This window comes from Pinus tabuliformis, chromosome X (genome assembly GCF_031772625.1).
Source record: "Pinus tabuliformis cultivar Carrire ecotype Pingquan chromosome X, CPIR1, whole genome shotgun sequence".
Classification (NCBI taxonomy): domain Eukaryota; kingdom Viridiplantae; phylum Streptophyta; class Pinopsida; order Pinales; family Pinaceae; genus Pinus; species Pinus tabuliformis.
Window position 1 is genome coordinate 62,370,652 of NC_142308.1, and position 144,179 is coordinate 62,514,830.

A 144,179-nucleotide genomic window follows, 5' to 3' on the forward strand; every position below is an offset into this window, starting at 1 on the left:
CGTTGAATGTCAACTCCAACACTAGCTACCTGCGCTGAGCGAGTTTGGACATGTGGCAGAGTCATTCCTCAAGGTGTCAATACTCAGGAAGCTTCCAAAATGACACTTGTATCAGGGAATTCGACTGGTGATGAGTAAGAGGTTCCAAATCTCCAAGTGGAAGCAAGAACCTCCAAGTGGACTCAAGAACTGACAGAGGGAGAGGACACTAGTCAGATCTCAAGCTGACTCATCCTCTCTCCAAATATCTATATATGGATCTCACCTCCATGGGATCTAGAGGCTGGAATTTTGTGAATGTAAAGAATTGTTGTTGGTCTGAGACTGGAAACATTGGGTGCTTAATGCTTTGAAGGGAGATGAAGAAGGAATTCCATTCTGCTGGGAAGGAGATGCTGGATTGGAGCCCTCTGGGTTGTATCTCTTCCTGAACCTTGTTATCAATCAATAAAGCTATCTTGGTTTTCTCCTATATACTGGTGTATTTGTATGATTGCATTAGTGTATTTGATTTACTTCTATTCCTGAATCATTTATGAATATGTATATTTGCCTTTGTGTTGTGTTCTTCTCTTGTCGCAAGTAGCTGTTCTCTTGTCACAGGTAGCTATTCTCTTGTGATCTCGTGGGAATCAAGTAGATGCTCTCTTGACCAAGCGAGGAGGCAAGTAGCTGTGAACACCCAAAGAGGAGAGGATCTAGATCGAGGGACAAACGGAAGACAACGGTAAGTCTATCGATCTCCTCTCTTTCATATTTCATAAAGGAAAGAACCAGAATAGTTGTATCTGTTTGTTGCTAAGGCACTGTCACACCTTAGGTGGATAGGATCGTCCTGCATAGGCATTTTTCCCCACAAAAAATTGGCGACTCCGCTGGGGAAGAACTTGTTTATTCATTTCATTTGTGTTTCCGTCATTTTTGTTTACTTCATAGACTTGACAGCAACAATCGAACTGCATCTTTCCCGGATGCAAAGTAGAAAGTTGCTGCTTTGATCCAGTTGCTGGACTTGTCTATGGTCTAAACAATAGATCCCCAAATGATGTGATGATCCTTTGTGATAGTCTTTAGTACCCTCTCAAAGCATCCCTCTGTTTATACCTTGCTTGTGTTTCTGATTTGGCCTGAAACAGTTGATTTTTGAGCATTTTATGACCCAGAACCCAGGGGAAACGAGAGTTTCTCCTTCAGCGCAACTGCTGTGAAGGCAATCTGCATTTCAACGCAGGTCCCGTGAGGGCTACCTGCGCTGAATGTCAAGTCCTCAGTGTTGGACTTGCGCTGAACCAGTTTAGCCTTGTGCAGCTGGGGTTGATCTCTGTTTTTTGCAGCCTTTAACCAGCATAGGTACCAGTCTGATAACCTCTTTTCTTTGCTTAGATTCCGCCTCCTTTTGTACAAAAAGACTGTGAATGTTTTTATGTGTTTGTGGCGTCATTTACAGTTTTCCTTTGCATGAGTAAAGTAGTCATCCTGTAGCCTTTGATTCAGATCTGATTGATTGTGATCTTAGAAGAGAGTTCATTGGCTGTTTGCAGATTGATTATAGGTTTACTTTTGCTTATTGGTTTGAATTTGTTTCTTTTAAGTGTCAAAACAAGTCTTTATTTCGAAAGTAGCAAAGTGATTGTAATCTCTTCTACCCTTGTTGTTTTCGAAAGAGTGAACTTGTTTGTATTGATCATTTTAAAAGCAAATTCAAAGTTGTGCAAAAAGATTTCTTTGTAGGCATTTATACTAAGAAACTGGAAAACAAACACCTGCATTGTGCATTTGCATTTTGATAAGTTTGCATGATTGATTTAGGAAAGAGTGCATTAGAGTGTGCTGATTGCTCTTTGAGAAAAGATAGTTCCTTTTCCCTTAGTAGCTAGGATTTTCAAAGTTGAAAAGATTATAAAGCTTGCTTATCATCTTTAGACTACATTTAGGAATTTGTATCATACATCTCGTGGTGAACCTTGAAAGGCAAACTTTAAAAAGATCAACCTAAAATAAACTTAATGAACCTAACAACGCTTTGTAACATAATGGACAACATAGAGATCTAGGCTAGAGACGTGTTCCGGCGTCGTTAAGCCTAGTGACTGTCGATCTCGTGGAAGGTGGGTGATTCCTCCTGAGGGACGATAGCACTAGTACGGATTGTGCTCCCACGTACCGTCGCGTATATATTGGGAGACCCCTATAGGGATATATCTTTTATCCTTAGGAAGCCGTGTCGGCCGCCCTACTGATCGCAATGCAGTGAACACAGCATTCACGAAGATCGACCGCCCGTACCCTAAAAAGTATTCTGCGGTTTTGCGAAAAGTTTGGCACACCCTCTGCCTAGATCTCCAGAGCAGTTTCTTTTGGCCTTTTTCAGACTCTATAACAGAAAAAGTCCATCTGAGCATTTGTCACTTCGGGCTCGTTAAAACATCGAAGGAGACTAGAGTCATCTTTAGCTTTTTCTCGACTCTTTAAAAGTGAAAAAGCAAGTTGTGTCTAAAGCGTCTAATAAAATTCATTCAATTCGGAAACACCAATTTCCCTTTTTGTATTTTGGTTGATCAAGTAATCCGCAATCGTGGAAGAAAGTCAATTGAAACCCCGTCGTTCGCGGAGGCTTACGAGTCAACCGTCTTTGTCTCCAGAATCGAAAACAGAACGGACAAAGCGAACTCGTTTAACCGGTTCAAAATCTCCTATCAAAGTTAGAACAAGTGTTCCAACTACATCTGAGATTCCGGTTACTCCAAACATTTCTGGAAACCCTGCCTCTATAGAAGAAGTTCAACAGCCACAGAAAGACAGTAATACTGATCCTAGTCTGGGGGCAAATACTTGCGTTACTGAACCAGTTCCATCTGTAACCGGTTCAGAGAGTCTTGCTCCCCAAACAACTGTCGCTGTCGATTCAACCCCTTCTTCGACACCAGAAATATTTTACGGACCTAACGGTCTTCCTCTTCCACCAAGTTTGATTGCGATAGAGGAAATTGTAGAGGATCCGCAAGCAAGTACTCCAACCTATTTTGGAGTAGGGGTCACTCTATTTCCTTCATCGGAAGTTAATCCACCACGAGTGGAAGTTCCTGTAGAATCGCTAGGCAATCTATTGGATAGACTCAAAATGTCTAAACAACCGTCAACATCTAGGACTGTGTCGAACGACACAACGAAAGCAGAAGCCCCTGCCGTCACTCCGACAATGTTTGTCGGCATACCATCTGTCCCGACTAGCTCACAACCGCTAGAAGGAGTCCACCAAGGGACTATTTCGACAGTCTGGTCTGTTCCAGTTTGTTCATCCGGAATAATATCCGGCAACTCTTATGTTGAGACTCGCCAGATTGATCCATTTGGAGGTCAATTTGGGCAATCCAGTCCCCAAGGACAATCAATCCCCTTGAGTTCCGGATTGCTACCGTATGGGGGGCAATATGCCCTTTCATTACCCCCTCCGGGAGGGTACCCATATGGGAGTTCACAACAGTATTCAGGTTATACTGGAATTACATCAAGTGGTTGGGTACCTATGCTACCTCAACAACCAAGGGTTGTATATTCTATGCAACAGTGTGTACCTGTGACAAACATCCCGACCACACCGGCTATTGTAACAGTGTCGCAAGTTCAAGCGATGCCTGTTGTATGTCAACCTCAGATTTCTCAGGTTGTAATGCAACAGCCCCTTGACCCTGGGTCACAACCGCAATCACCAACTGGTGGGGCGACACAGGTCCAAACAGGTACAATTACCCCACACCTTGGTCCAACAGTTAGTATAGCACAACAGAACATGGCTTCACAACCGTGGCTGGTGCAATACCAACAACCACAATTCCAGCAGGTGTACCAAGGCTCTGAGCAGCAGATCTTTGAGAACAGTGGACAAACGTATATTCAAAACGATCAAAACCAACCGCTTTACAGTGGTCAAGTCCACCAACCGTATCAGTCATACCAACATCAATTACATTATGATGGTATGCAAAGACCTACCGCTCAAGCGATTCCATCGTACCCTGGGTATGCTTCACCTAACCTGAATCAACAGTTACCATTCGTGGCAACTTTAGAGTTACCCGATTTACATCGGTTAACCAACGATCTGATTGCTTACGCCCCTTGGTGGCCAGTGATTCCTCAAAAACTTCCATCTGACATTCCTAAATTCAATGGAAATCCAAGTGAAGACCCATCGAGTCACGTGATGACTTTTCATCTGTGGTGTTCGTCGAACACCCTGAACGATGATTCGATAAGGCTTCGCCTTTTTCAGAGGACATTGATAGGTCCAGCAGCTAAATGGTATATTGAATTACCTAGAGCCTCTTTCGACAATTTTAGCTCCCTAGCCACGACTTTCTTAACCCATTTTCAATTACCGATAAGGTATGAAACGGGAACAAAAATATTAACCAACTTCAAACAGACAACTGCTACTCATATATCCTATCATATACATGAATGGCGTCGTCGTCGTAGGATGGTTAAAACATACGTTCCCGATCAGCTATTAGCTGAATGGTTTATAAAGTCGTTACTTCCTGCTATAACAGAAGATGTGGCAAAGGGGGGAGTCGTAACAGAGGAGCAAGTTATTGCTCATGCACAATATCTAGACTTAGTTTATACTCAGTCTGGCACGCTCTATGACAAAATACTTGACGCCCCTAGACCGGAATTTTCAATTCCTCCTCCTCCTAAATCCAATAGTGACTCTCATGCCGGCGATGGCGTGATTGGCACGAAAAACGCGAAATCGATAAAGGCTTCGTCTAAGAAAGCCCGTAAGAATTTGGATCAAAATGCAAATCGAGAAATTCTTGCTTCGGAAGTAAATGCCGTATCAGCAGATAAAGGCAAAGAAACCAATCAACCGGGAAGCAAGAAGAAGCAAAACAAAGGGAAGAAGAAGAAACAGGGTGAGTCATCCCCTGGAAAAACTTCTTCAAACTCTCCTGGGAAAGGGAAACAAAATTATCCATGTCAAATATGTGATGAGCAGGATCATTATACAAAGAATTGTCCATTCAAAGCTGAGTTGAAGAAGTTCTTTAAAATTTCACAAACCTCAGCTGTGTTAACTGATCCATTTCCCAACCCAGGTCAAAATCTGGTTGATAGTGGAAATGCTTCCCCGTCGCAAGTGCTTATGTTGTCGGTTTCAAAACAGCAGAATGATGCTTTGATTTCGACAAGGAACAAAGATTACGGGAATCCGCAGCTGTCGAACGACAAAGGTAAAGATCAACCAAGTAGTTCGACAACAACTTCGTCAGAAGTTGTACCACCCATCATTCCTGAATTAACAATAAAACCGCCGAAGGGAGTAGTACACAAGTCGACATTTAATCCTCGCGCCAGGGCGGCGCAACATTATAACATAGTGGAAGATTTGGCCCAATCGCCATCCGCTATGTCAACTCTTGAGGTACTACAAAATTGCCCATCCCAAAGGTAGGCTTTGTTATCGGCTATTGGTGGGGTTGATCCCAAGGATTCCAATCTTGTATCCTTTAATCACAAAGGATACGATCCTCAGTTACCAGCTCAACTAGCTTTCCTTATTCAAGTGAAAGCCCTCAACAAGACTGTTCACCGAACAATTATTGATGAGGGGGCATCTACATGTATTATGTCGATGAGTTGCTGGAAGACTTTAGGATCTCCGACCTTGTCGCGATCTTCGACGACATTGAAAGCATTCGACGGAAGGACATATACCCCGTTGGGTATCCTTAATAACTTAAAGGTTGAACTAGGAGGAAAAACAGTAGAAATAGATGTCGAAGTCATCGATGGGAATCTTGACTACAACATCCTACTGGGAAGACCATGGATATATGCCATGGCAGCTGTTGTGTCGACTTATTTTAGGAAGATCGCATTCCCGTTTGAAGGAGGGATTACGATCGTCGACCAACAAGACTTCCTCCCTAATGGTTCACAAGTTACTGGAAGCATTCCCATGATCCATGGAAGCAACCATTCGCTTCAAGACATCAGAGTAGGTCTACTGAAAGACCCCACATTAATGGGAACTTTCACACTTCCACCTCCATTCTATGTAGGGGAAGTGGCATTCGTAAGAGCCTGCAACATGATATCTTCCACGAAGGTCTCAAAAGACGATGTCAACATGGATCATGCAATGGTTTTTCCCCCAAGCCCTATAGAAATATTGTAGCAATCAATGTTTCGGGCATGGGAGGCGAACCCAAATCAACGCTCATCAAGAGTTTGGGTAGATAGGTCTAGAGAATATGGTACCCCATTAGATCCTTGGTCGAAAGTGCATGGGACTGACGAAGGAATCTTACAATCAATGTTGATTGAGGGGGCACCATGGAATGATCACCACCATCGTTCCCTTCTTCCAGAATATGAAGAAGATACTCAACGTGACCTTTATCACCCTTCAGTTTTTGAATTCCTATCAAATACTGTAAATACGGTGGATTCCGAGCGAAACTTATCCAATATTGAAGAGACTATAGCCATAAATATCTCGACTAAAACAAATGTTGTAGATAATATTTATGTCGGCAAAGGTTGTTCCCCTTCAGAACTGGAAATATATAACGCTCTTTTTCGCGAATTCAGAGATGTCTTTGCTTGGTCATATGATGAAATGCCAGGCATTGACTCGAGTATCGTTGAACATGAAATAAAATGTATCCTAATGTCAAACCAGTAAGACAACGACTTCGGCAGGTGCACCCCAAGAAAGCCGCGGCCATTAAGGCAGAAGTTGAAAAACTTCTCCATGCTGGATTCATCTACCCGGTTCCTCTAACCGATTGGGTATCAAATATTGTCCCTATTATGAAGAAACAAGGAACAATAAGAGTGTGTGTCGACTATAGGGATGTAAACCAAGCTTGTCCGAAGGACAACTACCCTACACCCTTCATCGACCAGATAATTGATGAATGCGCCGGATGTGAAATCTTTTCATTTATGGATGGATTTTCCTGGTATAATCAAATAAATATCCGCCCACAGGACCAGTCAAAGACTGCATTCATTTGTCCATGGGGCACATTCACTTATCGAAAATTACCCTTCGGTTTAAAGAACGCAGGGGCGACGTTTCAGAGGGCAATGAATTATGCCTTCCATGACATCAAGAACATCGTTCAACCATATCTCGACGACCTTCCGGCCCATTCGCGAAAGCGGACTGATCATCCGCAACATTTAAGAGCGATATTTCTACGTTGCCGACACTACAAAATAAGACTCAATCCGCACAAATGTGTGTTTTGCGTCGGTTTTGGTCGTTTACTTGGCTTTGTAGTCTCTAAGGATGGGATTCGTCTCGATCCTTGCAAGGTTCAGGCAATCATTAATTTTCCTTCACCTTCAAATTTGCTTCAGATTCAGAAACTCCAAGGGAAAGCAAACTTTCTGAGGAGGATCATTCCAAATTACGCAGAACTTGCTAAAGGTTATACTCGTCTTTTGAAAAAGGATGTACCTTTCGTCTGGGACCAGGTGGCGCAAGCTTCCTTTGATGCTCTGAAAGATTGTCTAGTAAGAGCATCATTAATGTATGCCCCGGACTATCAAAGAGATTTTAACCTGTATCTGGCTGCAGCGGATACGACCATTGCGATGGTTTTAGTTCAAGAAGTTGATGGAATTGAACATCCTATATATTATTTAAGTAAAAACTTGAATGATACAGAAAGTAAATATTCTTATGTTGAAAAGCTAGCACTCGCTACTGTTCAAGCGATACAAAGATTTCAACATTATGTCCTCTTTCGGAAAACTACCATTCTATCAGATTGCAACCCCATGACTTATATACTGTCGCGACAGTTGCTGGGGGGCAAATATTCAAAATGGATAGTGATCCTTCAAGAGTTTGATCTGGAATTTGTAAAATCCAAATCAAAGAAAGCTTTAGTTTTCGCAGAATTATTATGCGATCTCTCATCGTCGTCCAACGATGAAACATCAGAAGAGTCAATCGTGGATGAAAGTTTGTTTCTGATATTTGCAAGCGATGAGTGGTATGGAGATATAATAATATATCTCCAAACCCAAAAATTCAGGCCTGACACCACTCACTCAGAACAGAAACGTATACGATACCAAGCGAAAGACTACATGATCGTCGGTGATACACTTTACCGTCGCGGTATCGATACAGTTCTGAGGAGGTGTCTCACCCATGAAGAGGCCGAATTAGCCCTGAATGAATGTCATTCAGGCGCGTGTGGGGGGCATCAATCTGGATATGCTACAGCACAGAAAATCTTACGAGCAGGATACTTCTGGCCAACCATGTTCAAAGATTGCATAACCGCAGTCAGAAGTTTCCATGCTTGTCAAATTTTCGATAGCAAAACCAGAAGACCACCCGCACCTTTACAGCCAATAGTTGCTGTAGGGCCTTTCGCCAAGTGGGGCATCGATTTCATGCAATGTAACCCCACCTCGACCGGGGGGCATGGGTATATTATAGTCGTCGTTGACTATTTTACCAAATGGGCCGAGGCGATGCCTACATTGGATAACACTGGTGAAACAGCTGCCCTTTTCTTTTTTGATCATGTAGCCGCCAGGTTTGGCGTACCACAGGCCATAGTTACAGATCATGGATCGCATTTTCGCAATCACATGATGGTTGAATTAGCTGCCAAGCTAGGGCTATCTCACGACAGCTCTACCCCATATTATCCGCAAGCTAACGGACAAGTTGAAGCAATCAACAAGGTCCTGAAGTGTATGTTGCAAAGGATGATCGGGGTTCACAAAAGAAGGTGGCACCTAATCCTGTACTCATCCTTGTGGGCTTACCGAACATCGGTAAAGAACGCGACCGGGTTCACACCTTTTCAACTGGTGTATGGCCTGGAAGCAGTCTTGCCAATCCAGTGCGAAATTTCGTCGCTTAAACTCGCAATTGATCTCCTCCCCGAAACTTCGGAAGAAGAGGCTCGTTTCTTGGAATTAATCCAATTGGATGAAACCCGTCGTGACGCCGCTTTGGCTAACGAAGCCCATAAGAAACGAGTCAAGGCGCAGTTCGACAAAAATGTCAAACCCCGTGTCTTCTCAGAAGGTGACTTGGTCTTGCTTTATGACCAAGAATCCGATAAATTGGGAGCAGGTAAATTTAATTCCTTATGGATGGGCCCCTATATTGTTAAACGAGTGTTAGCAAAAGGAGCCTACGAGTTAATGGATTATGACGGAATTCCACTGGCGCAACCCCGTAATGGGTTGTACCTCAAGTGTTACTATGCTTAAATAGTAACCTGTATGCTTTTGTTGTATTTTGTTTTCGCTGAGGTGTTTGTTTTGGTCGAGTGATCCACCATTTTATATTTATTGCAGTTGTCAAACTTTCTGGAGACATGTGCTGGATATGCCGACGGAGCGAGTCGTAGTTCGCGGAACCTGTCCTCCGCAACCTGGGACATTTTTGATCCAAGCGGCGAGCTAGTAAGTTTCAGAGGTGTGTGTATTGGGCAATCAACGAATAACATCGCTGAGTATAGCACGTTGATAGAACTACTCTCTGATGCCATCACCCTTGGTATACGCCGACTAATCGTCAGGCTAGACTCACAGCTCGTAATACTACAACTCAATGGTATATATTCCGTTCGCAATCCAGCTATTTATCGCATGTTCCTAAGGGTTAAGATTTTGGAAAGACAATTTGATTCAATTCAATACCAGCATATTTCCAGAAACTTAAACACATTAACCGACTCATTAGCAAACTATGTGTTAGATAGACATTTGCGACATTTATAAAAAGAGACACATCATCAATGATTGTACATATGGATCATATAACTCAACCAGAATAAAACTCGAAAATCAAAATATATATAAGTTGTTTATCGTTCATACATAATGTTCTGTAACCAAGACAAAATCGGTCATATGACCCAAAAACTCAAAAGTGCTAGGGGGCACCCTAGTCTAGTGATGCTCATGATAGCACGTCACGGCCTGTGCAATCATGCGCAAGAGACGAGTCCATCGTCTAGGCACGCCAGTAGTATGCCGCTGCAACTGCAAAGGTAACTCATCAATCCTCACATCGGGAATGCCGAGAGTAAGGCTCTCAACCTGCTCCTGCACAGCTGTAAGAGTCTCTGCCACATCAAGGTCGCGGAGAATAACCCTCCCAGCAGTCTCCCCTGCTGGGGCAGCAACTGGCGCTTTCGGACGAACTGCTGGACGAATAGGACCAACATCTGCATGCACACATGAGTTTGATTAAAGTCTTGATAGAATAAAGCACAAGGACATTATAAATAAGAACAGTAAACAGTAATATGGTCAAAGATTTTACCAACAGCGCCCCACTGTTCGCCATCCGGTAACACCAAATCCGGATCACCTCGGAAATCCATGCCAACATATGGGTACTCAGAATAGACCATCTCCTGGCGCTCGAACCACCTGAAGAAGGTATCAGTGAAAGTAATCTGAGATTGACCGGCATGCCTAGACATGTGGTCAACCCATCTCTGCATGCGTGGCTCGGTAGGAGAAGGCAGGTCGAGTGCAATATACTGAGGCTGCATCAGTGGTATTTTCTCCAAGGCAAAGGCAGTCAGAATAGAACCATATCCAAAGTTCTTCAGCTTCCCGTCCTTTACCTTGGTCAATTGACTTTTCATCTGAACAAGTACTGCATCACACCAGTTGAATACTTTCGGTTGGAGACACTCCAAGGCGTGCTGCACATAGGACCTGTTGGCAACATGTAGAGATGCGCTACCGGCCATCCTACCAATAGTATACAGAATGGACCTGAGAGACCTGTCAGTAATCTCACGGATAACAACCTTGCCGTCTCTGCTCGGCTGGGACCCCTCCCTGCAATACTGGCGGACATAATCTCTCACGGAGTCATTCCCTCTGGCCGAACCTGACAAAGAAATGGGGGCACCCCGCCTTGACAACCCAGTCAAGAAGTAAATGTCCACTATGGTCAAGGGGATGGATTTTCCCCTAATCTGGAATACTTGGTTGATGGGATCCCAAGCATCAAGCATATACTGCAGTAAAGAGATCTGTGCTCTCATGCTAGAGATACGGAAAAACTTCAGCAGGCCACAGTTCCGCAGCGCGTTCACCGTGACAGGGTCATGGAGAGCAATCATATCTTCTTCTTCATGTTCTCGTTCTCGCCATGTAAGGGACATTTTGCTCAAAGATCCCTGCAAAACAAACAAGAGAAAGAGTAAGTTCCTGGATTTGATGAGAAACTGGCAAAATTTCATCAAAAACTGTGCATAGAACTGCTTTTCTGTGATCAACGCAAGTAGCTAGTGTCCTACCTGCGTTGAAGGTCAAACTGCCTTAAGGCAGCTTGACATTCAACGCAGGTTTCGAATGGACAGCCTGCGCTGATGTCAGAGCGCCCTAGCAAAACCCCAGGGGCTCATGGGGGCAGGAAAACAGGCACAGAATGGAAAAATGAAACCATGAAAAGAAAGAGCTAGGGTTTAGCTCCTACCTGGTCCAGACGGCGCCGAAAATCATCCGTAGAATCTCCTAGAATCAGCTGGTGAAAATCAAGGGGGAAGAGGCACCTCCAGAGCTCCAACAAACCAAGTTCGAATGAAATGGTAAAATGAGAGGTAAAAACCCCTTTTAATTGCTTTTTACGTAGTTCAAAGCTAAAAATTAGGGTTATAATCTCATTTTCATGCAAATGTTATTCATTTCTAACTAAGTTTGATGCAGCAATTGAAAATACAGTACTATCCTTGAAAAGAGAAAAGCTAGTTATGGTAAAAATCAAAATTTGACTATATTACCGAGTAGTTTTAGCATAAAGTTCATGCTCGTTAAAAAATAAACGCAAGATCCGAGTAGTTTTAACGCGGTCTTCATGCTCGTTAAAAAATAAATATAAGCAGTGAGCAAGAGTTTCCTCCAGTGTTTAAGCTCATTTTTAAATAAAAAATGAACCTATCCCGGTAAATAACCACTGTGATCGTAAATTTATCAGCCATAAAAGCCTTGGTCGTGTTTGCACCTGCCACCTCCACTTTTCATTTTGGCTGATCGTTCACCTCCATATGATTGTTTACCCATTTTGAGGAACAGCTGCGAAGAGTGATTTCACCTAGCCATCCTTGTGACACTGCTGTGATTGGAAAATTCCAACCTGTACCTGGAATCTGCTGCTATCCATGTTTATCACTCGTTCCTCAAAAGACGAGTCTTCTTTAAGCTCTTTTCAACTGACTCGTAAAATATGAAAAGATTGCCGAGTCTTGGCCTTCCAGCTCATTAAAAGACCGGAAGTGCTATCCCTCTTCTACATTTTAATCTTTTTGGACCTGAGGGATTATTGCACAAAAAGATCGAGCGCTTGTTTTGTTCGGCTCGTTAAAGCTATCGAAAACTCATCCCTTCTGTATTGTTTTATACTTTTTCGGACTTAAGGGATTAGATGACGAAAAAGGAATTTTGGAGTTGACTTTATGTATCTTTTCAGACTCTCTAAAAATGAAAAGAACCGAGTTATCCTTGTCGTTAGACTCGTTAAAATTATTAAATAGCGACAAACTTGTCTTTAGACGAGAACGAGTTTCCCTATCGCTAGGCTCGTTAAAACATAGCGATGGGCTTGCCTGAAGGGCAGGTTATAGAACAAGCATATGTTATCCTCCTCAAGCTTGACAAAAATAAAGAGGTACTGGTCAGCAATGACTGGGGAAAAATTGGGAGAAAACTAAATAAAACTTTGATGGTAGCAGGTCGCTCTTGAACATGACACTTTTCCTCCGTACCACAATCGGGTTGGGTTGTTTCATTCACCGGTCACATCACCATGGTCTCGCCATACCATCCATATTTGGGGTAATGCTACCAATCCATCGCATCAGTGTCGCCATATGTTCAAGAGAAGTCGTTCAGAAAGAGTCAGCCGGGTCCCATCCACTGCCATACATTATCCTTCATCCATTCATGACCGCCACCCTGAATCATATGTCACAGATTGTTTTCACCTCCATTAAAATCATTAGCTCCGTTCTGTGTCACTGATGTGGGATTCATCAAGGCCCTCCTTTGACGGATCGCTTCTTGTCGACATCAGCTCATTATCCAAGAAGTTGATCTAGGAACAACCCCTTCAGTACTTTGAAGCTTGCATGCCTCAATGGCAAGTTTCTCACTTCCGGCAACAGGTATACATCAATGACCTTCGACCAGAAGATTTTTCGTGGTGTTCGACGCCGAGTCCTTTATTCACACCACGTGAATTGTACTGCAGTACCTTGAGGGTCATTATCATTATCGGTGATTCCTCTCGCGCTTGTTAACGGTTTACATCATTGACCGGTAATCAAGCGATGTCTTTCCATGTTCGACTTCAGCGCAATTCTCACATGGATCGACTTGTACTTAGAGTGAAGATCGAACGAGTTTGAAGACCCCGGATTTAGTTTCATCCATCCGGGCTGCGATATATATTCAGGAAAGATAAAGACATTTGACATGTACATCATTGCAGCAGATGATCATCCTACTCAAAGGATGATAATTTCGCCAAAATTATCAGTCTACCATCAGACGATCGTCTGTTCTATGTACAAAAATGAATTTATAAAGCTGAGCATGGGAATGCCCGCCTCAGCTAGATCATGAAAGCAGTATGAATCATAATGTATTGTATTGTATCTTATTACAGGTCTCCTCCCAGCAAATGGATGAACTTCGGACCCTCCTGGATAAAGCATTTCACCTGATAAACGGCCTCATACTTTAGGGGGCAACTGTTATAGAAATTTTTGTCCCTGATAGCATTGAGCATGAAATGTCCATAATCTAAGGGATCCAAAGTCCCTAAACATGTTGTTCCTACCCCTAGAGGAACAAGGCTAACTAACCACAGCAATTCACAGAAGTTCTCCACCTGAAAACACTAAAAAACAAGCCAATTCTGGATCATGTTAACTGCTCCACTGAGCATCTGCGCTGAATGTCAACTGCTACACTGGCTACCTACGTTGAATGTCAACTCCAACACTAGCTACCTGCGTTGAGCGAGTTTGGACATGTGGCAGAGTCATTCCTCAAGGTGTCAATACTCAGGAAGCTTCCAAAATGACACTTGTATCAGGGAATTCGACTGGTGATGAGTAAGAGGTTCCAAATCTCCAAGTGGAAGCAAGAACCTCCAAGTGGACTCAAGAACTGACAGAGGGAGAGGACACTAGTCAGATCTCAAGCTGACTCATCCTCTCTCCAAATATCTATATATGGATCTCACCTCCATGGGATCTAGAGGCTGGAATTTTGTGAATGTAAAGAACTGCTGTTGGTCTGAGACTGGAAACATTGGGTGCTTAATGCTTTGAAGGGAGCTGAAGAAGGAATTCCATTCTGCTGGGAAGGAGATGCTGGATTGGAGCCCTCTGGGTTGTATCTCTAACTGAACCTTGTTATAAATCAATAAAGCTATCTTGGTTTTCTCCTATATACTGGTGTATTTGTATGATTGCATTAGTGTATTTGATTTACTTCTATTCCTGAATCATTTATGAATATGTATATTTGCCTTTGTGTTGTGTTATTCTCTTGTCGCAAGTAGCTGTTCTCTTGTCACAGGTAGCTGTTCTCTTGTGATCTCGTGGGAATCAAGTAGCTGTTCTCTTGACCAAGCGAGGAGGCAAGTAGCTGTGAACACCCAAAGAGGAGAGGATCTAGATCGAGGGACAAACGGAAGACAACGATAAGTCTATCGATCTCCTCTCTTTCATATTTCATAAAGGAAAGAACCAGAATAGCTGTATCTATTTGTTGCTAAGGCACTGTCACACCTTAGGTGGATAGGATCGTCCTGCATAGGCATTTTTCCCCACAACATTCATCCAGTGCATCAGTGCTTTATTAAACATTAGATAAATAGTAACCATGTGTTGTAAGAACAAAATAAACCATCACACATAAACACCAGGATTTAAGGTGGAAACCCAATGCATGAAAATAAAACCACCTGTTGTTGTCGTCTCTGTCTTGTTTTAATATCAAAAAAAAACATTTTACAATCTTGTATTGGTGTAGACTCATACCGGTATGAAGGCACCCACCTACATAAGGCTACAACCTTCATTTTTTCTCCAAATCCTACTGGAAGGGAGCTCCAACCCCCTGGTTCTTATACTTTTGTAAACTTGTACCAGTACACAGACACCAACTTGCAAAAGGCTAGAACATTCACTCATTCTCCAGCTGCTACTGGAAGGGATCTCAAACCCCCTGATCTTATTACCAGCTAATATTACCAGGAAGCTTCGACTTCCTCATTGAAGGCTCCAAACCTCAACAACCTTCATGGACCACGTTTCATAAATTTTCACATTGGATCCACCTGCTTCAACACATCATAACTTGTAGGCCACTTTTCATCAAATTTTCAAGTTGGACCCGTTATCAACACTTAAGCTCAATCTCAATAATCAAATTGTAACTCATGACTGTAACACAGTCATCAATCTTTGAAAAAATTGAATCGACCAATCCCTGAAACCTAATCTTCAATTTCTAATACAACTGAATCAACCATTCATTGAAACCCAATCATCAATTTTTGAAACCCAATCATCAATTTCTAACACAACTATATCAACCATTCACTGAAAACCGAATCAACTGACACTTAATCAAAACTCAACCAATCAACTGGAACATTCATATCACTGTAACCAGTACACAGAACTGAACCTATAATATTACATCAATGCACAAAATCAACTGCAATCCTAATCATTCAAATGCCAAAGTGTATATGCTATCACTTAAGGTAACCCACATGCATACACGCTTTTCTGTAGAGAAACCCGCATACAGATCTTAAAATACTAAAAACTAAAAACTTGACTATTGCAATTCTAAAAAGAATATTGAATCATACTCAGATCTACTACAACACTCTGAACCAATCATAAAACTGTCTCTAATCTTCAATCACAATCAGCAAGTAATCTTAACATTCTTCAACCATAGTCAACTTCATCATTCAATCATTTATACTTCATACATTATCACTTAACCCAGATCAATCATGAGGACATCATTGATAGACAACAAAGAAGAAGTATCACTGATCAGGTTGATCAATCATTTATAAATAGAAACCCCTTACTTTATATATGCGACTTTGAAGAAGTGAACCTACATGTAAATGTGCTTTTCCTGAAACCAACCAGCGTATATGTCTACAAATTTTGACCTAAAATTGAGCAGATCTTTAGAACTTCAGAAGGACCCAGATCATAATATTCAGAGATAAAAGCATGCATCAGTAGTGAGATCTAGTCAATCAATGAGAAAATCATACAATGAAAAGTAATTTCAGGTCCCATGATCCTAATCCATCATTGTATTCATTGGTGCATAACTATTTCAGATCTATTGGATCTCATCTATCATCAAACTCTTAGGTGCATACTTAGTTTAGATCAAGCAAAGCATCAAAAACCCATAACATGCATATTTGCTTTTGATCTAACTCTTCATAAGATTTCCCTCACTTTCGCACCATGCACACTTTTATCTTCACCATCTTATATAGTTTAGCCTTTATCCAATACCACGAATGGAAACTACACTACTGCCGGTGGTAATATTTAACGGGATTAATATATATTGTAGCGCTCATTACTATGGGCCAATACCATGGTAAGAATACTTGGTGTTTATAATACCATGGTGAAAAATCCATACGCTACTTTGCTTCACCAAAGTCGCGTTGTATACGTGACTTGGCTTAATAGAACTCACGTATAGTTCTTGAACTTCCAACTTAATCATTCCTCTAAAATTCCATGCATTCTGTCACATTTGTAAACACATCTTGTTTATACCTTTAACAAGTAGATTTTCATTAAGAGACAACCTATCAAGTAGGATTCCATTCATCAAATAGGTTGTCATCAAGGACAACTCATCAGGTAGGTTGCCATCAAGGACAACACCTAATTCATAATGCCAACAATCTCCCCATATCAAACTTATGATTATGATATGTAAACCTTTGACCCATCATTATGGTATTTGTTTCCATCATTCTATCACCTCTAAACTGAGTTGTGGATTCATCAAACTTATGATTATGATCTATAAGCCTTTGAGCCATCATTATGGTATTTTGTTCCATCATCATGTCACCTCTGAACTGACCTATGGATTGATTTAGTTACCATATACTTGTTCTATTACAAGTGAGTTGCCATCAAGGACAACACATGCATCATAATGCCAACAAATCCGACATGAAATATCTTGGTGTTGCAAACTATATTTTGGGCATGGAAATTAAACGAGATTAGGAAAAGAGGAAGCTCTGGTTAAACCAGAGGAAGTATGTCGAGACAATACTGTAGAGGCTTAATATGCATGATAGTAAACCATTGAAGGTCTGTATTCATGTAGCTATAAAGTTATCTATTGAACAATGTCCAAGACACAAGAAAAGGAAGAGGACATGTCCCGTGTTACATATGCAAGTGTAGTCGGTAGCCTGGTGTATTTAATGGTCTGTACTAGACTAGATATTGCACATGTAGTGGGAATATTGAGCAGGTTTTATGTTAAAACCAAGGAAGGAGAATTAGACAGCAGCGAAGCAAGTTTTCAGGGATTTGCATGGCACTATTGATTATGGTATGTGCTACCAAGGAAGACCGGGATTGGATAGAGATTTGGACATCCGTGGCTTTGTTGATGCAGGCTAGGTTGGTGATCTGGATCAGAGAAGATCTACAAGTGGGTATGTGTTTAACTTATTTGGAGGTGTAGTCAGTTGGATGAGTAAGAGACAGTCTTCAGTGGCACTTTCAACTACAGAGGTAGAATACATGCCAGCCACTCATGCAAGCAAGGAAGCAGTTTGGTTACAGAGATTTTGTTCAAGTATGGGGTTAGTACAGCGAGCTATAAGGATATATTGTGATAACCAAAGTGCAATTTTCTTGGAAAAGAATCTTGCTTATCATTCACAGACAATGCACATTGATGTTCAATATCACTTTGTAAGGGATCTGGTTGAGGACCAAAAGATGTTGTTGGTAAAGGTGGACACTTTGAAGAATACTGCAGATGCATTGACAAATTCTGTGAGCACTAAGAAGTTATCTTGGTGTAGAGAAACAATGGGCATTGCAGGGTTGGACCAATGACTAAGCTCTCCTATGGCCCCCTGTGGAAAGAAACAACAAGTGGAAGAATGTTGGGTGTGTGTTATACTCTTTCCACGACTAGGCCCATGCACGGGGGGGTCATAGGGGGGTTGATAGACCCCCCTGTTCATTGCATCAACACAATAAGGTGGGTGGTTTCCCCTGCCCTCTTGGGGGGTTTGAGGGGGGGGTAGCCCCTCTCTATAGGGTCCCAAGCAGTGCCCTGGGGAAATTTTTTTTGGAACCTATATTAGGTGGGCAGACCTACCTATGGTTTTGTGCATGGTTTTCACACACAGTTTTGGGAATCATGGTTTTTTGCCCATGGTATTTTGTAGATCTGGTCAAGGGAACTACAGTTATGTTCTAATCTAGGGTTAATGGATTGGGGTTTATGGATGCTTCGACATGTATATATACGTATTGTAACATTAGAAGGAATATATGTTGGCATTATGATACAGGTGTTGTCCTTGATGGCAACTCACTCAGATGAAAGATCACAGTGCAGCATGTCAACAGCAAAGAATTACATATTAGACTACAAAGAATGAAGAAATAGAGGTATACGCAGGTTCACCTTGACCAAGTTGTGTATACATGTAGGTTTACTGAACAAAAGGAGCGTATACATACACACACACTTTCACAAAAGGAAAAGTGTGTATATCTTGGAAAAACAAAATTTTTGGTCCAAGGTGTTTCTTGGTCAAGGTATTTGACCCAAGGTAATTGGTCCGAGGTATTTGGTCCAAGGTATTGGTCCTAAGTTGTTTTGGTCCATGGTATTGAGAAAGGCCTAAAACTATATAAGGAGGAGAAGATCATTAGGCCAAGCAGTGCAAGTATTTTGAATATCTTATGAGGTGTTGGATCATAAATGCAGGTTAATGAGCTTTTGATGATTTTCTAGTTCTGATCTAAGGAGGCATCTATATGGCTGATGAAGGTTGATGAATCAGGATCATAAAGGCTTAAAAGTATTTTCATTATGTGGTTTGATCTTGAACAGTCTAGATCTGAATACTGACGTGTGTTTTATTCTGTAAATGTGATGATCTAGGTATGACTGAAGTCTGGAATAGTTGTGATGTTTTAAGTTAGCATTTACAGATCTGTATGCAGGTTTGCTTTAGTAAAAGAGCGTATACATGTTGGTTCAGCATATCAAAGTAGTGTATACATCATAAATTGAAATTTGCAGATCTGTATGTTGGTTCCTTTCGGTAAAAGTGCGTATACACGCTGGTTCAACACATGGAAGTAGTGTATACCTTATGAAGTATGATGTTTAAAGTTTCAGTTGTTTCTGTTTGTTGTTGCAGAGTTCTGGGTTTTGCTTTGTGTTCTGGTGACTGTATTCTAGTGACAGTGTTCTGAATGATCAGATTGATTGATTGTGATTTGCTTCAGTGATGATGGGTTGTTAGTGATTGATTGATTCAGTTGTGGTTGATTCAGAAAGTGATGATTGAGTTTCAGTGATTGGTTGATGCAGATGTATTTGATGGTTGTATTGCAGTTATGATTTTCTAAGTTTCAATGTTGTTGATGGGTCCAGTATGAAAATTGGATGAAACGTGGCCTTCAGATTGTGGTGTTGTGTTCCAGGAGTATCTAGTCTGAAAATTCATGAAACATGGTCCCTGGTAGAAGAGTGGAGTTTTATGTAGGTTGGTGCCTACGTACTAGTAAACATATCGACTAGTATAAGAGCTAGGGGGTTGTAGCTCCCTTCTAGTAGAAGCTGGAGAACAAGAGAAGGTTGTAACCTTCTGCAGGTAGAAGCCTACGTACTGGTATGAGTCTGCACCAGTACAAGATTGTAAACATATTTTCTTATTATTAAAAGAAGATAGAGACGACAACAGCAGGTGGTTTTTACCCACATTGGGTTTCCACCTTATATCTTGGTGTTCATGTGTGTTGCTTATGTGTGATGATTTATTCTTCTTTTACTGCACTGTCTAATAAATCTCTGATATACTGGTTAAAGCTCAATACATGATAAATTGTCTAAATCAAAATTTCTCTGCATATACGCTAGTTGCTTTAAGTACAATCGTGTGTACGCACTAGTTCACTTAGCTGAAGCAGCGTATATAAATCTGTTTGGGAAATAAAATTATTGATTTGATAATACTGATTCGCCCCCCTCTCAGTATTATTTCCAACAATTGGTATCAAAGTAGGTCCTTCAGAAGAAGCTTGATTGCTTGAAGGGAGATCCATCATCATGAGTAATCAAGAAAGCGTGGGATCCATCAGACCGCCAATCTTTGATGGGAGATATTATATTTATTGGAAAATAAGAACCACATCCTATCTACAATCACTTGGAATGGATGTCTAGGAAATTGTGGAAGGAGGATATACATTTCCAATAGAATTCCTACAGATACGGCAGGTAAAAAGCAATATGAAACCAATGCCAGAGCTGTCAATACTTTATTGGGAATTCTGTCACAATTAGAGTTTGTCAAAGTCATGCAGCTAAAATCAGCCAAAGAAATATGGGACAAAATCATTTTGAGCTATGAAGGATACTCTCACGGAAAACATGCTAAGTTTCAAACTCTCAGAATTCAGTATGAAACTCTTAAGATGCACAGTGATGAAAGTATAGCTAGTTACTTCTTACGTATAGATGAGGTTGTTAATTGTATGAAGAATCTGGGTGAAGAAATAAAGGAAGTTACCTTAGTTGAGAAAGTTTTGAGATCCTTGTCTACTAAATTTGAATCAAAAGTGTCTGCCATAGAAGAAAAACAGGATCTGCAGACTATCACTATGACACAGCTTCATGGAATCTTAACTGCCTTTGAGATGAGAAAAGGAGGACCATCAAATATGAGAGAAGCCGCATTTAAAGCTTCAACAAAAGGAAAGGAAGAACACAATGAATCAGGACATATTTCAGAAGAAGAAGATGAGGTAAACTTTGTCAAGAAGCTTCAACGGGGTTCCGAAAGATTTAGAGGTAAGCTACCCTTCAAATGCTTTACCTATGGCAGAGTCGGTCATTATGCTACCAAATGTCCTCATAAAGATAAATATGAAAAAGGGAAGGAATATGCAAAATGGAATAGAAAACAAATTGTAAATAAAAGGAGTTACTATACTCATGAAGATAGTGATGGTTTATCAAATAACGATGAAGATGAAAATAGTAATGACTATAGACTTCTAATGGCTTATGTCGATGATAATTTTTGGGATGCTTTAGAAGAGGATGACCTTCATGAACAAATCTCTAAAGTCAAAATCTGTTTAGAAGAAAAGAATATGATTATAGATACCTTGACATACCAACTTGCTGAAAAAGAAAAACACAATGAAAAACTAGAATGTGAGATTGTGGGTCTAAGAAAGGATCTTGAGAAAACGAAATCTCCCAATCTTAGATTTGCTAAAGGATCAAAAAATTTAAATGAAATTATCAGAGTGCAGTGTTCTCCTCTGATAAAGACAGGTCTTGGATATACTGAAGAAGCATCCCAATCACAGAAGTCGTCAACCTCCACTAAAAGCTATCTTGATGCAGCAAAGACTAGTGAACAATATGACAATCGTCAGCAAAAGCATAAAGCAGATCACCAGGTAAATCAGACTCAATTTACTCCAAGGATGAATAGAAGCCACAACCAACATCAGGTAAATCATACTCAATTTGCTCCAAAGATGAATATCAATAGAAACTACAATCACTAGGTCAATAGATTTGATAGTCGCAGGAACTTCTTTAATGGGCAATGTTTTTCATGTCATAATTTTGGACACAAAGCTGCTCAATGTGTTGCTTACAAAACCATCATGACTAGAGAAGCATGAAATCAAAGGAATGTAACAAGGGTCAAGAAAATTTCCTATAATAACTTTTCTCTTCTTGAAAATGAAATAGAATGCTCAATCTGTAACAACTTTGGTCATGAAGAATCTGAATGCAGGAGCAAATTTTAGCAAACATCTCAAAAGGAGCAAACTCCATTAAATCCCAAGATATGGAGAAGGAAAGAATCTCAAATAGAAAGATGTGGTATAGCCTTGTATGCAGAAGGACAAGAAAATCAGTGGTACATCGACAATGGATGCTCAAAACACATGACAGGTGACAAAGAAAAAATTCACTCATATAATGCCTTAGAAAATGAAAAGAATGTCTCATTTGGAAACAACACTCTTGTTATCATAAAAGGTAAAGGCTCTATTTTCTTGAAAGAAAAGGTTAAAGCTGGAAATGTTATGTATGTAGACAGTTTAAAGCATAACTTGTTGAGTGTTAGTCAAATGCGTGATCAAGGAAATGAAGTGGTGTTTCGATTAAACGGATGTGTTGTTTGTGAGCTTGATACAGGAGAGACCGTGATCAAAGGTACAAGAACTCCAAACAACTTATACATACTCAAGGGAGGACAACAACAGTGCTATCTAAGCAAAAATGATGAAAACTGGTTGTGGCATAGAAGATTGGGACGTCTAAGCTTTTCTCAAATAAGAAAAGCATGCAGATTCAAGGTTGTTCATGATCTTCCAAATATCAACATCCCTGAAAATACAATATGCAAACCATGTCAAATCGGTAAGCGAACCAGAGGTCACTTCATTGAACAAGAAAGGTAAGCTAGTAAGCCTCTTGAACTTGTCCATACTGATTTATGTGGACCATCAAGGAAAAAGTCACCTCGTGGAGAAGAATACTTTATTTTGTTCATTGATGATTTTTTCAGAATGTGCTGGATAGGTCTTCTAAAACATAAAGATGAAGCATTTGAAAAGTTCCAAGCCTTCAAAGCTTTGGTTGAAAATGAATCAAATTGAAAAATCAAATGCCTTAGAACTTATCAAGGAGGGGAATTTACCTCGGATGAATTCTTTGACTCTTGTGAACAATATGGAATAAAAAGGCAATTCTCCACCACAAGGACTCCTCAGCAAAATGGAGTGGTAGAAAGAATGAATAGAACTGTTCAACAAATGGCTTGAGCTATGCTAGATGAATCTGGAACTCCTGCAACCTTCTGGGGTGAAGCTGCATTCGCCACCGTAACTATTCTCAACCAAGCAAATGTTTGGGTAAATAGCACTCAAACTCCACATGAACTTTGGTATGGTAAGACTCCTACTATAAAATACTTTAAAGTTTTTGGAAGCAAATTTTATATCAAAAGGATTGATGAAAAACTTGGTAAGTTTGAGCCTAGAGCAGATGAAGGTATTCTTCTTGGTTACTCTTCCCAAAGTAAAGGATATAAATGTTATAATAAAAGACTTGGGAAAATTTTTGAAAGTATTGATGTTGTAGTTGATGAAGCATGCAAAAATTCAAAACAGATAAAAACAGAAGACGATAACAATGAAGAAGATAGGGATTATTTTCCCACATCAATTCATAATGATATTGAAGAAGAAACTAATGAAGCACCAGAAAAAGAGATAACAGTGGAAGAAAAGACTCTGTGCAGGTATGTTCAGAAAAATCATCCAGAAACTCAAATTTTAGGGGAAAAAGAGGCAGGTGTACAGACAAGAAGAACTATTACAGAAACCTCAAGCTATCTAGCATTACTATCCTCCAACAAACCTAAAAATGTAAATGAAGCATGCAAAGATGAATGTTGGGTCAAGGCCATGAATGGAGAACTTGAGCAAATTGAAAAGAATAATACTTGGGAATTAGTTCCTAGACCTCATGATAAAAATATTATAGGAACTAAATGGATATTCAAAAACAAGTTGAATGAAAATGGAGAAGTCATTAGAAACAAAGCCAAACTTGTTTGTAAAGGGTATGCTCAACAAAAAGGTATAGATTTTGAAGAAAATTTTGGGCCTGTTGCCAGACTTGAAGCCATAAGGATGTTTCTTGCTCTTTCTAGCTTTCAGAAATTCAAAGTATACCAAATGGATGTAAAATCTGCTTTCCTTAATGGAGATTTAGAAGAAGAAGTTTATATTGAACAACCAGAAGGATTCATTCTTGAAAATGATGCAAAACTTGTATGCAGACTCAAAAAGGCTCTCTATGGTCTAAAACAGGCTCCAAGGGCCTGGTATTACCACCTTGACAAATATCTACATCAATAAGGTTTTACAAAAGGTTCAGCAGATAGCAATCTATATACAAAGATTGAAACTGATAAATTGCTAATTATTGTTGTTTATGTTGATGATATCATTTTTGGTAGCAATGAAGAATCCATAAGTCAGAATTTTGCTTCAGTAATGCAACAAGAATTTGAAATGTCCTTGCTTGGTGAACTTACCTATTTTCTTGGTCTACAAGTTCAACAAAATAAAGATGGTATTTTTCTTTCACAAACCAAATATCTCAAACAGATCTTGAAAAGGTATGGCATGGAAGATTCTAAACCTGTATGTACCCCAATGGTAACAGGATGCAGTCTCAGCTCAAATGATGAATCAGCAACAGTACATCAACCAACTTATAGAACTATGAATGACAGTCTGCTATATCTAACAGGTACCTGACATGACATCATGCATGCAGTATGAATAGTTGGAAGATTCCAAGCAAATCCAAAGGAATCACACCTTCAGGCAGTCAAAAGAATTTTCAAATATCTTCAAGGAACTCAGAACTTTGGTTTATGGTATCCTATAGATACAGATCTTACTCTCCATTCATATATAAATGCAAATTGGGCAGGAAGTGTTGATGACAGAAAAATCACTAGTGGTGGTGCATTCTATATGGGTTCTAGGTTAGTGTCTTGGTTCAGCAAGAAACAAAGTTCAATTGCTTTATCTACAGCTGAAGCAAAATATGTGGCTGCTGCATCTTGCTGCACACAACTACTTTGGATGATGCAAACCTTGCAAGACATTCAGATCACATGTACTCCACCCATCTCCATTCTATGTGATAATACAAGTGCCATCAGTATTTCAAAGAATCCAGTCATGCACTCCAAGACCAAGCACATACCCATCAAATACCATTTTCTATGTGAACAAGTGCTTGAACAAAAGGTCAAATTGGAGTATGTTCCCTCCAAAGAATATGTTGCTGATATATTCACTAAACCACTGCCCAGAGAGACATTTGAATATCTCAGACAAAAGTTGGGAGTAGTTGTTGCATCATCCTACTGTTAAATCCAATTTTTTAGAGAAAGGTTATTATACGCGTGTTTCATGGAGTATAGTCGCGTACACACACGGGTTTCTGTGGGTCAAGGAGCGTACATGTTTTTCAGACAAGAAAAACAGTGGGGCAGGCTCTGATATGGGCAACACAGGTTCAGGGGGAGCATTAGCCTTCACGTACATTCAACATTGTTGGCATTATGGTTGCTGAGTCCAGCTATGGCTTCAGATATTTATACCATTGGTTGCTTAAGTCATGTAAAAGTCTAGGGTGTGATATGTCTTCTCATACATTTGAATGAGTCCTCTTGGACAAATGATGTAATTTGTATCCCCATTTTACATGGGATGGATGATGTAATATTTATTGTTTCTATCATGTATAAACAATTGGTATATCCCCACTTGGTTGGGTGGATGAGTCAAATTTAGTATATCCCCACTTGGTTGGGAGATGGATGTATGTATGAGTCATTGGTGAAAGGAATGTAATCCACACATAGTTGAATTATAGAGTCATGTTATTATTTTAGAAAATATGTTTTTTTGCAGACTCTGCTTGTGCTCAAGGGGAGCATGGACAGTTTCAGTGCATCTCAACATGTACAAAAGGGGAGCTCAATCAGAGAATTCAGCGTGTACTCGGGGGAAGCATGAACAGCATAATGTATGTCAAAGAGAAAAAATATCTTGGTCCACCCTTTGCCCTTGATGTCAAAGGGGGAGAGTGACTTGGTGTTGTTGTTGCCATCAAGTCCAAAGGGGAAGATTGTTGGCATTATGATATAGGTGTTGTCCTTGATGGCAACTCACTCAGATGAAAGATCATAGTGCAGCATGTCAACAACAAATAATTACATATCAGACTACAAAGAATGAAAAAAGAAAGGTATACGTAGGTTCACTTTGACCAAGTTGCATATACACACAGGTTTACTGAACAAAAAGAGCGCATACGTACACACGCACTTTCACAGAAGGAAAAGCACATATATCTTGGAAAAACAAATTTTTTGCTCCAAGGTATTTCTTGGTCCAAGGTATTTGACCCAAGGTAATTGGTCTGAGGTATTTGGTCCAAGGTATTGGTCCTAAATTGTTTTGGTCCATGGTATTGAGAAAGGCCTAAAACTATATAAGGAGGAGAAGATCATGAGGCCAGGCAGTGCAAGTATTTTGAATATCTTATGAGGTGTGGGATCATATATGGAGGTTAATGAGCTTCTGATGATTTGCTTGATCTGATCTAAGGAGGCACCTATATGGCTAATGAAGGTTGATGAACTAGGGTCATAAAGGCTTAAAAGTATTCTCATTATGTGGTTTGATCTTGAACAGTCTAGATCTGAATACTGACGCGTGCTTTATTCTGTAAATGTGATGATCTGGGTATTACTAAAGTCTGGAATAGTTGTGATGTTTTAAGTTTGAATTTACATATCTGTACATAGGTTCGCTTTAGTAAACGAGTGTATGCATGCTGGTTCAGCATATCAAAGGAGCGTATACATCATAAATTGAAATTTGCAGATCTGTACGCTGGTTCCTTTCGTTAAAAAACAATGTAAACTTTGAAACGGGAATTATAAACTCAAAACGGGAACTCTCGCCAAAAAACCCCGAAAAAACATCAGAAACAGTGCTAAAAATGAAAAGTGTGTATATTGGAACGATGGTTTTTTTTTTTTTTTAAGGGTCAATTTTGAACATGTTTTAAAAATGGCAGTGAACATGAAATTTTCGTGCAAAAAAAACCTTGAAAACGAAAAAGTGTTGATACTAGAACGACGATTTTTTTTCTAGGGTCAATTTTCAACTTTTTTAAAAAATGCTAGTAAAACCGAATTTTTATGTGCAAAAAAACAGTTGTTTATGAGGAAAAAAACACACTAATGTTTTTGGTAGAATAGGATTTTTCTTTCCTAACTATAAATTCAACATATTTTCAACCATAACAAGCTAGATACAAAATAAATTGGGATTTTTTCAACGATAAAAATAAAAAACCATGACATTATAAACAAATTACATGACTAAATGAATCAAAATGTCATTATTTGTATATTGAATGAAACATACATTATATCTCTAATTTAATGTTCCATTTAAGACATATAATCAAACAACATAAAAATGACTCATAACTTCTTATTTAACACCATATGGAAATCAAACATTTTATTTCAAGATACGATGCAAACATCACTTATATAAACTGTCTTAGACAACTATTCAAAATCACTCATATTTTCTTGCACACCATCAGAATTCACATCTTCAAATGAATGACTGGATGCAGACGAAGATGTTCCATATTCTTCTCTTTCATCAACTAGTGCTCCATCTGAGTCCATATGCATGCCCACCATTTCAGGTTTCAAAATTCTTCTAGATCTATGACTGGTTTCAGCAGACTCCCATCTCAACATTGTTCCTTCTGGTAACAACCTTTTCAGAATCTCTATTGTCATAGCCAAGCCAGACACCAAATTGGTGTATGAGACCCCCTTGTTTGTGGGACAAGAGACCCACCTCCACACAACGATTTGATTATTATGTCTACGAAGGCATACCTACTCTAACCCCTTCTGGTTTTTGAACCTGTGACCTCTTAGGAGGAAACACATGCTCTTAACCATTAGGCCTATTCATGCTCTAAGAAAGTGGATTTGATTAGCTAAAGATAGTAATCTAGAAATATTTGGGGACTCACAGTTGATTATAAATTGGACAAGAGGCACCAAAAAATGTCATAGTATTAGACTCCAACCTCTGGTGTATGACATAAACTACTTAAATTTGTCTTCTCATCTTTCTCTATTCCTCACATCTACAAGGAACACAACTCCACTGTGGACACCCTCTCTAAAGAGGGCTTTTCGTTGCCTCGCAAGGCATGGATGATTACTGAGTATCATGAGGGTGAGGCTTAAGTGTTCTACCATCGACCTTTTGTAGCAGAGGACATCTCAGACTGAAAGCACAACACAACACTATATGGGGTTTTTTTTGCTTTTTAGTTTTCAAATTTTCAACTACAGAACAATGAAAATGAGTTGTCTACACAAGCCCAGATTTATATTTTGTATTTATATCACATGCATACTCTTTGAGGACTTCTGTTCAACACCCTACATAATTGATCTTCACAGTTTATGGCATGTAAATAGACCTGTAAACATCAACAGTATTAGCAACTTTTTGATATCATGTGAATACATGCTTGACATGTATCAACAAAATGTAATTTTATTTTCTATCGATAATAAAATATACTTTTTTTATGAGAAAAAACTAGAGATTCAACTTTTCACATCTTTTAATTTATATGAAAGCTTTTTTTAGTAATTGTTTTTTGTTCAAAGTTTACATTGTTAAAAGTGCGTATACACGTTGGTTCGACACATGGAACTAGTGTATACCTTATGAAGTATGATGTTTAAAGTTTCAGTTGTTTCTGTTTGCTATTGCAGAGTTCTGGGTTCTTCTTTGTGTTCTGGTGACAGTGTTCTGAATGATCAGATTGATTGATTGTGATTTTCTTTAGTGATGATGGGTTGTCAGTGATTGATTGATTCAGTTGTGGTTGATTCAGAAAGTGATGATTGAGTTTCAATGATTGGTTGATGCAGATGTATTTAATGGTTGTATTGCAGTTATGATTTTCTGAGTTTCAATGTTGTTGATGGGTCCAGTATGAAAATTGGATGAAAGGTGGTCTTCAGAATGTGGTGTTGTGTTCTAGGAGTATCCAGTCTGAAAATTCATGAAACGTGGTTCCTGGTATAAAAGTGGAGTATTTTGTAGGTTGGCGCCTATGTACTAATAAACATATCGTCTAGTACAAGAGCTAGGGGGTTGTAGCTCCCTTCTAGTAGAAGCTGGAGAACAAAAGAAGGTTGCAACCTTCTGTAGGTAGAAGCCTGTGTATTGGTATAAGTATACACCAGTACAAGATTGTAAATAGATTTTCTTATTATTAAAAGAAGACAGAGACGATAGTAGCAGGTGGTTTTTACCCACATTAGGTTTCCACCTTATATCTTGGTGTTAATGTGTGATGCTTATGTGTGATGCTTTATTCTGCTTCTACTGCACTGTCTAATAAATATTTGATATACTGGTTAAAGCTCAATACATGATAAATTATCTAAATCAAAAGTTCTTTGCATATACGCTAGTTTCTTTAAGTACAATCGCATGTACACGCTAGTTAACTTAGTTGAAGTAGTGTATATAAATATGTTTGGGAAATAAGATTATTGATCTGATATTACTAATTCACCCCCCTCTCAGTATTATTTCCAACAATATAATGAAAAATCAATCTGGTAGTCCCGATTTTGGGATCCAAAGGAAAATATCTGTGTATATTTGTTTTATGTTTATGCTCTCGCCTTTGTTTACTTTATGTTATTAGAATTCGTACGCAGGTAATTTATGTACGAGGTTAAAACCTACAATAACAGTCTAATAAAACTTTCAACACCCGGAAAACTTGTGGGATCATTGCATTGCCAAAAACCATTTTGCTTTGAACATCACCACAAAAATATGGTTGGATAACAATATCCACTTTCATTTTGCATTTTCATATAGGCACGGCATAACAGAAATAAGTCAAAAACTATTTAGTCAAAAAATAGAATTTGAACTAGATTCAATTTGGCATCTAAGAAATAGAAATAGGTCAATTTGCATAATTATCACTTTTTCCACAACCTAGCATATTAAATTTGATAAATGAAAATTGATATTGTACGTTAGCTTTGAAATTTTCTGCAGCTAGACTCTACACTCACACATCTATTCTAAAAAAAATCTACAAATCCGTTAGTGCGGAGTGTGGGGGTTCATAGAATCAAAACTTGAAAGTTTCCCCCTCATAATGGACTTCCTCTGTACTTCCACACATCTGCCTAATTTTAGCAACATAACCATAAACAAAGCTTGTGCTCAATGATCCAATTTTCTTTTGACTGCGCACAACCTTTACTCAATTGACTCTTGATATTCAGAAATATGGAGATACACATTGTTTATAATTAAAATATTACAAGATAAAATATGGTTTATTTAATACTAAAATATTAGCAATAAAAATCATTATTTATAATTAAAATATTCACAATAATATTGTATGGGTCCATCGCTTACCTCGTTTTTATTGCAAACAACAAATATGAATTATTTAATACTAAAATATTAGCAGTAAAATCCTTCAATGCAGAGTTTGGAGATACACAAAATGAAAGCTTCCAAGCTTCCTCAAGAAAAAATCTTGAAATATTCCTCAGCACAATGGACTTCCTTCGCACTTCTGCACATGTGCCTAATTCCAACAAGACAACAATAAACAAAGCTTGTTCCCAATGATCCAAACATTGACGCACTTACAAGTTATTTGTATTCCATAACAATTCAACCTTTACTAAATTGACTAGTGATATTCAAGAATACAAAAATTTGCATTATTTATAACTAAAATATTGCGAACAACAAATATGGATTATTTAATACTAAAATACTAGTGATAAAAGAATTATTTATAATTAAAACATTACCAATAATATCGTATAGGTGCACCACTTGTCTCGGTCTTATTGAAAAAACAAGGTTCCTTTGCATACACAGGGGTGCTTGAAAGCTTCCTCCACACAATGGACTTTCTCTGCATTTCCGCACATATGCCTAATTTCAAAAAAATTGCCATAAAAGTGATTCGTTATGCCATTACCAAAACCCTATCCTTCACATTCTCTATACATTTTCTGGGACAAACATAGAATTTTTTTTAGAATGACTTTAATCTAGACACTAGTTATGTGCTTGTGGTACATATCTGATTGGCATTTGTGAATTAACCTATGTGTTCTTCTGGCTAATTTTTCATGGACCTAAATTTTACAATGGCGTAGGGAAAACATATTATGCCGGTGAAAAATTGTGGGCTAGTCTAGTGGGTTTTGATTGGTTTGTAGGAGGGTGACGCCATGCCTATAATTTGTAGCGGGGAGTGTGGCAATGGCCTTGTGTTTGCAGGATGCAATGCTCTTGCTATTTGCATTTACTCTAGTAAGTTGTAGCATTTACTGTGGGAGTTGGCAACATTCATTGTGGCAAGGACTTGAATTTATGTGTGATTACGCAAGAGTATAAAAAAAAAAGCATCGCTTTGGTAGGTCTCCAAGCTTGAAATATTTAAATATTTAAGAGTTTGAATTCAACTCGATATTCCCAAGCTGAGTTTCGATTAGTGGTCCCTACATGGCATAATCCTTCACATTTGCATTGCCATTGTGGGGAAGTCTGCACATTGAGTTGAACTTCCACATTGTGAACTTTGTACGGTAGTTTAACTCAATGTGTCGACCATCATACAACAATATTCCGCACAATGATTCAATTTTTATAATGTTTGAGATATCTCATTTTGCTTTATTGTATAATTACAAGCAAGGGCATAGACGGGTGTATAATCCTAATGCTTGCAATGATTAACCATTAATATATATTAACTATATTAACAATAATCATTAACTATATTATTCTATTATAATATTAACAAAATATGCATTTGGCGGAAGCAATGGATCAAGTGAATTTATAAGCATAATCGGGCCCACTGTTAAACTCTTCTTTTAATGCAATCAAATTAATTAAGCTATAAGTAAAAACATTGAGCTATTAATTAATATGGTTAAATTGAATCGATGTTTGAAGCATTAAGCTTCTCTTTTAGAATAGTTACAATATCAATACTTATAATAAGAGCACCCCTCATTTTACCCTATCCAAACAACATTAATTCACATGCACGTTGGGCGGGAAAAAGGGGTAGGATGTATCATAGTTGCTCACACTAGTGGAGTCTAGCCTAGAGCATGTGTGGAGGAAGCGTGCCCAAAGGTAGCCAGTACGGAAGAAGTTGTGCAAAGGTGGTTGAGTGGAGCAAGTTGTGCGAAGCAAGCATGGGTTGAGACAGAAATGTGGGCGAAATGTGGGCCCCACTTAATTTGTTGTAGAGGCAGGGAGATACACATTATTTATGACTAAAATATTAGTAGTAATATCACATAAGTCCAATACTTGCTTTTGTGTTTTTGCAAACAACAAATATGCATTATTTAATACTAAAATACTATCAATAAAATCCTTTATTGCCAAGTGCAAAGATCCACACAATGAAAGCATCCTCCACAGAATGGATTTACATATGCCTAATTTGAAACATATTTAGAAATACGAAAATATGCATTATTTACAATTAAAATATTATCAATAATATAAGAATAAGGTATGTAGTTTTAATACTAAAATATTACTTAAAATTATAGATAATACCCATCAACAATGGTAGTTCCTATGATAATACTTTGTCTCCGCATTTATTTCAAGTGGCAGAGTGATTGGTGATGGTATGCATTATTTACAATGAAGATAATATCAATAATATAAACATAAACAATCTTATTGCCAACAGTTTTGTACAAAAAAAATCTACACAACCTTTATTCAATTGACTATTGTGATTGTTATGTATTGTTACAAAGTTACACATTGTTTATAACTAAACCTTTTACGAGGATGTAGAGGGAACTTTAATTGGTTTAACTATAAACAAATTTCGAAATAATATTATTATGTTTCAATGTGCGGAGATTTTACATTGCGCATGAAGAATGAGTATGGTGTTTCTTGTTTACGATGCATAATTGCAGAGACTTTTTGCAATGCAATGATGCATAATGTACAAAGATGACTATCACTTTTACAAATTTCCACATCGTATATTGTATGAATGTTTACGAAGGACAGAGTATGCGCAGGAGAGTGGGAAATATTATTAGGTTTCATTGTGTAGAGCTTTTACTGTGTGCAGAATAGGGTATGTGTGGGAGAATAGGGGCGCATAAGGAACTTTATTCAGTGAGGATGAAATTAATGTTAAAAGATTTCCTTGTGCAGAGATTTTATTGTGCATAGGATGAAGTATGTGTGGGAGAGTGATTTTGTAGAGATTTGATTTTATAGAGCTATGAATATTTATGGAGCAGAAATCTCAACTCAAGCAAAGATCCACTCATATATTAGCAATATTTTATGTCAATCTTCATTCCACACAATCTCATAAGAATTTGTAAATGAAACAAGATAACAGTTTATTCCACAAAGGAAAAAAATGGAAATTAATACTGATAGTGCATTGTTTTATGCTTATGCAAAGATTATGTAGAGAACAAATGCATGTGTAGAATTTGTGCATAATGAGGGATGTGTGGAGGGATATTTTAAATGTAATGTGTACTCAATAGCTAGAAAAAGGTGTTATTAAGTACGGAAGTAGATATCCGTGGAAGTGCCTAGAGCTTTCACTGTACAGAAAGAACCGAGGCTCCTTTGCATAGAAAGAACTGCTAAATAAAATTCGTTGTGCGATAAAACGAAGTGAGTCAATTCATTACGAATACAATATATGGATTATGTTTAAATACTAAAATATTATTAATGAAATCCTTCAATGTGAAGTACTGAGATCCACAGAATGAAGGCCTGAAATCTTCCTTCATACAATGAACCAATTAAATAGCAATAGTATGCATTATTTTCAACTAAAATATTATCAATAATATAAGCATAGATAATGTTATTGCGAATAGCAAATATGGATTATATTTTTGATACTAAAATATTAGCATTAGATCCCCACAATGAAATATTGAAATCTTCCTCCACACAATGAACCTTCTCCGCACTTCCGCACATCCCATAAACAAAGCTTCTACTCAATGAAATGTGGTTTTGTACAAAATCAATTAAATAGTAGTAGTATACATTATTTACAATTAAAATATTATCAATAATATAAGCATAAACAATGTTATTGCGAATAGCAAATATGGATTATGTTTTAATACTAAAATATTAGCAATGACTCCTATTGTTGGGACTCCTACTCCAAATAGTGTGAGGTCTAGTTGGGACTTCATATCAAGGAGATCCCTTCATTAGGGGAATTTTGAGGTCTAAAATGGGCCTTGTAAGAAAAATGTACAATGAAAATAAACTTTATAAGAACCAATAGAATTCAAAAAGGTGATGTCAACCATGGGGGACGATTCACCATTTTTGGAGTAAAAATGTAAAAAGATTAAAAAATAATAAAATAATAAAACTACTTTTTCAACTCATATTTTCAACTTATCTCCCTAATTTTTTACTCAAATTTAGAGTAGGAGTACTCTTTGGATGCAAAATTTAATTCCTCATCCAAGGAGTACCCATGTTGTATACTTTTGACCGACCCTGTTATACGAAAAATGAGAAATACATGAAAAACCTGATTGTAATCACGTTTTTCATGTATTTCTCATTTTTTGTGTAGTAGGGTCCATCAAAAGCATGCAACATGGGTAATCCTTGGATGAGGAATCAAATTTTGCATCCAATGAGTGTTTCCGCTCGAAATTTGAGTAAACCCATAGGGAGATAAGTTGAAAAAATGTTTTTTCTTTTTCCCCTCTAAAATTTGATGATGTGATCTAATATTATTTTATTATTTCTACTATTATTTTATAATTTCCTTAGGAGGCCCATTTTAGACCTCAAAATTCCCCTAATAGAATGTTAGCGGGTCCAACACTGTCAACATTTATGGTTCTAGAATGAGGGCCACATGACAAGATGAGCCCTTGAAGTTTGTTTTTAATTTCTGCACATATTTCATGAATTATTTCTAAATCAAAACCCCGACATGTTTTTCCAACTCTGCACATTTTGAAGTGTCGGCGAACATTTTAGATGACTTGTCCAGATATAAGTTTAATGGTGAGGGTGGAATAACCTTGTTCAGGCACACAATTTCTTTTGTTGGCTTTTGTGACAGGCGTGATGTCCCATATGATGATATTACCTGTGGTTTTTTCATTTTATGTTTGAAGGGTGTGTAACGCAATGGTTTCACACATTTCCTACAACCGCTATCCACTCTTTTGACCAGTTTTTCAGAGAATTATGTCTTGATTTTGTTCTTTATGATCATAAATCCCTTAATAGAAAAAATTTTAAATTGTGATAATAACCTCACATCTCTTCAAGATTTTCACGATCATTTTCTTCACTACTGTTTTGAATTTCCTGAAGATGAATTTGACTGGGAATTCTTGGATGAAAAATTTCAATATCTTGTTCACGTTTCTGAAAATCCACATGAGTTAGAATCTTTTGAACCTATCCCAACATACCTCGATGTTAGAGATTCTAAATCCGAGACAGACAAGGTTGTTGTCCCAAGTTACCCTCCCTCCCCTTCCCATCGAACAGCTCTAACTCCGTAAGTCGAGGTGGGAAAAGTTGAGAATCCACTTATTGATTTATCACCATCTTCTCCTACCCCACCTGCCTAGGATTTCTGCGTAGATTTGGACAGTAACTTCGATGATTGCCAAGAAGTGTTATTTCCTCATCCTCCTTCCTTCTATTCCTTTGATCCTCTGGATTTTGGTTTGTTGTGTTCATCTTTCTCGTATCTCACATGTGATGTTCACGAGGATCAAGTTCTAAACGGAGTTGGTGTTGAACATACAATCTACGATATCATTGTTGATGAGTATGTGTGGGAATATGAACAAGAATATTCGGTGAAGGATGACCTCCTTCTATCCGCACCTCATCCACTTTATCCTGACATATTCCATGATTTTGTCAATTCTGTTCCATCTTGTGAAAATTCATTTCCGGATGTTTCTATTTCCGATCATTCACAGAACACATGGAATGCCAGTTTTTCATTTCAACATAGAGAGGACAAATATATCTTCCATGATCCTCCCAATCTCTCATCTTACCTTTCTAGAAACATAGAGGGTGAAATTTCTCGTTTTCCATCATCCCCTCTTTATGATTTGTCATATCATGAGGATGCCTCTGTCCATCATCTTGAACTTTCTGATCATGGTTGTCATGATCTTTTCATTCATTCATCCTATCACGGTTCTGAATTGTCTAATGTTGATCTTTATAAGCCATTAGTCTTTGATGATCCATCTTCCGATGAATTGGAAATTCCTCAAGCTACTGAGGCACTTCAACCTGACTTGATGGTTATGTCAGGTTCTCGTAGCCTTAAGGTCAATTCCTCTTCAAATGAAAAATTTGTTCAATCTATTTAGGCTCCTCATCACTTTGTTGTTAACATTGAAAATCAATATATCTTACCATTTTAGCATCCTCCACCGAAATCACATGATCCTATTGCTCAAGCATTGGAGGAGTCATATATAGCAAACACTGCTGCAAAACGGAATTTTTCTTCTTTATTTATGTTTTCTCATTTTCAATCTTGAAGGTGTGTACATGATTTGTAGGAATTTACAGGGTAAGTTCCACAGAAAGAATACCAAAAGGACACCGCTCACAACCAGATCTCAAATCAATACACCAGTATTTTTGACGTGGTTAAAACCCTCAGAGTGCAAGGAGGGAAACAGTCCACGGCCTGTCCCAACGTGGGTACTACAGGCAATTTATTAATCAAAGAATGAAAATTTACATAAGCTTCTCTCATGCACGGATTACCCGAACAATGACCCTCCATGCGCTTTAAATAGAACTCATGGACCAATCGGGTGTCAAGCCACGGATCAAGTGTCGGTAATACCGAGGTGAGAGTGAACCGTCGGATCACTACATATCGTGACCGTCGGATTGTAAGTTACAAAATGTACAACGGTAAAGAAACACACTTTACCTAACTCTAACCTAACTCTATGCTAGACCAAGTTGAACTTAACTATATCCTATGTGTCGGAATATCCTAACATCCCCCCTTAAGAACAACTTGGGATAGGATTGAAGGATTTACAAATATGACACAATAGGAGAAGGAAGGAGGCACTAGAGCCTATCCCCCCTTAGTGACAACTTCCTGAACTCCAAGCATATATCGAAGTTTAGTGAACTTCGCCTCTGTGAGAGCCTTTGTGAAGATGTCTGCAACCTGATCATCCGTTGGACAATATTGCACTTCAAGAACATGGTCATGAATGAGCTTTCTGATGAAGTGCATGTGTAGTTCAATGTGTTTGCTGCGCTGATGCTGGACTGGATCTTTGCATAGCTGAATGGCACTTTGATTATCACACCAAAGTGTGGTTGGATGCTGCTGCTCAAAGCCAAACTCTGATAGGATCTGACGAAGCCACAAGGCTTCCTTACTAGCTTCCACGGCACCACGATACTCTGCTTCTGCTGACGAAAGAGAAATGGCAGCCTGTTTCTTACAAGCCCATGTAATAGGTCCTGAACCAAGAGTGAAGACATAACCGGCAGTAGACTTCCGATCATCAAGGTCACCAGCCCAATCAGAATCAGTGAAACCAACTAACAGAGGAGCTGCTTTGGCACTGTAATGAATCCCAAACTGTACTGTACCTCGAACATAACGAAGTATTCTTTTAGCTGCTTTCCAATGACTTTCACGGGGGTTTTGCATAAAACGAGCAACAAGGCCAACAGCAAAGGAAAGATCAGGACGAGTATGGGTTAAATACAAGAGTTTTCCGACAAGTTGACGGTATAAGGTAGCATCAACTTCAGGAGAAGTACAAGAGACTGAAAGTTTGACTCCAGACTGAAAGGGAGAAGGGGCTGGCTTACAGTCTTCCATGTGAAAATGACGAAGAATATCACAAGCATACTTGGACTGGGAAAGGAAAATACCTTCTTGGGATTGCAAGACTTGAAGACCGAGAAAATAGTGTAAGTGTCCTAAGTCTGTCATTTCAAATTTCTTTTTAAGGCTGGACTTCACATGGTTTATAAGGTTGGGATCACTACCAGTAAGAATAAGATCATCAACATAAAGAACAAGGATGATAAGAGAGTTGCCCACTTTCTTGGTGTAGACAGTATTGTCAGAATGACACCTAGAAAAGCCAGATTCTAAAAGAAAGCTATCCATTTTGGCATACCAAGCCCGAGGAGCTTGCTTGAGGCCATAAAGGGATTTCTTAAGTCGACAAACGAGGCTGGAGTCTGTTTGTATGAAGCCAATGGGTTGTTCCATATAGATTTCTTCCTGCAAGTCCCCATGCAAGAAGGCAGATTTAACATCCATTTGATGGACTTCCCATTTTAAAGAGGCAGCAAGGGAAAGAACAAGGCGGATAGAGTTCATTTTGGCAACTGGAGAGAAGGTTTCAGTGTAGTCAATGCCTTCAACCTGTGAAAAGCCCTTAGCAACTAGACGAGCTTTATGTTTATCAACTTTCCCATCTGGTCCATACTTGGTTCTGTAAACCCATTTGCATCTAACAAGTTTGCGTCCCTTTGGTAGAGGAACAAGATCCCATGTATCATTTGTCATCAATGAATGATATTCTTCATTCATAGCTGCTTCCCAATGTGGATGGCCTGAAGCTTCTGCAAAAGTGTCAGGATCATGATTTACTGGAGCTTGAGCCAGTAAAGAAGAGGCTCTTTCAAACTGAGAACGTGTACGTCGCTGATCTGTAGGATCACCGGCAAGATCACCTGCTGCATCCCGAGTAGCACGGACCCATCTTGGAAGTTGAGGATCCTGAGAAGGTGGGGGAGGATTATCATCCTCGCTTTCATCATCAGAAGAAGAAATGTTTTCAAAGATAGAAGAGATAGGAAGAGGTGGCACATCCGCCGGACTAGGCTCGCAGGCCGATTTATTTTCATCAAATTTTACATCTCTTCTAATGATAACATTTTTGGACTTAAATGGAATAAGTCTATAACCTTTTACATCTTCAGAATATCCAACAAAAGTACATTTCTCACTCTTAGGTTCTAAAGCTTTATGCTTTTCATCTGGAATATGGGCCCATGCTTCACTTCCAAACACACGAAAGTGACTTACATCTGGTTTAATGGAACTCCAAGCTTCTTCTGGAGTGATATTCTCTAGAACCTTAGTAGGAGTGCGATTGATTATATAATTTGCACAATTAATTGCTTCGGCCCAAAAACTAAGACTGAGTCCTTTAGATTGCAGCATACAATTAGCCATTTCCTTTAAGGTGCGATTTTTCCTTTCAGCTACACCATTTTGTTGTGGAGTGTATGGAACAGTATGTTGCATTTGAATTCCATTTTCGGTGCAAAAGTTGATGAATGCGTTTTTAACATATTCTCCACCATTATCAGTTCTTAGCTTAAGAATTTGATGTCCAGATTGTTTTTCAACAAATGCTTTGAAGGCCAAAAAAGTGTTAAATACTTCGCTCTTGAGTTTTAAGAAGTATACCCAAGTGCGTCTAGAGAAATCATCAATGAAAGTTAAGAAGTACTTGCAGCCAGAGAATGAAGCAACAGGAAGAGGACCACATAAATCACTGTGCACAAGCTGTAAAGGGGCTGAGGCGTGCCAAGAGGCACGTTTGTCAAAACTGTCCCGATGATGTTTTCCGAGTACACATCCGGAACAAACACCATCTTTGCAAGATACCATAGGAAGACCTGTCACCATATTTTCTTTACATAGATGCTGAAGGGAGCGATAGTTTAAGTGACCAAACCGCTCATGCCAAAGTTTGCTCACTTCATCATTATGAGCAACAAATACTGAGGGAAGATGGGATGACCCAAAGTTGTGAAACTTATACAACCTTTTGGAATCATCAGCAAGACCAGTAGCTAGAATCTGTTTAGGATCTTTTAGATCCTTGATTACAACATCATGAGGTGAAAATTCAACAATTTTACCTTCACCTGAATGAGTTATCTGATAGACAGATAGAAGGTTGCAGGATAAGTTTGGAACACATAATACATCATTGAACTGACCATTGTCTAGATGAACAGTTCCAGTCCCTACAACATTAAGAGATCTATCATCACCAACATATATATTTTTGGTGTTACAATCATTTAAAGAAGAAAACATGGCTTGGTTTTTGGCCATGTGACAAGAGGCTCCAGAATCAATGAGCCACTCATGAGAATGAGAAGAAGAAGAAGATACATTTAATGCATAACCAGACTGAGATGATTGACGATGACATGCAGAAAGTGCCGTTCCGGAAGTTGAAGTTGAAGTAGGCTCCAGATGGATGTTATGTTTCTTCATTGCGGCTTCCAAGGCTTCCATCTTCTTAAAGCATTTAGATTCTAAGTGGCCATCTCGATTACAAAAGTTACAATGTCTGTCAGTCCTCTTCCATTTGTTTTTATTGGTCTTGTCATTTTGCTGAAATGATCTTTCATCTTGAGGCTGAGTTGGTTTAGGACCATTCCTTTGAGGATAAGACTTCTTAGGATTCTTTGAATTTGGTTGCTGCTGGGCGGCTAACGCTTTCGAGGAAGAGTTTCCAAGATTAAGAAGACCAAGGTGTAAGAGTTTTTCTTGTTCTCTTATTAAGGAATCACAAAAGGAGTCAAAGGAAGGGGGTTTGTAGTCTTTGCCTTGACAAATGAAAGCTTCCCTTGTAGAATGGAAAGTGGAAACAAATACAGAGTAGGCTGGTCCCAACTTAGTAAGGATGGAATAAATAAGGTTACCATCTTCTTTCTTAACTTTAACACCTTCCAAGAGATATCTAAGGGTCTTGAATTTGGACAAGAAATCTTCAATGCAAGAAAAATTATTAGGATCCAAAGTAAGCAACTCATTCTCAAGTTGATGGGCTCTAATTTCATTTTTAATCCCAAAAACTTTAGCAAGTTTTTCTAATGCTTCATGAGGAGTTTCAATTTCTGCAATGTGGAATCTAAGATCAGGAGAAACAGACATTCCTATCAAACCACGTGCTTGATCTTGTCTATTTTCCCATTTTTCGGCCTTGTCTTCATCTTTGGGTTTCTTCTCTTGGTCTGTGGCTATTCTGAAGAGACCTTTACTTCTAAGTAAATCTCCCATGTAGGCTACCCATTGGAAGTAGTTAGTGCTGTCAAGAATGACTTGGCATGGACTTTCCATTTTTTGAAAAAAACTGAAGCTGAAGATGCTGAAAGTAAGTGGTCCAATGGATAGATCTCGAAAAAATAGGCGGTTTTAAAAAAAACGGCTCTGAAAAAGGCTTCCGGATGAAGAAGTTATGGCTTTTTGAAAAAAAATTGTTGACGTTGCCGGCAAAGTGCGCGAATGTGCGGGAATGAAAAAAATCCGCCCCCACAAAATGGAGACTTGAACCCAAGACCTCTACTCTCTTAAAAAGTCTTTGAACCAATTGATCTATACAAAATATTTGAGAGAGAGAGAGAGAGGGGGGGGGGGGGCCTCGATTTGCGTGCTTGCCTTGGGAAGGCTCTTTTCCCCTACAAAACACAAAACACAAAACCCAACACGAATATGCAAAGAAAAACGAACCTTACGGCTCAAAGTTAGCTTTAGCCAAAAAACTAGAATTTAAAAAAAATCTCAAAGTTAGCTTTTAACCGAAAAACTAAATATTTTTCTCAATGTTTCTGATTTTCCAAGATCACACTAAGGTGCAGGGAAAAGAGCATACGCATGAGAAAAATCCTTTCTTTCTGTTTCTGATTTGCCCAGATCGCACAGAGTCGCAGGGCAAAGAGCATACGCAGAAATGAAAGGTATAGATCCGGGAAAAAAAAGGCTAAATAAACCGAAACCGAAATAAGCAGAGAGAAAATGACAGTAAACTGCAAAAAAAAACACTGTATACCTCCCGATCTGAAAAATGACGCAGCTAGGGCTACCGGAAACCTTTTCGCGTGAAACGAAAGGGGTTCCTCACTGAAACAGATGCTCCGAACGCAACAGAGCAGTCCTCTCGGCCCGAAAGCAGTCAGAAACAGCAGATCTAGGAAACGACAGCCGCATGCAGTTCTACCGGCTTCAGATTTGGATCACCAACGGACGCGGCCCTCAAATAGCTCTGATACCATGTAGGAATTTACAGGGTAAGTTCCACAGAAAGAATACCAAAAGGACACCGCTCACAACCAGATCTCAAATCAATACACCAGTATTTTTGACGTGGTTAAAACCCTCAGAGTGCAAGGAGGGAAACAGTCCACGGCCTGTCCCAACGTGGGTACTACAGGCAATTTATTAATCAAAGAATGAAAATTTACATAAGCTTCTCTCATGCACGGATTACCCGAACAATGACCCTCCATGCGCTTTAAATAGAACTCATGGACCAATCGGGTGTCAAGCCACGGATCAAGTGTCGGTAATACCGAGGTGAGAGTGAACCATCGGATCACTACATATCGTGACCGTCGGATTGTAAGTTACAAAATGTACAACGGTAAAGAAACACACTTTACCTAACTCTATGCTAGACCAAGTTGAACTTAACTATATCCTATGTGTCGGAATATCCTAACATGATTGTCTTCTGCCCACAATGTGTTAGGACACCATGATACATTCACATAATGCCTTTCATGTGTTTTCCGTTTTTACTTTGTTGTGGATGCATTCAAGGTTTGAACATATTGGTTTTCATTGTTTTATCTTTCTTGTATGTTGGTTTTCTTGCATATATTTCTTGTCGATCACGCTCTTGCCTTCATGGATCAACTAGTACGTAGATGGTTGCATTGGAAGTATCACTTTACGTGAGTTTTCCTATGCTCTGTTTAGATTAGGAGTAGGAGTGGTTTTTCCTTTCTTTTTTGTTTCTTGTTTGTTTCTTGATTTGCTTACTTTGTCTTACTTCTTTCCTTTGTTTGTTTTCTTTTGCACCCGTAGGTTAGTTTTCACATGAAATGTGTTTGGCTTCTTAGACAAGCAAGGTGAAATCTAAGAGGAAATTGTACAACTATCAACACTTGGTTATCTGTCTATTCCCTCTCTTTGTGTGAGCCTTGCATTTCTTCTAGTTGATGATACCTTGATGGAAAATATGTTCCTTTCATAGAGAGTCATGGTGAAATCATGATGTTTGCACTTTTAACTAGTACCACCTACTCTAATCTATTTTGTATTTTCGGTTAACCCCTATCAACTTAGTCAAGTAGAGTAAGGAGAGGGGGGAAACCTTAACAAGTATGTCAGAGATATATATAAATATCCTTCTCTGAAGGGACAACCTCTTTTGCTCTCAATAAGTCAGGATCCCTCTTCTACCTCATGAAATAAATAAGTTCCTATGAAAAATTCTTTGAAAATAAAAAAAAATGAAAAAAATAACATTAAAGGCGAAGGAAGAGAAAGACTTCTTGTACAGAGAGGTGAAGCAAGTAACTCTGTTGGGGTACTGTCTAGGCTCGTTGGCAGCGAAGCAATACTTATGTTCCTAAAGTGACTCTGCAGGGTACTACCTAGGCCTGCTCGTAGCGGAGCAACACCAGAGATGAAACTAAGACTCTGACAGTCTATTTTACTTTTTCATCTATATAACCCTCATCCCTAATCAAAACAACTTATTTTGACTTGACTTGGTACATGTGTTGGCGATAAAGAGGATCGTAGGGACTACATCTTTAACTCAAGCTAAGTGAAGAAGCTATGATAATCAAAGAATTGAACAATACTTCCGAAAGAGTTAGACTCATTTTGCATGAGACAAGGTCCATACAAAGAGTTGGAGTTCTACTAGTGTGTCACCAATGTTGTAGCGGCTACAACCACCCTCCAAAATTTTTCCTATGCTTTGATTTTGGAGCCTTCCTTCTAAACCACATCAGCTCATCTTGCACTGATCTATGTATCCATGCTTAGACTGACTTATCATTTTCATCTTGCCTTGTGTTTGTTCACTTAGTTTATTTTCTACCCCACAAGCTAATCTCCTGACTTAGTCCCACAACAGTTATGGGCTTGCCTCATAAAACTGCACAATTCTTAAGGCAAATGACCTTGTTGTTGGGAATTGTGCAGTCCTGACTACCAGTGAGCCTTGAGCTTTGGAAATGTGTAGTTATGGAGGGGCAAGACAGTACTGAGCCCTGAAAATTCGCAGACCTCACAACGCTCAGAAAATGCGTAATGCATGAGCCTAAGAGTTGTCTAGTCCTTCCTAGAACTACACAATCTTACCAGGAAATGCATGACAGTTTTCTCGAAAAAGAAGAAAAGAAAAAAAGCAAAAATAATACCTAAAAATAGGGATCTATTTTTAGTAACCTAAAGGAGGCAGTTGCGTTATTTTTAGAAACTGACGCCAAGTGTCTCTTTTTCCTTGATTTTAGGCATGTGCTCCATAAACCCTAACTTGGCCAAATATATTTAACCGACACTGCTAGAACTCATTTGCACACTCAATCTTGGAGCTCTAGCATTCCTGATGAGATCAAGGAACCTTTGGTGCGATCTTCGTCACTTTTCCAGGTGAGTTTTGTGTTTCTTGTCTTTTGCCACATTTCCTGTTTCTTTTTTATGTTTAACTTGTGTGAGTGTTGTTTCACTTGTTTCTTTTCATGACTTCTGGTGTTTTTAACTTTTTTTAGCTTGTAGAAGTGTTGTTTCAAGTTATAGATTGTCTTTCCCAAGTGTAGCATGTGTTTTCCCATTTTTGCACCAACGGTCCCCGTTGGGGCGACTCTCCTCACATGCTTCGTTTTCCTTCAGTTTAATCAATTCCTACACTTGTTTGACATGCATGCATCAACACTTATTCATATATGAACTCAAAATCACACCATCCTCCAAATTTTCTTGTCTTTTACACTCCCCTTGGGCATATCTTGGTCCCCTTGCTTGGATCTCACTATGCCCAGCTGGCTCTGCGCAATCTGGAGACTCAAGCCTCTGGCTTGGCTTTTGGAATTGTGTAGAGCCTAACCTGGGTTGGCTAAAATTGTGCATTGCATATTTCCAGGAGCCAATCTCCCAGCTTAGCCACTGAGACCACACAATGTGTAGTCTCTCCCAGGCCTTGGCCCAAACTGAACTATGCATTGTGCAATTCCAGTCATCAAGCTCCCAAAGGGGTTTCCACCTAGCATATGTTATCCTCCTCAAGCTTGACAAAAATAAAGAGGTACTGGTCAGCAATGACTGGGGAAAAAGGGAAGAAAACTTGAAGAACTTCATTAGTAGCAGGTCACTCTTGAACATGACATTTTCACTCCATCACCATGATTGAGTCGGGTTGGGTTATTTCGTTCACCAGTCACATCACCATTGGTCTTCCGTACCATCCATTTTTGGGTTTAACGCTACCAATCCATTTCAGTGTTGTCAATATGTTTAAGAGAAGTCGCTCGGAGTATTCACCAACCCAGCTAACGCCTCATCCGCTGCAATACCTTCACTTTCCATTTTTCATGACTGTCACCCTGAACCTTGTATCATCAGATCGTTTTCACCTCCACAAAATCATTTGCTCTGTTCCGTGTCGTAGATGTGGGATTCATTAAGGCCCTCCTACGACGGATCACTTCTTGTCGACATCAGCTCATTATCCAAGAAGTTGACTTGGGAACAACCCTTTCAGTACTTTGAAGCTTGCATGACTCAATGGCAAGTTTCTCACTTCTGGCGACAAGTTTACATCAATGGCCTTCGAACGAAAGATTTTGCGTGGTGTTTGACATTGACTCATGTATTCACACCACGTGAATTGTACTGTAGTACCTTGAGGGTCATTATCATTATCGGTGATTCCTCTCATGCTTGTTAACAACTTACATCATTGGTCGGTAATCAGGCGATGTCTTTCCATGTTCGACGTCAGAACATCTTTTCACATGGATCGACTTCTACTTCAGGTGAAGATTGAATGGGTTTGAAGACCACGGATCTAGTTTCATCCATCCGGGTTGCGATATATTCAAGAAAATAAAGACATCAAATGTACTCCATAGCTGCATAGATAATCATCCAAGCTAAGGAATGATGGCTCTAACAAAATCGTCAGTCTGCCACACAGACGATTGTCTGTCTTATGTACATGAAAATGAATTTATAAAGCTGAGCATGGGAATGCCCGCCTCAGCTAGATCATGAAAATATTATGAAGATAATGTATTATATTGTATCTTATTACAAGTCACCTTCCAGTTCGAAAAATCTCAGATCCTCATGATAAAGCATTTCACCCGACATCAGAAGATTTACGACGTCATGCTTTAGGGGGCAACTGTTATAGACATATTTGGGCACTGCAACCCCAATCACATATGTCCATAAACAAAGGGCTTCTAAACCCCTAAAAGTCTTGTTTCAAACCCTAAAGGATCAAGGTCAACTGATTACATCATTTCCCAAAAGTTCTCCCTGAAAAACTACTCAAAACTGGTTAAAACTGGACCATACAGACTGCTCCATGCTGAGGGTGCGATGCATCTCACTTGCTACACACAAAGAGTGTGATGCATACTGAAAATCCCTTCTGTAGGGTGCAATGAGCGAGAGCAGACAAATGGCAGAGGCAGTTTGCTAGGTGGAAACGCAGATAATCTTCTAGAAACTGCTCATATGACACTTGCCTCTCTGAATTCACCCACGGATGAGTAAGAGATCATGGAATCTCCAAGTGGAACCAAGAACTATTAGAGAAATGACACTAATCAAAATTCTAGAAGCTGACTCACCCACCTGCAAATATCTATATATGGATCCCTCATCCTAGAGATCCAAAGGCTGGAATTTTGTAATTTGTGAGGAAGTGTTGTTGGTTTCTCTTTGAGAAATTGTATTGTTGGGTGATCTAGATTTTCATGAGGTGAAGAGGGCTTTCATGCTGGGAGGATGGCACTGGATCAGACAGCTAGGTTATAATCCTCTCTTCTACTACTTCTATCAATAAAGCTATTTGAGTTTTCCTCCATATACTTGTATATTTCTGAATCTTGTATTTGTGTATGCATTTGTATGGTTAATGTACATCTGCTTCTACATTGTTTATGGTTATATATCTCTATGCTTTGATGGTATTTTGCTGCTTTGACTCTACAGGTACTCTTTGAAGTGAGACAAGTGAGAAAGGAGTGGCGAAAGCTCTATCAAAGGAGAGAGGAAACAAGCAAGGACCCAAGCGAAAGACTAAGGTTGGTGCTCTCTGCTTCTCTCTCATCTATCTCTCATAAAGGAAAACACAAGTAATTTTGAATTGTTTGTTTCTAAGATAGCTACTCGTCTTAGTGGGACTAGCAGATCTGAATAGACACTAGTTTTCCTGGAAACAGGGACATTGGAGTCACTCCTTGCTCCTCAAAGAATAGACTGCATACTCTCAAGGCTATGTGGGAGGAGCCATGGTGAAAAGTCCTTGCTCATACAATGGGAGGGGTATATATAGCCAAGGGTGATGCTTGACCCTTATGGCTCTTGGACTACCCTCATGACTGTTCAACTTCCCATGAATTTTCAACTGACATGACTCTTCAACTTCTTGTGTGCGTCCATTGGAATTTCACTTTACATTACATTCAGTTACAACGGATATGGCCCATAGTGGTGATGTGGCCAAGACAACTCATGAAACAACTTGACATGACACCGCTGACATGTATTGGGTGACTATGGTGTCCATGTCAAGTTGTTGTGTTGCAGAGTGATGGATGTACTCTTGGTGTGCTTTGTCTTCTCTTTCGCATGGCTTAGTTCTGCGGGGTCTTTGATGGTCTTGGTCTTGCATGATGGTTTAATGCATATGTTCCTTTTGCTTGTTGCTTAATGTGCTTGGTACACCTGTTCAACTGCAAACCAATCTTCTAGCATGTGCGCTCCTTCTTCATCTCGTTCTTCATCTCGCTACGATCTATCAGTGCACCTGTTCCTGCAATTCACTCATGACAGGACAACATCAAATCCAAAGCCTCCTAGTCTAGCATGATGCATTGTTCTCGTGTTCTGGGTGACAAGGAGGGAGGATAACTCACTGAGACAATGCAGAATGCAACTCAGGCTAGTACGAGGAACTCCAGGAGGAAAACTTGCATTGTCGGGAAAAACTGCACAATGACCATTGGGAGACATAATTGCGCAGTGAAGGACACCAATGGCAGTTGCAAGGTGGGACCCTGAGGGGGCACTTCTGCGCAGTTCCTAGAGGGAAGACAAGACAGGGCTGTAGGAGACCTAATGGGTAGTTCTGTGCAATTTCTGAGAGCAGTGCAAGATAGGCAACATAGGGCCAGCTAGGCATGTCTGCACAATTTATGAGAGAATTCCAGAGAAAGGAAACAGAGAACCAGCTGAGACTGTCTGTGCAGTTTTGGAGATCAGTGCAGACCCAGGTCTTGGTGCAGTGCAGGGTTCCGACAAACCAAAAGGAGGCTTGATGACTGTGCTTGAGAAATGCGTAGTTCAGTTTTGACATGGAGGCAGTTTTCTGTGCAATTTCAGGAGGCAGACAGGGTGCTCACCTCTCGGATTGCGTAGTGTAGCTGACCTAGAGGACAACCTTAAGCACTGTGCAGTTCCGGGCAGCAAAGCAGGGTCACTGAGGGTTGAGACTGCGCGGTGCAGCTCAGTCAAGGTCCACTGGAAGAGGGTTGTACGGTTAGACAAATTTTCAAGAAATTGGCTAAGTGTTGAAATCAAGTGAACTTGTGTATACTTGACATTGTGATCACACACTGAGCATACTTTGACGACGAGACAACATAGACCATCAGGACAAAAAGACAAAACATGCCCTCGGTGAGATTGTCTTAGAGCTGAGAGCGACAAGTGCAACACTTGAGATAGGACTTCGGACAACCGTGATGATACTTGCGCGACAATGCTTACAACTTTGTGTGTGAATATGCCAGATGCTTACATAGTGAAGACAATCCAAACACACAAAGACAAACCTTCAAACTTGCTAGAACAAGATCGCAAGCATGACAAGGCAATCAACACGCGAAAAGACGACCACTGGTCAAACGAGCAAAAGTGTGAAAAGACTTCACAAGAGCTCATGGGGTGAGATCGAGTGTTTGCAACCATCAAAGGAAAAACCAATCAAGGCTCCAAAATTTGGATGTGAGCCAAAATTTTGGAGAGTACCGCAGCTGCTATAACACGATCACAAAATCATTAATGTTAAAATGCAATCTCAACAAAGATTCAAAATTTGTAACATCAACAATGATTCAATCAAATTCACTAGATATACTGCTTCACAATGAACCTCTAAAACACACTTATAAAATACCTAGATAGAACCATCTTGGAGACTACTATTAAATGCAAAATTAAACATAGAGACAAAATAATATTTATGCCTAATAGAAGGCATAATAAGCTCTCTATATTAAACAAATCATGTATAACGAATATTACAACATTTAATGACATATATATCTCCATATCTAAAATAATGTCTCATTAAATATTACATTAAACTTGTTCACTATTGCTCTATACTACTTATAGTTAATTCTAATACTCCATTTTTTAATACTAACCTGCATAATCAAATTATAAAATTTGCACCAATCTCATTCACACATTTATTGGTAAGAGGTATGTGGACATAATTAAAATATCAAAATTTAATACCAAACCTCATTGACACATGGAGTTCTGAACCATAGCTAAAAGTTTAATACCAAATCTCATTTACACATGGAGGGGCTACTGAACCGCAAGCAAAAAGCTTTCAATCACTCTCTTTAGGTAAACACAAATCCATTCACTAAAATACCTTAAATCCTCTTCCAAAGATATTTTCTGTTAGGACTCTGCCAAACTCAAAAACAACAATTTGGTTTAGATCACACATTCAAAGGGCATGATTTACACAAACACAAAATCCGACACAAATGCGAAGCATTTTCTGCACCAACACATGTGCGAAACGTGTACTGAATTACTTAACAACAAATGTTTACCGAACATCTCATTTCCCCTGTAGTTCCGAGGCTACAGTTAGGGGAGGTTCGATACAAAGGCTCGGGATAGGTCCGGAGGAGGGATGACTGGCTGGCCCTGCAGGTCGGTTCCCATTAATGTACAATTGTAATCCAGTCCCTGAGCAAATCAGCCGGAGGACGAGGAACTTAAAGCCAGTAAGTGCAATGCAATGTGAGCTGAATTGAATTGATGATCATATGGTTAAATTTATGTCATTTCTCTCTCTCTGTGTTGGCAGATATTCTGAACAATGTCAGAAGGTAAGCCTGGGAAGAAAGGCGGAGGGGGGGATGGCAAGGGCAAAGATACGTTTATTGCCACAACAGCGGGATTTGTGGTCTTTACAGGGATTGCAGCGAGTCTGTTCAAGGCCTTTAAGTCTAAAAAGCTTGCTGAAGAGGTTTCCCCACCTCAACCTTCAGATGGGGCTGTTGGAGATGTACCGGATCAGCTCCAGACTGAACCGACTGTAAAGGTATTTAGCTTATATTTAAGTGCCAGAGGCCTCTTATCTTGGTTAGATTTTATGCATTTTCGATAGCTTGGGAGCTGGGCTCTATTAATTTTTGAAAACTGGGATTCGGGTTTTGTTGATTTTTGATAATTGGGAATCGGGTTCTATTGATTTTTGTAAAATGGAATTTGGGTTCTATTATTTTTGAAAATTGACATTGAGTTCTATTGAATTTTGAAAATGGTATTTAGGTAATGTTGGTTTTTCAGAATGGGATTTGGGTTCTACAGATGTTTTAAGACTGGGGTTTAGGTTATATTGATTTTTTATGTGTTTTGGCCTGTTATTTTTTGGTGTATATTAAGAGTGCATTCGGGTGCAGGAGAAAATCGACGATGTTGTAAAAGAAGTGAATATATTTGGGTTTCACAAGGGGGGCAACAAGAAGAAGTCGAGCCAAACGATTGAGGTATTCAAAGGGGATACTCTTTGGGGTCTCTCTCGGAAGTATGGGGTAAGTCCTGAGACTTCTAGTGACATGTTAAATGAAAATTCACCCCTCTGCTGATAAGATAAGATTGTTGTTTGCCTGTTACCCATGAAATTGTTTGTCTTTTTCTTTTGAGTTATTTTTTCTGATTTTGAGTTTGAGCTGGTGAAGATCAGGGCTCAATGCCGATCATGCACCTGCGTTTTCACCATGGTTTGCGAGGCTCACACTGCCTGCTTACGAATTTTCACTCTCTCGGTCTAAATGTTTACGAATTTTCAGTCATCATGGTTTAACTTTTCAATCACTATAGTGTAACAGCTCACGATTTCGGTCATAGGGTTAAATGTGCACTGGAGATGTGGTTGGAGTGCTTGTTAATCTTCTTTTTTCTGTATTCTTTTTTCTGTATTCAAGTTTCTGATCCATAATGAATTAAGCAATCCATAATGAATTAAGCAAAGTCTTTTGGTAGAAATGAGATAAGAGAAATAAGAGAAATTTTTGACCGAGGAGTTTAATGATAAGATGAAAAAGTTGTGGGTAATGGTTTTGGGAGGCACTAGATGAAGATGAATATATATTTGTGTCCACCTTGTAGGTTACCCCTCATGTTAGGGTTTTTAGTTATTCTGATTTTCCAGAGTATCTCTATGTCTTTAGATTAGCTATGATTAGGGGTAAGTCTGTAGTGTGGATAGGAATCCCTATTGTTTGATTTGTATGGAGTCTCATTACATATGTTCCCCTTAGGTTACCTGTTATGAATTAAACTGGACATCTTTGAAATCAAAATTGTGCTTTACATGGTTCCATTTCTTCCATATGAGTGTAATTTATTAACTCATTTCAGCATATACTATATGTTGATTTTTTAATTAGTTGTCAAATCGGTATTATTAGAATTTTCCATGTTTTGATTACAGTGTTGCGTGAGAAAGAGATTTTAGTGATTTTTAAACTATCCACGTCATCGGGCATTAATGCCTAATTCCCAGTACCGGGGCTAGATCTGCTTTTGTGGTGCCAATTCTAAGAAATCAAGAAAGCATTGCAAATGTATATATTTATTGTTATCTTTAATAAGGGAATACAAGTATCGGCCAAACTCGATTTATGAAATTGAGTGGTCTGACTCTATTTATCAAGTATCTTTATTCTTTGTCCCACCTTATTGTAGAGCATTTCTTAGCGTAGTTGCTGTTCAGCTTTTTGAATGCATGTGAAACTAAGTTGCCATGTTATTCCCTTCTATCCATTGTATAGGACTTGTGTAACTGGTTCTGTTTCCTTGGTTGAGTGCAGGTTTCAGTTGATCAAATAAAAGCTGCAAATAAGTACACTGATGACACCATCTATGCTGGAGAAAAACTCATAATTCCTTGAGAGGGATATGGGAGCTCAGATTATATTTGAAAGTTTGTAGTACAGGTTGTCATGGAATGTGTATGCAGTAATTTGCACAACAGCCTCAAGTCCCCAGTCTTGTTTAGATATAAGAGATCGTCCAGTCCGGTTTGAGTTTTGGATTGTTTATGGTAGGTTGTCTATCACAAATTTTAAGGAAATATGTGATAAGCCAGTTGGAAATGTATTTGTTTTGTTTATACAGATTTCTTTTAGATTTGTTACTCAGGGGCATGATGTCATGTTCTAGAGATACCCTGTCCATGTATCTTTACTATCTCGTAAAATGCAAGTTGAATGCTAATCATGCCAGAGTCCAGTGATGCTTTGGAAACTCATGTAGCAAATCGGTGATTGGTGTGCCCTGCATGGCAATGCTACCCTGCGTTTATTAAAAAGCTTATCGTTGTATTGAACTCTTGTATTTGGTGCCTCCTGAATTATTTTCTTAATAAGTACAATGCTTATGCATCTTTGGTAAAATACATTTTACAAATGGTGTTTCGAAGCAAGAAACAGTTTATAAATGTTTGTTAATGGTTCGAATTGCTTATTCTTCAGGTTCATTTTTCATTGGAAAATTTGAAGCTTTATGTCAATATTTATTTGTTACCCTTGTGGTATATTTAGTATATACATTTCACTTTAGTGTTATCCATTCGTTCACTTCCTAATGTACAGGTCTTTGGACCTTTTATTCTACTTGAGAGAAGATGCCATGGCACACACAAAGCATTTGGAGATTATGGATATTAGAAATTCTAGTAAATGTGTATGGCTATCAAAGGAAATGGGTGTGTTTATATATCATGCTAATCCTGTTAGAAAGCAAGAAACAGTTTATAAATGTTTGTTAATGTTTCTAATTGCTTATTCTTCAGGCTCATTTTTCATCGAAAAATTTGAAGCTTTATGTCAATATTTATTTGTTACCCTCGTGGTATATTTAGTATATACATTTCACTTTAGTGTTATCCATTCGTTCACTTCCTAATGTACAGGTCTTTGGACCTTTGATTCTACTTGAGAGAAGATGCCATGGAACACACAAAGCATTTGGAAATTATGACGTTAGAAATTCTAGTATGTGTGTATGGCTATCAAAGGAAATGGGTGTGTTTATATATCATGCTAATCTTGTTAGAAAGTATCTCCAAAGAAGTCTTCTTCAGCAGCAAATGTGAGACTGTCTTGGGCATTTTCCTTTTCAGCAGCGCCATAATTTCTCCTGTAGAAGATAGAGAACGGCACACTAACAGATCTAGGAAGAGGTGCTCTGTTCAGATAAAGATAGTGCGTGCATGCATGCATGTGCTAGCCATCATTCATCAGCGATCAGTCTTAGGATGGGATAAAGTTCCTTTTATCTTCAGTTAATGAGATAAGGCACTAAAATGAAAGGGACAGTGGTGTTTGTTTTATTGAGTAATTTCTATTTTCTGACTTTGACTATAGATAAGGTGCATATTCTGAGGTGGAAATGCTCCACCTTATCTGGCATGCAGATCCAGTTTTGTAATCCTAGGCCACTCACCTGATTCTATAAGAGATGTGTGAGGGTACAGATCTGTACAGAGAGCGTTTCTAGTTTTATATATTCGACAGAAATTTCTCTCTAGTGAATTTCCCTGCAGCAGATTTTATTCAGCAGTAATGCATTAGCAGTAAGAAGGATTCTTGATAGTGATCTACGTGTTCTATCTTCTGTTTTCTAATTGTGCGTGTTTATAGATTTTAGCGAGATTCAAATTGCAGTTTTGATTAGCTTCTAAATTGAGAGTATGTCAGTTTCCTGTACGAGCAGAATCTGTTTACCATGTGCTAGAAAAATTCATTATGGTATCAAAGTGGTTTGCTGAAACCTTCTAGGAATCCTTGAACAAATAGTATGGCCGCTACTTTTGAGAGGGAGTTGTCGGGAGGTTTCAAGGGTGAGATGCCCCTGATCCGTGCTTGAGAATAGCATAGTGGACCAATATCAGGTTGTTTTTATTGTCAGATTGCTGATCTGTGTTGTTGTGCAGAATATTCCCGTGCAACCATTCGACTACATTCAGTGTTGGATATGAAGATTGATCGGGAGGCCCCTCTAACTAAGTCCCGTGGAAGTGTTCAGTAAAGATGTCGGAGCAGGATGTTGGAGCAGGAGGATCTATGGGACTTTGTGGAGGAAGTAGTTGTAGAATATATTGATCCCTTGCTGTTGGCAGATCACAGAAAAAAGATGTTGGATCTGGAGGATCTATGGGACTTTGTGGAGGAACTAGTTGTAGAGTATATTGATCCCTTGCTGTTGGCAGATCATAGAAAAAAGATGGCCAAGGTCAAGTGAGTCATCTTTGACTTTGTGAAGGATCATTGGATCCCTCACATTGTCACGAAACCCACGGGAAAGGATATGTTTGATGCTCTAGCTAAGTTGCACGAAATGGGGAAATGGGTACGAGTTTCTGAAATGTTTGATGCTCTAGCTAAGTTGCACGAAATGGGGAAATGGGTACGAGTTTCTGAAATGGGCATGGGTACGAAACGTGACCCCCCCAAATTTTGGAAACGAGGAAACGCAATATATATATATATATATATATATATATATATATATATAAGGACATTTAAGAAATATGTGCAATCATAAAGCATATATGATACATTCTAATTTATTACATTATGATTAAATTGTCAATTGTCAATGCATAAACTATAAGTCTCTAAATTTACATCGCATTTACTCATGAATGATCACATAATGAAAATAACAATATCCAAAATCAGCCACGAGAAATTTCTAATTTCTTGTCTTGTGCTTGATTGGGAGCCTCCTCCTACATAGTCGAACGACTTTAGTGCTCTTGATTAAATACAAGTTCCATACCCTAGTACCCTACATGCTTTTGATTATTGGGTGTCTCCCTTGCATGGAGGGCTTGGTTCTCTTGATTAAATACAAGTTCCATACCCTAGTACATGACAAAATCCAATGGAAACATTGCAATCCCCCCAATCCTAAAATCTTGAAAAACAGATAAGTCTGCTGGATCTTGAGTGAGATCTAAAATTCTACTTTCTCCATATGAAATCCAATGAGGGCGAAATTACTCTCAAACATCCCGAGTCATTTCATGGTAATGTTAAAAATTTGAGAATTTAACATTATCATGAGCTGCATATCAACACTAGGGCCATAGGCTTGAACATTAGGCTGCCCCACTCAAAAAATCCTTTTTTTTTTTTATAACTTGAGAGGCATCTAGAAGCATCCAAAAAAATATTTTAATCACTCAATAAAAAACTAGAGGCGAAAAAAGAAGAAGAAGAAGAAGAAGTCAAGTTAGAAGAGGAAACTCCATTGTACGACCTAGAAACGCGTTTCCGGCTGTACTAGCCACGTTTCCTCCTCGAGAAACGGGCCAATACGGCCAGAAACAAGTTTCCAGGCCGTACAATACGAGTTTCCTCGTTTCTGTTTCGTTTCCAACCAGAAATGGACCCTTCTCCAACGTTTCCTGCAACTTAGTGCTCTAGTAACTGTTTAGAGTGAGAACTTAGAAGATGTTATTAAGTGAAAACTACGGGAAAATATATGTTTGATGCTCTAGTAACTCTTAGAGTGAGAACTTAGAAGATGTTATTGAGTAAGCTTAAAGCCACATAAATGAGCAAGGTAGATGTTATTGAGTTAGCTTAAAGCCACACAAATGAGCAAGATAGATGTTGTAGGTACCTACATGATGGAGATTATTGAACTCCATGATCAACTTGCAGTGTTTAGAGAGGAGGTCAAGGGTGAAGAGCTAGTACCCATTGCATTAAATGGGTTCTATTCTTCTTGGCAACCTTTTTTCCATGGGGTCTATGCACAAAATAAGCTTCTCACTTTTCAGAGGCTATGGGATAACTTCATTTGGGAGGAAATGAGATTGGAGATTGTTGCAGGTATATGGAGGAGGAGCAAAGCTTTCTCTCATCAGCAAGAAGAAGCAGCGCAAAAAGAAAGGAAGACCCATGAAGGGTCAGAAAGGAAAGAAAGAGAATCTAGGTTCCTTTAACTAGGGAAAGAGGGATTTGAATCACATCAAGTGCTTCAAGTGTTAGAAGTTTGGGCACTTTGCTTCTTAGTGTCATAAGAAGAAAGGTAAGGGCAAGTCGTAGCAGCAGAAGTAGTTTGCAGGGAGTGCAGAAGCATTAATATGAGCCGTTGAACTTTCATCCAAGCTTGAGACAGACTTCCCTATGGTCATATGCTTTTCATTTAACACCATGTATGGTGTCAGCTGGTATGGGGACAATGGAGCCTCCAAACATATGATTTCTAACAAGAGGGCCTTTAATAAGCTTGAGGAGTGAAGGCAGGCATTAAAGCATTAAAGTAGAACTTGGTGACGATGCCACATATCCAATTGCAGGAATGGAATCCATCTCATTCCAAATGCCATTAGGTGATATAGTTGAGCTTACTAATGTTTTGTGTATACTTGGCATAACTAAAAAGCTCCTTTCGGTTTCAATGATGACAAATCTTGCATACATGGTTGAGTATGATGATTAGCCATTCCTCATCCCAAAGAGATGCTTAGATTGATTAGAGGTGTTTGTGAGGGTTGTCTATACAGATTGCAGAGGGATCCTATGAGAGCTCTAGTGAATGATATTGGCATCTTTTGTGAGCTTTGGAACAGGAGACCACTTACACCATGGAGCATTGCTAATATTAAAGAACCAGACTTCAAGGTTGAGAAGAAAATGTGCAAGGGGTATGCACTTGGAAGGCATGGAAAAGTTGTTTTACTAAGTAATGAACATAAGTTGAGTGACTCTTTACTTAATCCACTTAGATGTATGTGGACCCTTGTCATCTCCTTTATCAGGTAACATTACTATGTATCTTTCATTGATGATTTTTAGAAAGTCTTGGATCTACTTCAAGAAGACCAAGGATAAGGTCTTTGGGAAGTTTCAAGAGTTTAAGGTTTTTGTAGAAAATGAAGCAAGTGAAAATATTAAGGTGTTAATCGCTGACAATGGAGGGGAGTATATCTTAAAGGATTTTGATACCTTCTACAGGGAAGTAGGAATCAAGAAGGTGCTAACAATTCCCTACAACTCTTAGCAAAATGGGATTGCAAAGAGAAAGAACAAATATTTCATAGAAAGAACGAAATCCTGGATTCATGATACGATTCTACCCATGTGTATATGGGTATGTCACTGAAAAATCTAGCAAGTCTTGTAGAGGGGTACCCTACAAGGAAAGCACTAGACCAAGTGAAAAGAAGTAAGTAGTGGCCCATTGTCACCACAACCACTACCCCTTGCTCTTTATGGATTTTCACCAATGGGAGGAGTCTCGGTATATAAGTCACCTACAAGAGATATTTTAGGCTTAGAGGTTTAAGGTGACACAAAGAGTTCCAAGGATGGCTCAAGTACAAGGTTTAAACAATGAGAAGGTGGCAATTCACATCCTTAGAGGGGCCTAACTAGGGCATGCTAGACTTAGGGATCAAATAATAGCGTGTGAGATGGAGTGGCCTAAGGTCAAGGCACCAAGAAAAGGTTTCCAACAATGTATTCTAACAAAACAATGGCACATGAAACCTTCAAGAAGCCCTCAAGTTGAAGTTTAAACAAACTAGGGTTTTTGCTAGGGAAAATAGCTAAAGCAAGAGAAATTATGGAGAAAAATGGAGAGATTGACCACTAGAAGGAATGATTTTGAGGCAACCACTTTTACTCTTTGTGCTAAATCCTTCAAATGCCAAAAATTTCCCTCCTAGAAAAATTCACACTAAGCCCTAGATGAGGTCGCTTGTCTTTAAGAGGGTCGAAAATAGATAGATAAGGAGAACGAAAGTCAATTTAAGGGTAAGATGAAGGTTGATCACCTATTAGCCAAGGCCAATGCCTTGCCCTTGGGTGAAGGGAGTTTATGGATGTTAAAGATCGCTTGATCTTTGCAAAGTAGTAAGGATATTTTGACGCCTTAACAACAAAACCCTAACTCTTACCTTTGTGAGGGATCAATATTCACTCGGAAGAGCTAATTAGAAGAATCACCAAGGGGATTGTCATTCACATATTATACATGAGCAATGCATGCAATGATGATACTCAACTTCTATATAATTTATCTTCAAAACAATGGTGCAATAGAAAAATCCTAGATCATCAATACATTCCATACATTAGACATAAAATAAAAAATTTATTCAATAACAAAGCTCACTTACAAGACAACATGCATGTACAATCCTTTCGTTGATCTAAGATAACTTCTCTAAAGACAATAATATAGCTCCAATAGACAAAATGCTCCATATATCACATCTCTCCAAAGATACAAGAATGCCGAAATTCTCTAAAAGAGGTCAAATCAGTCCAAGTGATGGTCAATGAAATGAAAAGTTCTCTCCTCCATTTATATGAGGACGAATCATAATATTAGCCTAAAAGTCCTTGATAACAAGCTAAATTACAAGAAACCTTGGGTTACAAGCCAACCCACTAGCCTTCTGATCAAAAGTACAAAATATGCCCCACACGTGTGAGCCACTAGCCTTCTAGAGCTGATGTCATGCATGAAATAGGCTCCAAGTGGCATTTCCAAGTGTTATGAGGTGTCCAATGTGGTGTAGTAGCATGTAAAAATTATGATTTAAGGGTTTGTTGTCAAATTCACCTCAATGGCTCTCTATGGTCCCAAGATCCAGTTGGGGCACCATAACGTGGTCTCCATGGGTCTCTAACTCATAATTTCAATCTCTGCTCCAACGTTGAGGGCTTTCTAGGAGCTACTAGCCCTCCCAAGTCTCTGAAGGTGAGAACATCCTCATTTGGGCCTTGAATCAATTGCCATCCCTCATAAGGTGCTAAGGCCAACTTGGGGGCATGTTGGTTTCAGGTGTGTCATCATGAATAATCATCAAATCCAGTGCAAAGTGGCATAATGTCCTAGGTGCACGAGGTGCCTAAGGTCATGTGTGATGCGCTATTGTTGTTAGGAGGCCCAAGGCTCTCAACGCTTCACTTATTAGAGCCAATATACTCCTTTGATGGCCCGAGTATCTGTGGGTAAGGTGCCCAAGACATGGGTTGCTGAACCACCTGAGAATCACATAATAGATTCTAGTGAAAGCAACCAGTCGTTAGGGACAAAATCGTTATTGCATCTAAGTGAACCAAGCTTGAATGTAATAGGCTATTTAGTACTTCAAATAAGGATTACTTCCAAAATCACGGCCTTGAGTTTGCAATGTTGTTTTCTCCCTAGACAGGAGTGGCTAAAGGACAACACTATTAGGTGTTTCCATCCCCTAAGGGGCAAGTAATGTTTCCTCAATTCAATTGATAGGTGTTAGCGAATAATAATGATGGCACAGAGGGGAGAAGACTTCATGGCCAAGTTCCATGGTCAAAGGGGTTGGCTTGATGGGGGATCCACATCCTAAGTGTATAGATGCAAGGAGGGAGCAATCGCGGATGCACGAGTTACTAACTCGGCCTTTGTTTTTCCACCTCTCTTATGCGCCTTTTACTTTTGCTTGATTTTTCTTTGTATTACTGCTCATAGCTCAAGGGTTAGAGCTTGCTTTGAATGATATAACAATTGTATACCCCTTAATGATGAGTCAGTGTATTGTCACCGGGGATGGGACATGCAAGGGTTCCTTTTTATGATGTAATGGAGCAACATGTGCTCAAGAATTGAGTGATGGCCGTAAGGAGTGAGATATATCTCATGCTCTGCTTTTTCCCATGTGTTAATTTGTATGTCCCAACCATCTTTTGCATTTTGACATTCTTTCTTTTGATTTTGTTTCGCGACCATGATATGTTTTTTCTGTTTCTTTTAGCTACATCAACCTCCTAGGGAAGATTTTTGGTCCTTATGCAGGTATGCAGAGGTATGGGTGCCAAATCTCAGAGAACCAATGGTCAGTTGAACTTGAAGAATGGATGTGAGATAAGGGCATGTAATGTATGATGGTAAGTGTTAAGTATGACATATGGATAGATGGAACTACATTATCTCAATCAAGAATTCCCAAGTATTGCCCCTCCTATACCCATTAGGCCATTAGGGGAGGTCCCACTGTATTAGGATCGAAGATTAACCCCCCATTTAAGGTGAGAGAACAAGATTACAATGAAAACCCTTCCTTCAAGGTCGCCCCATAATCCATATCAAATGTTGAAATAAAAACAAGAATAAGCACCCAGTTCTAAGATGATTAAAATATCTTTTGATCAGAAGCCCACTTTTGTCCATGTGCTCATGCTAGATGGGCGAGAAGCATATGGATGATGCAAGTGGTAGAGATATAATGGCATGTCATTAGCTAGTGGTCGCTGTCAGAGGTTGCTAGCTATATGGCTAGCCAACTAGTTGTTATGGATAGGAGAAAAGTTTTCTCCTATAGGCTTGCCCACTTTTGTGAGTAACATTTGGCTCTAACTTGGGGACTTGAGCTCATCGTAGAATTCATGATTTATATGCTCAAACGATAAGTTCATCATAACTCCAACAATCCTTAGACTCGCAGGCCTGTAACAGACACATTGCATTCAACCTGTTTAGGAGCATGTGCACTGGGAATAGGGTATCACCCATGTTCTATATGAAGATACAACTCTGTATAGAAATAAATATATTTTAAATACAATCTATTCTAGCATGAAACACGCTATGAATGATGCTAGAATGCTCACAAAATGTGCAATACGACTAAACTACTATACACGATAAATATGTCAGTTTCCATAAGAGAAAGTAAGGCAAATATTTTTTACTAGTGAAGGCAAAAGTTCTATTGACGGTTTTGGATGCCGCCAACACAAAGGGATCTCCCTAATATGAAGTCCGAACAAGACCTCACACCGTTTGAGATAGGATCCCCATCCGGGAAATAGGCTCGACTGCGATTATAATCATCTTAAAGATTTTCCTTGGCTGCAATAAACAACATAAGAGAACATGCATATAATTTCAAGATAAACAAGTAAGTTAGCTTTGTGAAAAAAACAATTACAATGTGCATAAGGTACTTTCATAGATGAGAAAAGATAGAGTAAGCCTTTAGAAGAAAAGTAATAATACTACCCTAATAAAGACACACATATACATAGAAATAATCGTTAATTAATCTACAAAATAGTTCACAAAATAACAACGCTCATGAAAGCAAGAATGCATGATTCAATTAAGATATATACCAAAGCCAACGAAATAGTTCATTTTTCTAACACGTGAATACATATATTGCAAACAATGAATGAATAGTCTCACAACATTCACAACACATGCACGAAAGTATGCTCTGCTCTGAGAGCTTTAAAGTATTAAGTGAAAGTGTCAAGATACACAATTACAAAGTCGCATCACTAGCCCCAATAGTGGAACATGAAGCCACCACTTGCTTCTCAAAAGAATGATCTTCTCTCCTATGCTAAGCTTTAGAAACAAAGGCTAAAAGTCCTTTACTTGAGTTATGATGGTTTATTTATAACAAATGAGGTGACCTTTCACCTCCTATGTGACTTTTAACCTCTCTCATTAATTTTGAGCTCCCACATGACTTTACAGCTACTACATGACTCTTGGGATTTCTAGTGACTTTTCACATTCCATGTGTGGCTTTTGGGCTTCCACACATTTTACATTTTCTAATTTTCGAAATTACAAAATTACATTCCACCATAATTATGGAAAAATACATATGTCCATATTTTGGAAAATCACATTTTGGCGACATGTGACATGAGACTTCATTGTAACTTGTCAACGCCAAGTTCTTCTCTTTGCTGCCGTGTCTTCAACTCTTTATGATAGATCTGGGGTGTACTTCTTCTTCACCCTCCAAAGGTTCTAGATATAGTATTGAAGCCTTCTAAGTCAACATGAGTCACCATCCATCTGTTGTAGTTCATAATTCCTTTATCTCTTGCATGATGGTGTCCTTTTGTCTCATCTCCATAAGTGTCTTCTTGAAAATTCTCCTTGATGACCTCCTTGAACATCATTTGCCATGTTAAGATGATAATATCTACAAATGAAATCTGCTCATGACAAGATAATACCAGTCCCAAAATCACCTATTCTACCTTTTTTGCTTGTGCAAGATGTTGACTGTGATGGGACAATGCACATGGAATGAAAGAGAGTCCTTCTTAGGCGCAGGGTGTAGATTCAAGAGGCAAGAAGTGGAGTTCTGGGCACTGGAAGTGCACACTATGCAAGGGAAAGAAAAAGGGATAAGCTTGGGTGTAAAGTGCAGGTCCCGGAGACAGTGGCTAGGGGCTTGAGGACTGAGAATGTGGTGTGCGCAATGACTAAGAGGTAGTGTCATGGTTGAGCGCAGGTCATTGATGCAAGGGCCTACGGATGACCTTACTGTCCATTAGGAGAGCGTAATGTGCTCATGAAGGCAAGGCTCATCAAGGCTTAATGCAAAGTGAAAGTGTAAGCAACAAGAAGTTTGTGATTGTGGTTTGGAGTTGCACAATGCGCTTGTGAAGGAAGATGGCATCAGGATGGGCATAAAGCACAGGTTTAGGGGACAAGAGTCTCCCCACTAAGGCTTAGAAGAGTGCAATGTGCTCGTCACTTGGCTTAAATTTGAATGTGCTCATAGCTTGCACATGGTTTGAGGGCAAGGAAGAACCTCAAAATTGAATAAGTGTGAGATCAGTGGAACAATAAAGAGAGAGTAAGAGCATACACATGTCCTGAACACGATCTTACACACATACACAATCCAACTTATGTCAAGAATATGGACAATACCCAAAACCAACATGTATACATTGAAATGACAACACAATGACACTAATCTCCAAGTGCGGTAGTTAGGGCGAAGTATTTACAACATAACTGACAACTGCAATAAAAAAGTGCACTAGGCCATGTGAGCATGTCTAGCGCATGTTCTGGCGATATATATGATCAACTAATGCAAGAGAGTGCGCTGGCGCTGCCTCTAACAAAAGACAACACTTCAAGCTTCTTTAGAAAGGAACTTGAACACTTCTAGAAACTCAAACAACAAGCGTGGAACAACTTTAATGAATCAAAGGATATATCACACAATCATTAGGAGGCTTCAAAATTTGAATGTAGACAAAATTTTGGAGGGTGTTGTTTCAGCTACAACACTTGGCGATTCACTGGAAGAATCCCAAATTCTTTGTTTAGGTTTGACTCTACTCATAAAGTCTAGCCTTTCAAGAAGTATTGATTCATCATGTAGATCACCACAACATCCCCACTTATCCTGGTTACAAATAGTCTCTCTTATTCCCTTCCTCATCTTAAAACACATTTACAACACTCACCATATCCTAATTGTTTCAATTGGGGAGAAGGATAGTGTAAATTTGCGAGTTTAAGATAACCCGAGTTTTAGTGTCGTCCCTGGTGTTCCTCCACTACCAATAGGTTTGTTCAGTTCCTCGACCGGGTCACTTCAATGAATCAAAAACATTGCTTCTTTGCCAGTAGGCCTATTCAATACCCTAACTAATTTGCTTGCTTCACCTCTCTGTGCATGAAGCCTCTCTATTATTTCACCCTTTATTTTATTTTCACTATGCTTTTGGCATTTGTTAGGCGTTTATTTTTCCAGAGTGGAAGACGAATCCCAACTTATTTTATGAGCAAGAGAGGTTGTTCCTTGTTTTGTAGAGACTCTTATATATATACACCTCTGAGATTATGGTTAAATGACATGTTATTTAAATTATTAACATCGATATTATTATTATTACCTAAAGTATTATTAATAGTATTATTATCGTTAAAGTCGTTAAATGTATTATTATTTATATTAATAGATTCGTTGTTAAAACCATTAATAACATTAAAATGTTTATGCGGCAGACTGATATGGGCAACAGCGCTGGGGCACCGATGTGGAACCGAGGCCTCCATGCTTTGACCACGTGAAGAGGCCGAGGGGCACGCAACGGGAGAACGGTTCGCTGCAGGACTGGAATGCACAGAGTCCGATCTGCCTACGGCCAGGAAACTGTCCATCCGCAGCTGCTCCTTCCGCCCAGAGATAGAACTGCACACGGCCAGGGAACTATCCAACCGCGGCAGCACGATCGAGCTAGCCGTATGAGAAACAAAAATGCCAGCTAGATCAATCTCCGTGAGTGTGCGATCAGGACCAGCGTTTGCATGCGCCAAAATGCCGGGTGAACAGACACTGAGATCCCTTTCTGCGCAGAGGGGAGAAGACCGTTCCATGCTCTTGGGAGAGGATGGCAGAACAGGAGAAGAATAACCCTCGGAGCATAGAAAAGATTGACTGTTCAACACTGGATCTGGACATGCAGAAGCATGCTCAGAACTGCAGGGCGCTAGGGCAGCAGATTTACCTCCCGAGTTCCCAATTAACCAATCCCTAATCGCTGAAATTTGATCAGCAGAGACACGGCTCTGAGAAACCCTACCCGCAGCACTTCCAGAAAATGCTGCATACCCAGTAAATCTCTGAAACTTAGACATCTGATTCTGTTTCTGACTTTCGTCCACTCGAATGGACTTCAAGGCTGAACAGGTATCAATTATCGCCCAAAGGGAGGCCGAAAACAAGTTCGCAAGCTCTAGATGCAAACTAAGAAGAGAACGAGAAACTAGATTAAGAGAATTTCTGACCCTGCTGATTTCCACTCGAACCAAAGCCAAACTCGCCTTCAGAAAGATCTGCTGGTGCTGGGCAGAGTGCAGGCGATGTTTGATTTGGGCAAAGACAGGGATGGTGGAGGAGTCTCTGCATCTTTTGAGAAAAGCTAGATCTGACTTCAATTTTGAAACCTGCAGGCGTGCCTGTTCAAAATGATGAACCTTGTTTGCAATGGCCTTTCCATGCAAGGATTCAATTGTTGAATTGAAGCTTCTGTGATCCATATCAGGTTTACAAGAAATTCTTCGGCGTAAATCACAAGATAAATCATTTGTCGACGCGTTTTGAACCAACAAGTGTGGTTCATCGTCAGGACAAGTTGAAGAAACAGATCCAGCTTAGCATGTTAAATAGTCTGAGCAGAGACTCCAACGACTATCTTGACTAACATCTAATTTTGATTTTAGGACCAAAGTCAAGATTTAATGGAAATTAGTTAAATTATGAGAATAAATAATAATATAAAATAATTTAAAAATTGTTAAAGGTTAGTTAGAAAGTTATTAAAAAATTATAAGTTAAATTACGTGAATAAATAAAAATATAAAAAATTGTTAAAGGTTAGTTAGAATTTTTTTTTTTTTTTAAATGGGACTTAAAGTATAAATAATATGTATATATATACAAAGGTTGGTTAGAAACTTATTGGAATAATATACATAAAAATAATAATGAATAGAGTTTAATTATCAAAGTTAAGGTAAAAAGATTTTAATTTCATTTTAAATAAATAAATAAATTCAAAAATAAAAATAAAATAAAATGAATAAATAAATAAATAAATAAATAATAGTAATAATAATAATAATAATAATAATAAATAATAATAATAATAATAAAATAAATAAAAAAATAAATAACAATAATAATAATAATAAATAGATAGATATTAAAAAAAAAAACTAATAATAATAAAAGAATGGAAATTAAATAAATTAATTAAAGTAATTAAAACAAGCGAGCGAAAAATAAAATAAATGAATAAATTAATTAAAATGAATAAAACAAGCAAGCGAAAAAAATAAAAAAAAAAAAAAAAAAAAAAAAAAAAAAAAAAAAAAAAAAAAAAAAATAAATAAATAAAAATAAAAATAAATAAATAAATAAAAATAAAAAAAAATAAAACAAGCGAACGACAATTAAAAAAAAAAAAAAAAAGGCGCCCAGGAAAAATAGCGAAAAAAAAGGGAAACCAACGAAAGCAAGAAAGGGCAAGATTAGGAAGAAAGGGCCGGGATCCAGCAACTACTAATCTTCCAGCCGTCATCTCTATTGAGATTGCTCGGCCTTCTTTCAATTTCAATAATTCATGTAGAGACTTTAATAACAATAATTTGTTTAATAGCCATAATGGTATTAATAATAGTAGTAATAATGATATTCCTAATAATAATGATAATAGTAATAATAGCATAGTAGAAATTAGTAATGATAATAATAGTAAGGCAAATAATCCTTGTTCTAATATAATCCCCCCTCCTTCTCATAGTAATAATAAAGCTATTAACCTCTCTAGTTTCGTTTCCACCCCTGCGGTTTTAAAGTCTTGGGGAAAGGTTTAAATTTCGCCTTAGCCCCTAAGAAGATTCCTGTTCACGATATCATCTGCGATGTTGAGTTTGGGATCAGAGATTTACCTGATAAGATTAAGGACACTATCAGGCAAGATTGTGCGGTGGTCTTAAGAAAGGCTAAGCCCCATCGGAAAAACCTCAACAATGAGGAATTCATTGCCCTTAAATCCTTAAACCAGAACAATGATATTGTAGTTCTGAGGGCTGACAAAGGAGGGGCTACGGTCATCCTTAACAAAGATGATTACCGCCAGAAGATGTTGGATCATCTTTGCAATAGTGGCAGTTATAGAAAACTGTCCAAGAACCCTCTTAAGAACATTTCCAAATCGGTGGCTCTTGCCATCAAGTCTAATAGCTCTACGAGTTCTCTTTACCATAAGCTCATTGAAAGCAGTCCAATTACCCCTAGGATTTATGGGCTGCCTAAGATTCATAAAGAAGGGACCCCCCTGAGGCCTATTGTCAACACCATTGGTGGCCCGACCTACCTTCTAGCCAAGTTCCTTGCCCTTAAGCTCAAACCCCTGGTTGGCCGTACAGAGTCCTTCGTAAAAGACTCTGCTTCCTTCGTTAAAGAGCTTAAGGACATAAAGCTTGACCCAGAAGACATTCTCGTGAGCTTTGATGTGGTCTCCCTTTATACTTGTATCCCTATAAAGGAAGCCATGGCAGTGATCTATCGCCTAACAGATCCTGATACCGCGCATCTTGTTGAGATCTGTCTCACTTCCACTTTCTTCTGTTTTGAAGGTGAGTTCTATGAACAAACCTGTGGTGTTGCCATGGGCTCACCCCTATCCCCTATTGTTGCGAATCTTTTTACGGAAGATTTCGAAGCCAGAGCTTTAGCCTCAGCTCTTCTCCTTCCCAATCTATGGAAAAGGTATGTAGATGACACTAATGTCATCTGGTCCCATGGCTCGAAGGAGTTAGATCTCTTCTTCAACCACCTCAACTGTCAGTCCTCTGCCATTAAGTTCACTATGGAAAAAGAGGTCAATGGTTGCCTCCCTTTCTTGGATATCCTTATATCGAAGAATAATGATGGTTCTCTCTCACACTCAGTATTCCAGAAAAAACGCATACTGAGCAGTATCTTCATGCCGATTCCCATCATTTCCCTGCTCAAAAGTTGGGTGTTCTTAACACACTCGCTACTCGAGCCCTGAGGATTTCTGATAGGGAGAGCTTCGATAAAGAGAAATCCCATCTCCTTCAGGTCAGAAGGTGTTCTTAAAAGCCTCTAAAAGTTCATTAATAAAAAAAGAACCTAAAGAGCGCCGGCTAGGGGTCCATCTTCCCTATGTGCAAGGAACCACTGACAAGATTGCTCGGATTCTTAAGAAGTATGATATTCCCTCAACCTTCAGGCCCCTCAACACTATTCGCAAATCCCTCAGATCAGTGAAAGATCCCATTGATCCTAAAGATATGAAGGGTGTCTACTTGATCCCCTGTTCTTGTGGGACCCCCTATATTGGGGAAACAGGACGCTCCATCTATCAAAGGATTAGCGAACATGCAGCGGACCTAAAACATGGAAGAACCAAGTCTTCAGCGTTAGCAGAGCATGCGGAAAAGACCAAGCATCAAGTGTGTATTGAGGAGGCCAAGGTTATTGCCAGGGTTGCTCTGTTCCATCACCATAAATTCAGAGAAGCTATTGAAATTGAAAGAAGGTTGAGCAATCTCAATAGAGATGACAGCTGGAAGATCAGTAGCTGCTGGATCCCGACCCTTTCTTCCTAGTCTTGCCCTTTCTTGCTTTCGTTGGTTCCCCCTTTTTTTTTTTCGCTGTTTTTCCTGGGCGCCTTTTTTTTTTTTTTATTGTCGCTCGCTTGTTTTATTTTATTTTTATTATTTATTTATTTATTTTTATTTTATTTTATTTATTTATTTTTTATTTTTATTTATTTATTTATTTATTTTATTTTTTTCGTTTGCTTGTTTTATTCATTTTAATTAATTTATTCATCTATTTTATTTTTCGCTCGCTTGTTTTATTTACTTTAATTAATTTATTTAATTTCCATTCTTATTTTTTTTTTTGTAAGTCAGGAGATTATATTATATAACAGAATATAGTACAAAAAAACCGCGATGGCGGATCGAGAGCAGGAAATTACAGTGAACCATGACTAAACATCTGCTCAGAGTTTTCATCAAAACAGGACTGTAAACAGCATACCTCGCAGGGCAGCTTGACCTTAACTTGTTCCTATCAGCCGACACAACTAAGACAGAACATAGTATGACAAACACATAGACAAACTGAAACAGAGACATAGACAAACTGTAACAGAGACATATATAAAGCCGAAGAGAGCCACACCGGGAATGAAGCTAGATATATTTTCCCATCTGGCTGATGGTATCCAGTCCCATCTGCCGCATATGGGTGTCCATCCTGGCTTGCATTGCTTCAATAGTTTCATTTTCCTCTGCCCCTGTTTTGGCAGGTTGCGAGGTTCCGGGAGCTGCATTGACCGTGTCTCTCAGAATCTGGATGAGGAGGGTGAGCTTCCTGTTGACAACTTGAACTGCTTCATGAACTTTGTTAATCCGCCCTTCCAGAGTATTGTTATAGTTTATTATCTTCCCCATCTGCTCCTCCGTAACAATCACTTCAGTAACTATGTTCTGCTTCTCATTCTCCACAGTTTCCAGGGCTTTGGCAATTAGCATTTTGGTTCGCCAACTTTCGGCCTTCGTCCTCACGAATTGCGTGGCCCTTTTCGACGGTGTGCCAGGGTCCCTTAACCAATCAACCTCCGCGGCAATCTCCTCAACAGTGCGCCCATCCTCCGCTTGCTTCACCTTCGCTTCCAGCTCCTCAACCTTGCGCTTGTTCCTCGCGGCAGCCCGGGTTTCATATCCTTGCCTCGCCTCCAACAGGTCCTGATTTGCTGCATCACTCCGGCAACCGCTGGCTTCCATCCTGACCTCGCTATGTTTCCTCCAACCAGAATTCCTCTCGCTCCCTGAAGGTAAGTCTGCACTATGAAAAGACACAGTAATGAGAACAGAGTAAAGACCCTTAGCTTTATAGCCTTTGCGGGTGTTGATCCTTCTGAAGTCGGTCTGGATCTTGCTGAAGATAAGAGTACTGTTACCATCAAATCGATTGAGGTTCACACACGCGAGGCTGATGCCGGTCGATTTAAAATGAATGTGGTGGCGTGTGAACCATTGATCAATTTGCCAAGTGTAATGTACCTCTGATCGATCGTTATGGAAACTGATGGAGTCGGACAGACCCTGTTTGCCCTCCTTCCGATTCCCCATGCTGTGTACCTTGAGCCTTCCTGACTGAATCACCGCGAGCATAAATGTTACTGATTTCTTTTGATACGGTTTTCTTCCAGGTGATCTGGTATTAATTCTCTTGGTGCTTTGAAACTTGTGGCACGATCTGTAGTGATCGCTAGGTTGGCTGGTCTGCCGCCGCCATTTAACCCCTCTCCCTTTGCGATCAATCATACCTTTAACTCTGTCGCAGGTGTGCTCTTCCCCGCTGTTATCCAAGCCATTATCGGCTAAGATTGATTTGAATCGTTTGCTGCTAGCCGAGCACATGTAACCTTGAGAATTGGGCATGTAATTTCTGGCCAACAGCTGTTTGTGACTGTATTCGGATTGTCAGCCCCGTGGTTTGCCAGGAAATCCGCCAGCCCATTAGCCTTTCTTCTCACCGATTGAAAAACAATGCCTCTCAAATCGGCTATCATCTCCTCTATACTTTCCGTTGCCTTAGCAAGCCTCCAATGCTTGGTGGCCTTGTTGGCTTTTGTTCCTGCTTGCAGTCGTCTAGCCACCGAGATGGTCAAAGCAGAGTCACCCTCCACAATGATATTTCCTCGTCTCATGTTACTTAGAATCTTCAATCCTTGCTCGAGTGCGGCGAACTCTGCTTCATTGTTCGTACAAACACCTAGCGCCCTGCAGTAGATGTGGATGATGTCTCCTTCATGGTTCCGAATGGCTCCTCCGATGCCGGCAGTGCCTGGGTTGCCCCTAGAAGCTCCGTCGAAGTTTAATTTTAGGCTACCTTCTGGTGGATGAAGCCATCGTTGAATCTGTGTAGAAGGTTGAGCTCTGTTTACCCCCAAAGGTGGATTGCTGGAGGCTTCCAGTTGAAACCTTTTTAGAATGCGCAGGTCCTGAGCAGTTGGTTTTTCATTTGTTTCTATTTTGCCCTTAACCTGTATTAGCTGTTTGATGTTACTTATTATGGATTCTTTCGCACAGTCAATGCTTCTGGCTTCCTCCATGAAGATCCTTCGATTTCTCTCTTTCCAAGTTGTCTAGGTTATAGAGCCCGAGAAGCATTTCCAAATACTTTCCACCCTCTGAATCCTAGAGAAGTTCCTTCGCCAATTGCTAATGGTTTCCTGAATCGAGTCCCTTTTCCTATCAGACGTTTCCAGAATATCTTCCATCCATTGCCAGAGCTAGGATGCCCACTCACAGGAGTTGAAGAGATGATTTATGGTTTCCTCTTCCTTCAGACACATAGGGCATCTAGAAGTTCCTGTAAATCCTTTTTTCAACAAGTTTTCCCAAGTTAGGGTTTTCCTCTGCATTAGAAGCCAAAGGAAGGTTCTGATTTTCGGCCATAGAAGGTTGTCCCAAACTTTAGCAGTCCAGGGTATGATGTCAGGCTGCCCTTCCCGCTCAATGATGTCTCTTGCTTCTTTCAGTGAAAATTCCCCATTGCCTTTTGGTCCCCATATGAGGTTATCATTTTCAGCCGTTATTCGGATCTTCTGTTTGAGGAGAGTTTGATTTAAAGTTTGATAGGTGTCCTGGATATCTTCCCTGTGGTTCGAGTTGAAGGTTGTCCATTCCCGCCAATCCGGGTCCTCGCCGGTGGAGTTCCAATATTGGTTAACTCTGAAATTGCCCTGGATTTGGGAATTAAGTTTCACAGTTTGGAATTGAGGGGTGTCCAATTTCGGAGACTGTTGCCAAGCATCCTCCCAGAAAAGCGCCTGGGATCCGTTCCTTATCTCCCAGAAGCTATGATCCTGAACAATGGATCTGTTTACTTGGGCATGATTCCATATAGGAGAGCCAGTGGGCATGTCCTGCATCCTTATTAAATCTAGATTGGAACTATTCGGTCTGTATTTTTCCTTCCACAACGTAGCCCATGGTAAGTTGGTGTCTGAAATCCACCGCCACCAGATTTTAGCCCCGCAAATCCTATTGACCACAGAGGGATCGACCAAGTTCAGACCTCCCCTATTCTTAGGCCTGCATAATTTCTGCCATGCCACCAGCGACCACTTTTGTTTCTCACTGTTTCCACTCCATAGGAATGAGCGCTGGATGCTTCTCATGCGATCTAGAATTCCTTTGGGAGCTGGTAAGATTGAGAGCATATACTGAGGGATAGCCTGCAGGACCGCTTTGGTAAGAATTAACCTACCTGCAAAATTCAGAGCCCTATTAGTCCAATGTTTGCATTTTCTTTCCATATTGTCAAGGACTTTCTCCCAAAGGTTCTTTTTCCAAGGTTTGAGAGTCAGGGGGGCTCCCAAATACCTGGAAGGAAGAGAACCAATTTTAAACCCCAACAGCCTAGAAAGATGAGATTGGACTGCACGATGCGTATTGAAGAAGAAAATAGTAGATTTGGAGAAATTTATTTCCATCCCTGAAGCCTTGCTGAAAAGATTAAGAATGTCTTTGAAAACCATTGCCTCTTTTACTGTGGGGATACCATGCAACATGGTGTCATCTACGAACTGTTGATGCGTAGTGGCGCGGCTAGAACGGATCGGTTGCAGTCCTTTTAGCAGTCCCTCTTCTTTTTTCTTTGCAATTAGTCTACCTAGGCCCTCCATAAGAATAACAAACAGGAAAGGGGATAATGGGTCCCCCTGTCGGATGCCGCGAGAAGGGCTGAAGGGAGCTGAGGGGGCGCCATTAACGAGGATGGAGTATCTAGGAGATTTGATAAGGGCCACCACCCATTTGATCCACTGCTGACTAAAACCAAAAGCTTTTAACACCGCTTCCAGGTAGGACCAACTGACCTTGTCATAGGCTTTGGATAGATCTAATTGCATGAGCATTCCTGCTGCTTTTTGCGAATGGAGCGAATGGATCATCTCCTGGGCCAGCAAGATGTTGTCAAGAATCTGTCTTCCTTCCACATAGCCAGACTGTTCTTGGGAGATGATGCCAGGGAGGATAGCCTTCAGCCTGTTAGCTATGACTTTTGATATGATCTTATAAATGACATTACAGAGGGCAATGGGTCTAAACTTGTCTGGAGTGTTGGCTTCCTCTACCTTGGGAACCAAAGCGATGAAGGTTGAGTTTAGAGATTTGAGAATCGTTTTGGACCATCTTGAGTCTTCCACAATCTCCCAAATATCTTGTTTGACTATGTTCCAGCAGGCCTTATAGAAATTGATAGTGAACCCATCCGGTCCGGGGGCTTTGTCATTAGGCATGCTTCTGACAGCTTCCTCAACCTCTTCCATTGTGATTCTTCTTCTGAGGGTCCAGTTTTGTTCATCCGTGATTAACTTAGGTATGACCGTAGTTAATTCTTCGATTGCAGCTTCTCTGTCGATTCTTGGTTCCTGCGCTATGAGGCTGAAGTGATCTACCAAGGAGGCAGAAATCTCGCTGTGATTCTTGATGAGTTCCCCCTCGTTGTTTTTCAGTTCCAGGATTTTGTTAGCATTTCTATAGTCCATGGCTGATCTGTGGAAAAATTTGGTATTTTGCTCCCCTTCCTTCAACCATTGAATTCTTGATTTCTGCTTCCATAGTGATTCTTCTTGCTTACATCTATTGTGCCACTGTTGGGTCAGCTCTTTTTCAATTTCACAGGTTTCCTCAGTTCTAGTGCCTACCGCCCCGTCCTTGTGAATTTGCTCCAGCTTTTGTTCAATGATCGCTTTTTCCTGAAAAATATTGCCAAAGACTGTTCTGTTCCAATCTTTTAATTTCAATTTGATGTGTTTTAATTTTGTTTGCAGACGGAACATTTTGGAGCCAGTTTCCTCTAAAGGTTCTGACCACCATTTTTCCACCATTGTGAGGAAATTGGGGTGCTCAATCCAAAACTTCTCAAACCTAAAAGGTTTATTTCTTGGAGTACCCTGAAGCTCAACAGCTAAAGATATCGGCCAGTGGTCCGATCCTCCGCTAGGGAGGATATTCGATTCAACTGTTTTGCCTTCTAGAATGAAGCTTTCCGAGATTAGGAAGCGGTCCAATCTGGAAGAGATTAGCCTTTCCCCCCCCCTTCGATTGTTCCAGGTGAACTGACCCTGCTTTGGATGGACATCGACTAATCTGGTATTGTCAATAAAACTTATGAAAACTTCCCCATCCCTGTTGAGTTTCCTTAGTCCTCCTTTTTTCTCCAGGAGGGAGGTGATCATGTTGAAATCACCCCCTAAAATGAAGTTGGCACCAGTGTTCCTTTCTAATAAATTATTTAAGGAAGCTAGGAAGTTTATCTTGTCATCTAGCCGTTGAGGACTGTAGACATTTATACAGAGGAAAGAAGTAGAAATACCTGTGGGTTGCAATTCCAACGCGAGGTAGTTTTTGCTTGCTTCAGCCGAAAGGATCTGATATCTTCTCGAATCCCAGAAGGTAGCTATACCTCCTTCCCGTCCTTTGCTTTCTATTTCCAGCACTTCAAAATGCCTTCCTAACTTGACTCGAAGCTTTTCAATGAGGGTTTTGTTGCATTTAGTTTCTTGAAGGAATAGTAAATTCGGATGGTTCTTCTCCATTTGCCTTTTTAGCAGCCTCTGTTTGGCTATGCTGTTAATACCTCTTGTATTCCATGATACTATCTTCATTATTAAACAATTTTAGGAAAGGAAGGGTACTCACTTAGCTGCCTTATCTGACCTGCGTTGATTAGCATCTCTCCTACCTCCTGCAAGTGTTCCTGGGCAGTCTTGCGGCCTCTTCGGCGTTTGTGCCTAGAACCAGAGGTTCCCCCAAGTACTATTTTATGGTGTGGAATATTTCCTTTGATAATACCTAACTTGTTCTTCTGTTTCTCATAAACTGCCTTCTGCTGCGCTATGAAGAGGTCCCTGACCTTTCTTATTTCTTCCTCCGGTGCTGCTTCAATCCCTTTGGCTCTCCATCTTTCTACGAGCTGCGTGAGGTCCAAACCTTCCTTCGCTAAGGTGTCTTCGAATTCTAGATCTTCACTTCCTGCCTCGCTAGTTAGCATTTCTGTTTCTTCGTCCGTTTCCACAGTTCTGTCCTGCATATGTATTTCGCCATCAAAAGCCTCATCCCCCCTGCCTTCTTCTGTGAATTTTTCCGGTTCTGTTGGCTCTGCCTCCCCATCAGGTGTATTCTTTTTCGCCTCCGAGTCAGTATCTGGATCTAAGATCTCAAAGGGGTTACTGAGGTAGTTTCTTCCTATATTTCCTTTGGTATTCCTTCGTCTATTGGCTCTCTGTCTATTCTTTGGTTTTGTGAAGTTATTCCTGTCTTTGTTGCTCTGAGTTTTGTCCTCTTCTGCCTCCTTTCTGTTCAATGGACAATCCCTTACCAGATGACCATGCACATGGCATTTCCGGCATCTAAAAGGAATTTGTTCATAGTCTAAAGCTTGGAAATATTCCTCATCTCTGTATTCCAGCCACAACCCTTCATGAAGTGCACCGGATACATCCATCTCTACACAAATTCTGGCATAGGTAGTGTACCTTTTCTGCATGGTTGCTTCTGAAGCTTTGACGAATGTTCCCAACTTATCTCCTATTTGCTTTAGGGCAGATAAACCCCAGTAATCAATGGGGAGAGAGAAGAGTCTGATCCATACCGGGACTTGAGTGAAGGATTCCCTTTCTGGTACAAAGTTCGGCTTCCATGGTCTCATATATAAGCCAGCTGCGGCTAAGAAATATGGGCCACCTTCGAACACCCTGTCTTTGTCTTCTAGGCTCGTAAAGACTACTGTGAAAAACCCTTTGGCTCCCAAGTGTAACTGCACATCTCCTTTTGGCTTCCACTGCTGTTTGATCCATTGACACAGGGTTCTCTCAGAGGGCCATATTCCCATAAATTTGCAGATGATGGCGTGTTCAGCCATATGCTCCCTATAGGCCTGGATCTCGGGGTCAGTAATAGTCACTCGTAGGCTATCCTTTTTCTTTGGCTTACAGGCATTGCCATTCCCCGGGTTTCTATTGGGGATCGCGCTGGAACCCTCTCCCTTCTCCGGCGGGATTTTGTCGTTTTTCCTGCCCTCATCCTCGTTTTCTGAGGGCTGAGAGATAACATTGGTTTTGTCGTGAGTGCCTTCATGATTCTGCCTCTCAGAATCTTTGTCTTCTGTTCTGATAACTGTCCTATCCGAGGACATGGGTTTCTTTACCTCCTTTTTCCTACTGTTCTGGCTCGCGCTGTGCAGCCCTTCTATTCTGACGCCCTCTGTCGTATTCTGCTGTTGTTTCTGCAGTAGGACCTGTTTAAACGAAGGGGTCCCACTGGACCCCTCTGCCCCCATCTGCTCTGACAACCTATGGCCTTTTCGATACAGTGCTGCAAGTTTGATTTTGTAGTGCTCCAGAGCTGTAAACCGACGCCGGAACGCCGAAACCCTAGCTGCGCTGTTCACCCGCCATGGATCGGCTCTTGCCCTTCTCTTAGGTAAGTCCTAATTTCCATTCTTATTATTATTATTAGTTTTTATTTATTTATTTATCTATCTATTTATTATTATTATTATTATTTATTATTTATTTTATTTATTTATTATTATTATTATTATTATTTTATTATTATTATTATTATTATTACTATTATTTTATTTATTTATTTAATTTTTTTTTTGAATTTATTTATTTATTTAAAATGAAATTAAAATCTTTTTACCTTTTATAACTTTCGTAATTAAACTTTATTCATTATTATTTTTATGTATATTATTCCAATAAGTTTCTAACCAACCTTTGTATATATATACATATTATTTATACTTTAAGTCCCATTTAAAAACAAATTAAAATTTCTAACTAACCTTTAACAATTTTTAAATTATTTTATATTTTTATTTATTCACATAATTTAACTTATAATTTTTTAATAACTTTCTAACTAACCTTTAACAATTTTTAAATTATTTTATATTATTATTTATTCACATAATTTAACTAATTTCCATTAAATCTTGACTCTGGTCCTAAAGTCAAAATTAGCCGTTAGTCAAGATAGCCGTTGGAGTCTCTGCTCAGACTATTTAACATGCTAAGCTGGATCTGTTTCTTCAACTTGTCCTGACGATGAACCACACTTGTTGGTTCGAAACGCGTCGACAAATGATTTATCTTGTGATTTACGCCGAAGAATTTCTCGTAAACCTGATATGGATCACAGAAGCCTCAATTCAACAATTAGTTTGCTTGCTTAAGTTTTTCTCCTTTCCCTTCTTTACTCGATTGGGTTGGCATGTAAGAACACCATTTAATTATAATGCCGAGTTAAGGAATAAATATCCTAGAATAGATACATGTATCGTAGTTTTGTTGAAAGCTTTCCATTCAAAATGAATCATATTTCCTATCCAAACATCATTGACCTTGAAGATATTTAGACCTTAGCAAAGAAGGAGATTAAAAGTTAACCAAGCGTTGCCAATCATCACAATGCCCTTTTGAACTTTCACCACATTTTCTCAGAGCAAAACAAAACACTTTCACACAAGATGTTTATTTATCTATAGTGATCAAAGAAACATACTGAAAGCGAAGGAGACAAAACATGATGTGGAACAAAACATGACAACAAAGAAATGAAAGGAAATGAATATGTACAAGGAAGAAACACAACCTAGGGCTGCTATTGAAAGTAACGCTTTAAATCTTGGCCATTGACTGGAAGAGAATCAATCTTCACATTTAAATATTGAAGATGATTAGTGTGGGGGCTAAGTTTTTCATGAATAGCGAAGGGTCCAATCCATAGGGTTTGGAACTTGGTGTGTTTTCCCCTTTCTTCATGGGATTTGTACCATTTTAAGACTAGGTCTCCCACACCAAATTATTTGTTACCTACAGATTTCTTATCAAACCATCATTTGATACGCTTCTGGTGCATGAAAAACTTCTCCTTAGTTTTATGCCTTTCTTCCTCTAATTTGAGGAGGGTGTCTATCCTACTCTGAATAGTCGGACATGGTTAACTTAAAGATTCTTTTGATAACTGTAAGGCTAGAAAGTACAAATTGAGAGGAAGGATAGGTTCTTTTCCATAGATAAGGAAGTAGGGTGAATTTCCAAGAGAGGGTTTGGTTTTTACACATCAACCCATAAGGCATTTATCAAAGCATTATGCTAGTTCTGTTGCTCATTAAAAACAATATTCTTTACAATTTGGAGTTCTTATTAGTAGATATAGCCAAACCATTTCCCCGAGGATAGTAGTTAGATGAATGATTTGACACAATACTATTTTCCAATGCAAAATCATAAAGTTTCAATTATGAAAAGTAAGTTGCATTGTTAAACACAAGTGACGTGGGAACGCCAAACCTGGTAATGATGTCCTGTCTGATGAAGTGGGTGACTTCCTTATCATTCACTTGTCTTAACAAGATGACCTCAACCCATTGGGTGAAATAATTTGTGGAAGTTAATATATACCAATGTTGCTTTGATGAATGTGTAAATATCTCTTTGATGAAATCTAATCTCCATTGCTAAAATGATTCTTCAATGAAAATCCACTGTAATGGGGAAACTGACCTCTTCTCACGACCAACACATATTTGAAAAACATGGCATTTGTGAGCATAAGTATGTGCATCTTTGAAAAGTATTTCCTAGTAATATTTGTCCCTCATCACTTTATGAGCTGTAGTATCTCCTGCATAATGCCCACCAACTAGCCTGTCATGAAGGTATTTTAAAACCTTGTCTGAATTTGGAGATTCCAAGCATCTGAATAAGACACCATTATGATGCTTTATGCTTTTGGAAAAGCACGCCATGAACAAGATGATAAGATAATTCTTTAAGACAAATTTACATTTTCTGTTTCATTGATAAGTGCGAGGGCAAGATGCTTTGTTCCAGATATTGCCACACATCTATGTATCTAGACGAGGTTTCACTTGTTGGGGTCACTTGATCAATGTTGTTGTTGGGTGCGGGATCCCCCAAGGGCAGTTTTGGGGCTAAAAGCCCATATTTTGGTCAAATTTTGTAATCCAAATGTAAAGACTCTGCATTTTGTGGTTGCGGAGTGTTAAAGAGTCATAGGGTTGTCCGCCCTTATTTTGGAAATGTAATGTTGGCTATAAAAGATCTACCCATGGTCCGCGGACTATGGGATTGTATAAATAGAGCTAAAATCTAAGTAATAAAAAAAAAGAGAATAGTTTTAGAGCAGAAGTCTAAGTTTGGGTTTTAGCGTAGGTAGAGGCTCTGCAGCTGAGTGCGTAGAGGCCTAGAAGTCTGCAACTAAGTGTGCGAACCCCTGCAGCTGAGTGCACAGGGCGGGTCGAGTCTGCAGTTGTCCAAAATTATCAATAAAGAGAAGGATTCTATAATTTCTGCATCTTTATTTCTTGTTTATGCATCTTGTTATGTGGGTATGAATTTCACTTATAATGCTTATATGATGCGTGAATATATGTAAATGTATTGGTTAATTAAACACAAGTAAGAACATCTATTTACACGAAGCTAACTAATATTGGTTAATAAGATAAGTAAGACACTTAGCCTAGTTTGGGAGATATCGTAGTTCGTTGCCCTAGCAGCGTGAAAGTCCAAGAGCCGTAGGTTAGGGTTGCGCAGAAACCTATTATACCCCTTTCATGAAGGGGTACTGAAGGGTGGAACAGAGGGCTAAGCAACCTGCGTGAAGACATGTATAGCTGGAATAAACCGACATCACATCCATCTCAAGGGTGCGGAAACTTGGTTCCAGCATCCCCCCATACTTTTTCGGGTGAGACTTTAGTCTGCGCTTCGCAGGCTGATGCCAAAAGGGCTAGTAGTGTAGGGATTTGTTTGGCTAACTAATGCCGAATCTTGATCAGGGCCCCTCAAGCCAACAAATGGTTCTGTTGCCGGGACTAGTGTAGGTTTTAACCCTGTACAGAAATTACATTCATACGAATTCTAAAACACATAAAATAAACAATGCGAAAGCATAACACATAAAACACATATACATAGAGATTTTCCCCTGGATCCCAAATCCAGGACTACCAGCTTGATTTTTCATTATGTTCCTTTCAATGTTATAGTACATATTTATACACGCCGAAGCATCCAATACCATTTACTGAAAACCATCGCATTCAAAACCATGGACCGAAATCCATCGCATCCAAAACCATGTGCGAAAAACATGCACAAAACCATAGGTGGGTCTGCCCAACCTAACATAGGGTCCAAAACCAAAATTTTCTAGGGCGCTGCCCCGGACCCCATAAAGTGGGGTTATGGGTACACCTCAAACCCCCTGTGATCTCCCCCCAGCGCCCCAGACCCCATAAAGTGGGGTTACGGGTACACCTCAAACCCCTTGTGACTCCCCCCCTCTAACCCCCGATTAACTACGTGGGCTAGTCGTGGAAAGAATACAACACAACCCAACATTCTCCCACTTGTTGTTTTCTTTCCATAGGGGGCCACAAGAGAGCTTAGTCATTTTTCCAGCCCTAAAACACCCATTGTCTCTCTACACCAAGGGAACTTCTCAGAGCTCACATATTTTGTCAATGCATCTGCAGTATTCTTCAAAGTGTCCACCTTTACTAGCAACACCTTTTTGTCTTCTATCATATCCCTCACAAAGTGATACTGAACATCAAAGTGCTTTGTCTTTGAATGATATGCAGGGTTCTTTGCCAAGAAAATTGCACTTTGGCTATCACAGTATATCCTTATAGCTTCCTGTACTAACCCCATACTTGAACACAATCTCTGCAACCAAACTGCTTCCTTGCTTGCATGAGTGGCTACCATGTATTTTGCCTCTGTAGTTGATAGTGCCACTACAGATTGTTTCTTACTCATCCAACTGACTGCACCTCCAAATAGGTTAAACACATACCCACTTGTAGATCTTCTCTGATCCAGATCTCCAACCCAGTCTGCATCAACAAAGCTATGAATATCCAACACACTGTCCAATCCCGGTCTTCCTTGGTAGCACAAACCATAATCACTAGTGCCACACAAATACCTGAAAACCCGCTTCACTGTTGTCCAATGCTCCTTTCCTGGTTTTGACATAAACTTGCTCAATACTCCCACTGCATGTGCAATATCTGGTTTAGTACAAACTATTGCATACATCAAGCTACCCACTGCACTTGCATATGGAACACGGGACATGTCCTCTTCCTCTTCTTGTGACTTGGGACACTGTTCAGCAGATAACCTCACACCTACACGAATAGGAACCTTCACCGGTTTACTATCCTGCATATTAAATCTCCGCAATATTGTCTCGACATACTTCCTCTATTTAACTAGAGCTTCCTCTTTGCCTGATCTCTTTTAATTTCCATGCCAAAAATATAGTTTGTAGCACCAAGATCTTTCATGTCGAATTTGGAGGATAATTTGGTCTTCAAATCCTGGATAATTTCTTTGTCATTTCCAACCAGTAACATATCATCCACATACAAGACCACATAAATAACACGGTCACCAATTAATTTAAAATACACACAGTGATCTGCTTTGCTTTTGGTGAAGCCAAGTCCCCGTATAAATGTATCAAATTTCTAATACCACGTCCTTGGTGACTGTTTTAACCCATACAAAGACTTCTTTAACTTGCATACCAATTCTTTCTTACCCTTCACCGCAAAGCCTTCAGGTTGTTTCATGTATATTTCCTCTTCTAGATCTCCGTGAAGAAATGCTGTCTTCACATCCATCTGTTCTACCTCAAAATCGAAAGCAGCAACAACATATAAAAGTAATCTAATAGAAGTTACCTTGGCAACAGGAGAAAAAATATCACCAAAATTAATTCCTGGCACTTGGGAATAACCTTTTGCTACCAACCGAGCTTTGTATTTCTCCACCTTTCCTTCTGCATTTGTCTTCTTCTTGAACACCCATTTGCTACCAATGGGTTTCCTTCCAGCTGGCAACTCCACCAGATCTCAAGCCTCATTTTTGTGCAAATATGCTAGTTCATCAACCATGGCCTCTTTCCAGAGTTTTCCATCCTCTGAATCTACTGCTTCCTTCATAGTTCTGTGATCATCATCAGTAATAGACAAAGCAAAATTTGAACAGAAAGAAGATGGACTATACCTTTCTGGTTGCCTTCTTTCTCAAACTGATCTTCTCACAGCCGGAGTTTGTGGCTCTTCATCTTCTGATTCCTCCTCTGCTGTAGAGTCTGATTCTTCCTCCTTTAGCTCAAACTCTATCTTCTCAGGTTCCTTTGGTTGGAATTCATGTTTAATAACATCTTTCACCTCTCTGAACACCACATATCAGCTGTACACAACCTTCCTTCTTACTGGGTAAACCATCCTTATACCTAATAAAGATGCACTTTTCAGATTTACTATCCAACTTGGTTCTTTTCTCCTTTGGAACATGTACATATGCATCACATCCAAATACCCTTAGATGTGAAAGAGAGGGTTTCTTACCAGTCCATACCTCTTGTGGAGTCTTATCCTCCAACGCTGATGAAGGTGACCTCTTGACCAAGTAACATGCAGTATCCACCGCCTTTGCCCAGAATTCCTGTCCTAACCCAACACCACTGAGCATGCTTTTTTCCATTTCCATCAACGTCTTGTTCATTCTTTCTGTAACTCCATTTTGCTAAAGTGTATATGAAGTAGTCTTCTGCTATGCTATACCACACTTCTTACAGAATTCTTCAAGTTCCTTGCTGCAAAACTCTCCACCATTATCTGTCCTCAGCACCTTTATCTTCTTCTCTGCCTGATTTTCCACGAGAGCCTTAAATTATTTAAACCTGTTAAAGACTTCAGATTTCTTCTTAAGGAAATATATTCATGTATTTCTTGAGAAGTCATCTATAAATGATACATAGTACACAGAGTTACCCAGTGATGAAACCTTCACAGGCCCAAACACATCACTGTGCACAAGCTCTAATATCTGTTTCGCCCTCTTACCACCAGAGGGGAAACTCACCTAATTATTCTTCCCATATACACAATTTTCACAGAAATCAAAATCCAGAGAGCTATTACTCATACCTTCTATCATACCTTTACCATGAAGTATTCAAAGGCCCTTCTCTCCAATATGTCCAAGCCTTTGATGCCACATCATGCTCTTCTCTCCAGAGACCACTAGATTTTCTGCTCCACTTTCAAGAACCCTAGAACTGTTGCACCCATCAATAACAGTGCTACCTTGCAGCTTGTATAGAGTTCCAATCCGAACTCCCTGCATCAATACTAGTGCTCCCCGAACCATTTTGTAGGTATCCTTCTCGAACATTGTTTTTACACTTGCATCATCCAATTTGCTTACAGAATTAAGATTTCTAGCTAATGCAAGAATATGTAGAAGACCTAGAAGTGTTCTAACCCTTCCACCTTACAAATTCAACTTTACTTTTCCGCGACCAACGATTCTAGCCTTCCTGTTATCCCCCAAGAAGACATCACCATCATCATATTTCTCATACTCGTAGAACCACTCTCTATGGGGAGTGAAGTGAAAGGATGCACCTGAGTCAATCAACCATGCCTCATGATCTACATGTGTACTTGAAGAAGCCAAGTATACATCCCCACCTTCATCTGAGGTGGTTTTTGCCTCTGCAGAAGGAGCATCATCAGATCCTTTTCCTTTATCAGGAGCTTTAGATTTACAGTCCCTTTTCTAGTGCCCTTCCTTTCTGCATTTCCAGCACACCACCTTTACAGGGTTTCCTGGAGATTTAGATCTCCCTCTAGATTTAGATCTCCCACTTAATGACTTATTTTTGTTTCTGTTCTGGGACCGTCCTCATACAGACAAGGCATCACCATTCTGGCTCTCCATATTTTTCCGTCTCATCTTCTCCGTCAGCAAGGATGAGACTATTTCATCAAACTGCAAGGCAGTTGCATTGCTACCTATTGCAATAACCAGACTATCCAACGAATCTGGTGGAGAACACAACAAACTGATGCACTTATCTTCATCTAAAATTTTAATATTAACAGATGCTAACTGACTTACCAAAGTATTAAATGCATTCAGATTCTCTATCACGGAGTCTCCATCTTTCATCCTCAGGTTATACAGCTTTTTCCGCAGGAACAATTTATTCACCAGAGACATAGATTGGTACAAAGTCCCTAACTTGTCCCACAAAGCCTTCGCCTAGCTTCCCCTGATACATTCAACAATACTAAATCAGAGACACACAATCGTATTGTGCTGTTTACCTTCCAATCCAACTTCTTCCATTCTTCATCAGACACTCCCGTTGGTTTAGTACCTGGATCTATCGCGATCCACTCATCTTTATCCACCAACAGATCCTCCATCTTGAGTTTCCACAAATCAAAACTTTGACCATTAGATTTCTCGATCTCTATCTTTCCACTGCTTGCCATCTTCTTTCACCACCAAAATCAATCTCACAGATCTCCCACTGAACAGGGTATACCACAGGCCAGAGCGAAACCCCTTAGCAACAACCTTGAAGCCAAAACAACTTTGATACCAAATGTAGGTTTTAACCCCGTACAGAAATTACCTGCATACGAGTTCTAAAACACATAAAATAAACAATGCGAGAGCATAACACATAAAACACATATACACAGAGATTTTCCCCTGGATCCCAAAACCGAGACTACCAATTTGATTTTTCATTATGTTCCTTTCAATGTTATAGTACATATTTATACATGCCGAAGCATCCAATACCATGGACCGAAAACCATTGCGTCCAAAACCATGGACCGAAAACCATTGCGTCCAAAACCATGTGCGAAAAATATGCACAAAACCATAGGTGGGTCCGCCCAACCTAACATAGGGTCCAAAACCAAAATTTTCTAGGGCGATGCCCCGGACCCCATAAAGTGGGGTTACAGGTACATCTCAAACCCCCTGTGACCTCCCACCCTCTAACCCCCGATTAACTACGTGGGCTAGTCGTGGAAAGAATACAACACAACCCAAAAACCAAAATCTGCATAAGATATGTGTGATGTCGTATCACTGAAATCCAACTAAGAAAGAAATCGAAGGCTGGTTGGACAGAAGGATCCACGAGTTCACGGCACAAGAGAACAAAAGCCTGTGATTGAAAAAAGAACAGTGGTTGGAAAGGTACCTGTATACGGAGATCCACAAAATATTTTTCGCCTCCTTTCCTACTGAGTTATACGAGTGGATCGTGAAGCTAGCAGATAGCCAAGAAAGGTGGAAACTTGATGGTCTTATTGTGTGGACACCAGAGCCAGTGTGAAGGTTGGAAGAATCAGAGGATAAGATCGCCTGCACTGTTGATCATTGGCTCGATCGCGTCATAGGAGGATTTGTGATTAAATTCACGGTCGACACCTCAGTTAGCTATAGTGAGGCAGAGCAACACTTTTTCAAAGGACTGCGATGTAAGTACGTAAAATATTTGAATACTTGGATTAAGATGCTGTTGTGCGAAAAATGGGTTATGAAACTACCTTGATGTTTGGGACTACGCGAAGTGGAAAAACTTACAGGAACGAAGGAAATAAGGGTCCGGAGTATAGCCCCTTGATTTCACCTTCGTGAAGAGATGAAGAAGGGATAGCGAAGGTCTCTCCACGAAGTGCTATTCAGTTAATAAGACAAGGATTCCCATGAATACCACTTCTTCCCATGCCACCACCGGCTTCACCGCCATCGCCTCCAAATTCCACCTCCACCACGATTTAGTATGGCAAACACTGTGAAGTTGCCTTTGTTCAAAGGCCTGGGAAATGAGGACCTAGACCAATTATGGTTCGTTGTGAGGGCTGAATGGGAAGATTAAGGTGTTACAGATGATCATATAAAGAAAGCAACAATGGTTAGCGCTCTGCAAGATCGCGCACTAACTGGGTATATTAAGTACTCCAATGATAACCCGAATGCTAGAGTAGCGGACATCCAAGCAACACTAAATGGGGAATTTAGCAGGCCTAACTCTGAAGTGCAGTCGATTGTGGGATTCAAAGAGATCGCAAGGCAACTAGGTGAGACACCTTGGGAACTAGATCAGAGGCTGAAATGTACAATCCGTGAAGCCAACATGAACTTGACATATGGACAACATCGTGAGTGGTTTGTGGCTTCGTTACTACCACACTTGAGGAGTGCGCTGTCACAGTAGAAGATAACAACTTAGGCAGAGGCTTTGGAGATTTCCATGAGACTACATGAGACTCTGATGCAGGGTCCTAATCTAGGAGTCCAGTAGATCCATGTGCAATTAAAAAATTTGTGCCTTGAGATGCAAAGTTTGAAGTAGGACAGGACGGTTCGGCCAAAGGTACGTGAGGAGGTATGGTGCTTGAAATGCAAGAGTCAGGGTCATGACAAAGACCATTGCCTGGTATTTACAAATTACCTTGCAGGAGGAGGACCGATGCCTTTAAGGCTAGAACCTCAAGCAGGACCTAGTAAAATGCTTGCTTTATGGTGCGCTATCTATCAGGTAGCCGGAAAACATGCCATGGATAACTGCCACTTGTTACAGAAGTATGTGCAAGCACTGCAATAGTTGTTTTGCAACTTTTGTAGGTCGGTAGGACATGATGAGCGTACTTGCAGGAGCTATGAATTGATGATGGATAGAACCCTCGCCTACAGGGTTCAGGCTGAAACGTGGCCCCTTGACCAGAATGCAGGGATGGCGCGGACATGATTTCAGGGGCGCGGACGAGGCGGAGGCGGAGGAGGACCTGGTAGAGGTTGAGGACAGTTGATTTGCTACAATTGCGGAGGACTAGGATGTTGGCATTATGATTCAGGTTTGGCGCTATGGCACAGGTGTTGTACTTGATGGCAACTCACTCAAGTAGCAAATATCTGTTCAGGCTCTCAAAATGATAAAAAATAAGGGGTTCGCAGGTACACCATTCAAAAGGTGCGGGCCCGCAGGCACGCCATTCGCAAAGTGTGGTCATGTCCGTAGGTTACTCGAACAGAAGGTGCGGACCCCCAGTACACGCACTTTCATGCAAAGAAAAGCGCACGTACGTGGGAAATCCTATGGTGGTCCATGGTATTTAGTCCGATGTACATGATCCTATGGTTTTGGTCCGTGGTATAGCATCTAAATTATTGAACACCGATTTGGATCCCTTGTATTGGTTTTTGATGGTTTTGTCCCATGGTTTGAATAAGGGCTTGCCTATAAAAAAAAGGAATGGAGATCACTTGGCTAGTCACTTGTGAAATTTGAATATCTTAAGATCTAAAATTTTGGGTGATCGGTTTGAAAAGCTAGATCTAAATCAAGGTGAAATTTATAAATTGTAAGGCGAATCTGTTGATAGGTCGTGATCTCTCTGACGCATGATCAGATCTGTGGATCTGACTGTCTGTGGCACATTGGAGGATTATTAATTTGGCTCTATTCAGAGGTCAACAAGCGATCCACAGCGCAGGTGCGGGGGTCCGCAGTGCAGCAGAAGGCGCAGGTGCGGGGGTCCGCAACGAAGCAGAAGGCGCATGTGTGGGTGTCCGCAACACAGCAGAAGGTGCAGGTGCGGGGGTCCACAGCGCAGCAGAAGGCGCAGGTGCGGGGGTCCGCAGAGCAGCAGAAGGTGCAGGTGCGGAGGTACGCTGTCGGGTAGACAGTGCAGGTGTGGAGCTGCGCAGTCCAGACACAGAAGAACTGCAGATATTCACAGGTTTCTATTGGTGAAGTTGCGGACTTGTCTTAAAATATTTGTTGGCTGCCTTTTATCTATTGCTGTAGAGTTCTGGGTTTAGATTACTGGTATTTCTTTTCTGGTTTCTGCTTTCTGAGAAGGTATTGGGTGATTGTAAAAGGAGATTGGTTGATTCACATGTACTTGATGATTATTTGATGTTTATGGATCCAGTTTGAAAATTTATGAAAAGTGGTCCTTGGAAGAAAAGAAGTAGGTCAACACCTATGTACTAGTACATCAGCTAGTGCAAGAGCTAAGGGGGTTATAGCTCCCTTCCAGGGGAGATTGGAAAACGAGAGAGGGTTGTAGCTCTCAGCAGGTTGCAGCCTGCGTACTGGTAAAGGACTGCACCAGTATAAAATCATTGTAAAAGAAGTTTCTAATCGAAAGAAGATAGAGACATATTGCAGCAGGTGGTTTTCACCCACATTGGGTTTCCACCTTATATCTGGTGTTCTTTGATGTGACTATCTGTTTTTCTTGTTCTTGCTCATTATTATTTGGTATTGACATACAAATTAATGATCAATATCTAAAGAATAAATTAAAGTATAAATCTGGAAGATATATTGAAAAGAATTTGATAATACTGATTCACCCCCCCTCTCAGTATTATTTCCAACAATTGGTATCAGAGCAGGGCCTTCTGAAGAAGCTTGATCGCTTGAAGGAAGATCCATCATCATGAGCAACTACGAGAGAGAAGCATCTATCAGGCCACCAATTTTTAACGAGACAAACTTTGTATATTGGAAGGTAAGAGTTACTGCCTATCTTCAATCTCTTGGTACAGAAGTCTGGGACATCATAGATACAGGGTACACTTTTCCTTCAGCAACTCTTAGAGATCTGGCTGAGAAGAAGAAATATGAAACAAATGCAAAGGCTGTCAATACTCTATTAGGATGTCTATCTCAATCAGAATTCATGAAGGTTATGCAGTATAAATCCACAAAAGAAATATGGGACAAGATTGTTCTGATCTATGAAGGAGATGAACAGGTAAAACGAGCAAAATTTCAAACCCTCAGAATTCAGTATGAAAATCTCACAAAGCACAATGATGAAAGTGTGGCTAACTATTTCCTTCGTGTAGATGAGATTGTTAATTGTATGAAAAATTTGGGTGAAGAAATAAAAGAGGCTGTTGTGGTTGAAAAGGTTCTAAGATCTTTGTCCCCTAGGTTTGAATCTAAAGTTTCTGAAATAGAAGAGAAAGAGAATCTACGAAACCTTACCATGTCACAGCTACATGGAATTCTGACTGCTTATGAAATGAGGAAAGGAGGACCATCAGACATGAGAGAAGTTGCCTTCAAGGCTTCAGGCAAAGGAGATTACTATGAGTCAGGATACGTGTCAAAAGAAGAAGAAGAATCAAATTTTGTCAAAAACCTTCAACGGGGTGCTGGACGATTCCGAGGTAAGTTACCTTTCAAATGCTTTTCTTGTGGAAGAGTCGGTCACTATGCTGCCAAATGTCCTCATAAGGATAAGATTGATAAGGGGAAGGAACCTGTTAGATGAAACAAGAAACATAATGCAAATAAGAAAAGCTATTACACTCATGAAGATAGTGATGGACTCTCAAATAGTGACGAAGATGAACGAGGTAATAATTATAAACTTCTAATGGCTTTTGAAGATGATGATTACATGGATGCTATAGATGAAGAAGGTATTTATGAAGAGATTTCTAAACTCAAAATTTGTTTAGAAGAGAAAAATGTGATTATTGATTCTTTGCAATGTCAACTGGCTGAAAGGGAAAAACATCATGAAAAATTGGAATGTGAAATTGTTGGTCTTAGAAAAGAGATTGAGAAAACAAAAGCTCTTAATCTTAAATTTGTTAAAGGATCTGAAACTCTAGATGAGATTATCAATGTGCAACATTCTCCACTAATCAAGACAGGTTTGGGATATAATGGAGAAGCATCTCAAACATCCACCTCCAAAAGTTATCTTGATGCAGCAAGGAGGAGTAAGCAAAGGCCTAATAGAAATCATCAGGTAAATCAGGGACAGGTTACCTCAAGAATGAACAAAGACTATCAAGAAAATCGGGGGCAATCTACCTTAAGGACAAACAGAAGCCTCAACCAGCCACAGGTAAAATCTTCCCAATTTACCTCAAGAATGGGTGTCAGTAGAAACTACAATCGGTTGGTTGATAGATTTGATAATCGCAGGAGTTTCTTCAAAGGCCAATGTTTCTCTTGCCATAACTTTGGTCACAAAGAAGCTCAATGTGTTGCCTATAAGACAATCATGACTAGAGAAGCTCAAAAACAAAGAAGTATGACTAAAATCACGAAAAGGACATATAACAACTTTTCTGCCCTTGAAAGTGAAATTGAATGTTCTATTTGTAATAACTTCGGTCATGAAGATTCTGAATGCAGGAGCAGGTTTCGGAAGACAACTCAGAAGGAGCATACCTCAAATGCCAGAACATGGAGAATGAAGGAACCACAACCAGAAATATGTGGGATAGCTTTATATGCTGAAGGACAGGAAAATCAATGGTACATCAACAGTGGATGTTCGAAGCATATGACAGGTGATAAAGAAAAACTTCAATCATATAGTGCTTTAGAAAAAGGAAAGAAAGTTTCTTTTGGAAATGTTACCCCTACAGTCATAAAAGGAAAAGGCATTGTTCAGTTGAAAGAAAAAGTCAAGGCTGGAAATGTTTTGTATGTTGATGGCTTGAAGCATAATCTACTAAGTGTCAGTCAGATGTGTGATCAAGGAATTGAGGTAATATTTCGATCAAATGGATGTAGTGTTCGTGATCTTGATACAGGAAAAACAGTGATCAAAGGCATAAGAACTCCAAATAATTTATACATATTTGAAGAAGGACAACAACAATGCTATTTGAGCAAAAATGATGAACATTGGTTATGGCACCGGAGGTTGGGGCATCTAAGATTTTCACAGATAAGGAAAGCATGCAAATACCAGGCAGTTCATGGTATTCCAGACATCAAAATTCCAGACAATACAATATGCAAATCATGTCAGTTTGGTAAGCAAACCAGAACTAACTTCCCTGAGAAGGAAGGATCAGCTAGCAGGCTTCTTGAACTAGTCCATACTGATGTATGTGGCCCATCTAGGAAAAGGTCACCTCGAGGAGAAGAATACTTTATATTATTCATTAACGACTTCTCCAGGATGGTTTGGATAGGACTTAGGAAGCACAAAGACGAAGCCTTCGAAAAATTCAAATCTTTCAAAGCCTTGGTTGAAAACGAATCAGATCACAAAATTAAGTGCCTCAGGTCTGATAGAGGTGGGGAGTTTACCTCAAATGAATTTTTCGATTTTTGTGAAGAACATGGAATAAGAAGGGAATTCTCTAAAGCTAGGACTCCTCAGCAAAATGGAGTAGTGGAAAGGATGAACATAACGGTTCAACAAATGGCTCGTGCTATGCTTGATGAGTCTGGAACTCCCGCAACCTTATGGGGTGAAGCTGCATTTGCTGTAGTTGTTATTCTCAACAAAACAAATGTCCGGGTGAACAACACTCAAACTACTCATGAGCTCTGGTATGGTGAGACTCCTTCGGTAAAACATTTCAAAATCTTCGGAAGCAAATGTTATATTAAGAATAATGATGAACATCTTGGAAAGTTTGAACCTAGAGCAGATGAAGGCATTCTCCTTGGTTATTCTCCTCACAACAAAGCATATAAGTGTTACAACAAAAGACTTGGAAGAATAGTTGACAGCACTGATGTGGTGGTTGATGAAGAAGGAAACATTCCTAGGAAAGTAAATTATAAAAATATTGAAGAGAATGAAGACCATCCTTCAAATCAGACTGATGATGAAGAAGAACCTCAAGAGGCACTAGAGGAACATATAAGGATAGAAGAAAAGACTCCATCCAGGTATATTCAAAAGAATCATCCAGAATCTCAAATTTTGGGGCAAAAGGAGGCATGCGTACAAACAAGAAGAACAATTGCAGAAGCTTCAAGCTATTTGGCATTACTCTCCTCCACTGAACCACAAAATGTAAGAGTGGCATGCAAATATGAATGCTAGGTCAAGGCAATGGATGAAGAACTTGAGCAGATCGAAAAGAACAACACTTGGGAGTTGGTTCCTAGACCAAAAGATAAGAATGTCATAGGGACAAAATGGATCTTCAAAAATAAGTTGAATGAAAATGGGGAAGTGATTAGAAACAAGGCCAGACTTGTTTGTAAAGGGTATGCTCAACAAGAAGGAATAGACTTTGAAGAAACTTTTGCTCCAGTTGCTAGACTTGAGGCCATCCAAATGTTCCTTGCTCTCTCAAGCTGTCAGAAGTTCAAAGTATTTCAAATGGACGTAAAATCAGCCTTTCTGAATGGAGACTTAGAAGAAGAAGTGTACATTGAGCAACCAGATGGTTTCATTCTTGGGAATTGTTAGCCTCCTGTTGCAACAGGTATTCATCTTTCATGATCGACATTTTTACATGCCAAATATGTCATACTTTGCATGCTGCAATGTTCCATATTTCCTTAAGAGGCCAAAGAAGAGGCCATGAGAGTGTGCTAGTCTAAATGCCACTGCTGTATTCCAAAGTTTGATGAGTTAATCCATGTTGATGAGTTTTTCAGTTAAGGGAAGTCCAAACAACTTAATCTTGGCTTCCCTAGGTTTCAATTTCTTGTTGTAGAATATAGAGAATGAATATCTGTCCAAACTGTTTAATCTTGGTAGATTTGTAGATAGGTAGAGAAACAAGGGCGCTCATCAGCTTAATCTGAGCCCTTGAAGAAATAAGGGTAGATTTAGATAGGAGGATAGCAAAAAGAAAAATTGAAAAACTGGGTCTGCTAGTTAAAGTGCACCCAAACCAAAAAGAAGATAAAATGCTAGGTAAGTAGGCTGGGTAGGTAGTTTTGAGGTTGCAGAATGTTGATTTGTGATCAATTTTGTGTTTCAAAGTGATATTTTACTTCAGATCACATATATAAGGCAGTTTTCCATTCGGATTAGCTCAAGCGAGGCATGTTTAACTTCCCCTTCTTCTCTTTCCCAAATCATTCACTAACTTCCCCAAAGAGGTCAAGATCTGCTTGATATCTCTTAGATTCATCATTTTCATATCATTTGCCTGAGTAAAGATCTGCTTTACTTAAGGAGTGTTCATATGTCTTCTACAAGTCCTATTTCCCCTTTAAAAGCCTAAGTTGCTCATACTTAGCGCTTTCTTCACAAATCCATATTAACTTCTAACTTTATTATGTAAATCCCTATCTATTTCCCCTCCCCCTACTTAAAAAGCACTAAATAGCTCCCCTATATACATATCCCCTCCCCCTGGTTGAAAAATAACCATAAGTATGCTTGGGAATTGCTAAGTTTGCCTGAAACTTGGCAAGAACCCTCTTTTTCCTCCTTAACCATCTTCCAAATGCATTTAGACTTCTTCCGTTGCATAAAATCTCCCTCCAAATGTACAAATCCATCTTTTGGCCTTGTTTCTACCTTTTCCGAGGCATAAACGCCTTTAAAGGCCTAAAACCCCTCTCAAGTACCTTTGGAATCCTTCCAAGGCATGAAATTCCTCTTTTTGGGGCTATCGGACCCCTTCCAATGCCTTAGAATCCCTTCAAAATATTAAGAAATGCTCCTCCGATTTCATAAGGCCTCCATTTTGTGCAAAAACCTTGCTCTGATTGCAAAAGGGTTCCTTTTGGACCCCCTCCGATGCGATATCGCAGTCGGGAGGGGGAGTCATGTGTTAAAACAATATATATATATATATATATATATATATATATATATATATATATATATATATATATATATATATATATATATGTGAGCCCGATTGATAAATGCCGATTGCGATTTCGCCGATCGACGTATCGCAACTCATATGTGCGCATATATATGCCCCCGGTCCCCGCCGATAGCGATATTGCGATTAGATCGCATCCGTCCATCACCCCCTGCCTAGATCAACGACCCATATTTATTTGTATCACCCCCATATATGGCTCCGACTGGTGGAGCCGAAATAACATAAAGTGCGGCGCATAAAGATTTTGGGTCCGCAGACCCATTTTTATTAAACTCCACCGATTTGGGTCCGCCGATGGGCCGGACCCGAAATCCATAAAAAGTGGGCCTATAAAGCATTTCGGGTCCGCAGGCATATCGCATGTCGAAGGCATTATGGTTTGCGATCCGCCGATCGCTGATTTAGCGCCAGCCGTTGGATCGGCCTGTGTCGGATCCAACGGCCCAGATCTATTTTTGGCAACAGTAATCGCTCCAACTCATTTTTGATGGATTTTTCATGTGTTAAGGCATGTTTGCCTGTTTTAAAGAAAAAGGGCCATTTTCATGGTTTTATATGTGGCACCCGCGCCCACCATAGCTGCAAAAGAAACAAGGCATTCCTCGGTTATATGAGATCGCTCCAGGCCCGAAATACTTCCAAAAGGCATGATTTGGCCTCGGCATGCCTCCAGAGCGCCACTATTCCACCCGTTATTGCAAATTTATCAGTTTGAAGGCATTTTTGATCGGCCAAGCGCCGATAGCAGCTCCTAAGGCAGCAGACAGCGCGACAACAGTTCTTTGGGCCGAACAGCGGCCATAAAGGGATGATGGGACAGTCAAAGTATATCAGAAGCCAAGAAGGAACCCAGGTTCATAGAAAGTGTATCAGAGGAAGCGGCAAAGAGTATCAGACGAAAGATCAGTGGGAGATTTAAAGCGCCAATGCAGATGAATAATAAAGGCCCCAAACAAAGTCAAAAAAGCAGTTTTTGAGCCATTAAAGCTCACCAGATCACAGTTATGAGCTTTAAAGCCACCTAAGAGCAGCAAAACCGCTTGAGAGGTGCAGATAAAAGGATTTAAAGCCCAGATATTGCAGAAACAGTGTATAAAGACACCTGAGGGCAGCGCTGCAAGTTCCCAAGGCGCAGTTATGGCTAAATGGCCAGCGCATCACAACAAAGGACCCATATTAATTTATTCTTGAAGCTGTTGACTCTAGCGCAGCTGTTAGAGATATTTTTAGCATTTATTTCAATAAATGTTAGGTTAGAGTCATTCATTTCTCCAGATCTGTTTTAGATCTGCTGTTGTAGATATTGTTTAGATATTTTCTCTATTCATACCACCCTGTGCATTATTTCAAGGGTTGGTTGGTTGTATCTTTCATTCCAAGACTTGCGCTGTATATGTTGAGAACCTCTGTAATCAAAGATTGTTGGAATGTTTGCATCTGAAATGGCTGGTTGTGCTTTCAATGGCTGAAGAGCTTGATATGGAATTCTCGTGCTTTCTCATGGTCCAATAAGTCTTTCCTCCCTCTGTTTATTAGTTTATATGTATCTATATCATCTATATATCATAATCTAAGTTGCAGGAAGAAGGAATAGATCAGAACTGGCTTTCATGCCCTCTGTGCTCAATTCTTGTAACTTTTCTATGTTTTCCTCTGAATTAGTGATGAATATGCATGCTTAATTGATCATGTTTAAGCTATTTCTCATTTCTGAATGCTAGTTAGGAATCCTTCATTGCTCCTATGTAGTCTTCATTCAATTTCCCTCTTTGGCTGGGTGAGGGATCCTTAATTGCCTCTCATCCCCTAACCTCCATTTCATACTTGTTCCAGCATTAATCATTGTGCCATGTGTAGTTATCCTGCTCCATATTCCTCTCTTCCGCTAAGGAAAACACATCCATCAGTTCACATTCATTGACTCCATGCCCAATGGTTTGAACTTCTTACACTTTGCATGCCAACTCTGCTTGAACAGATCAACCATCCCACCAAAACTCAAACAAAACCCATGTGCATCATATCTAGCCTAAAATCATCCCTTAAACCAAGCTAAATCCTAAAGAGAGAGCCCTCTCTGACTGCTGGTAGGCTAGGACCTGCAGTCCAAAGATTGGTTTGTGGTTACCTCGGCCGTATTCCCTTAGGAGTCAAAGGGAACAACTTGAGTGATAACATATTGGCAACTCAGCTGGGGAAGAATCATTTGTTTATTGCTGTAAATCCCCAATTTTGATCAGTTTGCCTTTCGAATAAGTCTTAAAGTTGTTTTTGAAAAATCACAAAAAAATCAAATAATCACAAAAATCTCAAAATATTTGATTCCTGAAGGAGATTCTCCTTTTTCTTCAGGACTATTTTCATATTTAGATCTGGTCTGTGTTGGTGGACAGAGATCAGACCCTTCAAAGTTGATTTATCCACTTGGCGACTCCACATCATCCTCATAATAAAGATTCCGCTAGAGTAATGAACCCAAAAGAAATATATGAGAAGATCAGGCTTTTGACCTGGATTATCATCCAAGAGGTCATGTTCTTTCTCTTCCATAAACTTTTGCTGTGTATATTGTATTTTAAACACGATTTTGAATTTGATTTTTATGATTTGCCTTTTGAAAATGTTATGGAAAATCCTCCTTGCACATTAAAACAACAATCTTTAAATGCTGCTGAAAATCATCATACAACAAAGGAGGAAACAAATGTCAAAGCTAATCATCCTATCCCTGTTCATATCGAGCCCAGTCATTCAGTCCCTGTACATAATCCCGTGCCTCGTAAGGTTCCTGATAGATATAAGCCACTCATTTTGCCTCCCGTGCTCAATCCTTTGCCCAAAAATCATCCTGGGTATCTCCCAAGATTTGATGGAGAGAATGGAGTTACTGCCCAAAAGCATGTCCAAGCTTTTGAAGATTATTTAAATATTTTTGAAGTGGAAGATGAGGATGTTAGTATTAGGCCGTTTTCCCTTTCTTTGCAAAGTGAAGTTAGGACTTGGTTCAAAGCATTGCCTGAGGCTAGCATCTCTAATCTTCAACAGTTATTCAAACTCTTCCTTGATAGATGGATGATCAAAATTATTTTCCTCTCGCTCATAGAAGAATATAATCAGTTAAAAATGCTTCCAAATGAATCTGTTAACCAATTTTCTGACCGGTTCAATCAAGTTTATCATTCTATGCCTTTGAATATAAGACCTCCCCCAGATTTAGCTCTATTGCATTATCCGAGAGCTTTTGATCCTGAGATTGAATTTCGTTTGAGAGAAAGAAGCCCGTCCACCATGAAACAGATGCAAGACATGGCTGTGGACGTGGAGGCAAATATGAAGATGAGGGAAAAACAACGCAAGGCAGAGAAAGAAGAAAAACTTCTTTATTTGCTAAAAGAAGCAGAGGAAAGGATGCAGCAGATCGCAATGAAAGTTGAATGTTTAGAGCACCAGAACACATCTGTTTTGCAACAGGAAAGTAGTGATATTCACGAACAAACCTACCACAAATCAGATGACATATTCATAGAGCCATATGTGAAGGAGCAATCTCCTGATATACTATGTGAATATGGTAGCTTTTCTTCTTTCAGTTGTTTGCCCAAATATGATCTGTATGATGAAGATTATGCGCCTCAAAGCCAAATCAGCCTTATAGAGGAATCATATGCTATTTTGGGAGAAAGCAAAGTTAAGGTTCAACTACCTGAATCCAGTAATTTTCTTGCTCATTTCAGCTATGAAGAGGAGGAAGAGAATGCAGAGAATTTTGATTTCAGCAAAGGAACTTTACCATTTTGTTTCGAATCTTTTCAGTTTATTAGGGAGAATTATCATGCAGTTAATAATCAAGTGTCAGCGTGTTTTGATATTGATCATCTAGAGGAGAGTCAAATCCTTGCTCCTAATGCATTACCTCTAGATCTGCAGCCCCAAAGTGCCACTGAATGTCAGATTGAAGAGGAAGACTTGGAAGCAGCAGCATGTGATCGAATGGTCTAAGTAGATCCCCTGCCTCTTTATTTTCAGTCTTCTAAATTATTTGAAGAAAAAGAGGAGCAGCCTGTGCAAATCAGTCAAGTCCCATTTGAGCTTGTATATAACAAATTGCAAGTATCATTCCATGTTTTGTATGATCCATCAGCTGACATGCTGAGTGATGAAATAAATTAGTGCTCTTCTCCACTAGAAGGCTGCAAGGTTCAATATCAAGTGGTTGATAGTCCCCCTATTCCAAGGCATGATAGCAATCCTGAACCTTTGTACAGTTCTTTAGTTCAGCTCAACAATTGTGAATATATATTGCAGGACCCTTTTGTACAGTGTTTAGATTCAGCGAAGGAGATCAACAGTCTCTTGATCTTCTAAAATATTAACAAAGCCATATCAGATTTCAAGATCTCCATTTCAAGTACCAGCAAACACAAGCAACAAAGATCATTCATGTTTATAATACTTAAGTGGCTGCATTGGTTATTTCATTTCACCTAACAACAAAGTAAGTGCTAGTTAGGGTAAGTAGGTAGGATTAATAAGGCAGCCAGCCAAAGGAATTTTTGCAGAATACAACAACAACTGAATACAAGGCCATCTGACCCGCTGTTCTTGGCTTTTCACAAGGAAAAGTCATCCCCAAGTGGAGCCACTGTTAGCCTCCTGTTGCAAAAGGTATTCATCTTTCATGATCGACATTTTTACATGCCAAATATGTCATACTTTGCATGCTGCAATGTTCCATATTTCCTTAAGAGGCCAAAGAAGAGGCCATGAGAGTGTGCTAGTCTAATTGCCACTGTTGTATTCCAAATTTTGATGAGTTAATCCATTTTGATGAGTTTTTCAATTAAGGGAAGTCCAAATAGCTTAATCTTGGCTTCCCTAGGTTTCAATTTCTTGTTGTAGAATATAAAGAATGAATATCTGTCCAAACTGTTTAATCTTAGCAGATTTGTAGATAGGTAGAGAAACAAGGATGCTCATCAGCTTAATCTGAGCCCCGGAAGAAATAAGGGTAGATTTAGATAGGAGGATAGCAAAAAGAAAAATTGAAAAGCTGGGTTTGCTAGTTCAAGTGCACCCAAACCAAAAAGAAGATAAAATGCTAGGTAAGTAGGCTGGGTAGGTAGTTTTGAGGTTGCAGAATGTTGATTTGTGATCATTTTTGTGTTTCAAAGTGATATTTTACTTCAGATCACATATATAAGGCAGTTTTCCGTTCGGATCAATTCAAGCGAGGCATGTTTAACTTCCCCTTCTTCTCTTTCCCAAATCATTCACTAACTTCTCCAAAGAGGTCAAGATTTGCTTGATATCTCTTAGATTCATCATTTTCATATCATTTGCCTTAGTAAAGATCTGCTTTACTTAAGGAGTGTTCATATGTCTTCTACAAGTCCTATTTCCCATTTAAAAGCCTAATTTGCTCATACTTAACGCTTTCTTTACAAATCCATATTAACTTCTAACTTTATTATGTAAATCCCTATCTATTGCCCCCCTCCCCCCTACTTAAAAAGCACTAAATAGCTCCCCTATATACATATCCCCTCCCCCTGGTTGAAAAATAACCATAAGTATGCTTGGGAATTACTAAGTTTGCCTGAAACTTGGCGAGAACCCTCTTTTTCCTCCTTAACCATCTTCCAAATGCATTTGGACTTCTTCCATTGCATAAAATCTCCTTCCAAATGTACAAATCCATCTTTTGGCCTTGTTTCTACCTTTTCCGAGGCATAAATCCCTTTTAAGGCCTAAAACCCCTCTCAAGTACCTTTGGAATCCTTCCAAGGTATGAAATTCCTCTTTTTAAGGCTATCAGACCCCTTCCGATGCCTTAGAATCCCTTCAAAATATTAAGAAATGCTCCTCTGATTTCAGAAGGCCTCCATTTTGTGCAAAAACCTTGCTCCGATTGCAAAAGGGTTCCTTTTGGACCCCCTCTGATGCGATATTGCAGTCGGGAGGGGGAATCATGTGTTAAAACAATATATATATATATATATATATATATATATATATATATATATATATATATATATATATCTATATATATATGTGAGCCCGATTGGTAAATTCCGATTGCGATTTCGCCGATCGGCGTATCGCAACCCATATGTGCGCATATATAAAGCCTTGACCCCCGGTCCCCACCGATAGCGATATTGCGATTAGATCGCATACGTCCATCATCCCCTGCCCAGATCAATGACCCATATTTATTTGTATCACCCCCATATATGGCTCTGACTGGCGGAGCCGAAATAACATAAAGTGCGACGCATAAAGATTTCGGGTCCGCAGACCCATTTTTATTAAACTCCGCCGATTTGGGTCTGCCGATGGGCCGGACCCGAAATCCATAAAAAGTGGGCCTATAAAGCATTTCGGGTCCACAAGCATATCGCATGTCGAAGGCATTATGGTTTGCAATCCGCCGATCGCCGATTTAGCGCCAACCGTTGGATCGGCCCGCGTTGGATCCAACGGCCCAGATCTATTTTTGGCAACAGTAATCGCTCCAACTCATTTTTGATGGATTTTTCATGTGTTAAGGCATGTTTACCTGTTTTAAAGAAAAAGGGCCATTTTCATGGTTTTATATGCGGCGCCCGCGCCCACCACAGCTGCAAAAGAAACAAGGCATTCCTCGGTTATATGAGATCGCTCCAGGCCCGAAATACTTCCAAAAGGCATGATTTGGCCTCGAAATGCCACTATTCCACCTGTTATTGCAAATTTATCAGTTTGAAGGCATTTTTGATCGGCCAAGCGCCGATAGCAGCTCCTAAGGCAGCAGACAGCGCGACAACAGTTCTTTGGGCTGAACAGCGGCCATAAAGGGACGATGGGACAGTCAAAGTATATCAGAAGCCAAGAAGGAGCCCAGGTTCATAGAAAGTGTATCAGAGGAAGCGGCAAAGAGTATCAGATGAAAGATCAGTGGGAGATTTAAAGCGCCAATGCAGATGAATAATAAAGGCCCCAAACAAAGTCAAAAAAGCAGTTTTTGAGCCATTAAAGCTCACCAGATCACATTTATGAGCTTTAAAGCCACCTAAGAGCAGCATAACCGCTTGAGAGGTGCAGATAAAAGGATTTAAAGCCCAGATATTGCAGAAACAGTGTATAAAGACACCTGAGGGCAGCGCTGCAAGTTCCCAAGGCGCAGTTATGGCTAAATGGCCAACGCATCACAACAAAGGACCCATATTAATTTATTCTTGAAGTTGTTGCCTCCAGCGCAACTGTTAGAGATATTTTTAGCATTTATTTCAATAAATGTTAGGTTAGAGTCATTCATTTCTCCAGATCTGTTTTAGATATGTTGTTGTAGATATTTTTTAGATATTTTCTCTATTTATACCACCCTGTGAATTGTTTCAAGGGTTGGTTGGTTGTATCTTTCATTCCAAGACTTGCGCTATATATGTTGAGAACCTCTGTAATCAAAGATTGCTGGAATGTTTGCATCTGAAAAGGTTGGTTGTGCTTTCAATGGCTGAAGAGTTTGATATGGAATTCTCGTGCTTGCTCATGGTCCAATAAGTCTTTCCTCCCTCTGTTTATTAGTTTATATGTATCTGTATCATCTATATATCATAATCTAAGTTGCAGGAAGAAGGAATAGATCAGAACTGGCTTTCATGCCCTCTGTGCTGAATTCTTGTAACTTTTCTATGTTTTCCTCTGAATTAGTGATGGATATGCATGCTTAATTGATCATGTTTAAGCTATTTCTCATTTCTGAATGCTAGTTAGGAATCCTTCATTACTCGTACATAGTCTTCATTCACTTTCCCTCTTTGGCTGGGTGAGGGATCCTTAATTGCCTCTCATCCCCTAACCTCCATTTCATCCTTGTTCCAGCATTAATCATTGTGCCATGTGTAGATTACATAGCCACTATTGCGGCTGCGCGCGGGAATGGCTGCCCGCGATCTCTGATCGCCCCCCTGAGTTTCTGCCTCCGCCCCCAGGCTGAGCTTGGCTAGGCAGCTGCCTGCCCCCTCCGCCCTGCGTGGATCCCTCCTGCGGGGTTCTGTCCTCCCGTTGGCCTTGGCCTTCTGCTGCGCTCTGCGGGCCTGCAATGGCAGGTTCCGCCTCCCCCCTCCCTGCCTCTGACCCCGAGTCTGTCTTCGCCTCCCTCCTGTCAAAGATCTCAGACTCCAGACCTCACCCCTCCTTCTCAAAGTTCATTAAAAAGTTGGATGAAATCCCTGAGGTGATTCTACCTCCTTCTCTCCCTCGGAAATCGGCAATAGATCTATCGGAAAGAGGTCTGGCCTTCTCCTCGAACTGTCCAAAAATGGGTGGAGCGCAACTGGATCTCTATGATCCAGGGAAAGATCGCCATCAGATTCTGTGGGCGAGGGTACTTTACCTTTCTATTCGAGACCGAAGAAGACAAGCATCTCATCTTCCGTAATGGACCCTACTTCATGGACACAAGAGGCCTTTACCTGAACAAATGGACACCGGATTTTGATCCGGAAATGGACATCCCCAACGCGGTCCCGGTTTGGGTGCGCCTCCCTCACCTGCCTCTGCATTGCTGGGGGGATGAATCAGTAAAAGCAATCGACAATGCAGTTGGAAAATACATAGACAGATCAGAACCGAGGGAGAACATGCATGCATGCGCAAGGATCTGCGTCGAATTTGATCTTGGGAAAGGACTGCCAGAAGCCATCAAGATAAAGGTGGACCAATGGATGCACATCCAACAGCTGGACTACGAACAGCTGCCCTTCAAATGCAAGGTATGTCATGAGTATGGTCATTTTGCCAATAGATGTAGCAAGTTAAAAGTTAATGAAGCAGAACAAAACGAGGAAAATGCAGAAGCACCATGGGAAGCAGTAAAAAGGAAAAAGTCATCCTCTAATCCGGGTACTAGCTCCGCAGCCCCTCCGGTATCAAATCTCCCAACCCCTCCTCCCCCTCTCTCTTCAGCGTTTCCCTCCTCCTCCAACCCCTTCGAATCTCTAGCTGAAGAAGTCCCACCTTCCCCTCCTCAATCCCCCCGCCCAACCCCTCTGTGCTCTAACCCTCCTCCCTCCCCCCCTTCTACCATCGAAAGAATTCTCACTAGAAACAAAGCCAAAGAAGCCAACCAGCCCTCAGAACCTCTGAGAAAACCTGGACGAAAATCGAATAAAGAGCTAAGGGATGAAACAACAGCCAAAGAGATGGCAACTGGCACCCAACAACCCTTGGATTCATTCCTAGGCAAGCCAAAAGGAAGCGGCGAAAAGGCCAAGGAGAAATCAGGATCCCACCCCACAACCGGTAAATAATGAAATTGGTCTCTTGGAACTGTAGGGGGATCGACTCTTCTTTAAAGATGAAAGCAATCAAAGATCTAATAACTCAGGAACAGCCAGACATTCTCCTAATCCAGGAGACCAAAACTACCGAGCAGGAATTTCTACTTCAAACCCAAAGATTCAAAAATTTCTTAGGGATCTCAAAAGGTTCAGACGGGGCTTCAGGAGGAATAGGAACACTATGGAACAAAAATAAGTGGGAAATCACCAACTCCTTGCTATGCAACTGGTGGATCAGAACAGATCTAAGGAACAAAAGTAATCAAGAAGCTTACCACATCTACAATATATACGCCCCTAACCATTACAGAGATAAAGTCAGCTGTTGGAACTCGATAGAAGCAGATCTCTCCTCCATCCACAGCAGCAATTTAATTTTGGGGGGAGATCTGAATCTTATTAGGCAGGTGGAGGAAAAATATGGCGGGAACTTCCATGCAGACCCATCGAGAGACAAGCTAGAAGCCATCATTCAGCTCTTCAACTTGATCGACACCCCACTGTCAAACGGCAAATATACATGGACTAATAAGAGAACAGGATCGCATAACATAAAAGAAAGGCTAGACAGGATCCTAATCCAGGAAGGGGTAGCTGAACATTTCCAAGCAATCAGGAGCTACATTATTCATGGCACAGCATCGGACCACAAGGCAGTGGTTCTCACCTTGGATAAAGGAATCAACTTCGGCCCTCTCCCGTTCAAATACAACAAAGCTTGGGACTCCAATGAGGAATTCCGCACCCTGGTAAGAACACAGTGGGCAATCGAAGTTATAGGCTCACCCCATTTTGTATGGGAAACAAAGGTAAAACATCTCAGGACTGCAATAAAGCAATGGGCACGGGAGAAAGCAATCCAGGACAGAAAAAAGAAAACAGAACTGATAGCAGAAATGGATAGATGGCATAAAGAAAAAGAGCAGATGCAACATACAGCAGAAGATCTAGAGAAGGAGAAGAACATGTATCAAGAGCTTTACAGGCAAAATCGTATAGAAGAGGAGGAACAAAGGATGAAGTCTCGCTGCTTATGGCTGAAAGCAGGGGACAAAAACACCTCATTCTTCCACAATAATGTTAAAATTAGAAGGGCAAGCAATCAGATAGATAAAATAGAAGTCGAAGGGAGGGAGCTGAAGGAGCAAGAAGACATAAAAAACGCAGCACATCATCACTTCAAGGCTCTTCTCTCGGCAGATCCCCAACAACATAGCAGCGATGCATTCTTAAGTGTAATAGAGAGTAAAATCACAGAGGAGCACAACCGCAAGTTGGAGCAAGAGCCTACAGTAGAAGAAATCAAAGAAGCCACCTTCAACATGCAGCAAGATAAGGCCCCAGGGCCGGATGGCTTTACAGTGGCATTTTATAGGCAGCATTGGGAAACCATAAGGAAAGATTTTGTGAGAATGGTAAAAAATGTATTCAAAAAACATAAGTTGGGGGACAACACAAAATCTTCGCATATAGCACTGATTCCCAAGGAGGCAAATCCCAAATCATTCGATAGGTTCCGGCCTATCTCGCTTTGCAATGTTTCATACAAAATTATTACAAAAATAATTGCTAATAGGCTGAAGAACTTCCTTCCTCTTCTGATTTCAGAGAACCAGGGGGGCTTTGTTCCTAAGAGGCAGATTATAGATAATGTCATTTTAATTCAGGAAGCCATTCACAGCAGCTACAATAGAGGAGAACGTGGAATGATCATCAAACTGGACATGGCTAACGCATTCGACCGAGTGGACCACTCTTTCTTACATGCAGTCCTAAAAAAATTTGGCTTCTCCCCCAACTTTATTAGCACCATCAGCGGATGCATCTCCAACCCATGGACTGCCCCGCTGATCAATGGCCGCCCTAGCAATTTCTTCAGAAGCTCCAGGGGCTTGAGGCAAGGCTGCCCCCTCTCTCCCTTCCTTTACATCATCATGGCGGAAGCTCTGAGTATTCATCTAGAGAACCTTCGCAATAAAAAAGAAATCACAGGAATCCGCATTGAAAGAGGAATCAAGGAGATCAACCATTCGCTATTTGCGGATGACACTCTACTAATCGGGGGAGGCTCCAGTCTGATGGCTAGGAGGTTTAAAAGAGTTCTGGATGCTTTCCTTCAAGCTTCCGGAGGCAAACTGAACAACAGAAAATGTAAATTGTACACTTGGAATGTGCCCGACCAGATACAGCAGAGGATAGCCCAAATTCTAGACATACCTCTCCAAAAAAACTGGAGCTCTTTTCCCTACTTGGGCCTGCCCCTGGCCAAGGAACACATTAAAGCAGAGGTTTGGACAAACCACATGGAAAAGATGAAAGGCCTTCTCTTGAGCTGGGGCGCCTCTTGGCTAAACTTAGCTGGCAGAACCATCCTCATAAAGTCTGTTCTTTCAGGTCTCCCAATTTACCAATATGCGATCATTATGGCTCCAGCTAGCATCCACAAACATATGGAACTCATCATGAGAAGTTTCCTCTGGCAGGGAGGTAAACAGGACACGAAGAAATTCAGCCTCGTCAAATGGGAACAAGTCACTCTTCCTTATGAAAAAGGAGGTCTATCCATAAAAATCCCAAGTCTATCCAATCAGGCTTTAGGGCTCAAATTGATCTGGAGGATCCTCACAGGAAACGGCTTGTGGTGGGTGGAGACAATCAAAAGGAAATATCTCAGAGGTCCAAACTCCAACATCCTTATTGATACAATAGCTGACAGGCCTTGCACTCCGGTGTGGCGCCTCATCAAGAAAGTCTTGGCACATTTCAGAGAAAACGTCTCCAAACTCCCAGGCAATGGAAAGAACACTAGAATCTGGTCTGATAGAATAATGAACTCCAAGCCAAGGTACCTCCTTCAAGATCTTAGGCCCTTGCAAGAGTGGATGGAGGAAAGACGGATACTCACACTCTTTGACATATCTCTGTGGAACCAAAACAGGTGGCTTACATGGAAAAACCTTCAACTTCCGCAGGACCTCAAAAACCTCTGGCTTACCCTGAAGCTCTCTCTCTCTGGATCAGCACCAATCAACAAGGAGAATGAAGACAGGTACATCTGGGACACTGGTGGAGGGCCCTTCTCAGTAAAAGAAGGATACAAATCTCTGCAAAACTCAATCCCCATACCAAAATGGAATCTTCACACAGCTGCATGGAAGAACGAATGCCTCCCAAAAGTAAAACACTTCAACTGGACCCTCCTAAAAGGGAAAATTCTCACAGCCGAGAATCTGAGGAAGAGAGGTATACAAGGCCCGTCGATCTGCTGTTTCTGCCGTTCAGAGGAAGAGTCTATCCAGCACTCATTCCTTCTCTGCCCCTTCGCCAAAAGATGTTGGAATCAGATAACAAGGCCTTTGGATATCAGGGGACTCCCCGATCAGATACAAAACTTGCAGAAGAACTGGAAGAAAGATTTCCCCTACTCAAGAAAGGGTAAGAATAACTTAATTAGGGTCTGGAAGTGCATCCCTCCCACATTATGCTGGAACCTCTGGCTGGCTAGGAACAAGTACGTTTTCAAAAACAAAATGCCCAAATTAGACAATGTCATAGCAAAGACATTTGCAAACATTGTTGAAGCAGTCAGCGCCAATTTCATAGCTTCCCCAGACCAGACGGATTGGACACAAGAGGAAAGAGATTGGTACAGTAATTTCAACATTAATCATTCGCAGAGCCCTCCTCCTCAGAACAAAACTCAACAGAAGACCTCCACCTGGAAACTCAGGGGAACTAAAGAAGAGGTAAGACAGTGGATTTCTAACCAAAACAGGCCCCTTCTCTTCTTTGATGGCGCATCAAAAAATAATCCCGGTGAAGCAGGCGCAGGAGGCACAATTAAAGACCAAAAGGGGATTCCCATCTGCAGTTATGAATGGGGACTTGGTAAGGCCTCGAACAACACAGCGGAAGCCTACAGTCTATTTCTAGGCTCCGAAATTCTCTCCAGATTGGGCCTAAAGAACGCCATCATTATCGGGGATTCGGCCATTCTCATCTCAGCCATGGTCACAGGTAAGGAATTCAGCAAGGCAGGCCTCAACAACATAAGAAGGAGAATCATGGAAAATATCAGAAATCTGGGTGCTGTAACCTTCCGGCACGTCTTGAGAGAGAACAATTCGGAGGCCGACTCCTTAGCCAGCAAGGCGGTTACTAGGCAACAAGGCCAGGTCCGCGAGAATGAAGAAACTTATGACAGGGCGATTCCATAAGATTCCTAGCTGTCATACAACTTGCAAGATCAGTGTCTCTGGAATCTATCGCATCAACAATCATCCCATAGGCTTCGTCCTTCCCTCTGCTCCCAGATCATTGCTTCCTCACCCCTCTCGTGATTTTCCCTCTGACTCATCAGTCAATCCCCGCCGCCGCCATCCTGGAGTTCGCATCTCGATCCTGAAACAAGATTTGATCTTTGCTCTCAGATCCCGCCTTGCCCGAGATCGATTTCCTCCTGTCCCCTCTCCCCTCATGTCTTATCCCCTCGAAAGTCCAAATCGGTTCTTCTCCTCTAAGAGCAGGCCCTTAACTCCGCTCCTCGCATCATCAGTCTTCTCCCCTCACGAGCCTCAGATCCTCTCAGCAGATATCCTCTGCATCGTTTTTCTGCCCCTCTGCCTCGACTTGCATCCTGTGTGCAGCAAGATCACTCCTGAAGATCCCAATCATTTCATGAGCAGGCCTTCTCAGACTCAGCACACGAAAGGAGGGACTCCTCTTCAAATTATAAATAATAGCTCGGCTCAAACCTTCCATTCCCACTTCATCGCTACTGGGCTGCGCGAAATCCTCAGGTGGCGACTCTCTTTTGCAGCGGATCGCCCCCTCCAGAAAGGCAACAAGTGCTCCGCGACAGCGGTAACTGTTATTTGCTTATTTCGTGTGCTTAGTTTCGCTAGCAGCTATTTCAACAGGTGCAACAGAGATCACCAGGCCCTTCTGGCACTCCTCGGCCCACTCTGCGCAATTCCGTTCTCAGCTTCCTTATCTCATCTTCTCCCCACGTCTGCTCCTCCCTCTCTTGGCCCGCCTTATCATCGTCAACCAGCAAGGATGGCCGATCAACAGGGTCAGACTTCCGCCAAGGCTCAGGCCAGCAATCCCCTCGATCAGATTTTCAACAATAAGGACTGCACTATGTGTAAAACTCACACTTTCATGATCAACCGCCTGACCAAGAGTCTCAATGAGCTGAAGGAGGATTACCAGGCAGATAGGAACTCAAAGCGAAAACAGCTGGAGAAAAGAAAGGCCGAGATCGAAACGCTGAGAGAAAGATGCAGTCACTTGGAGGAGGCAATAGATCACATTCGTTCCCTTACTCAGAGTCCCCACGCCGAGGCTTCAACAAAAGCCAGCATCAGGATAGGCCCGCTTCCTGAAGATTCCGCCACTCAAAATCTCCCTTAATTATCATGTATTGCAAATTTTGCTGGTTAGGTGGATCCTTTGTAAGGCAATTCAGCCGTTTTTATTTTTCTTTCTGTTTAACTAAGAGAAGCAACGAGGAAACAGGGTCTGCGCACCCGCCTTTGGACCTCAGCTCTCACACCTATTATCCTTATGTACTAGAACAGTGTTCTGTTGGCTTTTATAATATATAAGTACCCGATTCTGTAAAAAAAAAAAATCATTGTGCCATGTGTAGTTATCCTGCTCCATATTCCTCTCTTCCGCCAAGGAAAACACATCCATCAGTTCACATTCATTGACTCCATGCCCAATGGTTTGAACTTCTTACACTTTGCATGCCAACTCTGCTTGAATAGATCAACCATCCCACCAAAACTCAAACAAAACCCATGTGCATCATATCTAGCCTAAAATCATCCCTTAAACCAAGCTAAATCCTAAAGAGAGAGCCCTCTCTGACTGCTGGTAGGCTAGGACCTGCAGTCCAAAGATTGGTTTGTGGTTACCTTGGCCGTATTCCCTTAGGAGTCAAAGGGAACAACCTAAGTGATAACATATTGGCGACTCAACTGGGGAAGAATAATTTGTTTATTGCTGTAAATCCCCAATTTTGATCAGTTTGCCTTTCGAATAAGTCTTAAAGTTGTTTTTGAAAAATCACAAAAAAATCAAATAATCACAAAAATATCAAAATATTTGTTTCCTGAAGGAGATTCTCCTTTTTCTTCAGGACTATTTTCATATTTAGATCTGGTCTGTGTTGGTGGACAGAGATCAGACCCTTCAAAGTTGATTTATCCACTTGGCGACTCCACATCATCCTCATAATAAAGACTCCGCTGGAGAAATGAACCCAAAAGAAATATATGAGCAGATCAGGCTTTTGACCTGGATTATCATCCAAGAGGTCATGTTCTTTCTCTTCCATAAAATTTTGCTGTGTATATTGTATTTTAAACACGATTTTGAATTTGATTTTTATGATTTGCCTTTTGAAAATGTTATGGAAAAGCCTCCTTGCACATTAGAACAACAGCCTTTAAACGCTGCTGAAAATCATCATACAGCCAAGGAGGAAACAAATGTCAAAGCTAATCATCCTATCCCTGTTCATATCGAGCCCAGTCATTCAGTCCCTGTACATAATCCCATGCCTCGTAAGGTTCCTGATAGATATAAGCCACTCATTTTGCCTCCCGTGCTCAATCCTTTGCCCAAAAATCATCCTGAGTATCTCCCAAGATTTGATGGAGAGAATGGAGTTACTGCCCAAAAGCATGTCCAGGCTTTTGAAGATTATTTAAATATTTTTGAAGTGGAAGATGAGGATGTTAGTATTAGGTTGTTTGCCCTTTCTTTGCAAAGTGAAGTTAGGACTTGGTTTAAAGCATTGCCTGAGGCTAGCATCTCTAATCTTCAGCAGTTATTCAAACTCTTCCTTGATAGATGGATGATCAAAATTATTTTCCTCACGCTCATAGAAGAATATAATCAGTTAAAAATGCTTCCAAATGAATCTGTTCAGCAATTTTCTGACTGGTTCAATCAAGTTTATCATTCTATGCCTTTGAATATAAGACCTCCCCCAGATTTAGCTCTATTGTATTATCCGAGAGCTTTTGATCCTGAGATTGAATTTCGTTTGAGAGAAAGAAGCCCGTCCACCATGAAACAGATGCAAGACATGGCTGTGGACGTGGAGGCAAATCTAAAGATGAGGGAAAAATAGCGCAAGGCAGAGCAAGAAGAAAAACTTCTTTATTTGCTAAAAGAAGCAGAGGAAAGGATGCAGCAGATCGCAATGAAAGTTGAATGTCTAGAGCACCAGAACACATCTGTTTTGAAACAGGAAAGTAGTGATATTCACGAACAAACCCACCACAAATAAAATGACATATTCATAAAGACATATGTGAAGGAGCAGTCTCCTGATATACTGTGTGAATATGGTAGCTTTTCTTCTTTCAGTTGTTTGCCCAAATATGATATGTATGATGAAGATTATGCGCCTCAAAGCCAAATCAACCTTATAGAGGAATTAGATGCTATTTTGGGAGAAATCAAAGTTCAGGTTCAGTTGCCCGAATCCAGTAATCTGCTTGATCATTTCAGCTATGAAGAGGAGGAAGAGAATGCAGAGTTTTGATTTCAACAAAGGAACTTTACCATTTTGTTTCGAATATTTTCCGTTTATTAGGGAGAATTATCATGCAGTTAGTAATCAAGTGTCAGCGTGTTTTGATATTGATCATCTAGAGGAGAGTCAAATCCTTTCTCCTAATGCATTACCTCTAGATCTGCAGCCCCAAAGTGCCACTGAATGTCAGATTGAAGAGGAAGACTTGGAAGCAACAACATGTGATCGAATGGTCCAAGTAGATCCCCTGCCTCTTTATTTTCAGTCTTCTGAATTATTTGAAGAAAAAGAGGAGCAGTCTGTGCAAATCAGTCAAGTCCCATTTGAGCCTATATACAACAAATTGCAAGTATCATTCCATGTTTTGTATGATCCATCAACTGACAGGCTGAGTGATGAAATAAATCAGTGCTCTTCTCCACTAGAAGGCTGCAAGGTTCAATATCAAGTGGTTGATAGTCCCCCTATTCCAAGGCATGATAGCAATCCTGAACCTTTGTACAGTTCTTTAATTCAGCTCAGCAATTGTCAATATATATTGCAGGACCCTTTTGTACAGAATTTAGATTCAGTGAAGGAGATCAGCAGTCTCCTGATCTTCTCAAAGATTAACAAAGCCATATCAGATTGCAAGATCTCCATTTCAAGTACCAGCAAACACAAGCAACAAAGATCATTCATGTTTATAATACTTAAGTGGTTGCATTGGTTATTTCATTTCACCTAACAGCAAAGTAAGTGCTGGTTAGGGTAAGTAGGTAGGATTAATAAGGCAACCAGCCAAAGGAATTTTGCAGAATACAGCAACAACTGAATACAAGGTCATCTGACCCACTGTTCTTGGCTTTTCACAAGGAAAAGTCATCCCCAAGTGGAGCCACTGTTAGCCTCCTGTTGCAACAAGTATTCATCTTTCATGATCGACATTTTTACATGCCAAATATGTCATACTTTGCATGCTGCAATGTTCCATATTTCCTTAGAGGCCAAAGAAGAGGCCATGAGAGTGTGCTAGTCTAAATGCCACTGCTGTATTCCAAATTTTGATGAGTTAATCCATTTTGATGAGTTTTTCAATTAAGGGAAGTCCAAACAGCTTAATCTTGGCTTCCTTAGGTTTCAATTTCTTGTTGTAGAATATAGAGAATGAATATCTGTCCAAACTGTTTAATCTTGGCAGATTTGTAGATAGGTAGAGAAACAAGGGCGCTCATCAGCTTAATCTGAGCCCCGGAAGAAATAAGGGTAGATTTAGATAGGAGGATAGCAAAAAGAAAATTTGAAAAGCTGGGTCTGCTAGTTCAAGTGCACCCAAACCAAAAAGAAGATAAAATGCTAGGTAAGTAGGCTGGGTAGGTATTTTTGAGGTTGCAGAATGTTGATTTGTGATCAATTTTGTGTTTCAAAGTGATATTTTACTTCAGATCACATATATAAGGCAGTTTTCCATTCGGATCAGCTCAAGCGAGGCATGTTTAACTTCCCCTTCTTCTCTTTGCCAAATCATTCACTAACTTCCCCAAAGAGGTCAAGATCTGCTTGATATCTCTTAGATTCATCATTTTCATATCATTTGCCTTAGTAAAGATCTGCTTTACTTAAGGAGTGTTCATATGTCTTCTACAAGTCCTATTTCCCCTTTAAAAGCCTAAGTTGCTCATACTTAGCGCTTTCTTCACAAATCCATATTAACTTCTAACTTTATTATGTAAATCCCTATCTATTCCCCCCCCCCACCCCACTTAAAAAGCACTAAATAGCTCCCCTATATACATATCCCCTCCCCCTGGTTGAAAAATAACCATAAGTATGCTTGCAATTACTAAGTTTGCCTGAAACTTGGCGAGAACCCTCTTTTTCGTCCTTAACCATCTTCCAAATGCATTTGGACTTCTTCCATTGCATAAAATCTCCCTCCAAATGTACAAATCCATCTTTTGGCCTTGTTTCTACCTTTTCCGAGGCATAAACCCCTTTTAAGGCCTAAAACCCCTCTCAAGTACCTTTGGAATCCTTCCAAGGTATGAAATTCCTCTTTTTAGGGCTATCGGACCCCTTCCGATGCCTTAGAATCCCTTCAAAATATTAAGAAATGCTCCTTTGATTTCATAAGGCCTCCATTTTGTGCAAAAACCTTGCTCCGATTGCAAAAGGGTTCCTTTTGGACCCCCTCTGATGCGATATTGCAGTCGGTTGGGGGAATCATGTGTTAAAACAATATATATATATATATATGTGAGCCCGATTGGTAAATGCCGATTGCGATTTCGCCGATCGACGTATCGCAACCCATATGTGCGCATATATAAAGCCCTGACCCCCGGTCCCCACCGACAGTGATATTGCGATTAGATCGCATCCGTCCATCGCCCCCTGCCCAGATCAACGACCCATATTTATTTGTATCACCCCCATATATGGCTCCGACTGGTGGAGCCGAAATAACATAAAGTGCGGCGCATAAAGATTTCGGGTTCGCAGACCCATTTTTATTAAATTCCGCCGATTTGGGTCTGCCGATGGGCCGGACCCGAAATCCATAAAAAGTGGGCCTATAAAGCATTTCGGGTCCACAAGCATATCGCATGTCGAAGGCATTATGGTTTGCGATCCGCCGATCGCCGATTTAGCGCCAGACGTTGGATCGGCCCGCGTCGGATCCAACGACCCAGATCTATTTTTGGCAACAGTAATCGCTCCAACTCATTTTTGATGGATTTTTCATGTGTTAAGGCATGTTTGCCTGTTTTAAAGAAAAAGGGCCATTTTCATGGTTTTATATGCGGCACCCGCGCCCACCACAGCTGCAAAAGAAACAAGGCATTCCTCGGTTATATGAGATCGCTCCAGGCCCGAAATACTTCCAAAAGGCATGATTTGGCCTCGAAATGCCTCCAGAGCGCCACTATTCCACCCGTTATTGCAAATTTATCAGTCTGAAGGCATTTTTGATCGGCCAAGCGTCGATAGCAGCTCCTAAGGCAGCAGACAGTGCGGCAACAATTCTTTGGGCTGAACAGTGCCATAAAGGGACGATGGGACAGTCAAAGTATATCAAAAGCCAAGAAGGAGCCCAGGTTCATAGAAAGTGTATCAGAGGAAGCGGCAAAGAGTATCAGATGAAAGATCAGTGGGAGATTTAAAGCGCCAACGCAGATGAATAATAAAGGCCCCAAACAAAGTCAAAAAAGCAGTTTTTGAGCCATTAAAGCTCACCAGATCACAGTTATGAGCTTTAAAGCCACCTAAGAGCAGCAGAATCGCTTAATAGGTGCAAATAAAAGGATTTAAAGCCCAGATATTGCAGAAACAATGTATAAAGACACCTGAGGGCAGCACTGCAAGTTCCCAAGGCGCAGTTATGGCTAAATGGCCAGCGCATCACAACAAAGGACCCATATTAATTTATTCTTGAAGCTGTTGCCTCCAGCGCAGCTGTTAGAGATATTTTTAGCATTTATTTCAATAAATGTTAGGTTAGAGTCATTCATTTCTCCAGATCTGTTTTAGATCTGCTGTTGTAGATATTTTTTAGATATTTTCTCTATTTATACCACCCTGTGCATTATTTCAAGGGTTGGTTGGTTGTATCTTTCATTCCAAGACTTGCGCTGTATATGTTGAGAACCTCTGTAATCAAAGGTTGCTGGAATGTTTGCATCTGAAATAGCTGGTTGTGCTTTCAATGGCTGAAGAGCTTGATATGGAATTCTCATGCTTTCTCATGGTCCAATAAGTCTTTCCTCCCTCTATTTATTAGTTTATATGTATCTGTATCATCTATATATCATAATCTAAGTTGCAGGAAGAAGGAATAGATCAGAACTGGCTTTCATGCCCTCTGTGCTCAATTCTTGTAACTTTTCTATGTTTTCCTCTGAATTAGTGATGAATATGCATGCTTAATTGATCATGTTTAAGCTATTTCTCATTTCTGAATGCTAGTTAGGAATCCTTCATTGCTCTTACGTAGTCTTCATTCACTTTCCCTCTTTGGCTGAGTGAGGGATCCTTAATTGCCTCTCATCCCCTAACCTCCATTTCATCCTTGTTCCAGCATTAATCATTGTGCCATGTGTAGTTATCCTACTCCATATTCGTCTCTTCCACCAAGGAAAACACATCCATCAGTTCACATTCATTGACTCCATGCCCAATGGTTTGAACTTCTTACACTTTGCATGCCAACTCTGCTTGAATAGATCAACCATCCCACCAAAACTCAAACAAAACCCATGTGCATCATATCTAGCCTAAAATCATCCCTTAAACCAAGCTAAATCCTAAAGAGAGATCCTTCTCTAACTGCTGGTAGGCTAGGACCTGCAGTCCAAAGATTGGTTTGTGGTTACCTTGCCCATATTCCCTTAGGAGTCAAAGGGAACAACCTGAGTGATAACAGGAATGATCCAAATCTTGTATGCAGACTAAAGAAGGCTCTCTATGGCCTTAAACAGGTTCCAAGGGCTTGGTACTACCGTTTGGACAAATATCTTCATCAACAAGGTTTTCAAAAGGATCAGCAGATATCAATCTTTATATAAAAATTGAAAATGACAAATTGCTAATACTTGTTGTGTATGTAGATGATATTATCTTTGGCAGCAATGAAGAAGCTATGAGTCAAAGATTTGCCTTGGTGATGCAGAAAGAATTCGAAATGTCTTTGCTTGGAGAACTAACATATTTTCTTAGATTGCAAATCCAACAGAATGAAGGCGGTATCTTTTTGTCTCAAACCAAGTACCTCAAGCAGATTTTGAAGAAGTATGGCATGGAAGATTCAAAACCAGTATGTACCCCTATGGTTACAGGATGCAGCCTCAGTGCAAATGATGAATCAGCAGCAGTGCATCAACCAACCTATAGATCCATGATTGGAAGTCTGATTTATTTGACAGGTACCCGACCAGACATCATGCATGCAATGGGAATAGTTGGAAGATTTCAAGAAAATCCTAAGGAAACTCATCTTCAGGCAGTTAAGAGAATCTTCAAGTACCTTCAAGGAACTCAAAACTATGGCTTATGGTATCCTAGAGATACAGATCTCATACTTCATGCTTATACAGATGCAGATTGGGCCGGAAGATTAGATGACATGAAGAGCACAAGTGGTGGTGCATTCTTTATGGGTTCTAGATTAGTATCTTGGTTCAGCAAGAAACAGAGTTCGATTGCTTTATATACAGTTGAAGCGGAATATGTGGATGTTGCATCTTGCTGCACTCAACTCCTTTGGATGATGCAGATCTTGCAGGATTTTCAAATCACTTGTACACCACCTATCTCCATATTATGTGATAATACAAGTGCAATCAGCATTTCAAAGAACCCAGTCATGCATTCAAAGACCAAGCACATACCGATCAAGTATCACTTTCTCCGGGAACAAGTGTTGGAACAAAAGGTCAAATTGGAGTATGTTCCTTCTAAGGAACAAGTTGCTAATATGCTCACCAAAACACTGCCCAGGGAGACCTTTGAATACCTCAGGCAAAAGCTGGGGGTAGTTGATGCATCATCTTGTTGTTGAATCTTATCTATTTCAGAGATTGTTGGTTGTATGCGAGTTTCATATGGGGTATACGCATACATTCGATGGTTTATGGATTGGTCAAAGACCATCTGGCACAGGTTCAGGGGGAGCATTTATTCTTCTAATAATACATTGTTGGCATTATTATAGAAGATATTGGAGGAGAAAGTACAGCAAGATGCTGATCTGAATATTGCTGCTAATGTTTTGTCTCTATGTCTTATATCTCTTTTGTCAAGATCATTTATGATGTATTATGGTTCTTCTTGAAGAAATTTTCTTTTACAGATCTGGCCTATAGTCAGGGGGAGCATGATCAGCACAACAGAGTAGAGTTTTCAGCATGATCTTAGGGGGAGCATAACCCTTTGCCCTTGATGACAAAGGGGGAGAATGACTTTGAGGATCTTGGGGTTGCCATCAAGTCCAAAGGAGGAGATTGTTGGCATTATGATTCAGGTTTGGTGCTATGGTACAGGTGTTGTACTTGATGGCAACTCACTCAAGTGGAAAATCTTTGTTCAGGCTCTCAAAATGATAGAAAATAAGGGGTTCGCAGGTACACCATTCAAAAGGTGCGGGTCCGCAGGCACGCCATTCACAAAGTGCGGTCATGTCCGTAGGTTACCCGAACAGAAGGTGCGAACCCCCAGTACACGCACTTTCATGCAGAGAAAAGCGCACGCACGTGGGAAATCCTATGGTGGTCCATGGTATTTAGTCCGACGTACATGATCCTATGGTTTTGGTCCGTGGTATAGCATCTAAATTATTGAACCCCGGTTTGGATCCCTTGTATTGGTTTTCGATGGTTTTGTCCCATGGTTTGAATAAGGGCTTGCCTATAAAAAGGAAAGGAGATCACTTGGCTAGTCACTTGTGAAATTTGAATATCTTAAGATCTGAAATTTTGGGTGATCGGTTTGAAAAGCTAGATCTAAATCAAGGTGAAATTTATAAATTGTAAGGCGAATCTATTGATAGGTCATGATCTCTCTGGCGCATGATCAGATCTGTGGATCTGACTGTCTATGGCACATTAGAGGACTGTTAATTTGGCTCTATTAGAGGTCCGCAGGCGATCCACAGCGCAGGTGTGGGGGTTCGCAGCGAAGCAGAAGGCGTAGGTGCGGGGGTCCGCAGCGCAGCAGAAGGCGCAGGTGCAGGGGTCTGCAGTGCAGCAGAAGGTGTAAGTGTGGAGGTCCGCAGTGAAGCAGAAGGCGCAGGTGCGTGGGTCCGCAGCGCAGTAGAAGGCGGAGGTGCGGGGGTCCGCAGCGCAACAGAAGGCGCAGGTGTGGGGGTCCGCAACGCAGCAGAAGGCGTAGGTGCGAGGGTCCACAGAGTAGTAGAAGGCACAGGTGCGGGGGTCCGCAGAGCAGCAGAAGGCACAGGTGTGGAGGTACGCTGTCGGGTAGACAGTGCAGGTGTGGAGCTGCGCAGTCCAGACACAGAAGAACTGGAGATATTCACAGGTTTCTATTGGTGAAGTTGCGGACTTTTCTTAAAATATTTGTTGGCTGCCTTTTATCTATTGCTGCAGAGTTCTGGGTTTAGATTATTGGTATTGCTTTTCTGGTTTCTTCTTTCTGAGAAGGTATTGGGTGATTGTAAAATGAGATTGGTTGATTCACATGTACTTGATGATTATTTGATGTTTATGGATCCAGTTTGAAAATTTATGAAAAGTGGTCCTTGGAAGAAAAGAAGTAGGTCAACACCTACGTACTAGTAGATCAGCTAGTACAAGAGGTAAGGGGGTTGTAGCTCCCTTCTGGGAGAGACTGGAAAACGAGAGAGGGTTGTAGCTCTCAGTAGGTTGCAGCTTGCGTACTGGTAAAGGACTGCACCAATACAAAATCATTGTAAAAGAAGTTTCTAATTGAAAGAAGACAGAGACATATTGCAGCAGGTGGTTTTCACCCACATTGGGTTTCCACCTTATATCTGGTGTTCTTTGGTGTGACTATCTGTTTTTCTTGTTCTTGCTCATTATTATTTGGTACTGACATACAAATTAATGATCAATATCTGAAGAATAAATTAAAGTATAAATCTGGAAGATATATTGAAAAGAATTTGATAACACTGATTCACCCCCCCTCTCAGTATTATTTCCAACATAGGACACTATGCCCGCGATTGCACTAATCTGACGCGTCCGTCGTGCAAGTATTACACACTGTTTGATCATGAAACGAAAGATTGTCCTACGCTGATAGCTAGGATACATGACAAAGGGGCGCTATTGCCTCTCCCGACTTAGAACCTGCAAATGATGAGGTCTGAGTTGTGCGAGGAAGATTCGAACGTAAATATAGTGCTTCGGAGTGGAATCACGATGGGAGATGACAAGGGGAAACAACCAGAAGACAATACATGGGTACACAAGGCCTTGGCGAAAGAGGTTGAGTTTGACTTGGAGCGTGCTCAGGAAGCCTTCATGGAAGCCAAGAAGAGCTTCGCTGAGGCCTCCACTTCAGGAAGCAAGGATAAGCCGAAGCCAGAGATGGACCCCTCTATGCTCACAACTTTCCCTGAAACCTATATGAAGTTACTGCGCGACAATAAGGGCATGAAAGGGCTACAAGAACTCATCAATAGATGCATTGGAACCGTGACAGGAGAACCATGCATAGTGCGAAAGATTGGCAAGCATAAGATAAGGATGGGACGGGAAATGAGATTGACTGCACAAATTGGAGAGTATGAAATGGATCAGGTCATTTTGGACCTGGGGTCAGATGTGAATGTCCTACCAAAGTAGACTTAGGAGAAAAAGGGGAGATCTATGCTGCAATGGTCTTCGAGTCAGCTAAGGATGGCGAATCAGCAGAAAATCATACCCATGGGGCGGCTGCAGGGGGTGACCGTGGATATTGAGGGAGCGAGTGCACTGGCAGATTTTGAAGTAATAGAGATAGTAGATAATAGCAATCCCTACCCTGCACTCCTAGGAATTAACTGGGCTACTGATATGAATGGGGTAATCAATATGAAGAAGCGAAAGATGATCTTTAAGAAGAAGTCGATGCGCGTAATAATACCCCTCGATCCTGCTGAGGGATCGTGCTATACGGAACCAGTTCGCGATTATGAGAGTGATGACGATCTGGATTGCATCTATAAGATAACAACATGATACCAAGATTGGGTGAATCCCACCGCGGATGGACAGATTACATGGGAGTGCGAGAGTTCCTGCACTTCGGAGTCCGACGAAGAAATAGAACACTGACAGAATCAGTTACATGAAGTAACTACGCTGAATTGCAATATGATGACTCGGTTGCTGCGCTGTGTGTCTTCAGAGGAAAGAAATATGCCTATTTATGATGGTATAAATGAGATAGATGTATTTTTGGATGCATTTGAAAGGGAGGTGCTAGAGAAACAACGCTTCCAGGCCTTGGACTAGGCACTGCTCGCTATGCCCACAAGATGGTGGGGTACGCACAAGGGAAGCTTTGATGATTGGCGCAAATGTAGAAGGATGATGAGAGCACAGTTTGGGAAGCCTAAGATGCGACTGCCAGACAAGTATGATGGGTAGAATGACTCGCACGTGTAGTTGGCCAAAACAGAGAAGAACCATTCTACCACTGAATGCGAGGGGCTAGATATGGTGTATGTGCTCTAGAAGTATCGACATTACTTGCTAGGAGGCCACTTTAAGATGTATACGGATCACTCCACGCTGAAGTATGTGGTTAATAAGCCTATGTTGGGGGGGTGAATCTACAGATGGCTCTTATTGTTCCAAGAGTATGATTTTGAATTTGTTGTGAAACCTAGATGATTGAACGTGAGACCAGATCATCTGTCGCGCATCCAAACAGGGGAGGAACCTACTAACTTGGAGGAAGAATTCCCTGATGCATAGCTATTTGCTGTGCCATCACAGATGGTCATTTTGAGGATATAATACGCTTCCTAACAACAAGAACTGCACCAGAAGGATACTCTGTCCAGCAAAAGAAGTGTGCGTGTGATAGATTTCTTTGTCATTTCTGGGAATCTATACAAGACGGGGACTGATGAGATATTTCAAAAGTATGTACTTGATTTTGAACAAAGCAACATCCTCGCGGACGCTCATGGGGGCGCCGAAGGAGGACATTATGCAAGGAGAGAAACCGTGTAGAAGATTCTACGCGTTGGGTTGTGGTGGCCAACCCTTCATTAGGATTCAAAAGCATATTGCAAGGTGTGTGATGTATATCAAAGAACAAGCAGGCCATTGCGTAGGAATAAAATGCCTTTGAATCCACAAATGACGTTGCAACCCTTCAAAAAGTGGGCAATAAATTTTGTAGGACCCATTCAGCCACAAGGGAAGACAAGCGCGAGGTACATTATCACTGCGACGGAGTACTTGACTCGGTGGGCAGAAGTGCAGCCGGTGAAGGATTGCACAGGTGTGACTACCACGAAGTTTCTATTTGAGCATGTACTGACGTGATTTGGATGTCCAAGGATCTTGATGAGTGATCGTGGTACGCACTTCCTGAATGAGACGATCAGTGCACTAACGAAGGAATTTCAGGTGTATCACCAGAAGAGCACACCTTATCACCCACAGGCTAACGAGACAGTGGAGACGTTCAACAAAGTTCTTGAAAACACGCTGACCAAGGTTTGCAATGCTCAACGAAGTGATTGGGACCTATGCATACCTGCAGTATTATGGGCTTATCGAACAACATGCAAAAAGCTAATGGGACAAACCCCTTTTAGGTTCGTCTATGGTGTGGAAGATGTAATGCCTATGGAGTACATCATGCCTAGTCTGTGCATAGTAGCGCTCACAGGTATGATGGATCACATAGCCCTGGAAGAGAGGCTCACATAGTTGGATGAGCTTGAAGAAGAGAGATTTTTGGCTGGATTTCATCAACAGGTCCAAAAGCAATTTAAAAAACATGGCATGACTGACATATTAAGTTGTGCACCTTTAAGGTGAATGACTTGGTGCTGTTGTATGATAGTAAGTTTGATAAATTCCTTGGAAAATTCAGGATGCACTGGTTAGGGCCATATGTTATTAAGGAGACTACCGACGGAGGTGTGGTACAGCTGGTCAAGTTAAATGGAGAACCCTTCCCAGGAAAGGTGAATGGCAGTCGCTTGAAGCCATACACCGGTGGTCTGACCATGTGACTAAATGAAAGAAGCACAGTCTTAGTGCTCAAGGCAGCTAAAAGGAGGCGTGGGACTATAAAATACATTGCTAAGGTTGGGGAGCTACGCGATTTTAGGACTGTGCAAAGCAACGAAGTGTCACAAGGTCCGCAATAGCGCGAAGGCAACTGTGCTACTCGTGGAAATAACAAGCAGGTCTGCTGGAAAGTGGTTGTTAAAGTCACTGTTCATGATTTGATGGTTAGATTATGGCCAAATGGAGCGGGTGACAGGCATTTAAACCGAAATTTATGGGTTAGATTCTTGAAAATCTGCTGCCAATCTAGCATTAATGGGCCGAATGTGGGGGGAACAGTTGGATTTGAATTAAAAAAGCCCTATAAATCATAGGTGGATGTCCAGCGAAAAACACTTGGTATTTTGAAAATTCAGTGGTTGCGCTATTAGGTGTGTATGGAACTTACGAATTTTGAGGCTTTGAGAGCAAGTTCAATGTTTGAGAGATTGCCGAAAGAAACGAAGGACCTCTTGAATAGAATGATGTTGACACCCGAGGAAGCCAAGTAGGAAATTGCGGTAGTAGAAGCCCCAGAGAGTGTCAGAGTGATAGTCGAAGTCCCTAAATCACCCAAAACACCAAGACAAAAGAAGGATATGCAGGTTATGATCCCGATGTGCATCTCACTAAGAAACCCACAAAGGACCAAGCTCACCTTGCAGGAAAAGGGGAAGGCCATTAATCTGGAGGCTGACGAGGAAGAATTTGAAGAAATCCTGGTGGATGAGGAGGACGTGGAAATGGAAGTTGAAACCTAGGGTGCGGACCCTATTTCTAGGTTACCAGAATATGTTCCTCCTTGCAAAGGGCAAAGGCAAGGTGCCGAAGGACATAGACGAGATCAAGAGCTACCTGCAAACACCATTTCTTTCGGATGACATTGTTTTTGAGGGACTGCACTTAGCGCAGGTTCCTGTACTAAAGTTTGAAGATTGGGACCTTACAGATCAAGAGAAATTCCCCCATTTAGTGACTGAGCAGCTAATGCGCCAATGGATTGATGCGACTGCTGGAACGATTGAATTGGAACCATGGACATGGCTCAAGGGTGTAGAGAAAGTCGGGCTACTTAACCTGATCTGGGTATCGCATTACCACTGCGCCCCAATGACTGTCTTCGTCATCAGGCAACTGCTCTACTTGGTGCATGATGGGTGTTTTTGGCTGGAGGAGTCCATTCCCATCACAGATTGCTTGATTCATCGGATAACACGACTACCTTACTCAGGGGGGGATCTAGCCAATATATCAGAAGGAAAAGGTGACGATTTGGCCCTCACGGAAGCTATGAAGAAGAGATTCAAGTTGGAGAAGAAGAAGCGGGGATATGCCATCTCCAGCATTAAAAACCCTACCGTCAAGGTCGCAACACAAATATTAGCAGGCAAGGTGATGCGAAAGTTCCGTGCGGATGAGGTGCTCGCGCCTGTGATTGCACTGGCAGCCTAATGCGTTGAAGGAGTCCAGTTCAACTGGGTAAATTATCTATGTGGCGAGTTCCTTATGAACTGTCACGAGGCACAAGAGTAGGGAGAGGCATTCACTACTCTTGGCTCATGCTCTCGATTGTGATGGTGGCATGGGAGCTGCCAGAAGAAAGCCAATTCCCTTCGATCGCGCCGGATCAATCGCAAGCCGCGGTTATCACCCACAATATACGCCAGTTTGCAGAGTTTTGCAAAGTTCAAAGCAGATTTCCACCATGTCTTTATTAGGGCACGAAAGGACCCCATGAAGACATGGCACAACTTACGATATTTGGCAACTGATGATGTTATATTTGCAGTCCTCGAGTCTTGGCCACCGGAGTGGCATGCTCCAGCAGGGTCCTTGGTGGAAATGGAAAAGTCCACCGTGCAACGTAAGAAGGAAGAAACAAAGCTCAGAATAGCGTAGTTGATTGAGAAGCGCAGAAAAGAGGAAGCAAAGGGTAAGGCCCAGGTAGCACGCGGTGCCATGAAATTGGATGAAACACAAAAGACAGGAAGAGAAGAGCGCGAAGGAAAGAAGTCACCTTCGCTCGGGACTGAAGCAGAAATAGAGGAGCCAACAGAACAAGGTGGTGTGGACCCATAGAGAACATCCACCCAACTCAAGCATCAGTGCTCGCAAGAGAAGGCAGTGCCACGAAAGAAAACCAAGGCGTCAAAGACATCCTTTGACCCAATCACCCTCACTGAGGGGGATTTGCACGACATTGGAGAAACAGTGAGGGATGTCACCACAGAGGCCCTTCAACAGTTCGAAGAACAACAACAGTTGGTATTGGGGGCTCTCTGGACAGAGCTGCACGAGTTGCAGGCTTGCACTCCACAGGTTGGCACAATTTACACCATCCTCATGATCAACACTTCAACTACCGAGGAGATGTTGCGCACAAAGGTGACCAATGCGGTACTACTACTAGATGGGGCACTCACTACAGAAAATGAGGCCAACAGGCCCACGGTTAGCAGTCTGAAAGGGGTGGGACTGAATATGGCCGCGATCCCTTGAGAGACACTCTACCTCTTGCAGGATGGAGTCACTATGGAACTTAGGGCCTGGGAGAGTCGCAATCTACAGGTGATGAGCGAGCAGTGCATAAAAATCAAGCAGTTGGGCCTGCAGCGCAACGAGGCAGTGGAACAAAATAAGCATATCATGCAGGTTGTGGAGGAAGCCTGCTGGATGGTCCTGGATTTGGACATTTAGGCATAAGAACCGGTTGAGGTGTGCATTTGCAAGTTGGCCACAGGGGTGCGCGACGCTCGAGCAGAGATGGCCAAGGTTCAGTTGGAGCTGAACCTGCAGATCACAGAATTACAGTTGAGGGTTTAACCTTCAACTCCACCAGAATTTAGGGAACAACGTACCACATCTGTTACAACATCAATAGCGGCGATCGACAGTGTAGTAGTAGACTGCACACAACTTTTTGAACAATCATTTGAGGTCTTGACCACCCTGCAGGAGGACCCAAATGTAGAGTGCCTAGAGACAGAGGCACGCGAGCTACAACAAAGGTATGATGAGGTCAAAGGGACTGCGCAGACGGTTTCCTTTACACAAAGGCTCGCATGCGTGTAGGAGGCAAAGGTGCTTAAGGAACAGGTGGATGCCGCTCGACACAAAGAAGCGGTCTTAAAATCACGCCTACAACCACGGATAGATGAGGCTTATATGATCACAACTTCCATTAAAGGAAAGCTTGCGACACTGTAGGCAACTCAGCAGAAGATTCAGGGTAGCAGCTCAACGGTAGTCACCGGACAATGAGTGGAAGAAGTCCAGCAGGCGGCCGCTCAGTGCACTGTCGAAGTTTCGATGATCTAAACAGAGATGGGAGGTCTTCATGCTAAGATCTCTCTGCCTACAGAGTGACTCAAGGCCGAGTCACGATGTTTGTGTTGGGGGCCTGTTGGGCGTGGGATCCCCCAAGGGTAGTTTTGGGGCTAACAACCCATATTTTGGTCAAGTTTTGTAGTCCAAATGTAAAGACTCCACATTTTGTGGTCACGGAGCACATAGGTGTTAAAGAGCCATAGGGTTTTCCGCCCTTATTTTGGAAATGTAATGCCGGATGTGAAATATTTACCCATGGTCCATGGACCATGGGATTGTATAAATAGAGCTAAGCTCTAAGTAATAAAAAAAGAGAGAACCAATGAAGGATTGAGTCATAGCTTTAGAGTAGAAGTCTAAGTTTGGGTTGTAGCATAGGTAGAGGCTGTACAACTGAGTGCGCAGAGACCTAGAATTTTGCAGCTGAGTGCACGGACCCATGCAGCTGAGTGCGCAGGGCAAGTCCAGCATGTAATTGTCTGGAATTATCAATAAAGAGAAGGATTCTATAATTTATGCGTCTTTATTTCCTGTTTATGCATCTTGTTATGTGAGTATGAATTTCACTTATAATGCTTATATGATGCACGAATATATGTAAATGTATTGGTTAAGTAAACACAAGTAAGAACATTTGTTTACATGAAGCTAACTAAGATTGGTTAATAAGATAAGTAAGACACTTAGCCTCGTTTGGGAGATATCGCAATTCGCTACCCTAGCAGCGTGAAAGTCCCTGAGCCGCAGGTTAGGGCTGCGTGGAAACCTATTATATCCCTTTCGCGAAGGTACTGAAGGGTCGAACAGAGGGCTAAGAAACCTGCGCGAAAGCAAGTATAACCGAAATAAACCAACATCACATCCATATCAAGGGTGCAGAAACTTGGTTCCAGCATCCCCCCATACTACTTTGGGTGAGACTTCTGTCTACACTCCGCGGGCTGATGCCGAAAGGGCCAGTTGTCTATGGATTTGTTTGGCTAACTAACGCTGAACCTGGGTCAAGCCCCCTCAAGCCAACAATTGTACATATCAGTTTCTTGTTCCTAATAAGATGTTGTTAGTTTTTGTAGCTTCATATATTTTCTAGCCATGAAATTTGGTGGAAAGGTTAGAATACATGAGATCTCCAAAACCCAGAAATCGTTTTTCGAAATTCTGCCAAGAAATGACTTAATTAGATTATTAACTAGTTTTTAAATATTTCCTTAGTCTAAACCTAGGGATATGGTTAATTAATCAGTATTAATTAAGTCAATGTGAGAATCAACTAGAAACTCACACAGATCAATTAAGATGATCCTAGTCATTGATTAAGTTTTAATCTTGGTCATTGGTGCTTCAACAAAAGATTGTAAGAGGAGGTCAATGTGGTGATGGAAAATACACTTGAGCAGTTCAATTTCTTGGCAGATCGATTTTCAGAAAAGCAGCGGTGAGTTGCTGAAGAGAGCTAGAGATCAAAGTAGCGTGTGAGGGGTAGAGACAATGAGGTTGGAGGAAGTATTTTAGATCCAGTAAGTGCATTTTCAGAGAGACAGAAGTGCCACAGAGAAGTTGATGCAGGGGTTGCACAGTAGCTTCTAGAGGCAAGTTCAATTTGCTGAGAGGGAAATACGTCTTCATTTCTAGAGGTTGGGAAGGAGTCCGAGAATGTCAGAGAAGCATTTTTCCAGTCAACAGAGGGAATAGTGACTTCATCAAAGAACAATCATAGGCTTGAAGTCAAGAGAATTGTGCATGACAACATAGAGGCTGACGCAAAGGGTTAGACAGCCGAGTTTCTTAAGGAAAGTTGTGCCAGGGTTTCCCTGTGGGGTGAGGAAATTCCTCACTAGATTTTTGCTAGTATTTTTCTTTGTAGGATTTTCATATTTTGGCATCTAGTTGTAATTAGAATTTTTCATTGTTGCATAATAATAAAACCCTTAGGTTCTGCACCGATTTTCCCAAGTTGGGGTTTTCTGGGGACTTTAGTCCAAAAATAATTGTGTTAATTTTATGTGTGCGCTAGAATTTCTTAGTTTCCAACGCGTTATTTTTCCGTAGTATTTTATTTGTGAATGTTGCGGTGTGTTTATTTCGATGTTTTTCATAGTAGATAAATTGTTAAATTAATTAACAAATAGGAGAAATAATACAAGTTAGTGTAATAGGATTCTAGTTGTTGAATTTTCACATGGTATCAGAGCGTAGTTGATCAGTTAGAGAGGTCAAACGAAAGAATGGAATTTCGTTTCTCAGTAAGTGATCTAGACTTATGTAGGAACACAAAAAAATATAGATATAAACATAAACATAGAGATGCAGCATAAATAAAACTTCATTTCATTAATATCAAAGAACTGAAATATGCTTGCATACATAATGGAAGTAAACTAGCTCGGGCAATGGTAGCTTATCTCTGAGAAGAGATGTGGTGGCTACATGACTCAGAAATGTGTTCAATGAGGCTCGAAGTCCTATTTATTATTGATAAACAATGGATAACACTAAATATCCAAAAACCTAACCCTAGGAGATGAAGCACCAAAACTATGGGCCCCGTTTGGGTAAATTGGTACATTAACTTCCCGTGGTCGTAACTTTGTCATATGATCTTCATTTGATGTGAACAATACCTCGTTAGAAATATCTATCCAAGGACCACAACTTTAGGCTGTAAACATAAATAAAAAGCTCATGTTTTCCCTATTTCCAAAAAATTTCATTTAGGGCCGCAAAATGGCTCCGAAAGTTTAGGACCCAAAAAACTATCAAAAATAGTAAAATGTACTACAATTAAGGAAACTGAAAAAATAAAAGAAATAGTGGTGGGTGTCCAAGTGGAATAAGTAGGTGGCCACCAATATCCACCTGTATTAGTAAGGGTAGCAGGATGAAATTCCAAGGGAAGGGCACTATTTTTGCAAGGAGGCCTAGTTGCTTGAGTAGGTTCATTTTTTCTGCGTAAGGGGCAGAAAAATTTGATCCTTTCAGAATGAGTGATTACAGAGGAAGAGGGAGCATCTCAGTACTTTCGTTGGGAATATATCTAGTTGGATGCAGGGGTTTTGCAACAGTATGATGAAGCAGAACCAAATTTAGGTTGGAAGAGAGAAGAGCACACATAAAGGGAAAATTTTCCTTAGGGAACTTCTAGTCTCAAGAAGTTCGATTTTCCTTGCAGATCGACAATAGTTGTGAACATATATTCTCACTCTAGAAGGGAGTGCGAATAACAGAGTAGCAGTCGAGAAAAGGAAATAGGAAATTTTCGACAGTTCATTGAGATGGCCATTGCTGGGCTTCGTGTGCAGGATAGGTTGGATGGAGCTTCCAACTATGTCATCTGGAAGGAAAGGATGTCCTTCCTTCTAGATGACTATGGCCTAAAAGCCTACATTGATGCTGTAGTGGTAGTTCCTCAGGATGCTAATCAATAGAAAGAATAAAATAAATATATGGTTTAGGCGAAGCGGTTGATCCTAGATGGAGTCCGTGATCATATTGTCTCACATATAGCTGGAAAAGATACTGCCAAATAGATGTGGGATGCTCTCTCTACGTTATACCGGGAACCTTCGAGCAATGAAATATGTTTCTTGAGGAGAAGCTAAGATGCATCCGGATGCAGAAGGGGGAAGGCATAGAGCCCTTCCTTACCAGGATTTAGGAGGTCCAAGACAAGATGTCAACTGTTGGGGCAATGCCTCAATCCACGGAGCTAGTGCGATTGACACTCAATAACATCTTAGAGGATTGGAAAGTTTTGTCCAAAGCATATTGGGTAGAGGTAGGCTACCAGATTGGGATAGAATGTGGACCGATTTGTAGTAGGAGGAGTTGAGACAAGATCTATTAAAGAACTCCATCAATGGAAACAACAGAGGATCGAAGATGGTGAAGGAGGAGGACAATGTGGCCCTCGCATCAAAGGGTCCTAGTCAAGGACATGGGGAACATAGAAAGATGAAGAAGGACTTGTCAAAGGTAAAGTGCTTCAATTGTGGTGAGATCGATCACTATAATACCAAATGTCCTCTTAGGAAGAAGGACAAGGAGGAGAAGCAAGACCAACAGGTAGTTTCGGCAGAGATAGATAAGTTTTTTTCTAGGCTGGAGGAAGACTTCGCTATGTTATCTGATTTACCTCCAGCAGTGAGGTGGGGTGACTTAGTGTTGTAGCCCTGGAGCGCTATAGTTGGGAAGGATACTTGGGGAGTCCACCTCATGGATCATTACCTAGCTACGGGGGCTCACAATATTCAATAGCAGGATGGATTAGGGACAATTGATGTAGTCATATGCCCGAGTGATATTTGTAGAGATTAGTAGCAGTCAGATGCTAGAGAGCGCAGTGTAGAGTTGGCAACAATGTAGTTGGTACAGTGCAAAGTCAGCAACAATGCAAATTCTTCAGTGACAGTGCAAATTCTAGTAGAATCCAGAGACTAGGGGAGACAGATGCATCATACTTATCACATTTGATTCAGTATTTTGGATGCTTTTCAGTTGCAAATATTGTAGTTGCAACAACAACATATGAGAGGGAGTTGTAGTGCATATGTAGTGTTGGTAGAAGTATGGGATTATCAGTAGTAGCACATATGCAGTGTATATCAGAGTTGGACAATGGTTGGTGGGAAGTATGGCCATACATCAACAACGTGACATGAGATGATGCAAAGACAATGTGTTGTGGAAGGGAGTGCAGCACTAGAACACATTCCTCGCTAAGAGGGAGTGTTAATTTTTGTAGCATCAGATGTGTTCTAGCCATGAAATTTGGTGGAGAGGCTAGAATACATGAGATCTCCAGTGGAAATTCCACCTAGAAATGACTTAATTAGATTATTAACCAGTTTTTAAATATTTTCTAAGTATAAACTTATGGAATATGGTTAATTAATCAGTATTAATTAAGTCAAGGCGAGAATAATCTATAAATTACACGAATTGATCCATGCATGATCCTAGCCATTGCTTAAGTTTTAATCTTGGCCGTTGGTGCTCCAATAGAGGATTATTGTTGGAAATACTGAGAGGGGAGGGGGGGAGGGGGTGATTCAATATTCCTTTCAATTAGTATTATTATTAATCTTTCAGAGCATTAATTAATCTTCAATTATTGTTAGTGTTTGTACAATGATAACAGTAAATAAAAGGAACACAAATGCACACAATTTTTAAGGTGGAAACCCCCTTTGGGACAAAAACCACTTGAACGATTTTCTAATAATTCTTTAATCTTCACTCCAATTGAAAAGAAAGCTCCAAATTCCTAGAATCTATAAAATCATTCTTCTCCAACTCCCACTGGATGGATGCTCCAATGCCTGAGATTATTCAGTAATCAATTCAATGGATGCCCCAACACCCAATGAGCTACAATTCACCCTAGCACCACCCTACCACCCTAAAGTTTTCACAGGCTTGAACCTGTTAGTGACTTCATGCACCAACCTAGCACCGCCCTACCACCCTTTAGAAGAATAAAAGAAGAATGGACTCTCGTACCAGGGAAAATGGTCCACTTTATAATGATATAGAATGATGTAGAAGAAGAAAACACACGAGACCATAACCCAAACTATGATAGATCTACCTAATGATGATCCTAGACCTCCCGACACTGCCTCTTCAACTCTTGGCAGATTGACACTCATACAAATTTTACAATGATGCTTTTACAATGACTTTGTACAATGATACTTTTACAATAACTGTATGTAGTGCTGCCCACTTGAAGACTTCATGTGGTGAACTTCTTGCTGCCGTTCTGCACCTTGATTGCTTCTCTTTTCATGCTACTCTTTCTCACTCTTCAGAAAATTAGATTATACATTGAGTCTTCTCTTGATGAATATATAATACCTGCAAAAATTCTTCAAGGAAATACCCATGACATGATAATAACAAAACTTACCTCATCCTGCAGAGCATATGTCAGTGCCAAACAAAAACAAGAAATTAGAATACAAAGAACCTAATGAAATTAAGAGATAAAAATGCATATACAAAATATACTTTCATGGAGCTTACCTCTACTGCATCATTTTGTTGCACCTTACTCTTGGCTGCCCTAGAAAGTCTTGTCCTTTGCACCCCTTGACAACACTTGATCTAGTTTTTTTTGTTTCCTTCTAGGAGTGCGATATTGAATATGATGTATCTCTATGATTTCAGATTCCCAATATGTGATCTTCGGTCTTGTAGTATCCCTTTGAGTCTTCTTTCCAATGCCATAGGTCTGACCCGATCTGGATTCTTTAATACAAAGTTATGCCCAATCTCTCACAATGACCTAATTATGGACTAGTTCAGTAGAACAAACTTGTATGACATGCCATGTGTCGCTGTTTCCTCCTTCGGCTCTGAAATTGATACACAGAAAACTACAGTCCGTTCACTATCCGTGACTTTTTACTGAATTCCAATCCGCTTCTTAGCAAAAGAGTTATGATGATTTTCCCAAGGTCACCTCTTTGAGATGAAATTCAGGAGCCTGCAAAAACCCTAAATTCCATAGATCATATCTCCGAAAATATAGCGAACCAAGATCTAAAATTAGGTCACGACTTTCATCAGGATTTTTACTCAAATGGGTTTTAATTTCCACATCTAAGACTTTGTGTAAATAAAGTTATAGAGAAAATTCTTCGATCACTACTTTTGGAGGATATATGAGATTTATTTTTATAGAGTTGAGAGGGGCTTCTATAGAGAATGTTGGAGGGATTTTAGGAGCTTAAAAAATTATTAATTATTGACTATTCAATGACCAAAATAAATGATAAATTCCATGCCACAACCCCATGGGGTTTTATCCCACTAATTGGGGTTACTAACTTCAATCTTGAATAACTTACAAACCGTGAGGAATTACGAGGAGAGCTATATACTGATAGAAAGATATTTTTGAGTAGAGTAGTCCTATAATGGTTACGAGATGAGAAACCATGAATGATGATGCCCAATGTGCCATGGAAGTTCAGGGTCATCCTTTGTTCTATTTGGGTTGACACCAATGACAACCTCAGATCATCTTTAGATCAACAATATCCCCCTTTGGCATTGATGGCAACACAAGTACTCCCCCTGCGATCAGGGCACCTCTTCCTACTGCCTTCTCTCCCCCATTGACATCAATGGAAAATGGTAACTCCCCTTGACACACAACCATCCTGCAGACACACTTCCACCCCCATTTATTTTCTGAAAAAGGAAAATATAATGAGAACTTGGGAGAATCCCAAGCTTCTAGCGAAGATATTCAAATGCTTCACGAGGTAAAGGTTTAGTGAAGATATCGATGATTTGTTCTTTTGTACAAACATATTCAAGTTTAATATTCTTTTCAGCGACTTGTTCTCTAACAAAATGATATTTGATCGGAATCTATTTTGTTTTTGAATGCATGACATGATTCTTGGAGATGTTGATGGCACTGGTGTTATCACAAAATATGGGAATAGGCTCACTGAATTGTACTTGAAGATCTTGCAAAGTTCGTTTCATCCAAAGGACTTGAGTACAACAAGCTACTAATGCAACGTATTCTACTTCTGCTGTAGATAACGAGATTGCGGTTTTCTTTTTGCTCAACCATGATACGAGACAACCACCTAGATAGAATGCTGCTCCACTAGTACTCTTATGATCATTAATGCTTCCCACCTCATCTGCATCTGTAAAGGCTTGAATAATGAGATTGTTTCCCTTGGGATACCACAAGACATATTCTGTTGTACCCTTTATATATCGAAGAATTCTTTTGACGATAATAATATGTGATTCTTTTGGTGCTGCTTGGAATCTTGCTACTTGTCCAACTGCTTGCATAACCTCTGGTCGGGAGGCTATTACATATAGAAGACTACCAATCATAGATCTGTACAACCTTTGATCCACATCATTAGATGAGTTGTCTATGCTCAATTTGAAACCTGTTACCATCGAAGTAAGGATAGGTTTGCAATCTTCCATTTTGAATTTCTTGAGCATTTCCTTGATGTACTTGGCTTGACATATAAATATTCCTTTCTCTTGCTAAGATATGTAAAGCCCTAAGAAGTATGTCAATTCACCAAGTAAAGACATCTAGAACTCACTTTGCATATTTGTAGCAAAGTTATTGCTTAGTTGATCATCATTACTACCAAAGATTATATCATCCACATATACCTCAACGATTTTTAACTTATCTTTATCTATTTGTACGTACAGAATGATATCGGCAATACTTTTCTTGAACCCTTGTTGATGTAGATATCCATCAAGATGAGCATACCATGCTCTAGGAGCCTGCTTGAGACCATACAAAGCCTTCTTTAACCTGAAAACATAGTCTTCTTTTTCTGATAGTAAAAAACCTTTAGGTTGTTCGATGTAAACTTCTTCTAATTCGCCATTCAGAAATGAGGACTTAACATCCATTTGGTAGACTTTTATTTTTCTTGAACATAAATAGGCGAGAAACATCTAGATGGCTTCCATTATGGCAATTGGTGCAAATGTTTCGTCGAAATCAATTCCTTCCACTTGTGCATAGCCTTTGCAAACCAATTTTTTTTTTTGGTAACTTGTCCATCTTCATTCAATTTGTTCTTGAAAACCCATTTAGTCCCAATGACATTTTTATCTTTTGGTTGTGGAACTAATTCCCAAGTGTTATTCTTCTCCATTTGATCCAATTCTTCATTCATAGCTGCTACCCAATGTTCATTCTGGTTGGCTTCCTCAAAACTACTAGGTTCAAAGGTTGCTACAAAAGCAATGTGAGCTTGTTGTGATGAACGAAGCTGTCGACCTTTTCTTGTTCCAATTCCTTCATTTATGTCACCAATGATTTGATTTGATGGATGGTTCTTTTGAATCCATTCTTTTGTTCTCTTTGGAGGAGCTTGTTGTTGTTGTTCCTGTATATCTTGTTGATCATTATTTACTTCTTCCTGGTTGATAGTTGCTTCTTGTTCTAGAATTTTATCTGTACCTTTTTCAGTCTTTGTCTCAAGTTTCAAAGATTCTATATCCTCATCATTATTCATTAGAACACCATCTTCGTCAAATGTAACATTTATGCTCTCAACTAACTTTTTTCGTCTTAGATTATAAAATTTATAGGCCTTTATTTTGCATGAGTAACCAACAAAGATACCTTCATCAACACGTGATTCAAACTTACCCAACTTTTGATCTTCTCTTTTGATATAACATTTGCTTCTGAAGATTTTGAAATATTTAACATTAGTCGATTTTCCTTTCCATAATTCATATGGGGTCTTGTTGTAATTATTTCTCAAAAGACTTCTGTTGATAATGAAGATTGCCATATCAATTGCTTGAAACCATAATTTTTCATCCAATTTTGAGTCCTTTAGCATTTTTCTTCCCATTTCCTATACGATTCCGTTCTTTCTTTCAGCAACTCCATTTTGTTGAGGTGTTAGTGTTGTTGAAAATTGTCTTTTTATTCCATTTTCATCACAGTATTGCTGAAATAATTTGGAAGTGAATTCTCTGCCATTATTTGATCTTAGACACTTTATTTTCAAATCAGTTTCATTTTCGACCAACTCCTTGTAGATATTAAAGCACTAAAATGCTTCAGATATTTTTCTTTAGGAAACTGACGGCTGTCATCCTGGTATAGTCATCTATCATTAACATGAAATATAATTCTACATCTAAGAATTTTGTTCTCATAGGACAACATAGATCAGTATGTATCAATTCCAATGGATGTGATGCAAAGTGTTCTTTTGTTTTAAATCCAAATTTTGTCTGCTTGCCATGCTGACAAGCCTCACATAGTGTGTTGGATGGTTTTGAGATTTATGGCATTTCTCGTACTATTTCCTTTTTGCTTATCCTGACAAGATTTTCAAAATTTATGTGACCCATTTGTTTGTGCCATAACCAAATTTCATCTTCTTTAGCTAGTAGACATGCTTTAGTTGCTTCATCCAGAACATATATGTCGTTTGGAGCTCGACTTGCTGTAGCCACAATTTTACCATACTTGCCTTTCTTGATTTCACATTTTGTGGAGTTGAATAGCATTGTGTGTCCTTGATCACACATTTGTCCAACACTGAGCAGATTGTGATTCATGTTTTCAACCAATAGAACATTCTTGGCTAGAGCATCTTTTCTTCCGAGACTGACGGTACTTGATCCTATAACATTTTAAGATCCATCATTTCCAAAGGACACAGTTCCATCCTTCTTCTCTTTCAGAGATACAAATTTCTTTCTATCTCCAGTCATATACGTTGAGAAATTGCTACCAACATACCACACATATTTGTTGTTTTGAGCCTTGAGAGTGAGAGCACAATTATCAGTCTTCTTCCTCTTCCATGTTCGTTCGTTCCGTGGCTTCGAAGATTCTTCTGGAGGATTTTCAAGTCTGTAGTCTCTAGCTATTTGTCCAAAGTTTCGATATTTGTAACATTCAATATTATTTCTTAAATGTTCAAATCTATTGATGTTTCGTTGAGCCCTGGGAGGTTCATATTTGACAGATCTCCTAGAATTGTATTGGTTCCTAGGGTATGTGCGAAATTCTACAGCTTTATAACCAAATTTTCCACATCAATAACAATAGCCATATGGAGATCTTTGTCAGGGAATTGTCTTCTAAGGCTGTTCTTGCGAATATTGTCCAATGAAGTCTACATGCCTATCAGATATCATAGGTTCATTTTATTTTGTTGTAGAACGTCTTACTTCTTCTTCTTTGTAACCAAGGCCAGTTCTGTTGTTGTAAGATCGTTGATTGTTGATGAGTTCTTCCAATGTCCTTGAGCTGTTGGCATAGTTTTGGATAGTTTTTCCCTTCTTCACTTCCTTACACAGCAAGACTACTTAGGCCTCTAATGCTTCCCTTTCTCAGTTGCTTTCTTCTGACTTCTTTTGAAGTGAATCTTCATTACATTTGTGTTCTTCAACTTCAATTTTGAGACCTTGAACTTGTTCTTCAAGAGTATTGGAACGGATCTTCTCAGCCTTGAGCTCTTTTATAAGCTTGATTTCCTCCTTAGAAAATTATTCTATGGTCAACCCTTCTTCTTCGTTGTTTGATACCTCTTGTTTATTGTGCTTGGCCATAAAAAATACTCTCTTATTGGCTTCTTCTTCACTGTCACTGTCTTCATCGGATGATGAGCTATCTTCTTTAGAGAGAAAGTTCCTTTTGAATGCTTTCTTCTTGCCTTGCTTGTTGAATTTCTTAAAGCCTTTCTTTCCTTTTCAGTTTCCATCACTTCTATTCAGACATTTTGCTGCGAAATGCCCAACCTCACCCCAAATGAAACATATCAATGGAAGTTTACCTTTGAATTTTCCCTTACCAATTTTTAGTTTTCTCGTAAAGTAAGCATATTCTCTATTTGAAAAACCTTCTTCATCATCTTCCTTTTCTTCACACTTACAGGTGCATGTCTTTGCCTTTAAAGGTTGTTTGTCCTTATTGGTTTTCTTAGATGCAACGAATGTAGTTTCTAGATGCGAAGTACCCTCTTCATCATCAAGTCTCATTTCATATGCTATGAGAACTCCATGTAATTCCTCTTTACTGAGTTTGGCCAGATTTGCACTATATTCTAAGACCGATACCTTTGGGTTGAATCTTCTTGGTAATGTTCTAAGAATCTTTCGTATAATAGTCTTCTCGTCAACAGGCTCTCCCAATCCTTCCAGAGTGTTGGTTATTTCATCAGTGTGTTGGAAGCATGCAACAATGTTGTCATCTTCTTTCATTCTGATTTGCTCAAATTTTGTTCTATAGATTTGAAGCTTTGCTTCTTTGGCATTTGAGTCACCTGCATATATATTCTCAAGCTTGTCCCACATTTTTTTGGTGGTTTTACAACCCAACACCTTATGATAAATAGATTCAATAAGTCCACTGATAATAATATTCTTTGCTTTTGCATCATTTACCAAATTCTTCTTACCTTGTTCATCCACGGTTGGTGTAAAGCCATTTTGAACAGTGTCCCATACTTTGTAACCTTGCGCTAAGAGATAGATCTCAATCCTTTCCAGAGTTCATAATTATTTTCATTGAATATGTTAGCGCTTGAAATTTCACCTCAGGCTGAGAAAGGTAAACCTCAAGGCAACATCAAACCATTTAGCCTCGTTGCTAGCCCTATGGGGTAGGAGAAGGCTCTCTCCGGTCTATCTCGTAAAATCTTTAATAGAATGAGATGAACAACAAGGTAACACTGATATTAGGCTAGTAAATTGATAAAAAAGGTTGATTTGGGGTTTTTTGGGTTTTTGGTGGCAAATTGAGGAGAGGGCAATTTTGGGTGCGGGGATTGGACACAGTTTCTGCAGGGGGTTCCTTGGGGCGAGGTAGGAGACAACGTTGATGCCTTTAACTGAGGTGAGTGGATGGAAAAGACCGGTGAGGAGCTAAGGAGAACAAATAATACTTTGAATTCTCCTTAAACAGTAGAAAACATAGAAATTAAACAAATTTAAAAGCAGAGCATGGCAAGCATGAATTCTTACTTTAACACTTCATTTGTTTAATATGCAGAAGGAAAGAAAGGAGATGAATCACATAACACACTTACAAGAACATTAAGAAGCACTCCATCAATACATGAAACCACAAGAATCCCAAAAAGGACTGCAAAACCCTGGTCTTCCTTAGCCAAAAATTGCAGAGATACAAGTGAAATAATACAATGATAGCTTCTCCCTCAAGAGTCCAACCATGAAAATGAGCAAGAAAGTACATAATATAGATGATCTAACCTCTTTCCCTGCCTCCATGGGTCAAGCTCACTATCCTAGGAGCTGTTTCAACCACTTCTAAACTAAGCACTACAATCTAGGCAGTCAAAACAACTTGCCTCTATAAGCTAGGAAACCAATCCATTCATTAAATATTTACCCTTTACATGAATGAATCTTCTAGAAGTGTTAAACAAGAGTAAAAGTGTCTTAGAGTTACAATAATTACATAAAAAATAATCATCTTCCACCCCAAAAAGTCAAACTGGGTCAAAACTGCGTTTTCTGGGCTGTACAATGCAATCTGGCAAAAACTGCCTGACAGGTCGCGCGCCCCTGCCTGACAGGTCGCGCGCCTTTGGAGCGATGTTTGAGGCACTTTCAGGTGTCCAAATTGAGAAAAAGTGGGCTTTTTGGAAAGGTCTGTGAGTCTACTTTCCAACCCAACTGGAATTTTTGAATTTGGAGGTCATTTTCCCTGTCAAAACTTAATTCTCCCAAGACTGGTTTCTGCAACTCAAAAAAGGGCCAGAAAGTCATTTTTTGGTAGTTTTTTGACCTTTTGGGGGACCAAAACTGCACAAAATCTCAAGTCCATCCATGGGCATATGTAACTTTGCATGAAAAATCTATAAATTCTGAGTTTTTACCAAACTGAGTTGCCATGATGTAGGGTCGCGCGCGGGGTGAGACCCGTTAATGGGAAAAACCTGCAAATTGCTAAAAATTGCCAAAATTCACCCAAAATTCTCAATTTTTTTTGGGATTTGTGCTGTGGCTGAGCTAATTAGTGCCTTGATCTTTGAGGGAAGCCTCAGCCAAGATACGGAGTGGATTGGTCTTCTTTTTCCGTTTTAGGGCCTCGGACAACCGCCTTTGAAACATTTTCATTTTGGCCTTGCACACATGCATTCTCGCCCAGTAATGGTTTTTCATGTTCCTCAGCAATTTATTCTCTTGGTTGGCCTTAGCCAACAGCCTCTCTAAGTGTGCATTCTCCTGGATGAGCATGGACTCTCGGTCAGCGGGCAAGGGATCACCGGGTCTTCTTCGGTTCAAGACTCGGTCACTACGAATCCTCCATAACTCATCAAGTGCCTGCTCATCTTCCAACTATTTGTTGCTCTGCTCAAGGTAGGTGATGGTCCATTGTGCCCCCTCTAATCTCCTCTGCAAGGCATCATTTTCAGCTCTGAGATGCTGAATGGTCTCCTTTGCCTCTTGGCTAGGCGAACTGGCCTCAAGGTCAACAAACTCAATATCGGGAACTCCTGATGGACCCTCATCAATCATGGGCTGTTTGCCCCTCTCTCCTGTGATGGCCACCTTTTCCACCCCTATGTGGCCTCCTCTGTACCTCAATCTCTGGAGATGATGAATGGTCATCACTCTGCTCATATGTTTCAGTGTCTGACATGTTTGAGGAGCAGAATGGACAAAATGCACTGTTGTTTCTGCCTTTAAAAGTGTTTAATTCTATGCTGTTTCAAGAGGACAATGACATGAGGGAAATGTTAGGGGAGGGATCTTTTTACAAGGAATTGGGAATACATGAACATAACAGGGAATTTAGGGAATACATTGCAAACAAATATTTGCATATATACAGGCATACATGTACATTACAAGGATATAGGGAATAATTTACAAAATCACTGCATATAGGAATACATGTATAAACAGTGAACATAAGGGAATACATGTATGTAACAAGGGAACATTTGGAAACTTATTTACAAAACCTTTCACATATTCACCAAGAAATTTTTATGTTTATAGCATGCATATGGTGAAGCAAGAGTAGGGTTTGAGTTTTGATGCTTTGGGAGGGGGGTAGGGTTTGTATTTTTGGTGATTAGGGAGAGGGGAGGGTTTGCAATTATTTACAACATAGCATGGGGAAAATAGATATGAATGCAAATATGAGTACAAAGGGAAGGAGGGAAACAATTTACCAAGGGAAATACCTTGAAACAACACAAACCCTAACACATTTAAACATTAACATTACAGTCATTTGAAATTTCATCCACTTGCACAATTTAACTTTTAAATACAAGCATGAGGTTCATCAATCATAACCAACCACTAAACTGAAGTGTAGAGGGCCTACCTCGAACAATCTTGAAGATTTGAGGGAGTTTGAGCGATTTTATTTCGAGTTTGCAGGGGAAACCTTGACGGGTCGCCGCCACACCCAACGGGTCACGCACGCTTGACGGGTCGCGCCCGTTCAAAAACTGAACTGCTGGATGGCCTCTGATGGGTCGCGCCCTCCTGATGGGTCGCGCGCCTGTCTTGACGGGTCGCGCGCCTATGCTGAGCCCGAAATTCGACTAGTTTTCACCTAACACTCTTGATGCTTGCTCACGCTCTCTCAACGATGCCTTGGATGCATAATAAGAATAATAGGAGGGAAATTGAGCTTTTGTAACCTCCATTTGAAAAAATTTCATGCTCAAACCCACTTTCTAAAGTTTATCTTTGACACTTTATAAAACTGACTTTTTGGCTTCCTTTGTCCTGAAATTGACTCTTTTAGTGCTTTTTCTTGATTCTTTTTGCAGGTAGATCATTTGAGGGATCTTGGCAAGGGGACCAGGGTTTCATGATGTATGTTGCAGTCTTTTGAAAATTTCATCACTTTTTACAAAAATTCAAAAAAAATGACCTTGGCTTTAAAAAACAAAGTTTTTAAATCCAAGGTGAAAATTCACTGTACAAGATAAAAATATCGAAGAAACATATTTACAATCCTCCCTCTGGCTTGCTGAGCATTCATGGACTTTCAAAGACATGACCTTGCAGAGATAAATGACCAAAACCCTAGACCTAGGACTTTGACCTCAAGACAAAACAAAACAAGCTTGAAAGAGCTTAATGACTGATATGACTGATCCAGCAAAGCCAAAAGGGGTATAAATACACTAGCTCCTCCATCAGGGTTATGGCATGCCTAACGGGATGCAAAACTTGACACTGATGAGACACCTACCTATGCAAATGCAAAGAGTTTTGATCGCTGATGGAGGGCTTCAAGACCAACACTAACAGAATAGAGGTACACCATTCTTGGTATGCTCCATGATCTCCTTCCAGTTGTTAAAATGCTATTGAAGGAACCAAGCTCCAATACCAATTGTTGGAAATACTAAGGAGGGGGGGGGGGGTGAATCAGTATTCCTTTCAATTAGTATTATTATTAATCTTTCAGAGCATTAGTTAATCTTCAATTATTATCAGTGTTTGTACAATGATAGCAGTAAACAAAAGGAACACAAATGCACACAATTTTTAAGGTGGAAACCCCCTTCAGGACAAAAACCACCTGAACTCTTTTCTAATAATTCTTTAATCTTCAACTCCAATTGAAAAGAAAGCTCCAACTTCCTAGAATCTAGAAAATCATTCTTCTCCAGCTCCCACTTGATGAACGCTCCAATGCCTGAGATTCTTCAGTAGTCAATTGAATGGATGCCCCAACACCCAATGAGCTAAAATTCACCCTAGAACCACCCTACCACCCTAAATTTTCACAGGGTTGAACCTGTTGGTGACTTCATGCACCAACCTAGCACCACCCTCCCACCATATAAAAGAATAAAAGAAGAATGGACTCCCGTACCAGGGAAAATGGTCCACTTTACAATGATATAGAATGATGCAGAAGAAGAAAAAACACTAGACCATAACCCCAACTATGACACAACCACCTAATGATGATCCTAGACCTCCCAACACTACCTATTCAACTCTTGGCAGATAGACACTTGTACAACTTTTACAATGATGCTTTACAATGCCTCTATACAATGATACTTTTACAATGACTGTATGTAGTGCTACCCACTTGAAGACTTCATGTGGTGAACTTCTTGCTGTTGTTATGCACCTTGATTGCTGCTCTTGTCATGTTACCATTTCTCACTCTCTAGAACATTATATTATGCATTAGTCTTCTCTGGATGAATATATAATACATGCAAAAAGTCTTCTAGGAAATACCCATGACATGATAATAGCAAAACTTACCTCATCCTGCAGAGCATTTGTCAGTGCTAAACAAAAACAAGAAATTAGAATACAAAGAACCTAATGAAATTAAGAGATGAACATGCATATACAAACGATACTTACCTAGAGCTTACCTCTACTACATCATTTTGCTGCCCTAGAAAGTCTGGTCCTTTGCACCCCTTGACAACAATTGATCTAGTTTTTTTTCTTGCCTTCTAGGAGCACGATATTGAATATGATGTATCTATGTGATTTTAGATCCCCAATATGTGATATTTTGTCCTATAGTATCCCTCTGAATCTTCTTTCCAATGCCATAGGTCTGACGTGATTTGGATTCTTCAAGGCAAATTTATGCCCAATCTCTCACAATGACCTAATTATGGACTAGTTCATTAGAGTGAACTTGTATGGAGTTCCACGTGTCATTGTTTCCTCCATCTATGAAATTGATAACCGAAAAACACAGTCCATGCACTATCTACCAATGTTTATAGAATTCCAGTCCACTTCTCTTTTTTCCGTAAAGAAAATTCATAATTTCATAAAGAGAAATTACATGATGTGGATGCCCGAAGGCATATGCTGTAAACGTGGCTTTTTGTCCACTGTAAAAAACAAACATATACAAAGAAACCCTAAGGGTGTGTTGTTCTAGTGCAAATATCCACTATGTATAAAACCAAAATTCACCCACGCAGGGGTTGACATCCATATTCACTATTCTGTTATATACAGAGCAAAATTCTATAAAAGTTCAATATCAAAAAGCTGTGAAAATTAGGGGCTGTTGCCCCTCTGAAGTCCCTCATCTATATATGGCTTGTGAAAATAATGATCCACTCTCCTAGAGGACGATGCATCGCTTCTTTCGATAGCCGGTCAGTAGTTTCATTTCTTTCCCTGTAGATGTGAGAAATAGAAATCTGATCAAAGAATGTTTTGAAAAAAACAATTTCTTCCATAATAGTTCTCAAAGAGTAAGCAGAACAAACAACTGTATTGTTAAACCAATCAGTCACTATCTTTGAATCTCCATAAATTTGTATATTTTGGAATTGTTTCAGAATAGAAAAGTATAGCAGATGGAAAAGTGTTATCAATTCAGCATGATTGTTGGTGCCAGGTCCCAAACCCATACATATCTGGAAGTAGTGTGCTTCAGAAAGGTAGAAGCAAATGCCACCCCCACAGCCATGCTGTTGGGCAGCACCGTCATAATAGGCCCACGGGATCGATCTATTTATCTATTCCTGTTGTATAATTCTAGGTCTCTTTTGGCTGTCATCGTTTGGAAGTTCTTCATATGCAGCACAAATTTGTGGGGGGAGAAGATTCCAGTTTACCAATTTATCTTCAAAGATTTTGTTATTTCTCTTGAGCCAAATATACCATGAGACTAGGAGAGGAATGTTCCTTGATTTTGCCACAGCTGATGTACTCCACCAATTTTCCCAAGCTATTGTTATATCGACCCTCTGCCAGTTCATAGTCATATTTATAGATAGTAGGACTTGTGACCATATACTTCTGGTGGTTGGGAAAGTAAGGAAAAGATGCTGGGTTGATTCTTCTTCTTGGAGGCAAAGTACACACCAAGTAGGACCCAAAAATGCCCTTCTTTTCAGATAGGATCCAGTGTGGATCTTATGTTCTAATATGTTCCACATCAACAGTCTGGTGCATGGAGGAGCTTTTAATTTCCATAAGGTATCCCACCAGCTTCTTAAGACCTTCGGTTTTTTGTCTACTATTATTATGCCATACCCCTATTTCGGTGTGTATTTCCCAGCTTTTGAGTGGGCCCAAATAAGTTCATCCTCAACATTCTGTAATCTAACATGTGATTCTGTAAGTGCCTGAAGGTAGTTTTGCCAAATTCTACTCCATTCATTTGGTATGTGCCAGTGCGGATCAGTCAGCCAGGCTTGTGTATGGAATGTAGAATTTTGCTGATCCCCAATCTGTCCCAGAAACTTTATGCCCCTGTTGTTTAGGTGCTGTATCAGTCCAACTGGTAGTAGATGGGAGTTACCACTGCCTGTCCAAGGATCAATGCCAATTCGGACAGAGGCTCCATTGCCAATTTTCCATAGTAAGCCATCCTTGATGATAGAAATAGAATTGAGTATGGCCCTCCAAATCACCGAAATGCCCTTCCTGTTCCAAGATGGGCTTCTAATCCAGTCTATGATAGTCAACGACCAGATGTATTTATGAAGAATAACCTCAGCCCAAAGACTATTTTGTTTTAGTAAAAGCCAACTCTGTTTGGCTGCCAAGGCTTGAGCAAAGGCCAGAAGTAATTTAAGTCCCCAGCCTCCCCACTTCTTAGGAGTAGCAATTTTGGTCCATTTTACCCAGGCAAAAGGTTTGCCCTCCTTTCTTCCATTCCAGAGGAATTTACAACAGATTTGTTGAATTCTGTGAAGAATCCCTCTTGGAATCCAGGCAAGTGACATCCAGTACACCGGGGTGGCTTCGAGGACTGATTTGATAAGAATAAGTCTGCCTGCCCTAGAGAGGAACCTATGACACCAGCAACTTATTCTCTTCTCCACTTTTGTGATGAGCCAGGTCTAGTTAGCAATCTTATAACCATCTGGTTTTAGTCTGAAGCCCAAATATTTCAATCCCCCCATCAAATCAGTTGCTTGAAAGGGAAAATTTTGAGTGGCTAACTGAGATTCCTGTAGGGTACATTCAGATAGAGAGATGGTGGATTTTTCTCTGTTGATCTCCATTCCCATGGCTCTGCAGAACAGGATCAAAATCTCATTCAATGAAGTCATGTCCCAGACACTCCCATTCAAGAAGATCAATATGTCATCTACAAAAAGTAGATGTGTCAGGTAGTATTGTTCCATAATTTTTAGACCTTGAAGGCCCCCCCTTCTTTTTTCTGTAGCTATGAGTCTGCTCAACCCTTCCATGACTAATAAGAAAAGAAGTGGTGATAAAGGGCATCCCTGCCTTATCCCTCTATCAATATTGAAGGTGGGTGATGCAGAACCATTAATGAGAATGGCAAAAGAAACAGAGGAGATGCATCCCATGATCCAGTTGATGAGAGCAGGGGGGAATCCCAAGTGAGTGATAATCATCTTGATGTACAGCCAATTCACTTTGTCAAAGGCCTTTGCCAGATCAATTTTGAGAGTGAGTCCCTTGAGATTTT

The 144,179-nt window shown here is 40.3% G+C and overlaps 2 protein-coding genes across 2 annotated transcripts; both read left to right on the forward strand.

The window, feature by feature from the left end:
* The first annotated feature begins 49,951 nt into the window (after positions 1-49,951).
* LOC149138330 (uncharacterized) lies at positions 49,952-52,613 on the forward strand. Its single transcript, XM_089448764.1, has 4 exons — positions 49,952-50,168; positions 50,252-50,488; positions 50,850-50,981; positions 52,263-52,613. Exons 2-4 carry the CDS (start codon positions 50,264-50,266, stop codon positions 52,341-52,343), a joined length of 438 nt encoding a protein of 145 aa, XP_089304890.1. The 5' UTR covers positions 49,952-50,168; positions 50,252-50,263; the 3' UTR covers positions 52,344-52,613.
* Positions 52,614-76,147: 23,534 nt separating this feature from the next.
* Positions 76,148-106,851, forward strand: LOC149138331 (uncharacterized). Its single transcript, XM_089450335.1, has 2 exons — positions 76,148-76,275; positions 103,038-106,851. The coding sequence occupies exons 1-2, from the start codon at positions 76,148-76,150 to the stop codon at positions 106,849-106,851; spliced, it is 3,942 nt and encodes a 1,313-aa protein (XP_089306461.1).
* The last annotated feature ends 37,328 nt before the right edge of the window (positions 106,852-144,179 follow it).

Bases quoted from the DNA above. Each gene is read 5' to 3' on its own strand.
- LOC149138331 (XM_089450335.1), top strand. From the start codon at position 76,148: ATGGCCTTTTCGATACAGTGCTGCAAGTTTGATTTTGTAGTGCTCCAG. The intron at 76,276-103,037 runs GTAAGTCCTAAT...GAATCTTATTAG, and splicing joins GGCTCTTGCCCTTCTCTTAG to GCAGGTGGAGGAAAAATATG.
- LOC149138330 (XM_089448764.1), top strand. From the start codon at position 50,264: ATGTCAGAAGGTAAGCCTGGGAAGAAAGGCGGAGGGGGGGATGGCAAG. The intron at 50,489-50,849 runs GTATTTAGCTTA...ATTCGGGTGCAG, and splicing joins AGACTGAACCGACTGTAAAG to GAGAAAATCGACGATGTTGT. The intron at 50,982-52,262 runs GTAAGTCCTGAG...GGTTGAGTGCAG, and splicing joins GTCTCTCTCGGAAGTATGGG to GTTTCAGTTGATCAAATAAA.